Consider the following 110901-nt stretch of genomic DNA (forward strand, 5'->3'; position numbering starts at 1 on the left):
TTATGGACATAAAGCTAGGGTTATGGTTAGCGTTATGGCTAGGGTTATGGACATAAAGCTAGGGTTAGGGTTAGCGTTATGGCTAGGGTTATGGACATGAAGCTAGGGTTATGGTTAGCGTTATGGCTAGGGTTATGGACATAAAGCTAGGGTTATGGTTAGTGTTATGGCTAGGGTTATGGACATGAAGCTAGGGTTATGGTTAGCGTTATGGCTAGGGTTATGGACATAAAGCTAGGGTTATGGCTAGTGTTATGGCTAGGGTTATGGACATGAAGCTAGGGTTATGGTTAGCGTTATGGCTAGGGTTATGGACATGAAGCTAGGGTTATGGTTAGTGTTATGGCTAGGGTTATGGACATGAAGCTAGGGTTATGGTTAGTGTTATGGCTAGGGTTATGGACATAAAGCTAGGGTTATGGTTAGTGTTATGGCTAGGGTTATGGACATGAAGCTAGGGTTATGGTTAGTGTTATGGCTAGGGTTATGGACATAAAGCTAGGGTTATGGTTAGTGTTATGGCTAGGGTTATGGACATGAAGCTAGGGTTATGGTTAGTGTTATGGCTAGGGTTATGGACATGAAGCTAGGGTTATGGTTAGTGTTATGGCTAGGGTTATGGACATGAAGCTAGGGTTATGGTTAGTGTTATGGCTAGGGTTATGGACATGAAGCTAGGGTTATGGTTAGTGTTATGGCTAGGGTTATGGACATGAAGCTAGGGTTATGGTTAGTGTTATGGCTAGGGTTATGGACATGAAGCTAGGGTTATGGTTAGTGTTATGGCTAGGGTTATGGACATGAAGCTAGGGTTATGGTTAGTGTTATGGCTAGGGTTATGGACATAAAGCTAGGGTTATGGTTAGTGTTATGGCTAGGGTTATGGACATAAAGCTAGGGTTATGGTTAGTGTTATGGCTAGGGTTATGGACATAAAGCTAGGGTTATGGTTAGGGTTATGGCTAGGGTTATGGACATGAAGCTAGGGTTATGGTTAGTGTTATGGCTAGGGTTATGGACATGAAGCTAGGGTTATGGTTAGTGTTATGGCTAGGGTTATGGACATAAAGCTAGGGTTATGGTTAGCGTTATGGCTAGGGGTGTGGACATAAAGCTAGGGTTATGGTTAGGGTTATGGCTAGGGTTATGGACATGAAGCTAGGGTTATGGTTAGCGTTATGGCTAGGGTTATGGACATAAAGCTAGGGTTATGGTTAGTGTTATGGCTAGGGTTATGGACATAAAGCTAGCGTTATGGTTAGCGTTATGGCTAGGGGTGTGGACATGAAGCTAGCGTTATGGCTAGGGTTATGGCTAGGGTTATGGACATAAAGCTAGGGTTATGGTTAGCCTTATGGCTAGGGTTATGGACATGAAGCTAGCGTTATGGCTAGGGTTATGGCTAGGGTTATGGACATGAAGCTAGGGTTATGGTTAGCGTTATGGCTAGGGTTATGGACATAAAGCTAGGGTTATGGTTAGTGTTATGGCTAGGGTTATGGACATGAAGCTAGGGTTATGGTTAGCGTTATGGCTAGGGTTATGGACATAAAGCTAGGGTTATGGTTAGCGTTATGGCTAGGGTTATGGACATGAAGCTAGGGTTATGGTTAGCGTTATGGCTAGGGTTATGGACATAAAGCTAGGGTTATGGTTAGCGTTATGGCTAGGGTTATGGACATGAAGCTAGGGTTATGGTTAGCGTTATGGCTAGGGTTATGGACATGAAGCTAGGGTTATGGTTAGTGTTATGGCTAGGGTTATGGACATAAAGCTAGGGTTATGGTTAGCGTTATGGCTAGGGTTATGGACATAAAGCTAGGGTTATGGTTAGCGTTATGGCTAGGGTTATGGACATGAAGCTAGGGTTATGGTTAGCGTTATGGCTAGGGTTATGGACATAAAGCTAGGGTTATGGTTAGCGTTATGGCTAGGGTTATGGACATAAAGCTAGGGTTATGGTTAGCGTTATGGCTAGGGTTATGGACATGAAGCTAGGGTTATGGTTAGCGTTATGGCTAGGGTTATGGACATGAAGCTAGGGTTATGGTTAGCGTTATGGCTAGGGTTATGGACATAAAGCTAGGGTTATGGTTAGCGTTATGGCTAGGGTTATGGACATGAAGCTAGGGTTATGGTTAGCGTTATGGCTAGGGTTATGGACATAAAGCTAGGGTTATGGTTAGCGTTATGGCTAGGGTTATGGACATGAAGCTAGGGTTATGGTTAGCGTTATGGCTAGGGTTATGGACATGAAGCTAGGGTTAGGGTTAGCGTTATGGCTAGGGTTAGGGTTAGTGTTATGGCTAGGGTTATGGACATGAAGCTAGGGTTATGGTTAGCGTTATGGCTAGGGTTATGGACATGAAGCTAGGGTTATGGTTAGTGTTATGGCTAGGGTTATGGACATAAAGCTAGGGTTATGGTTAGTGTTATGGCTAGGGTTATGGACATAAAGCTAGGGTTAGGGTTAGTGTTATGGCTAGGGTTATGGACATGAAGCTAGGGTTATGGTTAGTGTTATGGCTAGGGTTATGGACATAAAGCTAGGGTTATGGTTAGTGTTATGGCTAGGGTTATGGACATAAAGCTAGGGTTATGGTTAGCGTTATGGCTAGGGTTATGGACATAAAGCTAGGGTTATGGTTAGCGTTATGGCTAGGGTTATGGACATGAAGCTAGGGTTATGGTTAGCGTTATGGCTAGGGTTATGGACATGAAGCTAGGGTTATGGTTAGTGTTATGGCTAGGGTTATGGACATAAAGCTAGGGTTATGGTTAGCGTTATGGCTAGGGTTATGGACATAAAGCTAGGGTTATGGTTAGCGTTATGGCTAGGGTTATGGACATGAAGCTAGGGTTATGGTTAGCGTTATGGCTAGGGTTATGGACATAAAGCTAGGGTTATGGTTAGCGTTATGGCTAGGGTTATGGACATAAAGCTAGGGTTATGGTTAGCGTTATGGCTAGGGTTATGGACATGAAGCTAGGGTTATGGTTAGCGTTATGGCTAGGGTTATGGACATGAAGCTAGGGTTATGGTTAGCGTTATGGCTAGGGTTATGGACATAAAGCTAGGGTTATGGTTAGCGTTATGGCTAGGGTTATGGACATGAAGCTAGGGTTATGGTTAGCGTTATGGCTAGGGTTATGGACATAAAGCTAGGGTTATGGTTAGCGTTATGGCTAGGGTTATGGACATGAAGCTAGGGTTATGGTTAGCGTTATGGCTAGGGTTATGGACATGAAGCTAGGGTTATGGTTAGCGTTATGGCTAGGGTTATGGACATAAAGCTAGGGTTATGGTTAGCGTTATGGCTAGGGTTATGGACATGAAGCTAGGGTTATGGTTAGCGTTATGGCTAGGGTTATGGACATAAAGCTAGGGTTATGGTTAGCGTTATGGCTAGGGTTATGGACATGAAGCTAGGGTTATGGTTAGTGTTATGGCTAGGGTTATGGACATGAAGCTAGGGTTATGGTTAGCGTTATGGCTAGGGTTATGGACATGAAGCTAGGGTTATGGTTAGTGTTATGGCTAGGGTTATGGACATGAAGCTAGGGTTATGGTTAGCGTTATGGCTAGGGTTATGGACATGAAGCTAGGGTTATGGTTAGTGTTATGGCTAGGGTTATGGACATGAAGCTAGGGTTATGGTTAGCGTTATGGCTAGGGTTATGGACATGAAGCTAGGGTTATGGTTAGCGTTATGGCTAGGGTTATGGACATGAAGCTAGGGTTATGGTTAGCGTTATGGCTAGGGTTATGGACATGAAGCTAGGGTTATGGTTAGTGTTATGGCTAGGGTTATGGACATGAAGCTAGGGTTATGGTTAGCGTTATGGCTAGGGTTATGGACATGAAGCTAGGGTTATGGACATAAAGCTAGGGTTATGGTTAGCGTTATGGCTAGGGTTATGGACATGAAGCTAGGGTTATGGTTAGTGTTATGGCTAGGGTTATGGACATGAAGCTAGGGTTATGGTTAGCGTTATGGCTAGGGTTATGGACATGAAGCTAGGGTTATGGTTAGCGTTATGGCTAGGGTTATGGACATGAAGCTAGGGTTATGGTTAGCGTTATGGCTAGGGTTATGGACATGAAGCTAGGGTTATGGTTAGCGTTATGGCTAGGGTTATGGACATAAAGCTAGGGTTATGGTTAGTGTTATGGCTAGGGTTATGGACATGAAGCTAGGGTTATGGACATGAAGCTAGGGTTATGGTTAGCGTTATGGCTAGGGTTATGGACATGAAGCTAGGGTTATGGACATGAAGCTAGGGTTATGGACATGAAGCTAGGGTTATGGACATGAAGCTAGGGTTATGGACATAAAGCTAGGGTTATGGTTAGCGTTATGGCTAGGGTTATGGACATAAAGCTAGGGTTATGGTTAGCGTTATGGCTAGGGTTATGGACATAAAGCTAGGGTTATGGACATGAAGCTAGGGTTATGGACATAAAGCTAGGGTTATGGACATAAAGCTAGGGTTATGGACATGAAGCTAGGGTTATGGACATAAAGCTAGGGTTATGGTTAGCGTTATGGCTAGGGTTATGGACATAAAGCTAGGGTTATGGTTAGCGTTATGGCTAGGGTTATGGACATAAAGCTAGGGTTATGGTTAGCGTTATGGCTAGGGTTATGGACATAAAGCTAGGGTTATGGTTAGCGTTATGGCTAGGGTTATGGACATAAAGCTAGGGTTATGGTTAGCGTTATGGCTAGGGTTATGGACATAAAGCTAGGGTTATGGTTAGCGTTATGGCTAGGGTTATGGACATGAAGCTAGGGTTATGGACATGAAGCTAGGGTTATGGTTAGTGTTATGGCTAGGGTTATGGACATGAAGCTAGGGTTATGGTTAGCGTTATGGCTAGGGTTATGGACATGAAGCTAGGGTTATGGTTAGCGTTATGGCTAGGGTTATGGACATGAAGCTAGGGTTATGGTTAGTGTTATGGCTAGGGTTATGGACATAAAGCTAGGGTTATGGTTAGCGTTATGGCTAGGGTTATGGACATAAAGCTAGGGTTATGGTTAGCGTTATGGCTAGGGTTATGGACATAAAGCTAGGGTTATGGTTAGCGTTATGGTTAGGGTTATGGACATAAAACTAGGGTTAGGGTTAGTGTTATGGCTAGGGTTAGGGTTGAGCCGGGGTGTGGACATGAAGCTAGGGTTAGGGTTAGCGTTATGGCTAGGGTTATGGACATGAAGCTAGGGTTATGGACATAAAGCTAGGGTTATGGTTAGCGTTATGGCTAGGGTTATGGACATAAAGCTAGGGTTATGGTTAGCGTTATGGCTAGGGTTATGGACATAAAGCTAGGGTTATGGTTAGCGTTATGGCTAGGGTTATGGACATAAAGCTAGGGTTATGGTTAGCGTTATGGCTAGGGTTATGGACATGAAGCTAGGGTTATGGTTAGTGTTATGGCTAGGGTTATGGACATGAAGCTAGGGTTATGGTTAGCGTTATGGCTAGGGTTATGGACATGAAGCTAGGGTTATGGTTAGCGTTATGGCTAGGGTTATGGACATAAAGCTAGGGTTATGGTTAGCGTTATGGCTAGGGTTATGGACATAAAGCTAGGGTTATGGTTAGTGTTATGGCTAGGGTTATGGACATAAAGCTAGGGTTATGGTTAGTGTTATGGCTAGGGTTATGGACATAAAGCTAGGGTTATGGTTAGTGTTATGGCTAGGGTTATGGACATGAAGCTAGGGTTATGGTTAGCGTTATGGCTAGGGTTATGGACATAAAGCTAGGGTTATGGTTAGCGTTATGGCTAGGGTTATGGACATAAAGCTAGGGTTATGGTTAGTGTTATGGCTAGGGTTATGGACATAAAGCTAGGGTTATGGTTAGCGTTATGGCTAGGGTTATGGACATAAAGCTAGGGTTATGGTTAGGGTTATGGACATAAAGCTAGGGTTATGGTTAGTGTTATGGCTAGGGTTATGGACATAAAGCTAGGGTTATGGACATAAAGCTAGGGTTATGGTTAGCGTTATGGCTAGGGTTATGGACATGAAGCTAGGGTTATGGTTAGCGTTATGGCTAGGGTTATGGACATAAAGCTAGGGTTATGGACATAAAGCTAGGGTTATGGTTAGCGTTATGGCTAGGGTTATGGACATGAAGCTAGGGTTATGGTTAGCGTTATGGCTAGGGTTATGGACATGAAGCTAGGGTTATGGTTAGTGTTATGGCTAGGGTTATGGACATAAAGCTAGGGTTATGGTTAGCGTTATGGCTAGGGTTATGGACATAAAGCTAGGGTTATGGTTAGCGTTATGGCTAGGGTTATGGACATAAAGCTAGGGTTATGGTTAGGGTTATGGACATAAAGCTAGGGTTATGGTTAGTGTTATGGCTAGGGTTATGGACATAAAGCTAGGGTTATGGACATAAAGCTAGGGTTATGGTTAGCGTTATGGCTAGGGTTATGGACATGAAGCTAGGGTTATGGTTAGCGTTATGGCTAGGGTTATGGACATAAAGCTAGGGTTATGGACATAAAGCTAGGGTTATGGTTAGCGTTATGGCTAGGGTTATGGACATGAAGCTAGGGTTATGGTTAGCGTTATGGCTAGGGTTATGGACATGAAGCTAGGGTTATGGTTAGTGTTATGGCTAGGGTTATGGACATAAAGCTAGGGTTATGGTTAGCGTTATGGCTAGGGTTATGGACATAAAGCTAGGGTTATGGTTAGCGTTATGGCTAGGGTTATGGACATAAAGCTAGGGTTATGGTTAGCGTTATGGCTAGGGTTATGGACATAAAGCTAGGGTTATGGTTAGTGTTATGGCTAGGGTTATGGACATAAAGCTAGGGTTATGGTTAGCGTTATGGCTAGGGTTATGGACATAAAGCTAGGGTTAGGGTCAGGGTTGAGCCGGGTTATGGACATAAAGCTAGGGTTATGGTTAGTGTTATGGCTAGGGTTATGGACATAAAGCTAGGGTTATGGTTAGCGTTATGGCTAGGGTTATGGACATGAAGCTAGGGTTATGGTTAGCGTTATGGCTAGGGTTATGGACATGAAGCTAGGGTTATGGTTAGCGTTATGGCTAGGGTTATGGACATGAAGCTAGGGTTATGGTTAGCGTTATGGCTAGGGTTATGGACATAAAGCTAGGGTTATGGTTAGCGTTATGGCTAGGGTTATGGACATAAAGCTAGGGTTATGGTTAGTGTTATGGCTAGGGTTATGGACATGAAGCTAGGGTTATGGTTAGTGTTATGGCTAGGGTTATGGACATAAAGCTAGGGTTATGGTTAGCGTTATGGCTAGGGTTATGGACATAAAGCTAGGGTTAGCGTTATGGCTAGGGTTATGGACATAAAGCTAGGGTTAGGGTCAGGGTTGAGCCGGGTTATGGACATAAAGCTAGGGTTATGGTTAGTGTTATGGCTAGGGTTATGGACATGAAGCTAGGGTTATGGTTAGCGTTATGGCTAGGGTTATGGACATAAAGCTAGGGTTATGGTTAGTGTTATGGCTAGGGTTATGGTTGAGCCGGGGTGTGGACATGAAGCTAGGGTTATGGTTAGCGTTATGGCTAGGGTTATGGACATAAAGCTAGGGTTAGGGTTAGCGTTATGGCTAGGGTTATGGACATAAAGCTAGGGTTAGGGTCAGGGTTGAGCCAGGTTATGGACATAAAGCTAGGGTTAGGGTTAGCGTTATGGCTAGGGTTATGGACATAAAGCTAGGGTTAGGGTCAGGGTTGAGCCAGGTTATGGACATAAAGCTAGGGTTATGGTTAGTGTTATGGCTAGGGTTATGGACATGAAGCTAGGGTTATGGTTAGCGTTATGGCTAGGGGTTATGGACATAAAGCTAGGGTTATGGTTAGTGTTATGGCTAGGGTTATGGTTGAGCCGGGGTGTGGACATGAAGCTAGGGTTATGGTTAGTGTTATGGCTAGGGTTATGGACATGAAGCTAGGGTTATGGTTAGCGTTATGGCTAGGGTTATGGACATAAAGCTAGGGTTATGGTTAGCGTTATGGCTAGGGTTATGGACATAAAACTAGGGTTAGGGTTAGTGTTATGGCTAGGGTTATGGTTGAGCCGGGGTGTGGACATGAAGCTAGGGTTATGGTTAGTGTTATGGCTAGGGTTATGGACATGAAGCTAGGGTTATGGTTAGTGTTATGGCTAGGGTTATGGACATAAAGCTAGGGTTATGGTTAGCGTTATGGCTAGGGTTATGGACATGAAGCTAGGGTTATGGTTAGCGTTATGGCTAGGGTTATGGACATGAAGCTAGGGTTATGGTTAGTGTTATGGCTAGGGTTATGGACATGAAGCTAGGGTTATGGTTAGCGTTATGGCTAGGGTTATGGACATAAAGCTAGGGTTATGGTTAGCGTTATGGCTAGGGTTATGGACATGAAGCTAGGGTTATGGTTAGCGTTATGGCTAGGGTTATGGACATAAAGCTAGGGTTATGGTTAGTGTTATGGCTAGGGTTATGGACATAAAGCTAGGGTTATGGTTAGTGTTATGGCTAGGGTTATGGACATAAAGCTAGGGTTATGGTTAGCGTTATGGCTAGGGTTATGGACATAAAGCTAGGGTTATGGTTAGTGTTATGGCTAGGGTTATGGACATAAAGCTAGGGTTATGGTTAGCCTTATGGCTAGGGTTATGGACATAAAGCTAGGGTTATGGTTAGTGTTATGGCTAGGGTTATGGTTAGTGTTATGGCTAGGGTTATGGTTGAGCCGGGGTGTGGACATGAAGCTAGAGTTAGGGTTAGGGTTGAGCCGGGTTGTGGACATGAAGCTAGGGTTAGGGTTGTGGACATGAAGCTAGGGTTAGGGTTAGGGTTGAGCCGGGTTGTGGACATGAAGCTAGGGTTAGGGTTGTGGACATGAAGCTAGGGTTAGGGTTGTGAACATGAAGCTAGGGTTAGGGTTAGGGTTGAGCCGGGTTGTGATTGAAGCTAGGGTTAGGGTTGTGGACATGAAGCTAGGGTTAGGGTCAAGCCGGGTTGTGATTGAAGCTATGGTTAGGGTTGTAGACATGAAGCTAGGGTTAGGGTTGTGGACATGAAGCTAGGGTTAGGGTCAGGGTTGAGCCGGGTTGTGATTGAAGCTAGGGTTAGGGTTGTGAACATGAAGCTAGGGTTAGGGTTAGGGTTGAGCCGGGTTGTGATTGAAGCTAGGGTTAGGGTTGTGGACCTTATACATGTGCCGCCATTCTAGAGTAGTTTAGTAAGCCAACCATCCCTGTGCCTTATTCTGGTGAGTGTGAGGAGCTCACGTTTCACTAAACCCCATTATCTGGCTGTTCCTAAGACATGCTACTGACGTGTATCAGACACGCTGTTCCCACATGATACCACTAAAGGAAAGCTGATTAATTACTCCCTGTACCTTTTGAGGTTGGTCCTGATAAGTATCTATTTCACCCTGCCTAGGGAGAGATAACACTGTTTTGTCTCTCTCCCTCCCCCTCTTCTTTATTTTACCAGGCAAGTCAGTTAAGAAACAAATTCTTATTTACAGTGACGGCCTACTCTGGCTAAACCCAGACGACACTGGGCCAATTGGGACTCCCAATCACGACCAGTTGTGATACAGCCTGGAATCAAACCAGGGTCTGTAGTTACGCCTCTAGCACTGAGATAAAGTGCCTTAGACCGCTGCGCCACTCGGGAGCTCTTCTGCCTCTTGGCTGCAAACAGTTTGTTTAGGAGATAGATGGCATCTTGAGGAGTCCTTTAGTGAGATGCCAGAGTTCATTAAAGGACTATCCCCTGATACACACGCACACACACACGCACACACACGCACACGCACACGCACACACACGCAAACACCCAACGAACTGGGCCCAGAGCTTTGGGTTTTTCTCTGCTGTTGGGAGCAGGAAGCTGTTTCAGGACTAAAAGCTATTAGTTCTGCATCATTGGCCCCTACAAGCAGCCTCAACACATAGATCAACAGAAGCTGTTAGGAAATAACACACACAAACTCTCACCTCCAGATACACATTCAAATATATTTACTGAAATAATAAAATATTATTAATGAGTATGAAGTTATTATGGGGCTGATGATTCATTTCAGCCATAATTACTTTACCTTTCGTTAAGTCAGATGTGTTTTATATAGGCCTATATTGATTAATTAAATGCAATAAATAGTCATTATTTTTCACTGAACATGTTTTCCTGTTTGTTATTAGCAAATATGATAAGCACCATATCCAATAGCAAATATTTCCGATCCACTCGATAAAAATGTGATAACAATGATTTTTTACAACAATGTATTTCTTCTTAGAATGGTCTTGGTCTGAGAAACAAAGTATGGTGTAAAGGGAGACGAAAAGAGATGTAGAAATAAATCAATTACAATTCATCTCGGTTGAGAAAGTAATTAAACCCGTATTGGGCAGTTAAATGTGGAAGAGCGTATCACTGCCAAGCACAGATGTTCAGCTTGGCTCGCGATGCGAGGCGTTCATTCCTGCTGAATGGCTCAAATGTGCTGTATCGCTACCTGGCATAGGTGATGACGAAAACAGAAAAATGTCAGATCTGGATGCACTCTGACATTGTAGGTTTACTAATCATAATATGGAAACTATAAAAGAATTATAATTGTATTTCAATATAATTCAATTATTGAGGTCATTGCCCTGAAACGAACCTGTGACGTCCATGGTTAGGTCGCATTTCTCTTTATGTAACGAGATTCATGTCGGTTTTTATTGTTTTGTGTATTCCCTCGTGTATTCTTTGTCCATTAATTTGTCCAGCCAAACACCAGAGCTGGCAGCGAACGACGAGTGACAAAGCGTTCACACTGCAGTAGGCATGCATAGTTGTTCCTGGAAGAATTGTGAATCTCCAACTGAAGATGCATTGAATATATATTAGCAGTAAAACGTTCCTCGAAGGGCACCTTTCAATACTCTGACGTAGGCTAAAGAAACTCCCACCGACAGAGCTTTGCGTTTGCAGTTTCTTTCAATCTCGCTGCAGTCCTGACTTCTCTTCTCAGCTTCCGGCTGTCCTGGAATTTACTACAAACATGGTGAGATGCGTTCATTGATCCTCAATTCCTAGCCTAAACAATGATTGTGGCTACTTACAGTTATTTTAGACTAAAATGAATGAAAAATCACAAGTGGCACTTATTCAGTCAACACAGTGGACTACTGTAGAGTGTACAGTAGTCGACCCACTGTCGCCGTCCATGGTGCTGAAATGCATTGTGCTGAAACTATAATGCGTCTGTTTATTGCTCATTCCCTCTCTACTCCAGGCAGCGAAACATTCCTTACTCCACTTGTTCTGTTCAGTTTAATCTGTCATTTTATTTGGCTAATCTTATTCTAGCATATTTTTTCATCTTTTGCAAGATTCTCTTCTATTGTCATTAGCTTAGTCATTTTTATAGCATACGTGCCTGTGTTTGTGTGTTTTTACTTTGGCAAAGTAGCTTTATGTATCTCAATTTTAAAACAATAACGATTATTGGTTCTACGCGGGTAATCATTTTATCTGTTTGGTGTGTTTACGTTTTACTTCCGTGGAGAATGCCTGCTGGGCAGGGACTGGGGAGAGGGGGCTCAACAGCTTGTCTACTGCCTGTTCAATCAGAGAGAGGGGCCGCTGCTGCTGCACGGAATGACCGAGAGCAAATGAGCCGTAAAATTAAAGAATCTCTGCAATAATGAATACACAACCAATCCAGAGTCGACCAATGCCCCACCAAGGAATTGCCACAAATATACAATAATAGTATTTAAATAATAAACACATGCACTAGGCCTAACTGTATATGTGTTATCCAATATGTGAATAGCCACCAATTAAGCCACTTGATTTTCCAGTCTATTTTACCATTTATTTTGTACAGTTGTATGTATATGCCTATATTCTAACGAATGTTAATTTCACCTTTTGTAGGATTGGTCTGAAGAGATGAACAACCGGCAGGTATCTGATCCTTCCACTCAGGAGTCGTTACCACAATCAGATAATGGAGCGGTAGGAGTAGCAATAAACAAACAAGAGAATGTCCCAGATCTACCCTCTTCAAACTGGCAGCATCCCTCAAAAACCGAGGAACAAACTTTTTCTCAACCGGTGGATAGGCCTAACACAAGAAATGGAACGTTTAAAACCGATGCACCTGCAACGCATAATACCGACATTGATGGAGCCGAATGTGCCTCTGTGGATCATTTGACGATACACTGTCATGGCACAGCTTCCTGTCCCAATCAACGTGTTACAACGAGCCCAGTAGAGCAAAATGGCACGGGGACGGCGATTAGTCCCACCACTGTGATACTGGGGACAGATGGAAACATTTCGGTTCTACCTGGCACAGTGACCGGGGACGGGGTAAGAGTCCGTTATTCTATTACTCAGGCATTACGCGACTAAAAAGCATGCCCAGAACATAGCCAGTGGCTGATTTCATCTGACAAGTGTAAACTGGTGTGCTGCCTAAACGAATTTCACTTTCCTGAGAGCATTTTGCTGGTGTTCTTTCCCAATGCATTACTTACCGCAGAGCAGGGTGTTGCGGAGTAATTTGTAGCGCTGCAGGCCCTCTCCATTGTTCTATTCCCTGGGGACATATCAAACCAAATAGCGCCCTTCGTGTGGAAGTGATGGAAAGCATCATGATTGTAGCCTAATCGAAACAGAATCATTAGAATGAATAGTCCTACATTTATAAATACAAAAACGGTGAAATGTGCAGGAATAGATTAAATTGATCGGTGATAATTAAACACTTTTCGACATCAATCATTTATATTTGTGTTTTTAAATAACCGTTAAACGTTAATTGTTTCCTTCAGGATGATGATGATGAAGGAGGAGATGAGAATAAAGCGAGGGGAAACTGGTCCAATAAAATGGACTTCATTCTCTCTATGGTCGGATATGCTGTTGGTTTGGGGAATGTCTGGAGATTCCCATACCTAGCCTTCAAAAATGGAGGAGGTAAAGGACACATTTATGTTGCAAAACTATCTTATTCGTTTGCACACTTCATCATCAACTGCACCTGCTTATCGCAGCAAAGAAAACAGAATATATAAAAATAATTCAATCCCTATCTGTTTATTTATTTTGGAGACTTTATTCGTTTTAGCGTTTGACTATTATTTCAATAGACTATTTTAATAAATTAAATAATAATAAATTAACAATTTACATACAAGAATAATAATTACAATAATAATTATGTGATTCGTTTAATATTGATACTAATGCAGTTTATATTATTAAATAAAACGAATAATAATTGTGATTCATCTACAATTTACATTTATATGTTGTGAAATTACATATTTCTTGTCCAATAATTTCAACATTCAGCCTGTTTCATGCAAAACTGTAATCGGATTGAGCTGCCTGACATTCAACTCCGTTTCCACTTTCTTCCTGTAGGTGCTTTCTTGATTCCTTATCTAATCATGTTGGGCCTTGCTGGAATCCCCATGTTCTTATTGGAGGTGTCCTTGGGGCAGTTTGCAAGCCAAGGACCCGTGTCCGTATGGAAAGCAATCCCTGCTCTTCAAGGTAAGCCAAACAACAGCGATCATACTTGAACAGTACGTAAGTATAGTCTATTTTTTATTTTTTATTATAACCTATACATTTCAGGTGCAAAAGAGTAATTTCTATATTTCGTCTCATTCGTTATTTTAGGTTGCGGGATTGCCATGTTGATAATATCAGTCTTGATAGCCATATACTATAACATAGTAATGTGCTGGACATTGTACTACCTGTTCGCTTCGTTGAAGGGCTCACTCCCCTGGGCGAACTGTAAGAATAAATGGAACACTCAAGATTGCAAGGACAAAGACATGCTTCTTCTTGGTAAGTATTCAGAAGGCAGAACACCTTCCAATTTGGAATGCAAGGATTAATTGTTGTTAGAAATGTTTATTGTGGGAAAGTACTGTGTATTTCATTTATTCAGGGATATAAAATCAAAATACATTGTATTTGGATTGTAAGTCATATAAATAGGCCACAATCGAATACTATGGCAAAGCATTAATGTCAGGTACTGTACAAACGCTTACTAGACACAATTCTTGCTGGAGGGCAGGCTACTGTGACGCCCTCTAGCGTCCATCTGTTCTTCTTGCGCTGCATAGTGGATTTATTCATACCCCCTCAATTTTAGCCACCACAGAACTTAACTACTCACACATGCTACCAGGGGCGAAAATCTGATATCATCTTTGGAGGGGACAATTACATGAAATTTTCTCAAGAGCAATTCCTGAGGGGGACACCAAAAGTAGTGCTGTAACACATAGCCTACATTGTAATATGGTAAATGTATATTGAGGAACCAAAGAAATAAGGTGTTTGCCGTACTCCTAACTACCGGTACCCAAAACTACACAACTAATCACAACAGCAATACCATTGCCTTTAACAAATCTTAGTTCAGTCACCAGTTTAAGTTGAGAGTGGGGGTATCCATGGCATTTTCCAATTATGTTCCTATTTTACAAGTAAAAAAAATTGAGAACCTTTCATAATGTTGCCAAACAAAGACTCAACAAACTTACCTGAGACTCCCTGTCTCTGCCAGTCTGTCCCTGCATATCTGTCCCCAACTCTGCTGTCTGTGTGCCATCTGTTGCCTGCTCTGCCTAATGACATCATTGTGAAACATTTCCATTAGAATTTCATTTCTTTCTTATGAACATTTTATCAACTAGTCTTTGAGATATTAGGCTACTAGGGTTCTTACTTTGCATTTTGGTGTACTGAAAAATACTCTGATGTCCGTCTTTTATTTTTCTGCCATTTTTGTACCTGGCTGGCTGGCTACACACACACACAGTGTGTAGGTTATTTACAGTAGGAGATGGGCTTCTATCATCTTATCTTTTATCATTCTATTTGGGCTTCGATCTAAAAGGTAGCTAGCAAATGTGAAACGGATTAAAATGACAAGAATTGACAGCTGTATGAGTTCATCATTTACACAACATATGCTGCAACCTTTTGTAATTTTAATAGTTTGTTTCATATTGGCTGGCTTCCAACAATAGCTGAATTTGCAAAGCTAGCGAGCACCAATTCCGTTTCAGTGGTGTTTGCTATAATCTTTGCTACCCGAGTTAAATAAAGGTGAAATAAAATAAATAAATAAAAGTTCCCTTGCGACAATTTAGCTTTTGCAACGAGACCATTAAATATATTTAAGACAATGGTAGAAGAGAGTGTAGTTCTGTTCAGTTTGGACTTCAGTTTATCGCTAACCTTATCACAGGGACTTTGAAGCCCTAACTTACATCATCTGCATGCTGATCTTGGAATAAATTGACGATAGCAAAGATTCCATCTTTGACGAGGCCACATAAATGGAATAGGTACTAGCTAGCTTAATAGTTAATATTTGCGCGCTAGCTCTGCATGTTCAGCTAGTGTGTGTGCGCGATTGACTGGATTAACCTCACGTCAGTTACGTTCATTGAGTGCCTTTCAGACAGTAGACACGACCCCTCTGTTACCTTGCCAACTAAGGAACTGGCAGTGGATCAAACCATTGTGAGGCGAAGGGTGGGGGGGTCGCAATCTTTTGAAACGTAAAAACGCGCTATTAAGTGTCTATAATCAGCACAATTGCTTTCATTGCGTATTATTAATATTATTTAAATTACATAGTTATGTTTCAGTGATATATTGGAGGGGACAAATCATATTTTTCCCAGGATGGGGGGGGGTTATGTGTCCCCCGTCCCCCCCGGGATTTCCGCCCCTGCATTGCACCACCCACTTTCTTTTGTTCTCCTGTCAGATTCATGCATTTTGCGGGATGGGAACGCCACCTCTATAAGGAATACTACACTATGTTTGTCTGCTGAAGTCATTGGGAATCTGAGCAAACTCACTAACATCACATCTGAGATCAGCAAAACCTATGTCAGCCCAAGTGAAGAGTATTTTAAGTAAGTATTGTTTATTATGTTAGGCTATGTAATAAAATACAATTATATATTTACATTTACATTACATTTAAGTCATTTAGCAGACGCTCTTATCCAGAGCGACTTACAAATTGGTGCATTCACCTTATGATATCCAGATATATGTCTGCTGTGTGTGTGTGTGTGTGTGTGTGTGTGTGTGTGTGTGTGTGTGTGTGTGTGTGTGTGTGTGTGTGTGTGTGTGTGTGTGTGTGTGTGTGTGTGTGTGTGTGTGTGTGTGTGTGTGTGTGTGTGTGTGTGACTGAAGTTAGATCTTTCAGTGAAAATAATATCTTATTGATTTGAAGACATTGCGTTGTAGCCTGATGTCTCCCACTCCCTCTCTCCATGCAGATATAATGTATTGAACATCTCCAAAGGAATAGAATACCCAGGGGAAATCCGCTGGCCTCTGGCCCTCTGTCTCCTCTTGGCCTGGGTTATTGTCTACGCCTCACTGGCTAAAGGAATCAAATCATCTGGGAAGGTGATCACTGTCACTTTCCAGCCAACATACTTAAATGATCCTTTTGAGGCTTTTCTTAAGAGAGATATGTTGTGGTTATTGGTGTCTGTTTTTGGATTGCTGTCTTTGTGTCTACGTTGCTGCACTGATTGACAATAGGATTAAAGGATTATTAAAGTTTTTCTATTCTATTTTATTGGATTGGATTCTGTGGATTCTGTTCTATTCTATAGGTGGTGTATTTCACAGCTACGTTTCCCTACGTGGTGCTGGTGATTCTGCTGGTCAGAGGAGTTACTCTACCTGGAGCTGGGGATGGCATCCTCTACTTCATCACTCCCAGGTGGGAGAAACTCTACGATGCCAAGGTGTGGAAGGATGCTGCAACCCAGATCTTCTTCTCCTTGTCAGCAGCCTGGGGTGGACTTATCACGCTGTCCTCCTACAACAAGTTCCATAACAACTGCTACAGGTGAGCAGGGTTAAACCTTATGGGACGGTTTCCCGGACACAGATTGTCTATTGAGTATGCTTCTTACTCCAGGACTAGTCTAAGGGTCCAGGAAACATGCCCTACAGGCAAACTATACTGTAGATGCAACAACTTCTTTCAGACAGTTTCAGACTGTCTTTGATCTTTTAGGGACACCATCATTGTGACCTGCACCAACAGTGCCACCAGCATCTTTGCAGGGTTTGTCATCTTCTCTGTCATCGGGTTTATGGCTCATGAGCTGAAAGTGCCCATCGAACAGGTGGCTGATGGGGGTAAAGAAAAACGTTATTCTATTCTATTGAAATAACTTTTTGAAGTAACATTAGTGTAACCAGACAGTTCTATTGTCTTGTTGTGATTCTGCAGGTCCTGGCATAGCCTTCGTAGTGTATCCAGAGGCCATCACCAGACTTCCTCTCTCTCCTTTCTGGGCCATCATCTTCTTCCTCATGCTACTCACCCTGGGATTGGATACCATGGTAACTATTGTTCTGCTTTCTGTTCTGTGTGGATGTAAGTGTTTGTATTTAATTATTTGGTGGTCTTTTATTTTTATTTTATCTTTATTTAACTAGGCAAGTCAGTTAAGAACTAATTTTTATTTTAAAATGATGGCCTATCCCGACCAAACCCTCCCCTAACCCAGACGATGCTGGGCCAATTGTGCACCGCCCTAATGATTCATAAGACCTCCACAAGGTCTTAGTGGTTGATAAGACCTCCGCAAGGTCTTAGTGGTTGATAAGACCTCCGCAAGGTCTTAGTGGTTGATAAGACCTCCGCAAGGTCTTAGTGGTTGATAAGACCTCCGCAAGGTCTTAGTGGTTGATAAGACCTCCGCAAGGTCTTAGTGGTTGATAAGACCTCCGCAAGGTCTTAGTGGTTGATAAGACCTCCGCAAGATCTTAGTGGTTGATAAGACCTCCGCAAGGTCTTAGTGGTTGATAAGACCTCCATAAGGTCTTAGTGGTTGATTAGACCTCCACAAGGTCTTAGTGGTTGATAAGACCTCCGCAGGGTCTTAGTGGTTGATTAGACCTCCGCAAGGTCTTAGTGGTTGATTAGACCTCCGCAAGGTCTTAGTGGTTGATAAGACCTCCGCAAGGTCTTAGTGGTTGATAAGACCTCCGCAAGATCTTAGTGGTTGATAAGACCTCCGCAAGATCTTAGTGGTTGATAAGACCTCCGCAAGATCTTAGTGGTTGATAAGACCTCCGCAAGGTCTTAGTGGTTGATAAGACCTCCACAAGGTCTTAGTGGTTGATAAGACCTCCGCAAAGTCTTAGTGGTTCATTGTAAGTATGTGTAGTACCAAGATTGTCATTTTGCTTTCTGTTGCTTGACGGAATCTATTGTATTAACTAAGTATCTACTGTCCCTGTCTCAGTTTGCCACCATTGAGACCATAGTGACGTCTGTGTCAGATGAGTTCCCCAGATATCTGAGGAAGTACAAGGCCCTCTTCACCCTGGGGTGCTGCACCTCTTTCTACATCCTGGGGTACCCCATGATCACAGAGGTAAGGCCTAATCTGATCCTCAACATGCATCTGTAGCGTTTACCATAAATGGTGAATGCCTTGAGAAGGCGCTGTGTAGTGCGCTGCTCTGCAACAACTAGATCCCGGCCCTAGTCATTTTGTCAATACCGCAAATGTATTATACAGTTTAGGTGTCTGAGTGGCACGTCTCAAACACTAAGGATACACAGTCAAACTAATAGAATGACATTGAGAGTCAGTGAGGCTGTATAGAGGACTGCTACGTTTTCAGTGCTCTGATGGGTCTTGTATCCCATCCTGGCAGAATGGAATGTATGTGCTTCAGCTGGTGGACATATATGCAGCCTCATACTCTCTGATCATCATCGCCATCTTTGAACTTGTGGGAGTTTCATACATTTATGGTGAGTCATGTATAGCCTTGACAGGCATTGGTCCAGTGTTTGTACAGTTTTTTCAGACCGTATTCGAAAGATACCTTATTCGACAAAGACCTCATTTGGCATAGGCCTTCCTGTAAATGTTTTCAAGATATGCTTTACTAATTGTGGTTGAGTAACATTATCAACCTTGGTACTGTGTGTGAAAGGACTCAAACTAACTGGTTGTTGTGTTCTAGGTCTGAAGAGGTTCTGTGAAGACATTGAAATGATGATCGGGTTCCAGCCAAACATGTTCTGGAGGGTCTGCTGGGCCTTTGTGACCCCCTCCATTCTCACAGTAGGTGCTACCATCCCCAGGCCAAGATTAAATATATTCTGTATTCCCATGTTGCTCTGTGTGATTTTATATAGAACATGTTGCTTTCAGCATAAGAAACGGTGTTAACTGCATAAAAATCTAATTACATGGGCATTGTGCATCACTATACCATGTCAGTCATATTGAGTGTTTGCATGAGTGTTCTAGTCCAGGGTTTCCCAAACTCGGTCCTGGGGCCCTCCCTGGGTGAACATTTTGTTTTTTTCCCTAGCACTACACAGCTGATTCAAATAACCAACTCATCATCAAGCTTTGATTATTGAATCATCTGTGTAGTGCTAGGGTAAAAACCAAAACGTGCTCCCAGGGTGGGCCCCAAGACCAAAAACGTGCACCCTGTTCTAGCCAAACGCAGGGGCTTTATCCCTTCTAATAATTATATTTCTATAGTTCACCTAATGCTCAGTAGCCTTTAATGTCTTGGTTGTCCCTGTCTTCTGCCTGCACTACAGTTTATCCTGGGTCTGAGTCTGTACCACTGGAAGGTGATGACCTATGAGACCTACACCTACCCCACCTGGTCCATGGTGATGGGCTGGATCATGGTGATGTCTTCTGTTATCTGGATCCCCATCATGTTTGGCATCAAGATGCACCTGGCCCCCGGCAGCTTCATCCAGGTATGAGATGATTTACTGTAGCTATCCCCCCGCTAAAGACATTTACTGTAGCTCCCCTCCCCCTGCTAAAGACATTTACTGTAGCTCCCCTCCCCCTGCTAAAGACATTTACTGTAGCTATCCCCCTGCTAAAGACATTTACTGTAGCTATCCCCCTGCTAAAGACATTTACTGTAGCTATCCCCCCGCTAAAGACATTTACTGTAGCTCACCTCTCCCCCCGCTAAAGACATTTACTGTAGCTATCCCCCCGCTAAAGACATTTACTGTAGCTCCCCTCCCCCCGCTAAAGACATTTACTGTAGCTCACCTCTCCCCGCTAAAGACATTTACTGTAGCTCACCTCTCCCCGCTAAAGACATTTACTGTAGCTCCCCTCTCCCCCCGCTAAAGACATTTACTGTAGCTCCCCCCTCCCCCCGCTAAAGACATTTACTGTAGCTCCCCTCCCCCCGCTAAAGACATTTACTGTAGCTCCCCTCTCCCCCCACTAAAGACATTTACTGTAGCTCCCCTCTCCCCCCGCTAAAGACATTTACTGTAGCTCCCCCCTCCCCCCGCTAAAGACATTTACTGTAGCTCCCCCTCCCCCACTAAAGACATTTACTGTAGCTCCCCTCCCCCCACTAAAGACATTTACTGTAGCTCCCCTCCCCCACTAAAGACATTTACTGTAGCTCCCCCCTCCCCCACTAAAGACATTTACTGTAGCTCCCCTCCCCCCGCTAAAGACATTTACTGTAGCTCCCCTCTCCCCCCACTAAAGACATTTACTGTAGCTCCCCTCTCCCCCCGCTAAAGACATTTACTGTAGCTCCCCCCCCCCCCCGCTAAAGACATTTACTGTAGCTCCCCTCCCCCCACTAAAGACATTTACTGTAGCTCCTCTCCCCCCACTAAAGACATTTACTGTAGCTCCCCTCCCCCTGCTAAAGACATTTACTGTAGCTCCCCTCCCCCCGCTAAAGACATTTACTGTAGCTCCCCTCTCCCCCCACTAAAGACATTTACTGTAGCTCCCCTCCCCCTGCTAAAGACATTTACTGTAGCTCCCCTCCCCCCACTAAAGACATTTACTGTAGCTCCCCTCTCCCCCCGCTAAAGACATTTACTGTAGCTCCCCCTCCCCCACTAAAGACATTTACTGTAGCTCCCCTCCCCCCACTAAAGACATTTACTGTAGCTCCCCTCCCCCCACTAAAGACATTTACTGTAGCTCCCCTCCCCCACTAAATACATTTACTGTAGCTCCCCTCCCCCACTAAATACATTTACTGTAGCTCCCCTCCCCCACTAAATACATTTACTGTAGCTCCCCTCCCCCTGCTAAAGACATTTACTGTAGCTATCCCCCCGCTAAAGACATTTACTGTAGCTCACCTCTCCCCCCGCTAAAGACATTTACTGTAGCTATCCCCCCGCTAAAGACATTTACTGTAGCTCCCCTCCCCCCGCTAAAGACATTTACTGTAGCTCACCTCTCCCCGCTAAAGACATTTACTGTAGCTCACCTCTCCCCGCTAAAGACATTTACTGTAGCTCCCCTCTCCCCCCGCTAAAGACATTTACTGTAGCTCCCCCCTCCCCCCGCTAAAGACATTTACTGTAGCTCCCCTCCCCCCGCTAAAGACATTTACTGTAGCTCCCCTCTCCCCCCACTAAAGACATTTACTGTAGCTCCCCTCTCCCCCCGCTAAAGACATTTACTGTAGCTCCCCCCTCCCCCCGCTAAAGACATTTACTGTAGCTCCCCCTCCCCCACTAAAGACATTTACTGTAGCTCCCCTCCCCCCACTAAAGACATTTACTGTAGCTCCCCTCCCCCACTAAAGACATTTACTGTAGCTCCCCCCCCCCCCACTAAAGACATTTACTGTAGCTCCCCTCCCCCCGCTAAAGACATTTACTGTAGCTCCCCTCTCCCCCCACTAAAGACATTTACTGTAGCTCCCCTCTCCCCCCGCTAAAGACATTTACTGTAGCTCCCCCCTCCCCCCGCTAAAGACATTTACTGTAGCTCCCCTCCCCCCACTAAAGACATTTACTGTAGCTCCTCTCCCCCCACTAAAGACATTTACTGTAGCTCCCCTCCCCCTGCTAAAGACATTTACTGTAGCTCCCCTCCCCCCGCTAAAGACATTTACTGTAGCTCCCCTCTCCCCCCACTAAAGACATTTACTGTAGCTCCCCTCCCCCTGCTAAAGACATTTACTGTAGCTCCCCTCCCCCCACTAAAGACATTTACTGTAGCTCCCCTCTCCCCCCGCTAAAGACATTTACTGTAGCTCCCCCTCCCCCACTAAAGACATTTACTGTAGCTCCCCTCCCCCCACTAAAGACATTTACTGTAGCTCCCCTCCCCCCACTAAAGACATTTACTGTAGCTCCCCTCCCCCACTAAATACATTTACTGTAGCTCCCCTCCCCCACTAAATACATTTACTGTAGCTCCCCTCCCCCACTAAATACATTTACTGTAGCTCCCCTCCCCCACTAAATACATTTACTGTAGCTCCCCTCTCCCCCCACTAAAGACATTTACTGTAGCTCCCCTCTCCCCCCGCTAAAGACATTTACTGTAGCTCCCCCTCCCCCCGCTAAAGACATTTACTGTAGCTCCCCCTCCCCCACTAAAGACATTTACTGTAGCTCCCCTCCCCCCACTAAAGACATTTACTGTAGCTCCCCTCCCCCACTAAAGACATTTACTGTAGCTCCCCCCTCCCCCACTAAAGACATTTACTGTAGCTCCCCTCCCCCCGCTAAAGACATTTACTGTAGCTCCCCTCTCCCCCCACTAAAGACATTTACTGTAGCTCCCCTCTCCCCCCGCTAAAGACATTTACTGTAGCTCCCCCCCCCCCCCGCTAAAGACATTTACTGTAGCTCCCCTCCCCCCACTAAAGACATTTACTGTAGCTCCTCTCCCCCCACTAAAGACATTTACTGTAGCTCCCCTCCCCCTGCTAAAGACATTTACTGTAGCTCCCCTCCCCCCGCTAAAGACATTTACTGTAGCTCCCCTCTCCCCCCACTAAAGACATTTACTGTAGCTCCCCTCCCCCTGCTAAAGACATTTACTGTAGCTCCCCTCCCCCCACTAAAGACATTTACTGTAGCTCCCCTCTCCCCCCGCTAAAGACATTTACTGTAGCTCCCCCTCCCCCACTAAAGACATTTACTGTAGCTCCCCTCCCCCCACTAAAGACATTTACTGTAGCTCCCCTCCCCCCACTAAAGACATTTACTGTAGCTCCCCTCCCCCACTAAATACATTTACTGTAGCTCCCCTCCCCCACTAAATACATTTACTGTAGCTCCCCTCTCCCCCCACTAAAGACATTTACTGTAGCTCCCCTCCCCCTGCTAAAGACATTTACTGTAGCTCCCCTCCCCCCACTAAAGACATTTACTGTAGCTCCCCCCTCCCCCTGCTAAAGACATTTACTGTAGCTCCCCTCCCCCCACTAAAGACATTTACTGTAGCTCCCCTCCCCCCACTAAAGACATTTACTGTAGCTCCCCCCTCCCCCTGCTAAAGACATTTACTGTAGCTCCCCTCCCCCCACTAAAGACATTTACTGTAGCTCCCCTCCCCCCACTAAAGACATTTACTGTAGCTCCCCCCTCCCCCACTAAAGACATTTACTGTAGCTCCCCCCTCCCCCTGCTAAAGACATTTACTGTAGCCCCCTCCCCCACTAAACACATTTACTTTAGCTCCCCCCTCCCCCCACTAAAGAAATTTACTGTAGCTCCCCCTCCCCCACTAAACACATTTACTTTAGCTCCCCCCTCCCCCCACTAAAGACATTTACTGTAGCTCCCCTCCCCCCACTAAATACATTTACTGTAGTACACTCCCCCCACTAAAGACATTTACTGTAGCCCCCTCCCTGCTAAATACATTTAATGTAGCTCCCCCCTCCCTGCTAAAGACATTTACTGTAGCTCCCCCTCCCCCTACTAAAGACATTTACTGTAGCTCCCCCCTCCCCCACTAAAGACATTTACTGTAGCTCCCCCCTCCCCCTGCTAAAGACATTTACTGTAGCTCCCCTCCCCCCACTAAAGACATTTACTGTAGCTCCCCCTCCCCCACTAAAGACATTTACTGTAGCTCCCCCCTCCCCCCACTAAAGACATTTACTGTAGCTCCCCCCTCCCCCTGCTAAAGACATTTACTGTAGCTCCCCTCCCCCCACTAAAGACATTTACTGTAGCTCCCCCTCCCCCACTAAATACATTGACTATAGCTCCCCCCTCCCCCCACTAAAGACATTTACTGTAGCTCCCCTCCCCCCACTAAATACATTTACTGTAGCTCCACTCCCCCCACTAAAGACATTTACTGTAGCCCCCTCCCTGCTAAATACATTTAATGTAGCTCCCCCCTCCCTGCTAAAGACATTTACTGTAGCTCCCCCTCCCCCTACTAAAGACATTTACTGTCTCTCTCATCTTCCATGTTATGTAGTGGTCCAATAATGTAGCCTAATAATGCTTAATGTGTCCTAATAATGCCTGATGTAGCTTGATAATGAAATTGAGATGCTTGGTAAGATCATCCTACAAAAGAGTGAAAATAATTGGAATATTCTTCTGATGCTATGTTGCTACACATGTTCCAGAACATCTGGCTCAAGGGACAATGTTTTTTATACAACAGTGTTCTAATGTTGTCCTGCTGTGTACCCTGGTATTATGACATGTTATGGTAATGAATTGAACTATGTTTCAGCGTCTGAAGCTAGTGTGCTCCCCTCAGCCGGACTGGGGTCCCTTCCTGATAAAGCACAGAGGAGAACGCTACAAGAACATGATCGACCCGCTAGGAACCAACTCCCTGGGGCTCAAACTCCCTCCTAAAGGCCTTGTACTGGGCCAGACCCAGTGCTAATGTCTATTCCTGGACAGTAACAAAGTTCACCAACTCTGCAGTAGTCATCTGTTGTTCGCTCTATTCACCGTTTGCACACTTTTCTATAGATTACACCAAGGGAAATTGAAAGTCAAAGTCCAAGATTGTGCATGTTGTCTTCTGAAAAAGACCCTCCCTTTAATACAGCAGTAGAGCTATGATCGATTTTACAGTAAACAGGGCTGTTTTGGTGCCTACTGTGCTTAATCTCCAGTCTTTATGTGTTAAAATAACTATTCTGAGCCCACTGAATAGGAGAATGGTTATAGACATGTACCTCCCAGCACAGAAAACAGGTCACTTCTCAACACTGTTACGAAATAGATTTGAATAATGAGGTTTGTTGTGATGCATGTCATTGTCAAGAAATCTGCAACAGGAAACATGTGGATGAAAGATATATTGCCACCCCTATCTGTTTGCGTGTACTGTTGCATAGTCATATGTAAACATTCCATGTCAGCTACTCAATGAACTAATTAAGCACATCCCAACAGAGAAAAACTGCTGCTACAACGAATGAATCAACCTCAAACGTCTCTTGTTCTAAAATGACACTGCCTTTTGTATAAGCAACATGTAACTTGTATGTCAAATAGTTTGTGTTGCATGTGCCTACAACTGAATCAGAAAACATTGTCCTTTGTCAAGAATTTGGCACGTTACACATAATGTTGCCGTTCATGTGTGTCATGCTTCTATTTGTCTTTGGCTGCTGAGAGTGTTTCTAAATGTATTGTATGCTTGCACTTGTTTGAATACAGCCCTCATCTTCCCTTGCATGTAGTCACAAAGCATGCTTGGAGGCTGTACTGTTGAATCTACTGTGTTTTCCATTCTTTTACATCAACTTAGGATGTACAAAACCAAAGATGGAGTGCTTAGTGAAATATTTGTAGACAGAAACATCTATGGGAAGTTGAATATACTGCCAGTCAATTTCAATTTGATCACAAATGTTTTCCAGCATGTTTATGCCACATCTTCAGGTAACCTTTGGCCTTTGAGATGTACTCGAATTTTAGAAGATTGTATGGATTGAAAAATAATTAAGTTATTAGATTGTTTAAAATAGTGTGCTTTTGCAGTACTTTATGGATATTTGAGGCAATACCTCAGATTTTGTATTGATCTACACAATTGCGATATGTATATTTGCCTTTATTGTAAATGTTGAAAATACAATTTTAAGACTTGGATTCAATCCGACCCATGCTATAGCGCAGCTGCGGTATAGGGGACATTTTGCCTTTGAAAAGGTCATTTACACTTGAGCCGACATTTAAAGCGTTTACCATGAATGTGAACTCTGCAAAGGGCAGGGAAGTAGCCTTTAACAGGCAAATTGTCAGCTGTCTAGCGCAGCAGCATTAAAAACTATGTTCGGATTAAATCTTGGCCTGAACCTGATGACATCCTGAAATACCTTTATTAATATACATTGTGTATACTGAACAAAAATATAAACGCAACGTGCAACAATGTCAATGATTTTACTGAGTTACAGATCATATAAGGAAATCAGTCAGTTGAAATAAATTCATTAGACCCTAATCTATGGATTTCACATGACTGCAGGGAGGAGAGAGAAACGCACGCCTGTTTAGGCGAGGTGCTGGCTAGCGGAGTAAAACACTTGAAAAAGAAAAGGGGAGCCGCACACTAGGAGCTCAGATGCAATAACCTCATAACCAACATTTCGACAGACAAACTGTCGTCATATAATGACGAACACTGCGGGTCACTAGTTAATATAATGTCAAAGAACACAAACAGGTGTCGGTAATCATGGCCGGGCGTGGTTTGATATCATTGGTTAATTTACAGTTGATATCATTGGTTAATTTACAGATATAAATAGAACATATAAAAAACATTAATTAATAGCATACGATCATAGATACAATTTGGCTGCATAGACCTACAAACATTTTCAATGAATTGCAAAATTACAATAATCACAAGAATGGCTTCAGGTCAAAGTCTACGTTGAGACCGAAGGGAGCAAGGTTCTTTAAATTAAAGATCCAGGCAGCCTTTCGTTTAACAATAAATTGTCGATGTCAACCCCTCTCCTAGGGATGGTGACGTGTTCAATGCCGATATAACGTAGGGACAGATCGAGTGGTTCACTTCCAAAAAGCGGTCCATAACTGGGTACGTAGTTTTTTTTACCACAAGGACGAGTGATAAGATACATAACTGCACTTGTAGTTTCCATCCGGTAGAGGCGCAAATGGACGTTGTGGCGGGGTATTTTGGGGTGGTAAATCAGAGTTTACCAATTGATCTCTGAGATTTCTTCCCGGTGAGAATACCACCAGGGGAGGGTCCAAAAACACATTACCGATACAGTCATCGGATCTTAGAATGTGCCAATGTTTGTAAACGATTCCCTTAGTTTGTTCAGAGGGTTTCGAATAGCGGGTAGTAAAAACGCAAGAATGCTTCTTTTTGCGAGACTGTCCTTGAAATATATAATCTTTAGAGTTGTTTTAGATTTTCTCAATGGCAGTATTAATCTGACAATGTTTGTACCCCCTCGAATTTTTTTTGTTGTCTCAGCCATATTTCGTTTGAAATCTGATTGGGTTTGGCATTCTTTCAAAATGGGCCTGTTTTTTTAAATTTTACCTTTAACTAGGCAAGTCAGTTAAGAACAAATTATTATTTTCAATGACGGCCTAGGAACAGTGGGTTAACTGCCTTGTTCAGGGGCAGAACTACATATTTACCTTTGGTTACTAGAATCTTTAACCACTAGGCTACCTGCCGCCCACTGGGGAGCCAGGCCCAGCCAACCAGAATGAGTTTTTCCCCACAAAAGGGATTTATTACAGACAGAAATACTCCTCAGTTTCATCAGCTGTCCGGGTGGCTTAGATGATCCCACAGGTGAAGAAGCCGGATGTGGAGGTCCTGGGCTGGCATGGTTATGCGTGGTCGCCGGTTGTACGGTTCTCCAAAATGACATTGAAGGCAGCTTATGGTAGAGAAATTAACATTCAATTATCTGGCGGACATGCCTGCAGCCAGCATGCCAATTGCACACTCCCTCAAAACTTGAGGTATCTGTGGCATTGTGTTGTGACAAAACTGCACATTTTAGAGTGCCCTTTTGTCTCCAGCACAAGGTGCACCTGTGTCATGATCAATAATAAAATGCAAAACATAGTTTGTTCAAAAACAAACTTGCTTTATTGCCATTTTCACAACAGATTAAACACTCATAAGAGCAACAATTTAAGACTACTTCCATTTGAATAAAATACAAAAACAATGAGTCAGAATTAGCAACATTCTGCTATAGTATGCAAGATGGGCGCATCATTAAATCAATGATTTAATAAGCAGATTTTAGTAATGCAAACTTTATTTACAAAACATTAATTCCTTCATGCCATGCTCCTTCCTTCACTTTGAGAACAGAATCCTTCAGGTTTTATGAGTCTTAACTTCATAGATGAAAAAGCTCATTAGCAAGTTCAGCAAACAGTGGTATAAACTAACAAGGCCTGGAAACAGGTTTGGGGTCAATTCCATTTCAATTTCAGAAGTAAACTGACATTCCAATTCTGATTTTCCGCAATACTTCTCTATGACAATCTTTTAAAAATGGGAATGTCAGTTTACTTCATGAATTGAAATACACTCCAACCCTGCTGGAGGCTCAGAGAAGAGACATGTTATGGTTTAACCAAGGAATTCTAAAACCTAAAAAAGGATAGGTTAAGTTACACATATTACAGCATTTTGCACATGGAAACTGTACACTATAACCCTAACTTGACACTTAAAAGCATTGAGTGGTTAGCACACATGAGTATATACAAACAATTGTGCCACGATACTAAACAAAAACTAGTCCACTTATAGAATATTATACAATGACAGGTTCTTTTTTTCAAATTTATACACAGAAGAGGGGATTGCCCTGAAAAATAAGGCCAGGATAAGAGCAGGTAAAGCCAATGCTTGGTGGGTTTCAGGGTGGAGGCTGGCTAACACATTGGATAGACTTGTTATAGAGGTGGGGTCAGGGGTCACTCATTGGCGGTTGCTCTTTATCCGCTCCAGCCTCTTCTTGAGGTCGTCGAGGTTGGCGGCGGGGGACGAGGAGCGTGTTGGGCTGTGGGAGTGGGACTGCTCCTGCTGGAAGTGGGACTCACGGGACTCCTTGAGCTGAGACAGTTTGCTTTGGAGCATGTCTGTGGAGGAGGCCACTGAGGGCTTGGACAGCAGGGACGTGGTGGGACGCGTCTGTCCACCGTCCCCCTCCACCTGCTGCAATAACTGAGCCTGCTGTTATGACAGAGAGGAGGGAAGAGGAGAGAATATATAGAGAAAAAGGTAAAGAGAGAACAGGTGATAAAGTTTAAAATTGTGTGACACTAGCTATAATATAATGGGGACACATTAATACAGCAAGTATTACAAATCTACATCATAATATCAATATATACATCTAAATGTGAAATTGGTAAGGCAAGTGGCATCAATGTGATCAATATTAAACTAACCCTGGAGTTGTTCTCCAGTCCCTGTCTCTGTCTCAGGATCTTCAGTCTCTCGTAGTACACAGCAGGTTTCATCTCCTCTCCGTTCAGAGGCACTGAGCCAGAGTCAAGGCCATGTTGGGGAATCACTGGAACAGAGAGAGAAACATCACACTTCAACTCTTCACAGCTACTGAGCTGCTTTTTAACCAGTCCAGCAGATGCATATAATATCAATGAATTGACATACAGTAGCTAGCTACTAGTAAACCACAACAGTAATAACACTCCTTATACCAGAGCACTGGAGACAATGTTACAGGATTAAATTCCCTACTGCTCAGGTAAAGGGTAGGGACTAAAGTCTGTGGGTTGGACATGGTAGACACTAGTCATATCAGATAAAGTATCAAAAAAGGTAAAGACCAATAATTCCCTTTTAATCCTGCAGGGTTATTACCTGTGCTAGTGGGCTGGATCCTGCCTTTGCCCTCTCTCTCAGACTCGATCATGCGCAGGCCTCTCTCCACATAACTCTGGAAGAACTGAGACGTGTTCCTCAGGAAGGGCTCCAGGTCAGCGTCTGAGTACTTCTGTTTATACTCATACAGCTCTGTCAGACCCTGGAGAGAACACAACACACAGTCACACACAGCCACAACACACACAGTCACAACACAGCCACAACACACACAGTCACAACACACACAGTCACAACACACACAGTCACAACACACACAGTCACACACAGCCACAACACACACAGCCAACTTAAAACAGTTCTGGAGTGGTACTGGAAATTGGAGTGGTACTGGAAATTTAACCAGTTATTGAGAACACATTCTCTTTTACAATTAGGAACTGAGCAGGGGGGGGTGCAAACAGTAAAACTAAGATACAGGAACAGGAAAAATAAAGAAAATACATCACCTCTTTTGTGTTTTCCTTGGAACCAATCTTCTTGAAGATCTCAGAGAGGATGTCGCTCACTTTAGCTTTCGACATCCTGTCATCCTGGAAGCAGTAAGAAGAGATGAGGCTTTATGGAAGCTGACTGAATTATTTTTCATTCAGTATATTGACTTGGTGTTCAATAAATGTAATAATTAGAGGTTGGGTTAAGTGAACTTACCTGTCCTTTCTCTGAGCCCCTGTCAGACTTCATGCCAGAGAAGTTTCCAGAGTGTTTAACCACACGTCTCAGGTGGGCCTCCAGCTCAGACTCATTCCTGTTCTCGATCATGGACATGTGGTCTAGGATCTAGCCACCGCAAAACAACATGGTCAAAACAACCACAACAGCCCACCTATGGTCTACTTAACGAAAACCAGAAAATAGACAGCAGTACCTCTGAATAATGAAAACCAGTGAAAATAGACAGCAGTACCTCTGAATAATGAAAACCAGTGAAAATAGACAGCAGTACCTCTGAATAATGAAAACCAGTGAAAATAGACAGCAGCACCTCTGAATAATGAAAACCAGTGAAAATAGACAGCAGTACCTCTGAATAATGAAAACCAGTGAAAATAGACAGCAGTACCTCTGAATAATGAAAACCAGTGAAAATAGACAGCAGTACCTCTGAATAATGAAAACCAGTGAAAATAGACAGCAGTACCTCTGAATAATGAAAACCAGTGAAAATAGACAGCAGTACCTCTGAATAATGAAAACCAGTGAAAATAAACAGCAGTACCTCTGAATAATGCACTAATAAATAGTAAGGTGGTTCAATTCAACACAACTTAATTGTTCCTCAAGGGGGAAATGAATCTGTGTACATAAAACATAACTGAACCATGGCTGTGAATGACGTGTGTATAGTACCTTGCCTCCAGTGAGTTTACACAGTGTGTGCAGCAGGGTCTTGAGGGTCCTGTGGGGTACGTCACTCTTCAGCTGCTTGAGCTTCTCTTTGGGGAACACCTTCATGAAGTTGTGAACATCCAGCAGGATGCGGTCCAGATTGATGCTGTTGATGGTCTCTGGCAGTAACCGGATCATTCGCCACAGGCACTGAAGACACAAAACAAAATGAATTCCATGTAACTCCAATCATCAGTTTGAGATTGTACAGGCAGTGTAAAGGGAGAAATTCACCACTTTTTAATGTCAAATTCATTATCCTCCATTTGTGTTAGTTGGGAATACAAATAACAGGAAATTTATGTCTGACAAAATCACGTGACAATGTACATATTATGTAGTGATGGGGGGGAATAGATAGTTACAAATTGCAATATTATATTGATACTTTGACAGCAAGTATTAATTTGTAAAAATATAAATAATAATTGCTAGGTAGTGTTAGCTAGCGCTAGTTGGCTGTACCGGTGCCAAAACTCAGGGATTTTTCATTCTATAGCTTGTTCTCCATTTTGTTTTTAAATAATGAGCCAACATGTTTTCAGCACTCATTTTCTCATGCTCTCGTCTCTCTGCAGCAGACATATCGTGAGCAATGTTTGTAACATCAAATTGTAATAAATCCTCAGTAACGAATCGCAATACATAGAATCATGAGAACCACGATACATATCAGCACCTGAGTGTGGTGATAATATATTGTGAGGTCCTTAACAATTCTCAGCCCTAATAGCATGTGAAACGACAAAAGTAAACTCTCCCACAACAAAATATAGTGAAACAGTGATATTACCTTCATGACCAGTTCAGAGAACATAGGTGACCCTGAAGAAGTGGTAAGACTGTCCTGTAGCAGCACTAGAAGAGCGCTGCAGAGACATAGAACAGAGACTCTGTATAAACCCTAGATACTGGAACTCCAACAGAAGAAGATGTGAGAAAAGTAGAAATAGAAGATGTGAGAAAAGTAGAAATTCCTTATTAAATCAGGAAGAAGGAAAATTACATCCCTGTCAGTCTCAGAGAGTGAGTGGAATCTGACCTGAGGATGTTGGTCTGGTCAGACTTCTCCAGTACTCTGACCACCAGCAGGTTGACAGAGCGGATGAGCTGCTGCCCGTCCTCGATGTCCTCCACCCGGGCATCCAGCATCAGGGTGATCAGACCGTGCATCAGGTCCTTCAGCACGCCCATCGACGCCTCCCGTGCAAGGCTCTCCATGGAGAACAGCTACAGGAGACAGACCCAGGCAGGAACACAGGAACACAGATGTCAACACCAGTCTACTAAGCCTACTCTGGTGTGCTTGGCAAAAAACGTTTGGTAAAATGGTTTAATAAATACAATGACAAAGAACAATTCCTTTATAATTTCTCTCTAGAAAGATCTGCCAGGATACACTGACAATCTTCAGGCCTTAAATGGTCAAACAGAACCCCCTAGTGGTGTTCGTGTGTAGTCACACTCACTGAGAGCATATTGCCGATGATGCAGCTGTAGAGCTTGAAGATGTCCTTCTTGTCGAGGCGGTCGTCAGCCATGTGTGTGTTGTAGATGAGGCGCAGCTGCATGAAGGTAGCAATGAGGAACTGGTCAATGTGACCCGACATGGCATCTGCCTTGTCCTCCTGCCTCAACACCTCGTCAATCTGGGGGAATGGGAGGCACAAGGGTAACAGACAGAGAATCACACATCACACACACTTTGGTACTGTCGTTATCAACCGTTTACTCTCTCCTAACCAGAGCAGAGTACCTCAGGTAAATAGATGGGTGTTGAGGTTACCTTACTTCCATTTCTTGTGGTTGTTATTGTGAGAGCTTGGGTAAATAGAATTTCTAATGTATTCATTACACATTGCAACAACAAAAAAGAAAGAAAGAGCTGAGGTATAAAGTTAAACAGCAAAGCCTGGTATTGCCCCAGTGAGTGATGTTGCTATGCCTCAGTGGAGGCGGCTGAGGGGAGAACGGCTCATAATGTCTAGAACGGCGCAAATTAAATGGCATCAAACCACCTGGACACCATGAGTTTGATACCATTCCACTGATTCTCCCCAACTAAGGTGCCACCAACCTCCTGTGCTATGCCTACACTAGAGTCAATGCTGTACCTGGGCCAGAGCCTGGATGCTGGTGTTGATGTCGCCACTGGCCACCTGGGAGATGACAAAGTTGATGGTGGACGCAGTGCTGTTGTGGAGGTCGTCAAAGTGGGGCGACACAGAGCGGATCCTGAGGGAACACAAGCAACTCACACCTTAAATAACCATGTGTATTATGTGATCTCTCTTGATGATTAGTCTTATGATGACAGAGTTGTTAAGTCTCTTGCACTTAAGATCCATCAACACACATCTCTCCCAGCCAGCTAACAACATAGCTATTTCAGAACAAAGTAATAAAGTTGGCAGGCAGAGCTCCCAACTTGTGTTGGTAGAGTATCAGGGCTCGGGGCAGCCGGGGTAGAGTATCGGGGCTCGGGGCAGCCGGGGTAGAGTATCGGGGCAGCCGGGGTAGAGTATCGGGGCAGCCGGGGTAGAGTATCGGGGCTCGGGGCAGCCGGGGTAGAGTATCGGGGCTCGGGGCAGCCGGGGTAGAGTATTAGGGCTCGGGGCAGCCGGGGTAGAGTATCGGGGCAGCCGGGGTAGAGTATCAGGGCTCGGGGCAGCCGGGGTAGAGTATTAGGGCTCGGGGCAGCCGGGGTAGAGTATTAGGGCTCGGGGCAGCCGGGGTAGAGTATTAGGGCTCGGGGCAGAGTATTAGGGCTCGGGGCAGAGTATTAGGGCTCGGGGCAGCCGGGGCAGAGTATTAGGGCTCGGGGCAGCCGGTAGAGTATTAGGGCTCAGGGCAGCCGGGTAGAGTATTAGGGCTCAGGGCAGCCAGGTAGAGTATTAGGGCTCAGGGCAGCCAGGTAGAGTATTAGGGCTCAGGGCAGCCAGGTAGAGTATTAGGGCTCAGGGCAGCCAGGTAGAGTATTAGGGCTCAGGGCAGCCGGGTAGAGTATTAGGGCTCAGGGCAGCCAGGTAGAGTATTAGGGCTCAGGGCAGCCAGGTAGAGTGCTAGGGCTCAGGGCAGCCAGGTAGAGTGCTAGGGCTCAGGGCAGCTGGACACTTACTTGGGCTCTGGCATCATGATGGGCTCCAGCAGTTCCTCCAGTTTGTGTTGGACCAGGTCAGGCAGCTCACTGACCCGCGTGTGGTCATTCTCAATCATGTCTAGATCCAGCTGAAACTCCTTGGGGATAGAGGGGTGTGAGTGTTCCCGTTCTGCGTTCTGAGCCCGAGCTTGGCTGGTGGAGGGAGGACAGAAGAGGATCATACAGAATCAGAACCATGTCATGGAAACCAACATGGACAGAGAGGCAGGCAGGCAGCACACATTAGCTCTGTTCCAATATCCTCCACTAGCTTACTACTTAGAATGCATGCTCAATACAATGTGGTTTGTTAGTATGGACACTGGAAGGGTACCATGGACACATTAAGACAGTTACTACGAACGAGGAGGGGAGGACACCATAAATTAACTACTTAGTTTAGACTGGTGAGTGTTACATTACAGCCCCATTCTGAGTGCTTCTGGAGGAGAGCAGAGGGCACACTGTCTGGGAGAAGCTCGGCGGTACTCACATCCTATAAGTGCGATACATTATTCTGTCCATGGAGAGCAGCGATAAGAGAAGAGCAATTATAAAGGAGAAGAGAGGCTCTGGATTAAGAGACCACACCATGCAACGAAACTGGGAAAACTAAAGGGTGACTGACCAGCGAACACGTGGAATTTTCTAATTGGTTCAAGTTAGGTTGGAGGTTTGCGTTAGGGGTTTGTTCAAGGTTAGGGTCAGTTTAGGGTTGCCCATATTGGACTGTCAATGAGTTGCAGGCCAGTCACATGCCTTTAGTTGTACCCAATGAAACACAGGTTAGAGCAGGAGGAAAGACATTCAAGAGACATTGAGGAGGAGCATTAAGATATTCTTACGAGGGTTTGTAGGTCTTAAGACACGGACAGAATTTCTTTACCATGAATGTTAGTAATAGTACCACTTTTTTACCATCTACTAGATCACCAGACTTAAGTATAGTAAAACCCCCATAAGCAGGTTTGTTAGGAGAGAGAGAGCCATGCTGTGGCAGGTAGTAGAGGAGGCACTAGGCCAGGGACTTGATCCTTCCCATACTTGAGCTTGTTGGGCACTTCTTCCTGAGGTTGCTGAGCAGGCTTCCTCATGAAGGTAGCATTGGGGTTGGAGGGGTGGTCTCTCTGGGGCCTCTCCCTCTCTGCAGCCTGTCTGTTGGGTGGTGGGGCAGCTGTCGTGGTCTTCTTAGCCGAGCGCTTGACCCTCTCCTCTAACATACTCATCTCCTTCTCAGACAACTGCAGGAGAAAGACAGGATGTTTGAGATTAACACCGGAGATGATATATCCAGAGGGGTCTAGTCCAAAGCAGGATAGTAAATTGGCCAACTTTGATAAACATTCAGATTTGAATGGTTCATTAATAAATTAAATGGGTTGTTGGTTGAAACAGTCCATTCCCATTTCAAGCATATCTTTTAAAATGTATTCATTCCAGAAGATTTAAGCAAGTTAGCTGGTTAACTCATTGATCCTGCGTCGTGACATACCCTCTATTGTATTGAAGTTTACACTGTGTACAAAACATTATGAACACCTTCCTAATATTGAGGTGCGTGTTGCAGTTCTTGACACTCAAACTGGTGTGCGCTTGGCACCTACTACAATACCCCATTCAAAGTGATTTAAATCTTTTGTCTTGCCCATTCACCCTCTGAATGGCACACATGGCCCTCGCTACCTATTCGTCGCCAGACTCACTGGCTCCAGGTCATCTATAAGTCTATGCTAGGTAAAGCTCCGCCTTATCTCAGCTCACTGGTCACGATAACAACACCCACTCGTAGCATGCGCTCCAGCAGGTATATCTCACTGGTCATCCCCAAAGCCAACACCTACTTTGGCCGCCTTTCCTTCCAGTTCACTGCTGCCAATAACTGGAACGAATTGCAAAAATCATTAAAGCTGGAGACTTATATTTCCCTCACTAACTTTAAACATCAGCTATCTGAGCAGCTAACCGATCGCTGCAGCTGTACATAGCTCATCTGTAAAAAAGCCCATCCAATCTACCTACCTCATCCCCATATTGTTTATATTTACTTTTCTGCTCGTTTGCACACCAGTATTTCTACTTGCACATCATCATCTGCACATCTATCACTCAAGTGTTAATTTGCTAAATTGTAATTACTTCGCTACTATGGCCTATTTATTGCCTTACCTCCTCACGCCATTTGCAGACACTGTATATATACTTTTTTTTCTATTGTGTTATTGACTGTACGCTTGTTTATTCCAGGTGTAAGTGTGTTGTTGTTTGTGTCGCACTGCTTTGCTTTATCTTGGCCAGGTCGCAGTTGTAAATGAGAACTTGTTCTCAACTAGCCTACCTGGTTAAATAAAAGTTAAATAAAAATAAAATGCACAATCCATATCTCAAGGCTTAAAACTCCTTCTTTAACCCGTCTCCTCCTCTTCAAATACACTGATTGACGTGGATTTAACAAGTGACATCAATAAGGGATCATAGCTTTCACCTGGTCAGTCTTTCATGGAAAGAGCAGGTGTTCCTAATGTTTTGTACACTGCGTTTCAGTACATTGAGGGCTCGGGGCAATATAAGTATCTTACATTGCCAATGGAATAAATGTATCTTACATTGCCAATGAGTTTGTAGACTTGGTCGCCACAGACATTGTACACAGCCACCACTGTGTTGAGGGCAGCATTGCGTACTGAGTTGTCCCTGTCTCCGATGTGAACAGCGATCTCTTTTAGGGACTTGGCCGGTGTTGGCTGACACACGTTCATCCCATAGTTTTCTATCAGACAGCCCAGCTCCTCAAGACATTCTGGGGAAATACAGGGAGAGATGGATGGTAAGATCTGGAGCTTTTCAGACAGGAACGTCACACTTCAGGTATTCAGACAGTTTCCCCAAACACAGATTAAGCTTAGTCTTGGACTAAAACATATTTTAATATCCCCCCCATAAAATGGAATAGCTTTTATCCAGGACTAAGCATAATCTGTGTCTGGGAAACTAGCCCATAGAGTATTTATTAAAGAACCTGAACGTTCTTACAATGAATTACAACATTTCTGACACAATCACTTACTGTAATGAATTCTAGAACCTGTTTAAGTCTTTATAGCCTTGGTCAACCTGTCACAACAAAGAGATTTTTACTTACCAGCTCTCTGTTTGGAGTTCTTGGACTTGGTCCCGTCCATGAGGAATGGGAAGACTTTGCTGGCGGGGTAGACCTTACACAGCATGGTGAGGATGGCACGCACATCTTTACGCACCACATCCTTCGACTCTCCAACCTGGCAGGTGAAAAAGGGTTACAGATGGTTAGTCAATAGTTATATTGGCATTTGCAGCTTCACCGTGTATCGAATTTTCTACTAAACCTTTCCTTTTTTGTTAAGACTTGTTTTTTATTTAACTAGGCAAGTCTGTTAAGAACAAATTCTTATTTTCAATGACCGCCTAGGAACAGTGGGTTAACTGCCTTGTTCAGGGGCAGAACTACAGATTCTTACCTTGTGAGCTCGGGGATTCGATCCAGCAACCTTTTGGTTACTGGCTCAACGCTCTATCCACTAGGCTACCTGCCGCCCCAAATCATACATGAAAACAACCTTTACGGCACAATTCACAGGGGACGCCCTGCTTGGAGGACGAGGTGGCGGGGCGCCCTACTTGGAGGACGAGGTGGCGGGACGCCCTACTTGGAGGACGAGGTGGCGGGACGCCCTACTTGGAGGACGAGGTGGCGGGACGCCCTACTTGGAGGACGAGGTGGCGGGACGCCCTACTTGGAGGACGAGGTAGCGGGGGACGCCCTATTTGGAGGACGAGGTAGCGGGGGACGCCCTATTTGGAGGACGAGGTAGGACAATGGTCACCAACCTTTTGAGTCAAGATCACTTTGAGTCCAAAAGCAAGCAGAGATCTACGCTCAGATTTTTTTATATAAATTTTTTTTTTTTAAAACATGGCTTAAAAACGTAAGCCTACACATTAACCCATTAAAAACATAAGCCTATGCTACATTAACCTACTAAAAACAGTTTGTTTTATAGCAATGAGGTTCGCTACAGTAAGCTATAGACCCAATACATTATCACTGCATATTGGCAATGCTTGAATTACCCTAACATTGTTCTTCACAGACCATTATGAAATTATTTCAATTTTAGGTATATGATCACACTGGTAATACACTGCTCAAAAAAATAAAGGGAACACTAAAATAACACATCCTAGATCTGAATGAATGAAATAATCTTATTAAATACTTTTTCCTTTACATAGTTGAATGTGCTGACAACAAAATCACACAAAAATAATCAATGGAAATCCAATTTATCAACCCATGGAGGTCTGGATTTGGAGTCACACTCAAATTTAAAGTGGAAAACCACACTACAGGCTGATCCAACTTTGATGTAATGTCCTTAAAACAAGTCAAAATGAGGCTCAGTAGTGTGTGGCCTCCACGTGCCTGTATGACCTGCCTACAATGCCTGGGCACGCTCCTGATGAGGTGGCGGATGGACTCCTGAGGGATCTCCTCCCAGACCTGGACTAAAGCATCCGCCAAATCCTGGACAGTCTGTGGTGCAACGTGGCGTTGGTGGATGGAGCGAGACATGATGTCCCAGATGTGCTCAATTGGATTCTGGTCTGGGGAACGGGCGGGCCAGTCCATAGCATCAATGTCTTCCTCTTGCAGGAACTGCTGACACACTCCAGCCACATGAGGTCTAGCATTGTCTTGCATTAGGAGGAACCCAGGGCCAACCGCACCAGCATATGGTCTCACAAGGGGTCTGAGGATCTCATCTCGGTACCTAATGGCAGTCAGGCTACCTCTGGCGAGCACATGGAGGGCTGTGCGGCCCCCCCAAAGAAATGCCACCCCACACCATGACTGACCCACCGCCAAACCGGTCATGCTGGATGTTGCAGGCAGCAGAACGTTCTCCACGGCGTCTCCAGACTCTGTCACGCCAATCTTGGTGTTCTCTAGCAAATGCCAAACGTCCTGCACGGTGTTGGGCTGTAAGCACAACCCCCACCTGTGGACGTCGGGCCCTCATACCACCCTCATGGAGTCTGTTTCTGACCGTTTGAGCAGACACATGCACATTTGTGGCCTGTTGAAGGTCATTTTGCAGGGCTCTGGCAGTGCTCCTCCTGCTCCTCCTTGCACAAAGGCGGAGGTAGCGGTCCTACTGCTGGGTTGTTGCCCTCCTATGGCCTCCTCCACGTCTCCTGATGTACTGGCCTGTCTCCTGGTAGCACCTCCATGCTCTGGACACTACGCTGACAGACACAGCAAACCTTCTTGCCACAGCTCGCATTGATGTGCCATCCTGGATGAGCTGTACTACCTGAGCCACTTGTGTGGGTTGTAGACTCCGTCTCATGCTACCACTAGAGTGAAAGCACCGCCAGCATTCAAAAGTGACCAAAACATCAGCCAGGAAGCATAGGAACTGAGAAGTAGTCTGTGGTCACCACCTGCAGAACCACTCCTTTATTGGGGGTGTCTTGCTAATTGCCTATAATTTCCACCTGTTGTCTATTCCATTTGCACAACCGCATGTGAAATTTATTGTCAATCAGTGTTGCTTCCTAAGTGGACAGTTTGATTTCACAGAAGTGTGATTGACTTGGAGTTACATTGTGTTGTTTAAGTGTTCCCTTTATTTTTTTGAGCAGTGTATATAATTGGTTTTATTACTTGTGAGGCACAGTGGAGTGAGCATAATAATTAGCTTTTTTCATTTTACTGGACTGATGGCCTGCATCTGATGGTCAGTCTGAGGGGAGGGAGCAGAGGTGAGGCTGCCTCTCACCCAACTCACCATCTCTCCCTCCCTCCCTCCGCTGAGAAAAGGGGACAGTCTTCCAGCTGATGACGAAACTGAATTCGTCATCATTATTTCTGCCTCATGCACCAACTGACACCAAGTTATTCAGAGGAAGGAATGACCAGAGGAAGTGAAATATTCCTTGATATTAAAAAGGAAACAAGCCACTAATAATAATAATAAGAATGCAAGCTTATGGGAACACTTTGCTATACTCATTCATTACAGCTGCACCGCTGGTTGTAGCGTGAGTGGAAATAGAGAAAACACACATTTTATGTATTGACAGTGATGAATAACAACTTAAACATGAACTTACTCATAAAAACAGCAGCTAGTCATGATTTTAAAAGTTTAGAAAACTCAAAGTATCAACTTTGCTGTGTGTTCGAGGTTTCTTTTCACAACCTATGGCTTGAGGAAACTGTGCAGACACGGTGATCTGAGCTATCTGATTGGCCAGCGGTAGGTGCCCCTGATTTGCTCCCTAGGCCTGCCGTGTATGCAGAGTTCTACTTTCAGGCACGTGAAATGGTTCATAGTGGGAATACCTTTCTTTACAGGCACTAGGGCTGCTGAATCAAGTGCACCAACCCCCAACAGCACAAACCCCCCCAAAGAAGGAACGCAAGGCTTTATCGTTGTTTTTTTACACAGAAATGTTTGGTGATCGACTACGAATGCCTTGGAGATCGACCAGTTGGTGACCACTGAGGTAGGGGAATTACTTACTTTGAGGATGAGGTAGGGATGACTTACTTTGAGGATGAGGTAGGGAATGAAGGAGGAGGCCTCGTATTCATTGAGGTGGTAGTTCTCTCTGCTCAGTGTGGGGAAGAGCTGCTTGAGGTACTCCAGCACCTTCATCAGCACAGTGCTGTTGGTCTCAAAGAAACGCAGCGTGAACCACTTCAGGATCAGATCCAAGCAGCTGACTGTGCCCTCAAGCTCATCCTCCATTCGCTACAGAGTGGAAACATAAGATTGTAGTCAGTCAAGTGAACAAGCAACTCCCTTAGGTTTCTAAGAAACACTAATGGTTTTGGTCTAAGAGAAACTAAAAATCAAGATTCGATTTTTGAAGCCTTTTCAGTCTTCAGACTCAAACAACAAAAGCGGTTATGTAGAGAGTGCAGGTCCCTATTGCAAAAGAGATTTCATCTCAGTAACACACACCTGTATAAATAAAGGTTAAAGAAAAAAAGAAAACACTCAACCAAGGGCTCCATCTAATCATTAGTGCGTTTCAGTGTCTCCTGCAGGTTCTCACCTCTCCCATGACCCCGATAGCCTTGACCTGGCGTTGGAAGTCAGAAGCATGGAAGAGCTCCTCCTGGAGCCATCTGGCGAAGCAGGTGGACATCTGAGTCTTTAGCTGATCCACGTACTCATCTCGTGGGGTCTGGAAGTTCCACTTCAACACCTGCATCACAAGTTAGACGATTATCATTAGTCAAGAATTATAAATCAGCATTCTTATTCACATTACAAGTTATTTCTTGTTCAGCAAGAAAGGTTTTCAAAGTAAATAAGAATTTGTTCTTAAATTATTTGGCAGGTTAAATAAAAGGATAAAATAAAACAATATTTTCCTTTACACTTTTGCAGGGCTCCTTGCAAAAGAGACTTTGCTCTCAATGGGACTCCAAGATTAAATAAAGAGTTAAAACGTCTTGCTCAGCAAACAGTCTTAACCTGGGCATCCAGAACACACTGTCAAGGAGCAGATGAAACATGACTGTCCTTTACAGCAACCTCTAGCTTCCATCTCCACCGCACAATTTACTTTGATTTATTCTTTATTTAACCAGAGAAGTCACATTGAGATGTACATCTCCTTTTCAAGTGATTACAAAGAGAAATCTCACACTACTTTTATCAAAAGTGAAAAGGTCAAAGGTGACGTGCCTTCAGCCCTTTCTCTTCCTTTATCCTCTGCTCCTTGCCATTGGGGACCAGGATGAAGATGACACCAGACCGGTCCTCCTCATCCTTGGCCTTCGTGACCGGGGCCTTCTTCCCAAGCACACCCTGAAGACGGGACGGGGGAGAGAGATGGGGAGGTTTACAAGACAAAGCACAGAAATATCATCATTAAAGATCCAAAGGTAGATAAAAGCTAAAGGGTTGTGCTCAGAATATGTAGTAAAGGTTTAACAGACAGAAACATTACTACAACATGTACAGCTATATATAAAAGCTGTAAAACTCATGTATAGCGTGGTCAGACAAAGACAAAGGTTAAGACAACACCAAAACACCATCCTCTTCATAATGTAAAGAGCTTTGTGATTTCAGCCTGTAAATGAAAAGCGCTATACACTAACCATATTTTTCACCAAGAATACAAAGATGAATATAAAGCTAGATTTAAGTCTTAGATACTGTGCAACGCCTTGGACAGAGCGCAGTGTCTGAACTCCCGACAAGGCTCCACCCAGTTAGTCAATCCTGAGTCACACATTAGTAACACAGTGGTGCTTGACTCAGACCATGTACCTGCTGGCTGCAAGGCTTCCCCTTTGTAAGTCTTTTAGGACTACTGACTATCTTTATACGAGCTCGCAACAGATTCCTGGGTGGCATTCTATTAAATGCAAAATGAAATATCAATTTCACCGAGAGAAAAGCTGGCACATTGTAGGAGTTTGGTGTGCCGAGAGCTGAATGAGATGGTACTGAAATGATATTTTCATGACATTGGCAAGTAAGATTCCCAGGGACTGGAGATGAACATTATCAGTCCAACTATGTGGAACAATGCATCAAATGTAACTACATGGTCCCTGACAAATAAACTTAATACAAAAGAAAAGCTGAACAATTGCACACCTTTTTGGCTGCTCCAGGCTTGACCCCTTTCTTAGACTTAGTCTCAGGCTCAGGATCGTCATCATCATAGTCATCAATGACAGGTTTAGGTTTAGACGGACCTGCACAAAAAACAACAGTGGTCAGGAAGTTTCTCGCCACACTCCAAAATAAATAAATAAATGAAAATAAATGACGTTGTGTTAGCATCTAAGTTTATCATTTTAAAAGGCTAATTGATCATTAGAAAACACTTTTGCAATTATGTTAGCACAGCCTCACAAGTCCTCAACTGGCAGCTTCATTAAATAGTACCCACAAAACACCAGTCTCAACGTCAATAGTGAAGAGGTGACTCTGGGATGCTGGCCTTCTAGGCAGAGTTGCAAAGAAAAAGCCATCTCTCAGACTGGCCAATAAAAAGAAAAGATTAAGATGGGCAAAATAAAACAGACACTGGACAGAGGAACTCTGCCTAGAAGGCCAGCATCCCGGAGTCGCCTCTTCACTGTTGACGTTGAGACTGGTGTTTTGTGGGTACTATTTAATGAAGCTGCCAGTTGAGGACTTGTGAGGCTGTGCTAACATAATTGCAAAAGTGTTTTCTAATGATCAATTAGCCTTTTAAAATGATAAACTTAGATGCTAACACAACGTGCCATTGGAACACAGAAGTGATGGCTGCTGAAAATGGGCCTCTGTACGACTATGTAGATATTCCATAAAATATTTGTTTTAAATCTGCTGTTTCCAGCTACAACAGTCATTTACAACATTAACAATGTCTACACTGTATTTCTGATAAATGTAATGTTATTTTAAAAATGAAAAAAATAAGTGCTTTTCTTTCAAAAACAAGGAAATCTCTAAGTGACCCCAAACTTTTGAACGGTAACACACACACACACACACACACACACACACACACACACACACACACACCTACTCTGGTTATTATCTACCCTGATTGCCTAGTCACTTTTACCCCTACCTACATGTTACCTCAAATAACTCGTAAACCTGCACGTTGACTCAGTACTCCTTGTATATAACATTGTTTTATTGACTCAGTACTCCTTGTATATAACATTATTTTATTGACTCAGTACTCCTTGTATATAGCCTTATTTTATTGCGTGACTATTTCCTTTTTTCCTTCTTATTTGCCAATTTCTTTTATTTTCTTACTTTTCAGGGCTCGTAAGTAAGCATTTCACAGTAAAGTCCACACGCACATTACAAATACCATTTGATTGGATTATTGCTCAAGATTAGAACACTGGAAAGATGGATCCCCTCCTGGCTGACGTTACTTAGTTGGTGTAGCACATAAGGAATGTACTGGTGGTAGACAGTCCCAAATGGCACCCTATTCCCTACATAGTGCACTACTTGTGACCAGAGCTCTATGGACCCTGATCAAAAGTAGTGCACTTAATAGGGTGCAATTGGGGATGAACTCTCATCCATCATTCAGACTCATCCATCATTCAGACAGTAATGGAGAGGCAAGCCAACCTGACTTTGCAGTGGGGGCGCCATTGCTGCTAGACTTGGCTGCGCCAGCTTTGCCAGGTGGTGGAGCAGGCTTGGCTGGCATCACTGCCCGGGCCTTCTCAAGCAGGGCAGACACTGGCTCCTTGGAGGCCGGCTATAGGGAGGAGGAGGACATGGACACACAGTCAGATGACAGAACAACAATACCCCAGCCCATTGTCTTCTGAGTCCCTACCCAACAACAATACCCCAGCCCATTGTCTTGTGAGTCCCTACCCAACAACAATACCCCAGCCCATTGTCTTCAGAGTCCCTACCCAACAACAATACCCCAGCCCATTGTCTTGAGTCCCTACCCAATAACAATACCCCAGCCCATTGTCTTCAGAGTCCCTACCCAAAAACTATACCCCAGCCCATTGTCTTCAGAGTCCCTACCCAACAACAATACCCCAGCCCATTGTCTTGAGTCCCTACCCAATAACAATACCCCAGCCCATTGTCTTCAGAGTCCCTACCCAACAACAATACCCCAGCCCATTGTCTTGTGAGTCCCTACCCAACAACAATACCCCAGCCCATTGTCTCGTGAGTCCCTACCCAATAACAATACCCCAGCCCATTGTCTTCAGAGTCCCTACCCAACAACAATACCCCAGCCCATTGTCTTGTGAGTCCCTACCCAACAACAATACCCCAGCCCATTGTCTTGTGAGTCCCTACCCAACAACAATACCCCAGCCCATTGTCTTCAGAGTCCCTACCCAACAACAATACCCCAGCCCATTGTCTTGAGTCCCTACCCAATAACAATACCCCAGCCCATTGTCTTCAGAGTCCCTACCCAACAACAATACCCCAGCCCATTGTCTTCAGAGTCCCTACCCAACAACAATACCCCAGCCCATTGTCTTGAGTCCCTACCCAATAACAATACCCCAGCCCATTGTCTCGTGAGTCCCTACCCAATAACAATACCCCAGCCCATTGTCTTCAGAGTCCCTACCCAACAACAATACCCCAGCCCATTGTCTTGTGAGTCCCTACCCAACAACAATACCCCAGCCCATTGTCTTGTGAGTCCCTACCCAACAACAATACCCCAGCCCATTGTCTTGAGTCCCTACCCAATAACAATACCCCAGCCCATTGTCTTCAGAGTCCCTACCCAACAACAATACCCCAGCCCATTGTCTTGTGAGTCCCTACCCAACAACAATACCCCAGCCCATTGTCTTCAGAGTCCCTACCCAACAACAATACCCCAGCCCATTGTCTTCAGAGTCCCTACCCAACAACAATACCCCAGCCCATTGTCTTGAGTCCCTACCCAATAACAATACCCCAGCCCATTGTCTCGTGAGTCCCTACCCAATAACAATACCCCAGCCCATTGTCTTCTGAGTCACTACCCAATAACAATACCCCAGCCCATTGTGTTCACACAGATGGCGTCATTCTAACGCAAGTGTTGCCATGAACCACTGCACTATCTGACCTAAGACAATGTACTCTAGCCTCGAAATCCAGACTGAATTCAGCTCTGTTTTCCACTATGAATCCAGACTGAATTCAGCTCTGATTTCCACTATGAATCCAGCTCTGTTTTCCACTATGAATTAGTAATTCAAATTATACTCTACCATCTACTGTAATTCAATTGTTTTCAAAAACTATTCAATGAACTTGCACCTCAACCATTTCTGGTAGATATATTTTAGCCAAGTTATCTTTAATTGAACCGGTCCTAGTCGTCTCTTTCATCCATAACGCACCTTGAGTTAGCGTGTCTAAGTCATCTCCTCCATGGCATAATGTACCTTCAGTTTTCCAGTGGCCTTCAACATCTTCTCATAGCCCAGGTGCATCATGAAGGTGGGCAGGGCGTCCTGGGCCTTCTTCCTCACGTCTCCGTTGCGGTCCTCCAGGCAAATGAACAGGTAGGGCACACACAGCATCAGGTCAGAGGGCACCGTACGCATGGTGGGGAGCTTCTCTGCCAGCCAGCCCAGCACCTGGGGAGAGGAGGGGTTACATGGGTCTTTCTCAAACATGGTTGGAGGTATTATGCTTCCCCTTTTTTTAACAGTCCAAATGCTGCCAGTGAATCCACACAATACCCATGACAGACATCTAACCACATTGTCAGGACACATTACTGCCAGCTACAAGAGGTAGGCTTTAACAGAGATTCTAAGAATTGGCCTGAAGGGCTGTGTTTGTACCTCCTGCCTGAGGAAAGGGTTCTCCCTCTTGAGCTCTTCAGAAAGGTCCTCTCCCTCCAGCCAGTCCTTCATGCCGGTCTGTTCTACCCAGGCCTGCAGGGTTGTCATGGCAGCAGCACGTACATTGGTCTACAGGGGAGGAGGGGACACAGAGCGCCAACACCATTATTCACTCAATCCAATACAGAGAGTGACAAGTGATTCTGACAACTCTACACTAGTCTATCAATGGTATGAGATTGTTATGCATGTTCTATGCATACAGTATAATATTCTCTATCACATTAATCCTAATGCCTACCTATTCCTTTGTGTAGGTATTTTAGAGTATGATAGTCTTTACCTTACTGTCTCCCAGTACAGTGATGATGGGCATGCCCAGGCTCTTAACATGTTGTTTCAGAGCTGGGCCCATCGCTACGGCTATTTGTTGAAGAATAGTCAGGGTTTGCTGGCACTGGGGAGAGACATAATTCAGTGTCAGAAATACCTACAATATGGCAGGACATCTACAAATGATGTTAGCACTGATACTCCAATATCCTGGAGAAAAACAGATGGCTAAGGATCTCTAAAATGTTAATTTTTTTATGTCATGGTATCTGTCAGAGCAGAGTCCATTTCTTACCAGGATCTTGTTGGAGTCGTTGAGTCGGCCCTTCAGTGCCATGGGCAGCTCTCCTATACTGGGCTGGATGAACTTGGCCTCAGAGATGACTGCTGCCACCTCATCCAGACCTTCCTTACGGATCTTCCAGTTCTTATCAGCCATCTTATCCACCATGTCTTGTGTGATCTTATCACTGACAGGAGATGAAGAAAATAGATTCATAAGGTGAAATGGCTAAACCATTAAAACATCAAAACCAAAATAGTCCAAGTAGTATAGGGCTTTTCACACCAAACCAATCGAAGCAGGACTGAGCTGGCCTGTTTACACAGCCAGCATACTTGTTGAAAATATGGAACAGTGCTGAAAAGGAGCGGTGAGGTAATGTGTGAATTCAAACCTGACGTCAGTTCTAGGTAGCAGATCCATGATGTCAGGTGCTCCTCCTCCATCCTCCTCTTGCTCGTCTGCCTCCTCACCGTCCTCCTCTGCACCTCCTTTCTTGGTTCCTCTGAACGCAGCCGGAGGAGACTGGCCTTGCATCTGAAGAGGCAAAAGCAGCAATCTCAGTCACATTGGAAAATATATACCTGTGCATATAAACATTTCTTATATGCCTTCCTGACATCAATCTTATGTTAATCTCAGTTAAACCATAAAGAGGGGGGGGGGGGGGGGGAGTTACAAATTGAGATTTCTGGTCTGGGGAAGTCTCCACTAGGGATGCAAAATGTCAGTCAATTTTGCTGCAGACTAACTGACCCTCAAACGGTTACATTTAAAAAAATAAAAAAAGTAAAATGACGTGACTATCAGAGATCTGCATATAATAACAAGATGTTTATGTTTCCACCCTAACAATGGCAAGGCGGGAAGGCAGGTGACAAGCTTATGCCCAAAATAAGCCTATAGAAATCGCATTGAACTTGTTTTGGCAAGAGTGAAACCGCTCGCGTGGCTTCTCCCTCCCTGATAATGACATGCATGCATACAAGGACTGGATATTTTTCATGAATAGCAAGTCTATCGTCTTACAGTCAAAAAGATGTAGCTTATTATTGAACAAGCAACTGCTGTAATGAAGCAGCTAATAAATACAATTCATGGAAAACAGTTATTTCACGGAAAACACAGTTCTAAACTACACACCTAAATGGCGAGCATTTTCATGTGACAGACGGAAATCTCAGTTAGAAACGTGCAAAAGGGGGGAATCTAATGGCAACTACTATGATGGGTTGCTAATATGACTTGGATTGTGCCTTTGGCTTCTGGACAACAAAAATAAGTTGATATGAAATCCAATAGAACAGGAGATAAATGCTGGTTAATGGCATGAGGAAGTCTTTAGAAAATAATTGCCTGTACGCTTCTATGGATGGATTTTCGCATGGCTACTTTGAAGTAAAGTAAAACGTCCAGCTCGCATTACACTACCCTAAATCCAGCTCGCATTACACTACCCTGCCTCCAGCTCGCATTACACTACCCTGCCTCCAGCTCGCATGACACTGCCCTGCCTCCAGCTCGCATTACACTACCCTGCCTCCAGCTCGCATTACACTACCCTGCCTCCAGCTCGCATTACACTACCCTGCCTCCAGCTCACATTACACTACCCTGCCTCCAGCTCGCATTACACTACCCTGCCTCCAGCTCGCATTACACTACCCTGCCTCCAGCTCACATTACACTACCCTGCCTCCAGCTCACATTACACTACCCTGCCTCCAGCTCACATTACACTACCCTACCTCCAGCTCACATTACACTACCCTGCCTCCAGCTCACATTGAAAAGTGTGAAAAGTGTGTGATGCGCTGATAGTCAACAGTAAGCAGTCTATAGCCTATGCATCCTAAAGACAAATGGGAGGTGCGCTTCACCAAAAAAAGAAATGCTACTTTTTTGATATCGCGGCCACCAAAGTTAACACGCGATTTATTGCATTTAGAATTGTTATTTGCTGCCAATGACTGGGCTTATAAAAGCTGGTTTCACTCCAGTAACCTACAGGCTTTTTAAGGAGCTACTCTCGTGCTGACTGACAGGTGGTAGGCTATTCAGCTCCTCAAACTAGGGTCTGTATGCTGTGATAAATTAAATGCATGACGACTACGAAAATAGACGCGCCAATTTAATTGAAAACAACCTAGACCATTAAGCATGTATTTTCGGCAGCTAACCGATTAACATGACTAGTCTCCACCCTTGCAAAATAAAACCCTCAGCCCCACCCCCCCGATAATTCTGGATGTTTTTATTCAGGCTGGATATCCCCACCCCCCCGATAATTCTGGATGTTTTTATTCAGGCTGGATATCCCCACCCCCAGTTGGGCCACTGCCTTCACCCAAACCCAATTCGTCTAAATAACCAGAGACGAAAACCCAAACACTGAACTAATTCTGCTCGTTATCTCATGCAGCCTAAATCCTGATGACAGAGATCGACGGTACCAGAATGTTAAAATAGTCGGTTCACAAGAGATTCATCTTATGTTGACCAAACAGATCAAAGTTTAAATAAACCTCTAGCTACAAATTTCAAACAGAGGCCAGTCATTAGGAAGAAGGGGAAAAAAACACATCAAATACTATATTGTTTACTTCACTCAACATGTTGCTCACACGTTTTTTCCTACCTTTTCAAACTCATCGTCTATCTGTTTCAGCAGGGCAGGTTTCTCATCCTCGAAGAACATGCGTAGAGGAGCTCCCATGTACAGGTACATGACTCCTAGGAGGGTGATGGCTGCTGTCCGCACCGCAGGGTTGGTCGCTCCCAACGCCGTCTTTACGTTGTTGATGAAACCCTTCACATTGATGCTGCAGGGCATAAACATGATCATAAATGTTTATAACGCAAAGCATTCTACCTGCAGACTTGTGTTACCACAATGATTTGGTGAATTAAAATATCTAACTCATAGGACGTTAAAGGCTTTGATACTGTTATTGGTAGATGAATACACCTCCAATAATGGAAATGAAGACTAACCCAGTAAATCCAAATTCCTTCATGGCGTTAGACAACCAGTTGAGGGTTTCAGCTTGATTTTTTGGATTCTTCTGTGCAAAAACCATGGAGACCACCTGAGGGATGAAGCACACTAGTGAACAACTACACGATGTCCATGAACGTCCTGGGAACGTCCTAAAATGGTCCTCTGATGTCCTGGGAACGTACAGGGAACTAGACAAAGGTCCCACAGAGAATGTTCCCTTAGGACCATCAGGCGACGTTCTTAGAGAAAGTGGAATCATATCTAGAAACCAGTCAAAACATAGTTTACAGACCAGGGACCGGTTGAAAAAATAAAAAAGGCCCATGACTGAAACTGAAGAGGATCTCAGTTTGATTGGTTGGGGCCAAGTTAAACTCCCTTTCATGTATTGAAAGTCATGTATTGAAAGTACATGTACTAAACAGAGTCCACCTCCAGAAATGGCCCAATAACAAACATGTTGATAAATGGTAACAATGTTAACATGTATGGCCTATGCATGGTCTATATTATCAGATGTGCTATTAGCAATAAGCATTATCACTTGTAGCCCAACTGATGAAGCATAGTGGCTATAAAATGTACATAGGCTGAAGCATGTTCATCTGCATTTATCCCATTGGACACATCCTGATTGTTATTAATATTATGAATATATGACTATACTTAACTCTGAAAATGGAGAAAAAAATGTATACAGTTGAAGTCAGAAGTACACATACAGCTTAGCCAAATACATTTAAAACTCAGTTTAACAATTTTTAATCCTAGTAAATATTCCCTGTCTTAGGTCAGTTAGGATCACCACTTTATTTTAAGAATGTGAAATGTCAGAATAATAGTAGAAAGAATTATTTATTTCAGCTTTTGTTTGTTTCACATTCCCAGTGGGTCAGAAGTTTACATACACTCAATTAGTATTTGGTAGCATTGCCTTTAAATTGTTTAATTTGGGTCAAACATGACAAAACAGGTCCTCATGATGCCATCTGTTTTGTGAAGTGCACCAGTCCCTCCTGCAGCAAAGCACGCCCAAAACATGATGCTGCCAGCCGGGCGCTTCACGGTTGGGATGGTGTTCTTCGGTTTGCAAGCCTCCCCCTTTTTCCTCTAAACATAACGATGGTCATTATGGCCAAACAGTTCCATTTTTGTTTCATCAGACCAGAGGACATTTCTCCAAAAAGTACGATCTTTGTCCCCCTGTGCAGTTGCAAACCGTAGTCTGGCTTTTTTAATGGTGGTTTTTGAGCAATGGCTTCTTCCTTGCTGAGAGGTCTTTCAGGTTATGTCAATATAGGACTCATTTTACTGTGGATATAGATACTTTTGTACCCCCAGCTTCTTCACAAGGTCCTTTGCTGTTGTTCTGAGATTGATTTGCACTTTTCGCTCCAAAATACGTTCATCTCTAGGAGACAGAACGAGTCTCCTTCCTGAGAGGTATGACGGCTGCATGGTCCCATGGTGTTTATAATTGCGTACTATTGTTTGTACAGATGAACGTGGTACCTTCGGGCATTTGGAAATTGCTCCCAAGGATGAACCAGACTTGTGGAGGTCTACCATTTTTGTCTGAGGTCTTAGCTGATTTCTTTTGATTTTCCCATGATGTCAAGCAAAGAGGCACTGAGTTTGAAGGTAGGCCTTGAAATACATCCACAGGTACACCTCCAATTGACTCAAATGATATCAATTAGCCTATCAGAAGCTTCTAAAGCCATGACATTATTTTCTGGAATTTTCCAAGCTGTTTATAGGTGCAGTCAACTTAGTGTATGTAAACTTCTGACCCACTGGAATTGTGATACAGTGAATTATAAGTGAAATAATATGTTTGTAAACAATTGTTGGAAAAATTACTTGTGTCATACACATAGATGTCCTAACCGACTTGCCAAAACTATTGTTTGTTAACAAGAAATTTGTGGAGTGGTTGAAAAACGAGTTTTAATGACTCCAACCTAAGTATGTAAACTTCCGACTTCAACGGTATATTACGAAGTATGTCACTGTCCTTTTAAGATGACAATGCCCCTTTAAGAGCTCTGTTGCACAGCTGCGCCTAAACCATGCTTGAAACTCTGGTTGTAAAACTGCATTTGTAAAACAATGCCACATGCCCAATTTAACAAATAGAGAGATAAACATGGTAGCAATGTAAAACTGTGATTCCTCTCTTAAAAAAATAATAATCAAAAGCCAAAACTGCTTTCAAAATATTTGCCAAAACCACTTTCAAAAGTGTTCACGCAATTGCATTAAGAATTGTTGCGCACTGACTGCTTGTCAGAATACACGTTTATGGCTCTCCCGACTTGAATGCACCTTGAGAGGAATATTTACCTTGCATAGAACACACAGCAACTAGCAGACTAGGTCATAGGCCAACTACACATTACAATCTGATTTAGTATCATTAACACCATTACATGGCAAAGATAGTAGCACTGGAAAGTTATAAAGTATTGACTTTGAATGCCTTTGCCAGCAACTACAGTAGGCGACACACTGCTGTCTGAGTTGAGCGCCGCTGTGATGTCCATTATAGACTATTTAATGACATTGATCAGAACATCGGAGCGTCATCAACAATCATGCATGTCAGTTCAGTGCACACATTGTAACAGAAAATGAAATATTTGGTAATATATTTTGTACAACAACAGACATACCATCTCCAAACCAGCCCTGGAACCCCTGTGATATTTATCTTACTCACGCTGTCATATTTCTTAGTTTTGTTCTTTTCATTCAAAAACAACAGACTAACAGAACAGCAGTGTCACAAATACTGACAACAACAGACCTGTTCAGCAGTCCAGGGGAGGGAGCAGGCCTCGGCAGTAGCAGTCAGGCCCTCCTTGGCTTTACCCCCACACTTCACATCTCCTATTTTATCAACCAAGCCGTCCAGCACCACGAAGGCAGACGTCTTGGAGAAGGAGCCCTTCTGGGCTATCAGACCCACAATGTGGAGCTTCATCTGCATCACCTGAACAAACCCAAGAGCCAAAAGTCAGTTATGCAGACAGAGGCATGTGGGTGGATTCATCTAGTGAATACATTTTCTTTCTACACGCATCCAAAATAATGACAGGAGCGGGACAAAAACCAGGTCCAATACCAAAAAAGGGACTGTACACTAAAATATATATTTTATTGTGATACTTCCATTTTAGCGGTAAGTGTTTAAAGTTGGTATACTGTACCTGGAAGTTAGTCTCTTTCCAGCCTGGTTTCTTGGCCAGCATCCTGACCAGAGCCTGGCACGGCATCTCATTCTTGTCCATCTGCTCCACAGCCTGATGACAATCACATGAAAGAACATAGCATAAGATAAGAGTACATGACGCCGCCACTTAAACCATGTCTATAACCTATTTACACATGTAATCCCCAGGTAGGTTAAAACCTGTTAGGGATAGGGGGCAGTATTTTCACAGCCGGATAAAAAAAACGTACCCGATTTAATCTGGTTACTACTCCTGCCCAGAAACTAGAATATGCATATAATTAGTAGATTTGGATAGAAAACACTAAAGTTTCTAAAACTGTTTGAATGGTGTCTGTGAGTATAACAGAACTCATATGGCAGGCCAAAACCTGAGAGGATTCTATACAGGAAGTGCCCTGTCTGACAATTTGTTCTCCTACTAGGGCATCTCTATCAAAAATACAGCATCTCTGCTGTAACGTGACATTTTCTAAGGCTTCCATTGGCTCTAGGAAGGCGCCAGAAAGTGGAATGAGAGCTCTCCAGTCTCTGGGCGAAAAACAGCAGGGCTTTTTGTGAGTGGTCCTTCTGAGAACAATGACACTGGAGCGCGGGTGCACGAGACGACTCCATGTTTTACTTTCGGTGTTTGAACGAATACAACGTCGCCCGGTTGGAATATTATCACTATTTTACGAGAAAAATAGCATAAAAATGTATTTTAAACAGCGTTTGACATGCTTCGAAGTACGGTAATGGAATTTTTTGTCACGAAATGCGCCGGCGCGTCACCCTTCGGATAGTGACTTGAACGCACGAACAAAACGGAGCCATTTGGATATAACTATGGATTATTTCGAACCAAAACAACATTTGTTCTTGAAGCAGAAGTCCTGGGAGTGCATTCTGACGAAGAACAGCAAAGGTAATCCAATTTTTTTTAATAGTAAATCTGAGTTTGGTGAGTGCCAAACTTGGTGGGTGTCAAAATAGCTAGCCGTGATATCTACTCAGAATATTGCAAAATGTGCTTTCACCGAAAAGCTATTTTAATATCTGACACAGCGATTGCATAAAGGAGTTTGTGGTGGGTATGCTAGTTCTGAGCATCACATGCTAATGTAAAAAGCTGGTTTTTGATATAAATATGCACTTGATTGAACAAAACATGCAAGTATTGTATAACATAATGTCCTAGGAGTGTCATCTGATGAAGATCAAAGGTTAGTGCTGCATTTAGCTGTGGTTTTGGTTTTTGTGACATATATGCTTGCTTGAAAAATGGCTGTGTGATTATTTTTGGGAGTGTACTCTCCTGACATAATCTAATGTTTTGCTTTCGCTGTAAAGCCTTTTTGAAATCGGACAGTGTGGTTAGATTAACGAGAGTCTTATCTTTAAAATGGCGTAAAATAGTCATATGTTTGAGAAATTGAAGTTATAGCATTTGAGGTGTTTTGTATTTCGCGCCACGCTATACTTTTGGATATTGGTGAGGCGTTCCGTCTGTCCCTAACAGGTTTTAAAGCAACAACAAAAAAAAAAAGAAGAGATTTATATGCCAGTTGTAGATGCAAAAAATACACTGGAATTCAGTAGACAATACCATTATGTTGTATGGAGCATGTTCATGATATGAGCAAAAGCACCAAATTAAATAGAACACAAATGTATTTTATTATGAGGTACAGTGCATTTGGTAAGTATGACTTTTTCCACATTTTGTTACACTACAGCCTTATTCTAAAATGGATCAAATCGTTCCCCCCCTCAATATACACACAATAACCCATAATAACAAAGCAAAAACAGTTCAGACATTTTTGGTGCCTTTCTTCCTCCAGATATGACGCATTGCATTCAGACCAGAGAATCTGGTTTCTCATGGTCAGAGTCATTTGGGTGCCTTTTGGCAAACTCCAAGCGAACTGTCATGTGCCTTTTACTGAGTGGCTTCCATCTGGCCACTCTACCATAAAAGGCCTGATTGGTGGAGCGCTGCAGAGATGGTTGTCCTTCTGGAAGGTTCTCCCATCTCCAGAGGCACTCTGGAGCTCTGTCAGAGTGACCATTGGGTTCTTGGTCACCTCCCTGACCAAGGCCCTTCTCCCCCGATTGCTCAGTTTGGCCGGGCGGCCAGCTCTAGGAAGAGTCTTGGTGGTTCCAAACATCTGCCATTTAAGAATGATGGAGGCCACTGTGTTCTTGGGGGATACTGAATGCTGCAGAAATGTTTTGGTAACCTTCCCCAGATCTGTGCCACGACACAATCCTGTCTCGGAGCTCGACGGACAATTCCTTGGGACCTCATGGCTTGTTTTTTTCTCTGACATGCACTGTCAACTGTGGGACCTTTATATAGGCAGGTGTGTGCCTTTCCAAATCATGTCCAATCAATTGAATTCATCACAGGTTGACTCCAATAAAGTTGTAGAAACATCTCAAGGATGATCAATGGAAACAGGAAGCACCTGAGCTCAATTTCAAGTCTCATAGCAAAAGGTCTGAATACTTATGTAAATAAGATTCGTTTTTTTATTTGTTTACATTTGCAAAAAAAATTCTAAAAACATGTTTCGTCTGTCATTATTGGGTATTGTGTGTAGATTGATAAGGGGAAAAAACAATTTAATCAATATCAGAATAAACACTGTAACGTAACAACATGTGGAAAAGGGGAAGAGGTCTGAATACTTTCCAATTGCACTGTATGAGCAAAAAAGAAGTCAAACTATACAAGGTCAAAACTAGTCACCTTCTGAAACTCCTCCATGCTGGCCAGTCTCTCCTTCCAGTTAGCAGAGTCCAGCAGCTGCATGCAGGAGGCAGGGAGCACCGCGGCCGACTTCTCCTCACATACCTCAATCTAGTGGACACAGACATAAGAACGCACTCAAATTAACGAAGAGCAAAAACTCCCTAGAAAGAAGAAACCTAGAGAGGAACCGGGGTCAGAGGGTCAGAGCCAACCATAGAGACGACTGCCTCACTCATGTTGAAACAGATTACTAAAGCATCAAAACACAACTGAGTATTCCTACGGTGAAATGGCTGCACATTACAATCTGCGAAACAGCCGTGAAACGTTATGAGCCAACTTACCGATAGCTCTGTCTCTATGAATTCCTTTGTTTCAGGAACTTTCTTTCCTTTAGCACTCAGAGCAGAGGCAGATTTCCCTTTCTTAGGAGGTCCACCAGACTGCAAAATAATGAAAAAACACAAAAGATAACTTTTTAGTAGTAGTTGGCCACCTAATCATTGTCCGATTCCCCAATTGGTATTCATCACTCCTCACCTCTCCACCATGATAGCTGATGTATCGTGAGCGTTCTGGCAAAAAATGGTTGCTGTGCATCAACCAACTGGTTGCTACACATTGGTGGTGGAAGTAGTGAGTTTCCCCCCTTTACTATGTAAAGCGCTTTGAGCACCTACTGTAGGTGGAAAGGCGCTATATAAATGCAATCTATTATTATTCCTATGGTTCCCGTGTGTCATTAGGAGCAGTGTAGTGAGCCTGGTAAACAAAACTGGTAGCCTGGGATTCACTTTGTAATGTTGTCTCAGGCCAGAGTGGATTTATATGCATTTTAATTGTATAATTAAAAATCACCCAATCACACCTTAGCTGCCGAGGCCTTCTTGGGTGGTCCAGAGGATCTAGCTGGATTCTCAGCAGGCGGTGCAACCTTTGCAGGTGGTGCTACCTTTGCAGCAGCTGCCTTCTTCTCCGCCCCTCCTTTCTTTCCCAGCAGTTCCACTTTATCAGCACTTTCTTTAATCTGTTCATTTAGAGATGGAAGTCAGGTCCTTTCATTTGTCGTCAACTCTTTAACAGCTAAACTTGAAAAGGGTACAACCTCACTCACTCATAATAGAAGCCTTATCCAATAAACAACTCATCACATTGGCCTCAACTAGTTTTTCACAGGATAAGCAACAAGAAAACAACAGTAATATATATATATATAAAACGATATAAAATATGTATCAGTCTATAGACTTGCCTTGGGCTGTGGTGGTCACAAAATTGTCAAGCAAATAACTGTCGGTCTCATGGTAATTGACAAACACATTTAGCATCTCCTGGCTTCCATACAAGCCACTGATGCAGACCTTCGGAACATCTACATTTTAAATCCATTTAATATAGCCTACACCATCACAAATCCATTATTTATTTTAGGTCTAAAGAAATATGATATGAAGAAAATGTAGTCTATTTCAAAAGAACAGAATAGCATACTTTGAGTTGTCCTCATGTTAGGTCCCGATATGGCTATGACAAATGGCTGTGGGCTACACTAGTTTATTTAGCAGACAAGATTTGCTTAGAATTCCGTGGCATTACTTTATAGTATGAAGAATTACAATTGAACATAGCTGAATTAAAATAGAAAGGATATTTTCTCCAACTGATTTGAGTGCGCACTTTCGGCTATTCTGTGTTGAGCGGTTAAGAAAAAAAGATGTAGTCCTATATGCTTAATTTAGAGTTATTAATTTAACTTTAGTTGTTCTACAAACGTTGGGCTGTATGTTTAGATTTAATACATTGTAAGGCTGCATGACGCGACTAATGATCACTTGAAAAGTCGCACTTCATCAGTCTCTTATTCACAATTTGACAAGCACTTGATAATGCCTCGAATTTCCCGACGGCATCCCTTTGTGTGGCCATAATGCACCCTAAAAAAACGATGCCTTTTGCGGCCAGTGGCTGTTGTGCCCTTGGCCCAGAGTGCTGCGTTGTGCCCTTCTCCCTGAGTGCTGCGCGCTCTGAAGCACCTCTCACTCACATGGTTCTCCATCACGTGATCAGGTGTTACTCATTGGCTACAAGCGTAGACAGACATTAGGGATGCAACTGCGTGCGTCCTTATACAATTCCGAGATGCATATTGGAAGAACGGTCCATATTTACTTTTCGTCAGCCAACAAGATGAGTAGGCTTAACGTACAGCAAAAGCACTATCCCCCATAGTACTAAAGTTGACCTATTCTGTGCAAGAAATAAATATTCCAAACACAGTCTGGGACAGTTGTGGGATGAGATAGATCCCAAAAGAATACAACCACTAGCATCAATGTGGCTGACGCAACAGATCAGAACATTTGGCTTAAAATATGTCGATAAACTATTAGGATATTTCTTCTCATTACAAGCGCAGCAATGCACACATGATAGTAGGCTATAAGCGTGAATGTTCCATTAGTGGAAAACACCATTATCAAAAGTGACCGCAAGTGTGATTATACATGTAATGCTTTTATTATAAAGGTGCATTTGTAATGGTGAATATTATCTTCCCCAAACTTGAAACTCACGTGCTGCTTATGTACGCCAGTTAGGCTCTACACCCATTGTAAAGCGGATTAATGTGCTTAATTTTAAGACGTTATTTGGCCACTTTGTGTTTTGATAAGGTTTGTATCACAACTAAAGGCCCATGGGCTAAGCTACATGAGGTGTGCGACTGATTTGAAAAGGTCACACAAAAAAAGGCATTGTTTCTTATACTGGGCATCATACACAAGTGATAATATATAATTCACAAGTGATAGGCTAATATTGTCACCCATCAGACTATTCTTGATTTAAATCTGGTCAGGTTCTAATTTTCAGAGTAAAAACTCGACGGACACTACGAAAGCTTAAACCAAGTTTATTCTTCCCAGAGGATCAATACAGCTGCATTAGACAAAAACCTTTTCACACAAGCACAGGCTTTTAACCCTTCCTCCTAGGCCGAGTCTCCTCCTACACATCTGTACAAACATTGTATCTTAACTGCAAGGCACGACACTTAAGTGATACGGGCCATAAACTTTTATTTCTCCCTTAACGTGACCTGACCTAGACCCCCTTCATCACTAATCCATGGCTCTCTCCCCTTATCAAGGCCTGCCACATGCCACATGTGAACGCTTTCCCTGCAATCAGTACATTCCAAGCTTAGTTGCACACACTATATACATCTTCCTCCTACAGATACCCATTAACTTCTGGTGTAGACCCTCTAAACCTAAGCACTCAATATTTCAATAGGATACCTGACAATTAACCTTATCCCAAGTTTAGGAGTTTAGTACCCAGAATCCATCAACATATACGTGTGAAGTTTGGATTTAGACAGGTGCATGACAATGGTCCTGTTTCCAAACGGGGGTAGCGGGGGAAAAAACGTCATCTATGCACTTAAATAGTAAATGAAGGACACTTTTCCCATGGTTCATTTTCATGCCAGACAGGTAGGCTATACTCCTGTTGTAAAGATAAGCAATGTGCTTAATATTAGGAAAGTTGAGAAATAAATATAGTAGGCCTAGCCTATAGAAAGCTGATGGGATCCTCTTTTTAGCAGAGGCCATCACTCTGTTTTCTCACACAATTGCATAGCCTATAGAAATGTTGCACAACATGAGCTCTCATGAACTGTTTGATTAGATTTGAGTACATTTGCATTGACGTCAGACTGATTAGAGGGACAATAGAGTGCTGAGTACCAGGCAGTTAGCAAGTTCGGTAGGCTACTAATGATCAGCAGCAGCATTAGAACTTGGAGAATCATCATTACCGTGACTAAACGGTCACGTGGAATTTGACTGCCTTCATGACTCGCGACCGCCGGTGTGGCGGTAATACGGTCATCGCAACAGCCCTAGCCTCACCTTGTCAAGCTTGAGTTTATCCAGATCAGCCAGGAATGGGTTGACAGCCTTCTCACCCACCACCTTCATGGCTGTACCCAAAGCTTCATACGCAGCATCTCTCACCTCTGGGGCCGAATCATTCACTTGCTGAGAGGGTTAATCAAGAGATCAGGAGTAGGAGCATTACTCCACACACTCAATCACAAATTGGAGGACAGAGCATAATCTGAACAGAGGGCCATTTTCCCAGACACAGATAAAGCCTAGCCCTACACTAAAAAGCATTTACAATGTTAGAGTCTTGACTAAGCATGCTTTTTAGTCCAGGACAACACTTAACCTGTGTCTGGGAAATCAGCCCTGAATTTGCCTGCTTAGAAATAGGAAATGTTCAGATACCTTGAGAAATGCAGGGCAGAAAGCTTTGAGCATGCTCTTTGGCAATGTGGCTTGGGTACAGTGGCGGAAGCTTCTGGCCAGGAACAGAGAGGCCTGTTGTTTGATGGAAGGGTTCTTATTGTCCATCACCCCCAATACATCCTCACTGATATTCTGGAGAGTTGTCTGAAAAACATTGATAGCATTGTGTCAAAAACAAGACATTGAGGCTCCCGAGTGGCGCAGCAGTCTAAGGCACTGCATAGCAGTGCTAGCGGCATCACTACAGATCTGGGTTCGATCCTTGGCTGTGTCGCAGCCAGCAGCAACCGGGAGACCCATGAGGCTGCGTACAATTGGCCCAGCATCGTTAGGGAAGGGTTTGGCTCTAGAGACTCATGTGGCGGGCCGGGAGCATGCACTGACACGTCGCCAATTGTAGGGTGTTTCCTCCGACACTTTGGAGCGGCTGGCTTCCGGGTTAATCAAGAAATTGCAGAACTATTAACAATCCAAATATCACTGTGACAGTAATCCAAATGCAATCTATATGCATCTACACTGGATGAAACAGTATACTCACAGTAAGGAAGACTGCATCAATAGCCTCTTGCAAGGCCTGGACCACTTGAGGTTTCTTCTCTTTAAACTTTTCTAAAATCGTTGGCACCACCTTGAAAACATTGCGCATAATATATAAGTACTTCTCTTTTTTCGTCAGAAATCAAGATGTACAAAGAGATGTTCCCTCTGCCGTGAGGATAGCTACCTAGTTAACTTACATGTCCTGCATATGTTCCAAACTTCTTCCGGAGCCCAGCAGCTAGTCCTGCCAAACATTTGGCTGCCAAGGTCACCAACATAACATTTGCATCTTTCCCAATAACCTGGAAAACAAGACAGAGTTGTTCAGTAGATTTTTCATTGTCGACCGACCTACTTCCTTGAGACGCATTCCATTTCCCAGGATCCCTGGGATCTCCATTAAGCAGATATGCATGTTACTCTACCTTTTTTAGTGCTCTGACTAAGTCCCCATAGTCACCGTTCTCCAATTTAGGATTTTTAGCCAAGGTCTCCAATGCTTCCAAGGCCTCTTTCCTCTCCTGCCATTTTTTGGCCTCCTATGGTCAAATAAAAATCAGATAGTTGTTACAAGAAACAAATTTGCAGTGAAACTCATCATATAAAATAATTTAGACACATTCAGCATTACATCACACCCAAAGATCCAATAGGGCCTTTCCTAAAACACAGGGGCCCAAACTTACAATTTTATCATAGAAGTCTTTAGGTAGTTTGGAGAGGATCTCCACTGGTTCCAGCAGCTCATAAGGATCAACCTGAGGTGCAGGTTCTTCATCATTATCTCCTGAAAGAGTTTACAGACTGAGACCATCTGATATTGTAGTCCTAGACCCATCTCATCAGTAAGAGTATAGAAGAAGAAAAAAGACAGGGGATATATTGGAGACGGTTTGATGTCGACGCTTCAGCACAAAGGCCTTTCTCAAGACCAGTTTCCATCATACGTCAATCTTCTTGTCTGTCAACAACACCTGGGCATTTAAAGTTCACTTTCACAAAGATATAAAGCATTGCAAAAATTCACTCTCAAACGCCATTGATGAAGATCAATTGTTCCACAAATGGAATTAAGCTGCAGGGGGTAAAAAGCAGCCTAGTCACAGATCTCTTTGTGCCATCTAGCCAACATTTCCATAAGGAGTGGGCAAGATGGCACAAACACACCGGCACCCAGGCTAGGAAAAAGGCTTAAATGTGAACATCAAAACTATTTATGATAAAGCCTACCGTCTGCCTCGTCTCCTCCAGCCGCCTGCTGCTGTTCAAACTTGGCCTTGAGGGCCTGCTGGGAGCGGAGGAAGCGACTCTGTTTAGGGGCCGTTGTTGGCAGCTTCACCCACTCCTCTTCCAGCTCTTTCAACTGTGGAAGAAAGAGGAAGAAACCCAACTGTTAGACATCCCATTCATCGGTTGTTCCGGCATTTAGGGAGACCCATATTGCACATGAGCATAGAGAAACTCTGGCTGCATCTCAATTTGTCTTGCCACAATTCCATGCTATAATCCTATTATTGGAGACGGTCCAAAGTACCTCCCCTCAGAAGAAAGGATGTGTATGAAAGTGTTCAGAAGTGTCATCTCACCTGAACAGAGTTGATGCCCTGGAGAGGAGGTCGCAGAGCATCCCGGATCCATTTATAGATCTCTACTGAGAGTAGTTTGGCCTCATCTCGAACTGCCTTTTCTCTCGACTCAAACTGTTTGGGCAAAACTTTCACCACTGGCTTCAGGGTAATAATCTTGGAGCCAAATTCACTGGAAATGAAAGAATAAAAATTGTGTTACATTTCAGAATTTAGGCCTATGTATGTAATGAAAATAGCAATGGTAAAAAAAAAAAAAAAAAAAAAAAAGTGTGAATTAATTGGTTGGAGAAATCTCTAGGAAATCTAAGAAATTGAACAGCTCACCTAAGTGCCTTCCTTAAAGTTTCAATACAGGTGACAACAATCTTAGGGTTTTTGTTATCGAGGCCTTTGATGAGCTCGTCCTGAACCACCTCAGCCCTCTCGATCTCTATGTACATGAGGCAGATGTCAGAGCCCAGCTCTTTGGCCCTGGCTTTAGGCTGGTTAAACACTTTACTGACCACTCCAGACACCACCTCTCCTGATGTTCTGGAACACAAGTACAATACAGAGAAGAATACTTAGCCAACCATTCAAATACAAGCTGTTGAAATTCTGTAAAATGTGGGATACATACTGTAGAGTGTACATCATATAACAAGGGTTTGTGGAAACAATATTTGACATCCGATACCATTGTAGAATGCAATATAATAGCATGTTGTTTATAACCAGAAGCTGTCCAGGAGGTGTATGAGGTCATCTGAAAATACCACCTTTTAGCTAAACTCAGTATCTACCAGTCATTCAATAGTGTAATCCTTGCCCAATAGGCTGCACACAATAGATGGATATGATGTCAGACTGACTCACGCCATAAATAAATATCAGACAGGCATCACATTTCTCCTGACTGTGTTGCAGCATACTGGAGCTTTCCACAACAAGCCCATATTCACACAGAGAGCAGTACTTATAACACAAACATAAAGCTTTCACTGGGAGACTGTTGTTATATTCACCCATAGAATTACGATGAGTCATGTATTATAATTCTATGAAATCACCTAACCTGTAGACCCAGGCTATAAGCTAGGCCTCTTCATTAGTCTTTATACAGTGTTTACATCAGGAAATATTCAAGTAGCCTGAAGACTGAGAACAAGTCAGATGACAGATGTAGGTTTAATACTTACTTGCCAGCCAAATGAGCTTTCTCAACGTAAGCAAGTGCTGCCTCGAGGCCCTTGAGCTGGGCCACAGCATTTGAGTCTGTCACAAACTTCTTAAGCAGGCCCAGGTATTTGCCCCATTCTGGGCTCTTCTCATCCTCTATACGCTGGAAGAGCTTCAGGGCTTCTTCATAGCCATTTAGTCTGGCTTTCCATACCTTGGTTGGGATGAAGCAGGAGAATAGTGAGCATTGTGAGGAGAGGGAGTCAAGGTCATTTTGAGTTTATAATTAAGTGATAGGGTGATGTGATCCAGATTCTAGTTGGAATGCCAGAGTAGAGAAACTAATTTAAAATGGGCCTTCTTTGGATGTTATATTGGGCTGTTGCTTGGCCTAGCATATAATCCATTGTGATTGAAGCAGTCAGTAAGGGGTTTCGATCATTTGAGAGAAACTGAAGAGCGGGATTAGTTATACTTTTGTATTAGTTATACTTTTGGAAGAAGCCAATAAGCCTTCTCCAGTCTAGCTCTATGCTGCTGGAAATCCAGTTTAAATTAGATGTTTTTGTGGGAAAAAAACATGTTCAATAAAAGCTGCTCTATAAATGATCTTACAATGAGAATACTAGGTGTGCTATTGGATAACATTTTATGAAACAAAACCACCGCTGCTGAAACGCATCCAGCAAGGATTCAACACAGAGGAAAGTCAGGTTTGTTTTATAGTGTGTTTAAGGGGTAATCACCTTGTGTTCACACTTCTGGTCGATGGGCAACTTCATCCACTCACTGTCGTCACCCATGATGACCTCTGTGTGTTTGCCTTAGGCCTTACAAACTCAACTGTAATGGAAATATGAAAACAAAGTGAGTCACCATTTTTTATGTGACATCCATTTTAAGTTGGAATGAGTGCTGGTATGTCAACAGTGCAGTCATTTCCATAGTTATCATACCAATGTGAAATTAGAAAACATCATGCAATTTATTCATGAAAGCATCAGTATGATACTCTGGCCTACACCAATAGCACTTGTGTGCAAAGTACAGACATAATTCAGTAGAACCATTAGCTTTTCTAATGCAATGTCTGAGTAGAGATCTAAAAGACAAAACGTGTCCATTACAATACCCCGCTAGTTGTGGTTAAAATGGCTGTGCTACAGCTCTATTTGAAAGGACAAACCATGCGATTCTCCCCTAATGCATTCTCAGGAGAGAGGCTGCCTTTTCAGATTTCATATTGATCCATGCAGTTTGGGGTAAACAGCTTTGACACATGAAGTGCATATTTTGTCAACAATATGTTAGTCATCTATCCATCTGTCTAGTTATCTAGCTAACGTTAGCTAGCCAAATTAGTTACTTGAAAACATAACCTATATGGTTTTATTAGCTGAGCGATTGTAAAGATTTGCCAAATAACATGGCAACAGAGTCTGGCAAAAAGCTATGATATCGCAGACTGGCTGGGGCGAGTTCAATATTTTGGCTGGGTAAGGTTAGATGGCTTAGCTACACTAACTAACTAGCTAAGTTAACTACATGAGTTAACTGCGAGTCTGCGACACTAGCAAACATCGATTTAACTAGTTAGCTAAGTAATGCCAAACATAGTGTGTTCAATGATAATACAATAAAACATGTATGGCATGATGGAAAAATGCTTGGAAAAGGCTCCATCTTCAACACAATCTCAATAGGGTAACTAGCTAACGTTAGGCTAATGATAAACATTGACAGAACCTCGCCCGCAAATCAAATAACGATATATATACACACGCATACTTTAGAATTAAGGGGCACAGTTAAGCATCAATGCACAGCTAGTTATCTAACTAACGATGCTAAGCTAAGACTGTTCTTGCAAACGTCAGCTGACAACATCAACTGAAGCTAGCTAATAATGGTTAGCAACAGTAGCTAGCAACTTAGCTAGATGCGCCTGTCAACACGCCCAAAACCCAACCATCCATTTTGACTTTTTACAAGGATACTTTATCACCAACCAGTATAACGTGGAGTAAAATATAAAGCATGGTGATATTGTATTAAGCTGACATATGCACACAATAAGACTCACTATTGTCTGCCACAAAGCTAATCCATCCGCGAACCACAGGGCCCAGAAATCGCAGAACAATAATGTCGAAATCCGCGTGAAAGCGCGGGCTCGCCTTTCAGTAGGAAGCTAACACGCAAACCAATGAATAAAGGCCTTTTGGTTACCTGGGGGTCTTTCTGGTAGGCAAATGGACGTTAGCTAGCTAACGTTATATAGATAGAGACGATATTTGATCATTACTCTCTGCGAGCTTTGAAACGCCTCCAAGGGCGGAGAGTCTGAGGGAGCACCACCAGAGAGGGGCACCGCCTCAAGCAGTCATCCCACGTCATTGCCAGTAAAAAAAAAAAATGGACCTCAACCTGTGCTTACATGGCAACATTCAATCACAAGTATCCTGATGCCAATTCCTGCTCATAGAGCAAATTGTATATCTGCATATAGCACAAGGCATATGCATTGAACATAATGTGAGCCCTGAAACTGTAAAGGTACAGACAGACAGCATTCTATTCATCCCCAGTGCCTGAGGGTTAATGAATCAGTCCTCAAACTAATACCACTGTCTTCCCTGAGGTGAGTTTGGTGCTCTCTCTATTGTCTTCAGTCCACCCCTGTCCCTTCCTTTCTCTGCTCTAAAACACTCGTTTTAAGATTAAGGGTAGACTGTGCAACTTTCATAAGGTCTGGATGCCTTATATGGAACACTGTACGACAAAAGGAGTCTGTATTGAAAACATGCCCACTTCAGGGAAGATACCTATTTAGGCAATCCCTAGCTGCTGGGTTGCTCAGTCCTGTCCCTGGGGCTGTACTGTTGTCACTCTGGCCTCGACCTAACACATCTGAAACCAATAATAAATGTTTCACTAAGATCCTAAAGATGAGTGGGGTGTGTTGGGTTGAAGCGCTGCAGGGCAGTGGACCCCTAGGGGCAGGACAGGGTGACCCAGCTATATTGTGTGCAAGTAAAACGAGCTCTACAGTACTATTAGGCCTATGGTATGAATTATATGGAACGTGTACTGTTTCTGTGTGTTAATGTGTAGGTGTATGTGTGTTTTCATTCAACTTTTGTTTTCCAAACCTTTCCCTTGAGACATAAAAAAAAAGATGGGAAGGCAGTTGTGCTGCGGAGAGAGTTGAGTTATTGACTAGACTGGTGGGGGTCGGGTGTGTAGGCGGCTTTGGTTGGCTGGGTTGTCTTTCTGAAATTTGTACTTTATTTGTAAGAGTTGTTTATTTGTCAGGCAATTGGTTAAAGGTGCAACACAATATTGATTATTGAATGATCATGGATCAAGTTCAATCTTATCAATCACTTAAACATATTTAATAATATCTTACCTAGCTTGATGACTGTGGGCATTTTTGCTTACTTTTTGTTGTTCTAAATAGAGAAGGCTAGAAGGGCCATGGGTCATATTAGATTGTGTAGAAATGTAGGAAATGTGCTTTAGATGCCCCCAAAAATGGGAGGACCCCCAGACACCGTGCCAAGTTATGTTCCTTTCTGCAAATAGCACTGCTGGGTGATTTAAAAAGTTGTAGTCAATCGATCAATAATATAATGATACTCTTAGCAAAACATTTTTTTAAACGTACAATATGTAGAATCTATGAAAATAGAAAGGTTCAGAACATTAGTGAAACAACACAGCACAGTTGAAAATATATGGATGGTGTTCAGAGATAGATTGGAGGGGTTGAGTGGAGCTGGATGGGACTAAAAATAAACAAAATATAACTATTGTAAAATATACTGGCCGGTTTCCACGTCCTCAGATAATCCATATAAAGTACAGTAATGTGTTAAATTAGAGGCATGTGTGAAAGAGAAACCATTGTTGAAATACTATAAAATACTAATATAATGGCAAATCGAATGAGAGATGGCTGATCTTGCCCTGTTTGAAGATTTAGCACAGGCTGCATTCCACAGAGAGCGTGTTTTTAGAGACAGGTGGGACTTTTTTTGCAGAAAGTACTGATTGGCTCATCAGATATACTGTAGTGTCCCAAAACCAATCACATAGGATCTTTGCGAGGATTTAAGACATACTTTAGAAAAACAAACACATTCCACTGCACATCAAAGTGCTCTCCACCCTCAGGTTTTTGGCAACGGGTACTTTTCAGTGGGAGCTTGGCGATCACCATCTCACATCCCTCAATGAGTCAATGTTTTGGGTGCAATCATCAGTAAAATGAACTGTAACATTCAATTTCCATATACCATCGCACAACAGGTTAAATTCAAGAATGGTTTCTTTCCCATCAATGGGTTCCCAAATACGAACGCAGTAATAGACGGAATCCATCCCAAACGACTTCAACTAACAGAAAAGGCTTCCACTCTTAAAGTGCAGGTGATGGGTTGTGTGATACCCAAAAAACGCTGCTGAATGTGGTGGCAAGGTGGCTAGGTGGAACATACTACTCATTCATTCTGGAGAACAGCAATGTTGGCCTGTCCTTAAGTCCAAAAATCCTATAGCATTTGTGATTTTTAAAATAGAATCCCATAGGATTCTCACGATCCTATAGGATTTTGCAACATCTCAATCAGAATCCTTTTGGAATCCTATTGGACAACTTTTTTCCTATTGGTTAAGTGCTTGTAAGTAAGCATTTAACATTGTATTTGGCGCATGTGACAAATAACATTTGATTTGATTGAAATTAAAAAGTTATCATATTGGATCCTGTAGGATTCTCGCAGTCCTATAGGATTTTGTGTCACCTGTATCAGAATCCTATTGGAATCCTATTAGACCCATTTTTTCCTTTTGGAAATAAAAAGTAATACTTTTGGACCCCATATGATTCTAGCAATTCTATAGTATTTTGTAATCACCTCTATCAGAATCCTATTGGAACGGTTTTGTTAATTGCACCCATGAATTTATATACTGAACAAGCATGCAACAATTTCAAAGATGTTACTGAGTTACAGTTCCTATAAGGAAATCAGTCAATTTATATAAATTCATTAGGACCTAATCTGTGGATTTCACATGACTGGGAATACGATATATCTGTATTCCAAAATCATGGGCATTATTTGCTGCTTTAGTGGAGGCTTTCCACTAGATATTGGAACATTGCTGCAGGGACTAGCTTCCATTCAGCCACAAGAGCATTAGTGAGGTCGGGCACTGATGTTGGGCAATTATGCCTGGCTTGGAGTCGGTGTTTCAGTTCATCCCAAAGGTGTTCGATGGAGTTTAGGTCAGGGTTCTGTGCAGGCCAGGCAAGTTCTTCCACACCAATCTCGACAATCCATTTCTGTATTGACCTTACTTTGTGCACAGGGGCATTGTCATGCTGAAACATGAAAGGGCTTTCTCCAAACTGTTGCCACAAAGTTGGAAGCACAGAATTGTCTACAATGTCATTGTGCTGTTATATTAAGATTTCCCTTCACTGGAATGGCGTGATTCATCACTCCAGAGAACGCATTTCCACTGCTCCAGAGTCCAATGGCGGCAAGCTTTACACCACTCCAACCAACGCTTGACATTGCGCTGAAACACAACCCATCCATGCTGCACTGCTTCTTGACACAATGTGCGGCTGCTTGGCCATGGAAACCCATTTCATGATGCTCCTTATACAGTTCTTGTGCTGACGTTGCTTCCCGAGGCAGTTTGGAACTCAGTAGTGAGTGTTGCAACCAAGGACAGATTATTATTTTTTATTTATTTATTTTTATATACATATTTTTTTTTTTTTGTTCTTTATTTTATTCGTTGTTCTTTATTTTTAGATCTTATTTTTTACATTTCTTTAGTTATTATTATATAAAAAATGTTTACCCCTTTTTCGTGGTTAAAGTCTTGTCCCATCACTGCAACTTCCGTATGGACTTGGGAGAGGCGAAGGTCGAGAGGCGTGCGTCCGCTGAAACACAACCCATCCATGCTGCACTGCTTCTTGACACAATGCCCACTTAACCCGGATGCACCAATGTGTCGGGGGAAACATGTACAGCATACATTGCGCACGGCCCGCCACAGAAGTCGCTTGTGCACGATGGGACAAGAACATCCCTGTCGGTCAAACCCTCCCCTAACGATGCTGGGCCAACTGTGCACCACCCCATGGGTCTCCCAGTCACGGCCAGCTGCGATAGAGCCTGGACTTGAACCAGGATCTCTAGTGGCACAGCTAGCACTGCAATGCAGTGCCTTAGACCACTGCGCCACTAGGGAGGCTAGGACAGATGATTTTTTAGGCACTACGTGCTTCAGCACTCAGTGGTCCCATTCTGTCAGCTTGTGTGTCCTACCACTTAGCGGCTGAGCCGTTGTTGCTCCTAGACGTTTCCACTTCACAATAACAGTACTTACAGTTGACCGTGGCAGCTCTAGTAGGGCAGAAATTTTTACGATCTGACTTGTTGGAAAGGTGGCATCCTATGACGTTGCCACATTGAAAGTCACTGAGCTCCTTACTAAGGCCATTCTACTGCCAATGTTTGTCTATGGAGACTGCATGGCTGTGTGCTCGATTTTATACACCTGTCAGCAACGGGTGTGGCTGAAATAGCCGAATCCTCTCATTTTAAGGAGTGTCCACATACTTTTGTATATCTAGTGTACCTTAAAAAAAGGTAGGGGCGTGGATCAGAAAACCAGTCAGTACCTGTACTGCCCACCATTTGCCTCATGCAGCGCAACACATCTCCTTTGCATAGAGTTGATCAGTCTGTTGATTGTGGCCTGTGGAATGTTGTCTCAGTCCAATGGCTGTATGAAGTTGCTTGATACTGGAACACACTGTCATACACGTCGATCCAGAGCATTCCAAACATGCTCAATGGGTGAAATGTCTGGTGAGTATGCAGGCCATTGAAGAACTGGGACATTTTCAACTTCCAGAAATTGTGTACATATCCTTGCAACATGGGGCCATCCATTATCATACTAAAACATGAGGTGAAGGTTGCAGATGAATTACACGACAAATGGGCTCCAGGATCTTTTCACGGTATCTCTGTGCATTCAAATTGCCATTGATAAAATGCAATTGTGGTCGTTGTCCGTAGCTTATGTCTGTCCATACCATAACCCCACCGCCACCATGGGGCACTTGCAAACCAGTCGCCCACACCATGCCATACGCGTGGTCTGCGGTTGTGAGGCCGGTTGAACGTACTGCCAAACTCTCTAAAAGGATCTTGGAGGTGAACATTCAATTCTCTGGCAACCGCTCTGGTGGATATTCTTGCAGTCAGCATGCCAATTGCACTCTCCCTCAAAACTTGAGACATCTGTGGGCATTGTGTTGTGTGACAAAACTACACATTTTAGAATGGCCTGTTAATTTCCTCAGCACAAGGTGCACCTGAGTAAGAATCATGCTGTTTAATCAGCTTCTTGATATGCCACACCTATCAGGTGGATGGATTATCTTGGTAAAGCATAAATGCTCACTAACAGGGATGTAAACAAATTTGTACACAAAATTTGAGAGAAATAAGCTTTTCGAAATAAGCATTTCTGCTATCTCTTATTTCAGCTCATTAAACATGGGACCAACACTTTTCATTGCATTTATATTTAACACCATTACATTTGTCTGTTTCGATTAGGGACCGGGGAGAAAATGCAATAACACCAAAACAGTGGAAAGATTGGTCCTGTGCAAAATCAGTTTGACAGGTTTTAAAATGTAATCATTTTTTTATTGGTTACGTGTTTAACAGATGTTATTGAGGGTGTAGTGAAATGCTTGTGCTTCTAGCTCCGACAGTGCAGTAATATCTAACAAGTGATATCTAACAGCTTCACAACATATACCCAAAATATACGTAAATATAAGTAAGGAATGGATTAAGAATATATATATATGTGTCAGAGCGGCATTGGACTAAGATACAGTGGCATAGTATAGAATACAATATATACTGTACATATGAGATGAGTGATGCAACATTTACACACAATTAAAGTGACTAAGATACCGTAGAATAGTATAGAGTACAGTTTATACATATGAGATGAGTAATGCAAGACACGGAGACATTATTAAAGTGGATAGTGTTTAATTTCCTTAAAGTGGCCAGTGATTCCTAATCTATGTCTATAGGCACCAGCCTCTGATGTACTAGTGATGGCTGTTTAACAGTCAGTGGTGTAGTATAGAATACAATACAGTATATACATATGAAATGGGTGATTCAATATGTAAACAACATTTAAAAGTGACTAAGATACCGAAGAATAGTGTGGAGTGCAGTTTATACAAATGAGATGAGTAATGCTAGATACGGAAACATTATTGAAGTGGCTAGTGATCCATTTCTAGAAGTGGCTAGTGATCCATTTTTAAAAGTGGTCAGTGATTACTAATCAATATCCATAGGCAGTCGCTTCTGATGTGCTAGTGATGACTGTTTAACAGTCTGATGGCCTTGAGATAGCAGCTGTTTTTCAGTCTCTCGGTCCCAGCTTTGATGCACCTGTACTGACCTCGCCTTCTGGATGATAGCGGGGTGAACAGGCAGTGGCTCGGGTGGTTGATGTCCTTGATGATCTTTTTGGTCAAGTAAAAGTGAAAGTCACCCAGTAAAATACAACTTGAGTAGAAGTCTAAAAGTATTTAGTTTTAAATATACTTAAGTTTCAAAAGTAAATGTAATTGCTAAAATGTACTAAAGTAATAATTTCAAATTCCTTATATTAAGGAAAGCAGACAAACCACATTTTCAATTTATTTTTACATTTACGGATAGCCAAAGGCACGCTCCAACTCTCAGACATAATTTACAAACTAAGCATGTGTTTAGTAAGTCCGCCAGATCAGAGGCAGTAGGGATGTAGAGACCAAGGATGTTCTCTTGATAAGTGTGTGAATTTGACAATTTTCCTGTGCTGCTAAGCATTCAAAAGGTAACGAGTACTTTTGGGTGTCAAGGAAAATGTATGGAGTAAAAAGTATATACTTTTCTTTAGGAATGTAGTGAAGTAAAAGTTGTCAAAAAATATTAATAGAAAAGTAAAGTACAGATACCCCCCAAAAATATTTTTTACTTTAAGTACTTTACACTACTAGGCAGAATAAATTCAACCACACATGTTTGTGTTTCATCACAGCTAAAATCAGAGAGCAACATCTATCCCGTTTAAGTCCAAACAGAAAATATTGCATGCAACAAACAGTTACATGACCTACACAGCATGGTCAAATGCAAGTTAAAGTTAGTTAGCAAATTTCATTTCACCAATGGTTTGCACAAGTTATAATAGCATCCTTGCTAAAATGATTTCAGAAGCAGGAAGATTAAAATAGCCTAATGGGAAATACAACCACAATGCACTTCAAGTTTGACATGTTGTAGGCTAACTATAGAGAGAAGCCCCCAGAATACTGATGTTAGCCTGTGGTAACCCCAAGATGTGCATTAAAACAGACTCCGAGCATTCTAACTATTCAGGACCACAGAGAGTTACCGGAGAGCACAGCCTCTGCTATAAGCACCACCAGTTGGACAGTGAGCACATTCACACTGACTCATCACAATAATATACAGTGTATTCAGTAGCCTTAACTTTTTCCTCATAGTTACGTTACAGCCTTATTCTAAAATGTATTACACTGCTTTTTTCCCCTCATCAATCTACACACAATACCCCATAATGACAAAACAAAAAGAGGTTTTTAGAATTTTTTGCTAATTTATTACAAATAAAAACCTGAAATATTACATTTACATAAGTATTCAGAGCCTTTACTCAGTACTTTGTTGCAGCACCTTAGGCAGCGATTACAGCCTTGAGTCTTCTTGGGTATGACGCTACAAGCTTGGCACACCTGCATTTGGGGAGTTTCTGTCACGTACTGACCAGTGAGAAGGGTCATTTTGCCATAGTAGAATGGTCAGGGCGTGGCGGGGGGGTTGTTTTGGGGTTGGTTTGTTTCTAGGGGAATTGGTTCTAGTTTTCTGTTTCTATGTTTCATTTTCCATGTGTGGCCGAGTATGGTTTCCAATCAGAGGCAGGTGTCTTTCGTTGTCTCTGATTGGAAGCCATACTTAGGCAGCCTGTTTTCCTTTGGGTTTTGTGGGTGTTTGTTTTCCGTTTAGTTGCTGTACCTGACGGAACTGTTGGTCGTTTGGTTATTTTGTTTAAGTGTTCTCATATAATAAATTAAGTATGAGCACTATCCACGCTGCGCCTTGGTCTAATCCTGTGACAGAAACACCCACCATAAGTAGACCAAGCAGCGTGGGAGGAGGTACATGGAGTCGTGGACCTGGGAGGAAATCCTGGATGGGGCAGGACCGTGGACAAGGCCGGGAGAGTATCGCCGCCCGCCGTAGGAGATAGAGGCAGCGAAGGCACAACGGCGTTACTGGGAGGAACGGCTGGAACGGCAAGAGGAGGCTGAGAGGCAGCCCCCCCCCCCCCAAAACATTTTTTGGGGGGGCATACGGGTAGTTTGACTAGGTCAGGGGGAGCCCTAACTTCCCGGGCGTACAGGAGAGAGCCGGTGCGTCGAGGAGGCCGAGGAGCCAGTGCGTCTCCTCGGCCCAGTTTGTTTATCCTGCGCCTGCTCTACGCACGGCAGCCCTCATTCCCCAGCACAGCCCAGTTCGCCCTGTGCCAGCGCTCCGCCCGTGCTGGGCTACAGTGTAGATTGCTGAGTATTTTTATTTAGTTAATCCATTTTAGAATAAGGCTGTAACGTAACAAAATGTGGAAAAAGTCAAGGTGTCTGAATACTTTCCGAAGGCACTGTATGCAGTTTAGAATAAACCTGTGCAGAATATATGCCCACATTCCAGACTAGATAAATAGTTAAGTATTACCATTTTGCGGCGAAGATGGAAGCAAACATGAAATAAACCAAGCTAAAGCAATGAAGCATGGTACACATTGTAAGCATATAGGCATTGATCACCTTACGGCAAAGACGAAAACACCAAATATTTAAACAACAACATTTCAACAACATCAAGTATATGCCTAGTCTAATACAATGGCAATTTGAAAACACCAAAAACAATTAAGTCTAATCAATCTGTGTGTGTTTGTGTGTGCAAAGAGAAAACGTTGACTCACCCTACCCCAAAAGGGTCAATGACTTTGTCATACAGTACTCCGCTGAACTTAAGTTCATGCCACCCACACGTTTCCATTTACATTTTTGACAAATGCGTGAATCTCTCTTGTCTACAGTTATAGCGTAAGTACAGTAAGTTTTAATAATTTCCAAACAGGAAAATGACCTTTCAGCTGATGTACTTGTGATGGTGAGCATCAGTTTCAGGAGCTTGCATACCTAGGGTAAAGTGGTGGTCAGGTCATTTTTCACAAGTGATTGCAGCAGCTCATCTGGTGGTTTGTTGAACAAGGTATCAGCATAGACTACCTGCAGCTCATTTTTCAATCTCTGGTTGTCAAAGAAAGGGTACGTCTGGAACAGCTGTGTGAGTACTCTATCAGGAAACCCCTCTTGCTTTGAGTACTCAGGAAATTACCTATGATCAAGAACATGGACGAAGTCGAGGCTCTTCATGTCAGCAAACCTCTGGGTCATGTGTAGTATGATTCCATTGAGTATTTTGAAGTACAGTCGTCGGTATCTGTCCAGGAAGCCTAGGTCATAGTCAGCGTTGTCCCGGTGGTTGAGGTCATAGTCATCCCAGCCACCGTGGTGTCTTATGAGTTTTTCATCTTCCATTCCAACAGTCTGGATAGTGTTGTCATCTATCCCTTGAAACTTTGCATCACTTCTGATGGCTTTCAATGCATTCAGTGTACCATCTACCTGTACACAAGAATGTCTTACGTCAAAAGATTTGCTCTGTAGGGCCTGAAACAGTTGTTCGGTGAATCAAAAAATGGCCTCAAACATCAACTAAAACAATTAACATGTAGTCCTTCAGTTTCTGTTTCAGAGCACTGCTCTGGGCGATTGAATCGTCATCACAGCTGGGCTCAGTAATGATCCGATCAAAAACAATGTCCAATGATCTCTGGCCTTCGTGCACAGCATGCAATGCTCTGCTTTTGAAGTTCCAATGAGTTGCACAGCCTCCTGGTAACCGAATGGTATTGTCAACCTCAGTAAGCGTGTCTGTAAAATGCATGACAGGTAAAATTGTCAATGGATGCAAAAAAAAATAAGCCTTTTGAATATTGCTTGTCCCCTGTGCTAAAACTAAGTTTAGTTTGTGGGCATAACAATTAATGAACAGGGCATATTGACAATGTGTTTTCACGAGCGCCTGAACCCCACCTTGCTGCCCATGCAAATCAAATCAAGCTTTATTTATAGAGCGCATTTCAGACATGGAATGCAACGTAATGTACTTTACAGGAAAAAAAACTAAGAAAGAACAATGAAAATAAAAGCTGAAATATTTACTATACAACAAATATAAGATAAAAACAAAATAATTACACAAACTAAACAACTAAAAAGCAGCCTAAGGAAAAGCAGAGGTAAAAAAGTGTGTTTTAAGATCTCTTTTAAATATGTCCACAGTTTCAGCCCCCCTCGGGTTCTCTGGCAGGCTATTCCAGAGACTGGGGGCTTAGTAACTAAAGGCTGCCTCTCCATGCCTCTTGGTCCTACACTTTGGGATAGATAAAAGGCCAGTGCCAGAGGGAACTACTGGGTACAAAACATGCAGCTTTCCCCCATTGTAAGTTTGGCAGATGAGTTTGGGTTGAGTTGTATTTGCCAGTAGTTTCCATTATAATAGCGATGATCGCCTCTGCATTTAACTCTGTGCTCACATGGAAAAAAATCAGGAATCTCTCGCATTCAACACCCTTATCATTGACATAGCGTGCTCTGATTGTCAATTGACATTTGCAGGATATGTCTGTGGTGTCATCCACCTGGACTGCTATGAAGGGTGCTGAACTGATCTCACTGTCAATTTCACTTTGTATCACATCTGCGATGCTCTGAGTGATGTCATTCTCTATGATGTTTGACAAACCTGTACAATTTCAGAGTCTGCCTCCCATTCTCTTTGATTTTACAAAATCGTTTTGAACTAGAAACTCTCGATCCCCATCTCCATCCATAGCAAACTACTGCAGGACCAGTGGCGATTTTTGCATATAAATCTTGGTGGGGCAAAACAAAATTAAAGTGGGATACATCCCAGCACAGCTGCTACACAACACAACACTAAACAAAACATTAATTGCGCTATAACAGTGACAAAAGGTGATCACAAACTGTTAGAGCCTACTTAAAGCTGACCCAACAGCAGTCACAACAGTAGTCCCAACACCTTACCACTGCTACACCTGGCTATCAGCTGAGCCTTGTGTGCCAGCGAAACAGTTAATTCAGCCTCATTTACCTCCTTTTAAAAAAACATAGCTGATATGGCTGACTTGCTTAAACAAATGTAGTTGGTTTCTACTGACAATTGAGATGTACAAACTATGGCAAAAGGGGAGGACAAGCGGACAAGAGGCAATCCGTAATTTCGATTAAGACAATTATGAGCTAGCTAGGACGGACGTAGTCAATATAACTATTTGTTCAGCACTTTTGAAATGTACAGAAACAAAATTCAAAAAATGAGCCGTTCTTAGTGTTCTCCCTGTACACCAAGTCAGAACCGTAGGATAAATAAAGGGGGCATATAAGCAGACAACGAAAGCTCTTACAATATTCAGTGGTTACATTGACCAAAAACAGGTTATAGGTTACATGTGCCCCACCAGGTCAGAAAAGTAGGCGAAATTAAGAAGTGTAAAAAGACCAAATTATTACGGTGAGGCACATGTGCTACTAACAGCTTACTACACAACATACACTTAGTATTACTTTCTTAGCTACAGCATACATCTCCCTGGCATATTACATCATTTATGCAGCAGCATACAAAACATTTTTGGACTCACCTTGTTGTGCCGTGCTCACTTGAACAGGAAGGTGGCACGGCGGTCCTTTGTGGGCAAATTTTGTCATCAAAGTCTAGCATTTTCTGGATTTATGATGCTTTCAAGAAAACTGAGAACTCAGGAAAAAAAAGGTAGAATCATGATGACGTCAGTGATCTTCAGGTCGTAGCTCTAGAAAGAGGCCTGAGTTCAAAATGTACAATTCCGAGTTGGATGAAAGTTCAAAACGTATTTTCCCAGTCGTAGCTCGTTTTTCCCGAGTTCCCAGTTGTCTTGAACTCACTAAAGTAATATTTTGCACTTCCTAGTTAAGTTGTTTTGAGCGTGGCACAAGTCATGCTTCATTGACAGCATAGCCAATGTTGAATGTTTATCATTTTAAACTAGGAAAAGAGACCCTTAATATTAGACTTGGGACCACACTGCCACTCCACTGAATAGCAGGCTATTTATTGCATTGCAGTGCTTGCAATTAGCCACTGTCACTGATTCCTTCCAAACCACTCATTGTTGAATTTGCGATTTACAACTTGCTGTGTAATGTTTATGTCCAATGGCCGATGAGCACTGATATGTTTTATCTATAATTTCTCTTCATTAATTATTTTCATATGACAAGGATTAAAAAGTATTTGCCAGTAGATTGTTGAAATGATTCATGATGATGACTGCTAGTTAAGATTTTGAAAGCATGATGTTGACATGATCAGTCCAATCAAATCTATTGTAGATATAATGTGATTTTATCTGTGGCCAATGGCATTGAACCTTTTTGGATGGGCACTTCTAATGTAACTCTATGGCAGCACCCAAGGGGCTTGAATTTTGTAAATCTACCCTTAGACTTGGCGGTGACGTAGTGTCCCCATGAGTGACAGAACACTGAGCCAATCACGACACAACACTCCGTATTTTCTGCTGGCTTGCTCAACCACCACAGAAAGCACTGAGCTAGGTTGAAACACCTGCATTTTGAAGCTGCCTTACAATAGAAAACAAAAAAGAGACCATGTTTGCATGCGGCTTTATTAACTCAATGATATATATAAACATATATTTGAAATGGTTTGCAAACTGATATGTGACACATATTAATGCCAAAATAACATGCAAAATAGGATAACCCCCCCCCCAAAAAAAATGTAAATATATATTTTTACCTGACCGAAATGATGGGTCACCACTGTGCAGGACACAGACCAGAAGCTAACAGTGACGTTTTGCTTTGGTGTGATTTGATTGGAGTGAAGCCAAATCCAAAAGGGCCTCCTTTTACATTTTTGGGGGGCTGCACCAAGACCATTCAGAGTTGAGCTCTCTCATTTCAGTTCAATACTGATTGGCTATTATTTTAAACTATTTTTATTAAGGGAAGCAGTTGCTTCTGAATTCAATGCTACTGGCAGCAACATCATGTTATACTCTCTTTTTGACCAGACAACATCAGATACATTGACTACACATAGACTACTGAGACAGCGGGGCGCTGTTTCCCTCGCTCTGATGATTTCTCTGTTGAGATATACATTTAGCCTGGCCACTTGCGAATTTAATGAAAATGATGAAACACAGAGAGACTAAAATAAATTATACATACAGTATCAGTCAAAAGTTTGGACACACCTACTCATTCAAGGGTTTTTCTTTATTCTTACTATTTTCTACATTGTAGAATAATAGTAAAGACATCAAAACAATGAAATAACACATATGGAATCATGTAGTAACCAAAATATTTTATATTTGTTAATCTTCAAAGTAGCAACCCTTTGCCTTGATGACAGCTTTGCACACTCTTGGTATTCTCTCAACCAGCTTCATGAGGTAGTCACCTGGAATGCATTTCAATTAACAGGTGTGACTTGTTCAAAGTTAATTTGTGGAATTTCTTTCCTTCTTAATGCGTTTGAGCCAATCAGTTGTGTTGTGACAATGTAGGGGTGGTATACAGAAGATAACCTTCTTTGGAAAAAGACCAAGTCCATATTATGGTAAGAACAGCTCAAATAAGCAACAGTCCATCATTACTGTAAGACATGAATGTCAGTCAATATCGTTGAACATTGTAGAATAATAGTGAAGACATCTAAACTATGAAATAACACATGGAATCATGTAGTAAGCAAAATATATTTTGGATTTTAGATTCTTTAAAGTAGCCACCCTTTGCCTTGATGACAGCTTTGCACACTCTTGGTATTCTCTCAACCAGCTTCATGAGCAATGCTTTTCTAACAGTCTCATCCCAAACCATCTCAATTGGTTTGAGGTCGGGTGATTGTGGAGGCCAGGTAATCTGATGCAGCACCATCACTATCCTTCTTGGTCAAGTAGCCCTTGCACAGCCTGGAGGTAAGTTTTGGGTCATTGTCCTGTTGAAAAACTTTATAGTACCACTAAGTGCAAACAAGATAGGATGGTATCGCTGCAGAATTCTGTGAATTCTGTATTGACTGACCTTCATGTCTTATGTTACGTTCCCCAGTTTCTGTGTTGTAGTTTGTGTATTTGTGAGTGTGTTTCAGGTAATGGATTCCTGAAATTCCCCAAGCAGCTGATTGGTCGGCCCCATTGCTGATTGGAGAGCTGACCCCGCACCCTCGTCAGGACGCAGCTGTCTCCAATTACCAACCCCACCTAAAGCTATATAAGCCAGTGTTCTGTTGCTCAGAAAGGGAGATGACCACTGAGAGATGATTTCAGAGAGATAATTGCTGAGAGATAATTGCTGAGAGAGAAGGTTGATGGCAGAGAAGGTTGATGGCAGAGAAGGTTGATGGCAGAGAAGGTTGATGGCAGAGAAGGTTGATGGCAGAGAAGGTTGATGGCAGAGAAGGTTGATGGCAGAGAAGGTTGATGGCAGAGAAGGTTGATGGCAGAGAAGGTTGATGGCAGAGGGATATATATATATATATATGTTGGTTGTTTCTCAGAAAGAGATTTGGTATGTACTTAGTTGTTGCTGAGAAAGCTTATTGTTATGTTCTGTGTTTGGTGCTCAGAGAGTTTTCTTTAATGTCCTGGGTTAGTGTTTTCTCAGTTTTGTTGTGTAATTGTTTGTTATTCTGTTTCCTTTGTTCCCAGGGGGAAGGGGAAGGCACCTAGGGAGTGCTTAGGCAAGAGGCCCGCGGGCATATATTACCCGTAGTAGTTTGCTGTCTATGCACACTAGGTAAGACCTGGGTGGACCATCCCTGTATTTTGGTTAGTGCACCAGGTGGTGCTAGTTAGGTAAGTAGTGGGTAGGCAGGTAAGGTAGGAAAGGGGGCTTTGATATTTACTTTCTTTGCTTTGGTTCCGTCCAGCCCCTTTTCCCCAAACTTACTGTGTGATGGAATAAATTCCCTGTAAACGGTATTCTCTGCCTTTTGTCATCCTTGCTCACACCTACACTCCCATACCTCTTTCACACCATGGAGAGTTAAGTTGTAGCAGGGTGTTGCGTTCCCTCTTTCTAGAGGCGTGCGTAACATCTTACAGTAATGATTGACTGTAATTTCTCTTTGCTTATTTGAACTGTTCTTGCCAACAACAAAAAAAGTGTGCTCATGGTGAGTGTCCCTATGACCAAGGTGTACTTGGACAGACCCAACCAATCAGTGAAAGTAATGCTGAATGTCGTGAAGGTCTTACTTCACAATGCTCGACGAAGCGCAGCATCGTCCTGCCACAGGCTGTTCAACTACTACCTAGTAGCAGCTCTCCAAAGGCGATATGACCACCTCTGTAAGCGGCCTTTGCCACTGGTGGACCAAGCTCAACCTCTGCTGTTGATTGGTTCAGACATGCCTCCCCTCCTGATACCCATACAGCCAGTGGGTACAGGCCTGCCTAATGGACACTCGCTCAATAACCTTCCCCCTGGACCACCCTTGGGACCATCCCTGCTCGGTGTCCTCCTCAGATTCCGTCAACATGCCGTACTTGTAAGTGGTGACATCAAAGGCATGTTTAATCACATCCGCCTCTAACCAGCTGACAAACCGATGCTACCCGTCATCTAGCAGAACATGCATTGAACTGAAGGACCAAGGATCTATGAGTGGCATGTCTTGCCATTCGGAACGACTTGTAGTCCCTGTCGCGCCATCTACGCTCTGCAGCGACACGTTCAGGACAATGTAGGAGTCAGCCTTGCGCTTGAGAAGTCAGTTGAGGAGTCATTCTATGAAGCATCCCCTCTGCCGATGAAGCGAGAAACCTCATTTATGGACTGCGGCATTTGCTCCATACTGGAGGTTTTGAGATACGGCAGTGGGCTAGCAATGTATCAGCTGTCATCGAGCACCTAACATCCGAGGCCAGATCGGAAAGCAGCGAACTGTGGCTTTCCCAAAGTAGCACAGATCTCCAGGAACCAACCCTGGGGCTACATTGGAACTGCCTCAGAGACTCTTTGGTATACAAACACCACACTGTGGAGTGCTCCAAACCTACAATGAGGAATATCTACAGCATACTCACCCGTCAATATGACCCACTAGGCTACATTGAGCCTTTCACAACCCGGGCCAAGGTACTCATCCAGGACCTATGAAAAGAACGGATAGGTTGGGTCAACCCCATTCAGCCTCAGAGCCTGCTGGGCAGATGGCTTGTCTGGGAACTAGAGATTCCTGACTTTGTCCAGATAGATTTCCATAGAACTTACGCACAACCATATGCTGACAATCCAAAGTTGACCATAGACCTCCACATTCTGTGATGCATCAGCGAGAGAATATGGCTCTGTTGCCTACATGCAGACTGTGTATGACCAGAAGCAGGTACACATTTCCTTCGTTCTGGCCAGGTCTCATGTTGCGCCAAAGAAGCAGCTGTCGATGCCACGCTTGGAGCTGAGTGCTGCACTCACTGGGGCTCAGCTGGCCAGTGTCCTCCAAGCAGAACTCACCCTGCCCATCAGACAAGTTATCCTCTGGTCCGATTCCACCACATTCCTTCATTGGCTCAAGACAGAATCATGTAGGTACAAAGTCTTCTTAGGAACTTGTGTTGCAGAGATTCAGAACCTTACGGATGTAGTCAACTGGAGGCATATGGATATTGCGAACAACCCGGCTGATGACATCACTTGGGGCAAGACCTTGAAAGAGCTGGCCAACCACATGGATGGCACCAATGCCCTGAGTTCCTCCAACACTCAGAAGATCAGTGGCCTTCAATGCCTGTTGCTGACCCGGAGCCTGATGACAGCGAACTGAAGGAATCAGCTTTCTGCGGACCTGTTTGTCAGTTCCAGTCCTCAGCTCCCAGGTATCAGCAAGTTTGATACATGGAAAAACTTTATGAAGGTAACAGCTAGATCCCTATACGGGGCGGCCGATCCACTCTCCAGTTCACCCAGTGAAGCAGCAGACTACATAGCTGCAGAGAACCTTCTCTTGAAGCAAGCTCAGATGGAATCGTTTCCTGAAGAGGTCAAGGCCGTCATGTCAAACCGGTCTATACCTTCTAACAGTCATCTGGGTCCCTCGTCTCCTGAGTATGATAAGGATGCAGGACTCCTTAGAGTTGGCGGTAGACTGCGAAGAGCAGAGCACCTGGAGATGGATGATATGCACCTCATCGTCTTGGATCCACTGACCAAGCTAGTTATTCAAGATTTCAACGAGACTCTCCTCCATCTCAGCCCAGAGAGGGTTCTGACGGAACTGCGCTGTAGATACTGGATTCTGTGGGGAAGAGAAGCCATCCGAAAGTTTCAGCACACCTATTTCAAATGCCAAAGATGGCTCGCCAACCTGAAGTTCAAAAGATGGCAGACCTACCTCCTGCTCATCTGCGACTGTACAAGCTACCCTTCTACTCTACCGAAGTGGATTGTTTTGGACCATTCAACATAAAAAACATTGCAATGACAACTGATGGGGCATCGTCTACAAAAGCATGACCAGCCGCTGCACCTACCTGGACCTCCTGGAGAGCCTGGATGCCGATGCCTTCCTGATGTCTCTTAGATGCTTCCTTGCACGTTGAGGCAAGCCTTTCGAGCTTCTTTTGGACAATGTTATGAACTTCGTTGGAGTAGACCGAGAACTGCGAGAGGCCTTCACAAAGCGATGGGCCCCCAGCTGAAGGAACAGTTGGCCGCACAGAGGATAACATTCTAATTCAACTCGCCAAACGCTCCTCACTTTGGAATGTGGAAAAGAGGTGAAATCAGTGAAGCCTGCTCTCAAGGTCATACTCAAGGAACAGACCGTCACTGAAACCGTGCCCCACACTGTGCTTACCGAAGTGGAGGGAATGTTGCACTCAAAACCCCTCTGGTCCATCTCCTTTGATTTCGCCGACCCAGATCCCATCACACCAAGCCTCCTACTCATGGGACGCTACGACACATCTCTTCCTCAGGTTCTGTATGACTCCTGTAACATCCTAGGGAAACGCCGCCGGAAGCACAGCCAAGTCCTTGCTGATCACTTTTGGTCCCAGTTCGTTTGCTATTACTTGCCAAGTCGACAGAAAAGACAGAAGTGGAGGAAGGAAGGGAACTTACTGTGGATCAAGTGGTTCTCATCGTGGTGGACGTATTAGGACTGCTGCTATCCAGGTCAAGGGTCGGACTTACCTACGCAGCTGGTTCAGCTCCCAGCCATCCTTGATGACAATGCAGAAGAACCTGTCATCTAGACTTTAAATCTGGTTAGAATGTTGTAGCAGACATTTGGGGTTGGCTGTGTAAGAAAGCCTGTCCCTTTTAAGAACTCAGCGATGACATCACAGCTATCGCAAGCTGGCAGAGTGTTTAGTTCATTACCAAGTGCAGCTTTGAATGCAAAGTCTCAGATTTGGACATTATTTCCTTTATGACCAATTTATTAATCACTGTACGTGAATACCAGAACTGTAAGTACGGTATATGATTTCCCCTGTTTTTCTGACAAAGTTTTCAATAGTTAAAGAATATTTTCTTCATTATTACAGAATGATGTATTTTGTTTTTATGCTAGCTATCTCACATCGTTAGGTACATTTTCGCACGTCATTGATAGCTGGTTAGTCTGATGTTGGTAGCGACTTGTATTTTCAAGTTAGCCTTGGTATTTCAAGTTATGCCTTATCTTAGTATTGATGCCATTGTATTAATGTTGATTATTTTCAGACCACATGTTGTATGGATAAATGGACAGTTTATTGGATAATCACAGTTGAATGACATGGCACAGAATTTCAAACACTGCTAATCTCCTATCAACATAAAAAAATAACTGAGGAACTGTCTCTCTCACCGTCTATCTAATAGGAGTACAATCTCCATAACTTCACTTACTAAATCAGTGAATACATTTCATAAGCATCACCCTCTAATTCAACCTTACAATACCAATGTTCCATGGGGGTTTAATTAATGAAACCCCAAACATCCGGTGCTGTTTCCTATGGAAACCTACCAAGGCTAACTCACAACAGTAACATGAAAATGCAATGTCAACTGTAAAATGTAAGTAGTGAATATATTTAAATATCTAGAGTTAACCTTAGAATTACAGACCCTGCAATATGCATGAAAATGAATCCTGATGTTTCAACTCTAACCTCTCCGTTGATAAGTGCCCAACCGGCCAAAAGATGGCGCTATTATTCCTTTTACATCCTTTGTCATAACGGTGGTGTGAAGAAGTTCTAAACGAATGCTTCAGATTTACAGCCACTGTGACATGTCTGGGTTTACCCTTTTGTTTGTGGCTTAGCCTAGTTTACTAGCTTATTGATCTAGCCTACATTCACCATGATCAGCTGACATAGCCCACCTCAGTAGTGGTTCTAGCAAATTATACTTTTAACAAACTCCCTTTCATCTGTGAAACTAGCTTGCTTAGCCTGCAATGTGTGATGATTAAGTGTGTTTTTGCAGAAAATGTTGGCCAATGTTAAAAAATATATAATTTTTCTACAGGAGCAGTTAATTAAGGTTGATTTATTTATTTTTGGTTGTGATTTGCCCTTTTTTCACTTTGACAGCATGGCCCTGTCACGCTGGGAGTACCATACCATACAAGACTAATACATTTGGCTATAACAAGCACATATTGTACTCAGTCATGCATATACCCAGTAAGCGTTTGGAAGTGTAAAGCTACATTCTGGGATTCGACAAAAAACAAAATGGCCGAACCACTACTTTTTATACAGGGAGGGGGATGTGGTAGGGAAATATAACACCTCTCAAATGCATAGACAGTGCTCTGACAGTCTGTGACATCCACCTGATAGTTTTGAACTTATTTTAAAGGTACATACATTGTTTGTTTACGTTCGTGGAGTAATACAAATTTGTGGTCTTAAAAGAGAAGAATTTATGAACTATATTCTTCAAGAATCAAAAGTTGAAATGACCATTGAACAGACTCCCAGATCCTAGACTGTACCTCTTGGAAACCTTTCAAAGGATTTGACAATTATGGCAGTATCATTCATGTTTAATAATTAAAATAATGTGTACAGCAGTTTTATTGACAACAGAATCATTACTCAACATTTATGCACAACAAGTAGCTAAAATGTTACTTTTAAAATGATTTGTTTCTGTAAAATTATTTGACTTGTGTGTTCAGTTAGGATGCTGACACTGGAAAAACATGTATTTTTCAGTTGAGTTGATGTTTTGCTGGATTTAACAGGGTCTCAGTGCGCACACCATGGGCAATTTCACTTCACAGTTTAAATCGTTCCACATTTTGTCACCTTCAGAGGAAACACGGAACAGAAATCAACTCTTAAATCAACTCAGATATAGACACAACAATATCATTTTCTGTGTGTGTGCCAGATTTCTTTGTTAAATGTACAATTTAAAAGTTACATTTGATGAATGGATCAGTGAATGATAGTGGGCTAACTGTACCTTCCGCGTTCATCTGAAGACAGTGCTCTTTGCCACCATAATTATTGGGCTCTCCTTTCCCCCAGCTCTGGTAATCAAATTTGGAGCCGTCACTCCAGAACCATAGTTTGTTCTGTGGGGAAGAATTAAGGTCTCAGTTTCAAAGAAATACCATATTATCATTATTAATATTTTTATGATTATTATTGGTATTATTGTTAGTAGGTGTGCTTGCTGAAACATACTTATTTTCTTTCCTGCACTACCTGTATTGTCAAACCGCAAAAGCTACCAACACAAAAACAACTTTAAAACGTGTAGACTGGCACTGGTACTGGGCGTTTTTGGGGGGAGTACATCTATCAGATCTTTCAAACCTAGATCTGACTTCACAATTGACCCTTGAGATATTGATGATCCTATTCATCTGTGAGTATACTCTACCTCAACAGAATTAAATCCTCCAATCCAGGTAGGTTGATGTTGGCCGGTGTTTCTCAACACCAATTGCTGTAAATTATAGTTCTCCCCACAGTTTTTTATAGACGCCAGGTTTGCTTGAAGGGACAGACAGTGGTTCTAGAGAATGCGGCGGACAGGGACAAAGACATTTCATAATGTAAGTATTAGTCAGTAGGCCAGTCTGTGAGAATTTGTCTTCTGGACTCACAATAACCTCAAAACAAATAGGCGAGTTGATTTCAATTGAACTTCTACTTTAAGTAGAAGTGGGTAAGCATGATATACCTCAGCTTCGGGCCATGACATTGCATTGTTGACAAACATAAAGCAACGTGATTTGTATTTGGTCCAACCTCCGGGACATGGACAATCACTCTCTGCTGCTTCTGCTTCCTGCTGTTCCTCCACCACCCCAGCCTCTGTAAGGAGGAGACACAGTGCACGTTCCAAATTGCAGTTGACTTTAAAGGTGAGAGGATACTGACTGATCTACAAATCACCTTGCATAATAAATAACTATTCAATATTACTTGTAGATTAGTCGCACACACACACACACACACACACGCACACGCACACGCACACATTAATGAATTCATAATGTAAAGTGTAAAATGGATTCCCTCTTACTTGCGGCACGTAGATCAAAGGCCTCGCCCAGAACAATGGCAGCGCTGAGAAGCAGAAGAATGGTCAACATCGCCATTGATATAGTCTTCTGAGAGAGAGAGAGAGAGCGAGAGAGCGCCACACAGACAGACAGAGAGACAGACAAATACAGTGAGAGAGTGAAGCCGTTAAGACAAATTCAGTGAGTACTTCAGTGTAGGTGAATGCAGTTTCCCTAGCCTCTCCTCGATTACTCCCAGCCATTCCACTTAGCTGATGTATTCCACTGCTATCACATCATTTTCAATGAATTAAGGGCTAGTGATTAGTTGACCACTTGTCAGCTGTGGAATATATCCAGTTTCACTTATTGAATAAATCCAATAAGTGAAACTGGGGGAACTGGAGGAGAGGTTATGGAAAAACAGTATGGAACTCCTAAGGCAACGTTTCCCCAACTCGGTCATGCGGTGCACATTTTGAACCGAGTTTGGGAAACGCTATGCTAAGGAATACCAGGTATCATTCCTTCAACCACATACAATAGAATAGCCTAGCACACAGGAATATGTATGCTTCCTAAATGGCACCATATTCCCTATGTAGTGCACTACTTTTGACCAGGACCCACAGTGCACTACAGGGAATAGGATGCCATTTGGATGCTTCCCATACCTTGTCTGAGATTGACTATTCAATTCAATGGTAAGGAGAAGTCTATGCTCTTGAATTCAGGAGGCTGCTTTCCAAATGGCACCCTACTCCCTATATAGTGCACTACTTTGACCAGGAACACATACTGTAGGCCCTATGGGCCCTGTTCAAAAGTATCACACTACATAGGGAGTAGGGTACAAATTGGAATGCAAGCAGGTACAGTTTTAAATTAATATCTGTTGAAATCTCACCTTCTGAAATCTTCAGTTGTAGCTTCACTTCTTCAGAGATCTTCAAAGAACTTCACTGGGTCTCTCTCTGTGTCCTAAATTCTACCTATCCCTCCTCTCCTTTAAATAGGTTTTTAAGAGACACCTTCTTCAAGAGTAGAGGAGGGTTGGTTTGTATTAACTCTGTTTGCTTCCCTGAAACAGCTGTGAAGGAAAACATGTCACATGCCTACTTAAGGCCTTAAGGCCACTGCATGGTGATCAGCCCTTCAGGCCTTTTAACAAGAACCACCACAGACGAAGGCCAAATTCACCAGATGATCCTTGACCTGTTTGTTTGAATGCAGAATAAGAACCCTCCCTGTACCACAATTTTCCAACACTCTCAGAAAATGGGTACGGTTAGGGTACAGTATTGTTCCCTGGGGTATAAAATATCAAATTACACATAATGTACCTTTAGAGGTTCGGTATTTTAGGGTACATGTGCAGATAATCTAGTATTATGGTACATGTTTGTACCTATTATGTTTTATGTGAAGGTACAATCATTGGCGGTGTGGCCTAGTTGGGCCATGGCTTTCAGTTAGTTATTTTTGGCCACCCGCAAAAATAAGTCTTGTAGCAGTTTAAGTCATTTATGGATATGTTAATTAAAGTTTGAGCATGTCTGCTAACTGTTCTGAAGTCTTTAAAAAGGCTTACATAATAGCATTTGACATTAAAGTGCTGAGCAAAAAGTATTTTCGGTGAGCCAGATTGTTTAGCTCCGTTCACGTAAAATATATGTTGATTTGGCTCCAACATAGCTCTTTGTTCAAAATGCTTAAAAACTGACAGAGAATCATGGAAAAATTGCAAATCTCTTTTGCAAAGTCTAAAAAAGTAGCCTACCATTGTGTTGAATGTTTGAATGTCGTGTAATGTTTTTTACGCACTGCAAAAATGAGAGTGGCTCAGAAGGAAGCACTCTCCCCAATATAGATTTTTTTCTGTGGGGAGAATTCAACATCTTCAGAGAATGATTCTGAAGTGAACTGCAGAGAATCATTGTTTGCGCCTCAAAAAGCAGTAGTAGAAGCCTGCAAATCAGGGAGCCAAATGAACGGCTCTTTCATCCTTTCGATTCAGTTCCTGACGTTCACCAAAAAGGTATATTCAAAAAGAGCTGTTCATTCGCAAACAACCCATCACTAGTACAGGCCTCTTGGGTAAATGATTAAGGTGCTGGTTTGACAAACCTGCAAGGGTACAAGTATTCACCTATAACTAATGGTACAATAGACCTTATAGGGTACAGCTACAGCAGGGGTTCCGAAACTTTTTTGGGCCACGACCCCATTTGATAAAAAAAAAATCATTCTGAAGGAAGTTTGCTTTGAAGTGACTGAAATGCATTAGAAAGGTATTGGGCAGTTCAGAAGATCATCAGGCAATGATTTTGTATGATTTTCAGTGTAGAAAATAACATTCTCCCTCCAGCTGGATTTAGTGCCTTGTCTTGTCTATTCAGTTCTAAGGAGGCTTTTGGGCATTCTAGAGGCGCACAGAAAACTGTCACTTCCTGACCATAGTAAGTTGTTATTTTCTATGGTAGAGTAGGTCAGGGCGTGATAGGGGGTGTTTGTCTGTTTTTTATATTTCCAATTTCAGTTTCTAGTTTTGTATTTCTAGGTTGGTTTTTGTTTGGCATGACCTCCAATTAGAGGCAGCCGGTTGTTGTTGTCTCTAATTGGAGGTCATATTTAAGTTGATGTTTGTCCCACTCGTTTTTGTGGGTGATTATATTTTGTGAGTAGTGTTTGTTCCTCCTGCATCACGGTTTGTTGTTTTTGTCCTTCAGTTTATTTTTTGTATTGCATTAGGTTCACAGTTTTATAAATATATGGAACGAAACAGACGCTGTATTTTGGTCTGATCATTCAAACAGCCATGACAGAAAACACATATGTGTTCCTGAGAGTCTCATCTTTCAGCGATGGGGTGATAATATTTTACACTTAAACCGTTCAAGGGATAAGACCACATTTGTAGGAAGAAAACAGAAACAGCTCTATTTATTAAACACATCTAGGGCCTACCGTTTACTGACGTAACCCAGGTTCTATAAACCAAGCGTGAGTTTATCTCACGACCCCATGTTCAATTCGGCAACCCCACATGGGGTCAAGACCCCTGGTTTGGTAAACGCTGCACAACAGTGACAAGGGTTTGTACCCCTTTAAGTACAATTCAGTACCTTTTTTTCTTCAAGTACATGTTAAACCCTGGCGTAGTGACTGTGTGCATTGAGAGTTGTTTGTATTCTGTCAATGCCTCAGGATGCCACTGTGTAAGCATTCCTTGGAATTATAATTAAGTGAATTATCTTATTGAATAAATAACTTTTCTGTGATGATATCTGGGAGAAGGCATGTCTGAAGTAAACAGAGTACTTGACCTAAAGCAAGTCCTGCCTGGTTTACCTGTTTGTGTCACGGCTGTCGAACGGAGCAGACCAAAGTGCAGCGTGGTTGTAGTTCCACATTTTATTTAATCCGTGAAACTTAGCAATACATAAACAACTCAATTTGACAAAACAACAAACTGTGACGCAGAGAGAAACAAACACTACTCAAAAATATAATAACCCACAAAACCCAGGAAGAAAAACCCCTACTTAAATATGATCTCCAATTAGAGACAACGAGGACCAATTGGAGATCAACCCAAAAAACAACAGAAATAGAAAAACTAGAACTTAAACATAGAAATACAAAACATAGAAAAACACAAAACACCCCCTGTCACTCCCTGACCTACTCTACCATAGAAAATAACCTCTTACTATGGTCAGGACGTGACCGTACCCCCCCCCCAAAGGTGCAGACTCCGAATGCTACTAAACAAAAACAAAAGGGAGGGTAGGGTGGGCAACTCCTGTTTATGGCGGCTCAAATGCAGTCCACATAACCTTAACCTCCAGCAGAGGAGGCGGTTCCGGTTCGGGGCATAATCCCCGCTCCACCCGCTGATCCTTCTGCTTTATTACCAAAGGACCATGGATTGTCGTCGAAATAACCGGACTGTAGATCATTGCTGGAGACTCTGGGCTGCAGGCCACCACTGGAGACTCCAGGCTGGGGAGCGTCGCTGGAGGCTCCGGGTTGGGGAGCGTCGCTGGAGGCTCCGGGTTGGGGAGCGTCGCTGGAGGCTCCGGGTTGGGGAGCGTCGTTGGAGGCTCCGGGCTGCAGGCCGCCGCTGGAGACTCCGGGCCGGGGAGCGTCGCTGGAGGCTCCGGACCGGGGACCGTCGCTGGAGGTTCCGGACCGGGGACCGTCGCTGCATGCTCAGTGCCATGGATCGTCGCTACAGGTTCCGCACCATGGATCATCCCTGGAGGCTTCGTGCAATGGATCATCACTGGAGGCTCCAGGCCATGGATTATCTCTGGAGGCTTCGTGCCATGGATCATCCCTACAGGCTCCGGGCCATGGATCATCACTGGAGGCTTCGTGCCATGGATCATCCCTACAGGCTTCAGACCATAGATCATCAGTGGAGGCTTCTTTCGTGGAGCTGGAATAGGTCTCACCGGACTAGAGAACGTCGCTGAGAGTTCTGGACTAGGGAACGTCGCTGGAGGCCGAGTGCGCGGAGCAGGCACAGGGTATAGTGGGCCGTGGAGGCGCACTGGAGGTCTGGAGCTTATGGCTGGCACAACCTGTCCTGGCTGGATAACCTCCGTAGCCCGACAAGCGCGAGGCGTTGTGACAGGTCGCACAGGTTTGTGTTGGCGAACTGGGGGTACCGTGCGTAGAGCTGGCACAGGATAACCTGGGCCTAGAAGACGCACCGGAGACCAGGAATGCTGAGCAGGCATACTCCTTCCTGGCACCGCACCTGTGAGGAGCTTGCACCGAGCGCACCGGGCTGTAGCTGCGCACAGGCGACACAGTGCGTATCTCTGCATAACATGGTGCTTGCTCGATCACTCGCCCCCCACAGTAAGCACAGGGAGTTGGCTCAGGTCTCCAACTTGACTCTGCCAATCTCCCCATGTGCCCCCCCCCTGCCTCTTGTGCTTGCCTTGTTGCCAGGCTAGTTCCTCCTCTCGTCGCCACTCTGCTCTCGCTGCCTCCACCTGTTCCCATGGGAAGCGATCTCATCCAGCCTGGATCTCCTCCCATGTCCAGGATCCCTTGCCGTCTAGAACTTCTTCCCAGGTCCATTCCTTTCCACGCTGCTTGGTCCTTTTGTGGTGGGTTATTCTGTCACGGCTGTCGAAAGGAGCAGACCAAATTGCAGCATGGTTGTAGTTCCACATTTTATTTAATCCGTGAAATTTAGCAATACATAAATATCTGAATTTGACAACACAACAAACCGTGACGCAGAGAGAAACAAACACTACTCAAAATATAATAACCCACAAAACCCAGGGAGAAAAACCCCTACTTAAATATGATCTCCAATTAGAGACAATGAGGACCAGCTGCCTCCAATTGGAGATCAACCCCAAAAAACAACATAGAATAGAAAAACTAGAACTTAAACATAGAAATACAAATCATAGAATCGATATCATAAGGTGAATGCACCAATTTGTAAGTCGCTCTGGATAAGAGCGTCTGCTAAATGACGTAAATGTAAATGTAAATGTAAATAGAAAAACACAAAACACCCCCTGTCACGCCCTAACCTACTTTACCATAGAAAATAACCTCTTACTATGGTCAGGACGTGACAGTTTGAATGCAGAATGAGTGAATCATCTCTGTTCCTGAGTTCTCCGACATGCTGAACCCTGACATAACCTATTGAGGAAATTACTTTGAGGACACATTTTCGGAAATGTAAATAGAATCAATAACGTAAAAACAAAACAAAAAACATTTTCTAAACAGTGGGTAACACTTCTTTTGAAGGTGGGATACATCAGGCATCAATAACACCTGATGAAACCAGAGGGGTTGGGTTAAATGTAGAAGAGACATTTCGGTAGAATTCATTCAGTTGTGCAATTGACTATGTACCCCCTTTCCCCCTTCCCCTTCATAACACTTTCATAACACATTTACAGGTAACTACCAAAATCAATGAAACAACAACATAAAGCGTCTTAATAGGGCGTTGGGCCACCATGAGCTGCCAAAACTGCTTCAATACGCCTTGGTGTAGATTCTACAAGTTTCTAAAACTCTATTGGAGCGATGCAACACAATTCTTCCACCAAAAATTCCATAATTTGGTGTTTTGTAGATGGTGGTGGAAAACACTTTCTCATGACCCGCTCCAGAATCTCCCATAAGTGCTCAATTTGGTTGAGATCTGGTGACTGAGACTCACACAAACACCCTTTAAACCCACTATTGTCACGACTTCCACCGAAGGTGGCTCCTCTCCCTGTTTGGGCAGCGCTCGGCGGTCGTCGTCGGCAGTCTACTAGCTGCCACCGATCCCTTTTCCTTTTCGTTTGGTTTTGTCTGTCTTGTGTTTCACCTGTGTCGAGTTTAGGTTCATTAGTGGGGTATTTAATCTCGGCCTACCAGTGTGGTTTCGTGCGGGATTGTTTGTGTACCTGTCGTTGGTTTGCGGTTTATTTTGTTCGTTTAGACAGGTGTATTTTTCTGGACTGTGTTCCGGCTCATTTAGTGGGCTGTTGTATTTGGTCCTGTGCCTGTTCTTATAATGGACTCTTGAATAAACGCCTTCTCTACATTATTTACTCTCCTGCGCCTGACTTCACACCCACCTCTCCTAGGGAGCTTTGACAACTATACTCCTTTGAGACCCTTCTTTCAAAGTCACTGAGATATCTTCTTCTAGCTATGGAAGCCAAAATAATGGGCAACTGGGCATTTTTATACGTGACTCTAAGCATGATGGGATGTTAATTACTGAATGAACTTAGGTACCACACCTGTGTGGAAGCACCTGGTTTCAACATACTTTGTATCCCTCATTTACTGAAGTGTTTCCTTCATTTTGGCAGTTAACTGTGGGTATTCATAAGGAGTTTTCAAAATAAAAGACCCCTCAAATAGATATGTATTTATGTCCATTATGCAACAGAAATGTGTATTTTTACTGCCACAGTACCCAACCCTCTGATATACTCACAGGTGGGAGAATCAGGGTTAGAGATTAGTGACTGTGTGTATTGAGAGTTGTTTTTCTTCGCTTGTGATCTGTCAATGCCTCAGGACATCTTTTCTATTGAACATACTTATTTGAACTATTCTTGCCAATATTTACACCAATTCCTTTCAGCCAATTTGTATCTTTAATATATGGCAAGCAAATAAGTTCCTTACCTTCTCCCTTTTGCCTCCTACATTTTTGTGGTAATGTTTCAATCAGTTGGTTGTAAATTTGGAATGAGCAGATATTCCCATATATTTTCCATAGCTGCATATGTGACATAATTCCTCCATTTCTATTCATAATGTCATTAATAAATATAATACAAATGTTAAAAAAAAATTCCATAAAGAATGTTTTTTTATTATTCACTATATTTGAATTTAACCGTAACATTTGTTGTAAAATTTGTTATATGTTTCTGGAGGATAAAACTGAAATTGTAACCAGCTATGTATGGCTTGTTAAAGAAAGGACGATACTTTTAAAATATAATTTTCAATTAGTTGGAAATGGGAAGTTGTAGTCTGTATAAAGGCAAAAAGTTAATTTTGTAACAAAGGATGAGCCTTTCTTAATAATCTACTGGAGAACCATTTTGGGTTTAAGTATAACTTATGCATGAGTGACGCTTTTAGTAAGAGGATTGAAGATTTAATATTTAATCATTTTAGCCCCCCAAATGCCTATTCATTATATAAATTGGCACGTTTAATTTTGTCTGACTTAGCATTCCAAATAAAATGAAATACTCTTTGCTGATATGATTTAAAAAACGAGTCGTCTGGAGTATACAGTGCCATTAGTAATTAAGTAAACTGTGATAGGATCAATGCGATTTTTCCATAAATAAACAAGTATTTACCTCTCCACGGTTGCAGAATGTTATCTATTTTTGCTAACTTTGTATAGAAATTGATTATGGTAAGTTCATTTATATTTTTTGAGATGTGAATACCAAGTATGTTTACTTCACCATCCACCCATTGTATTGGTAAACTACAAGGTAGTGTAAACACTGTGTTTTTTAACGATTCAATATAGAATATGGTACACTTGTCATAGTCATCCCTGTGACTCAGTTGGTAGAGCATGGTGTTTGCAACGCCAGCATGGTGTGTGCAACGCCAGGGTTGTGAGTTCGATTCCCATGGGGGGCCAGTGTAAAAAAAAAATGCATGAAATGTATGCATTCACTACTGTAAGTTGCTCTGGATAAGAGCGTAAATGTAATAATTAGGTTTTAGTGCAGAGAGGCTAGAAAAGGGATCAAGATCTTTAATGAGACTGTGCAGGGATCCTTGAGTCATCGGCATACATTGACACTTTTGTTTTTATCCCCTGGATTTCTAATCCCTTGATGTTCTTGTTGGATCTCATTTTAATAGCTAGCATTTCGATGGCCATAATACATAGATTTTGAGACAATGGACAGCCCTGTCTTAAGTCCTCCTGAAAGCGCAATACTTTCTGAGAAGTAACCATTATTTACTATCTTATATCTGGGGTTGCTGTACATAAATTTAACCAATTGTATAAGCGATTCACCGAAATTAAAATAATCCAGTCATTTTTATATAAATTCTAGTCGTACTTTATCAAACTCCTTTTTAAAATCTGCTATGAAGACCTGGCATGGTATCTTTGATGTTTCATATAGTTTCATTGTTTCAAGTAATTGTCGTATATTATCTCCAGTATATCTTCCATGTAAAAAACCTGTCTGATCAGGATGAACAATATCTGGTAAAACCTTTTTTATTCTGTGTGCCCTGCATTTCGCTAGGATTTTCGCATCACAACATTGAAGTGTAAGAGGCCTCCAGTTTTTTAAACGGGCTGGATCTTTAATCAAAACTGTGAATCTTTTGGGGCGGTAAGCAAATTGAAGTGTGTCTAGGGTGACAGGTAAGGTAGAGGTGATATGATACTTGTCTAGTCTCTCAAAGAATTTCATGATGATAGAAGTGAATGCTACGCAGCGATAGTCATTTAATTCAGTTACCTTTGCTTTCTTGGGTACAGGAACTTACCACATGGGTCCTGTTTAAGTAGTATTGAAATCAGACCTTCTTGTTGAGTCCCTAAAGTCTACAATTTTTATAGGAGTAATTAAAATATGCTAATAATGGATATTTGAGTACATCAAAAAATAATTAATAAATACCTCTACTGGTATCAAGCCCTGGTGTTTTTCCAGACAGAAAAGATTTTATTGCCTCAAAAAGTTCCTCTTCTGTAAGTTGGCATTCACACAGGTCTTTCTGCAAATGTAGCCATTTTACATTATTATTAATATTACTAGGAAAGAAATCCTTACAGTTAACATCATTCAGTGGAGATGGCGGAGACTGAAAAGAAAACATACGCTTAAAATATTTTGTTTCCTCTTTCAAATATAGTTTGGTGAATCTTGGATGACTCCATCCGTTGTAACGAGTTTCTGTAAATAATTTTTGGTGGCATTTCTATGTTGAAGATTCAAGGAAATGTTTGTTGCATTTTTCACAATTTTCCATCCAATTCGCTTTATTTTTATAATACATGACACTTGATCGTTTTTGAATAACTACCCCAATTTTTTTTTCCTCTAACATATTTTGTGCCTCAATAATACAGTTTCCATTACCATCTACCTGCTCTGTTACTTCCTCTATTTCCTTGATTAGTCTCTTTTGACCTAAACTGCTTGTTTTAATGATGAGTATTGTATTGAATGGCCTCTAAAATTACATTTAAAAGTGTCCCATACAATAAAGGGATCTGCTGTACCTATGTTGTGTAGAAAAAAGTCAATTTTGAATTATTTTGTCTTAGTTAAGAACGAATTGTCATCCAATAGGCTTTGATTAAATGTCTAATATCCCCGTCCACGTGGAAATTCTGTAAGAGTTACATGGAGGCCAATTAGACGGTTGTCCGATCGCATTCGGTCTCCTATTAATACTTGTTTTACTTTTGATGCCAGCAAGAATGAGACTAGGAAGTAATCAAGACGGCTAGCTTTATTAAGCCTCCTCCATGTATATCTCACTAGGGCAGGGTTTTTCAACCTCCATATATCCACTAGTTCTAATGTATCCATGATCTTCGTGATCTCCTCAGGTGCTTGAGGGTGATAGTTTGTAGTGTGATTTCTTTAAGATCCATTGAGGTAGTTAAAACCTTATTTTAATCTCCCACCATAACAAGAGATTCATTCGTTGCTTGTGAGCTCAATATATTATTACACATACACTGCTCCAAAAAATAAAGGGAACACTTAAACAACACATGTAACTCCAAGTCAATCACACTTCTGTGAAATCAAACTGTCCACTTAGGAAGCAATACTGATTGACAATAAATTTCACATGCTGTTGTGCAAATGGAATAGACAACAGGTGGACATTATAGGCAATTAGCAAGACACCCCCAATAAAGGAGTGGTTCTGCAGGTGGTGACCACAGACCACTTCTCAGTTCCTATGCTTCCTGGCTGATGTTTTGGTCACTTTTGAATGCTGGCGGTGCTTTCACTCTAGTGGTAGCATGAGACGGAGTCTACAACCCACACAAGTGGCTCAGGTAGTGCAGCTCATCCAGGATGGCACATCAATGCGAGCTGTGGCAAGAAGGTTTGCTGTGTCTGTCAGCGTAGTGTCCAGAGCATGGAGGCTCTACCAGGAGACAGGCCAGTACATCAGGAGACGTGGAGGAGGCCGTAGGAGGGCAACAACCCAGCAGCAGGACCGCTACCTCCGCCTTTGTGCAAGGAGGAGCAGGAGGAGCACTGCCAGAGCCCTGCAAAATGACCTCCAGCAGGCCACAAATGTGCATGTGTCTGCTCAAACGGTCAGAAACAGACTCCATGAGGGTGGTATGAGGGCCCGACGTCCACAGGTGGGGGTTGTGCTTACAGCCCAACACCGTGCAGGACGTTTGGCATTTGCCAGAGAACACCAAGATTGGCAAATTCGCCACTGGCGCCCTGTGCTCTTCACAGATGAAAGCAGGTTCACACTGAGCACATGTGACAGACGTGACAGAGTCTGGAGACGCCGTGGAGAACGATCTGCTGCCTGCAACATCCTCCAGCATGACCGGTTTGGCGGTGGGTCAGTCATGGTGTGGGGTGGCATTTCTTTGGGGGGCCACACAGCCCTCCATGTGCTCGCCAGAGATAGCCTGACTGCCATTAGGTACCGAGATGAGATCCTCGGACCCCTTGTGAGACCATATGCTGGTGCGGTTGGCCCTGGGTTCCTCCTAATGCAAGACAATGCTAGACCTCATGTGGCTGGAGTGTGTCAGCAGTTCCTGCAAGAGGAAGGCATTGATTCTATGGACTGGCCCACCCGTTCCCCAGACCTGAATCCAATTGAGCACATCTGGGACATCATGTCTCGCTCCATCCACCAACGCCACGTTGCACCACAGACTGTCCAGGAGTTGGCGGATGCTTTAGTCCAGGTCTGGGAGGAGATCCCTCAGGAGACCATCCGCCACCTCATCAGGAGCATGCCCAGGCGTTGTAGGGAGGTCATACAGGCACGTGGAGGCCACACACACTACTGAGCCTCATTTTGACTTGTTTTAAGGACATTACATCAAAGTTGGATCAGCCTGTAGTGTGGTTTTCCACTTTAATTTTGAGTGTGACTCCAAATCCAGACCTCCATGGGTTGATAAATTGGATTTCCATTGATTATTTTTGTGTGATTTTGTTGTCAGCATATTCTACTATGTAAAGAAAAAAGTATTTAATAAGATTATTTCATTCATTCAGATATAGGATATGTTAATTTAGTGTTCCCTTTATTTTTTTCAGCAGTGTATATTTTCGAAGAAGTGTGGATCATCATTATTTGGCCAATATAGATGAATTAGCCAGATCTGTTTTTGGTCCAATAATTTAAAAGAATTCACCTTCCCTGAGGATCTGTTTGCACAATCAGATAAAAATGTATATTAATTAGTAGAGTCACCGCTTTAGAGTTACTTTGCCCATTATAGAAGTATATTTCTCCTTCCAAGTCCTTTTTCACCCAACCTCATCTATATTTGTAGAATGAGTTTCGTGTACACAATAGACATTATATTCTTTCTCTGTTAGCCAGGTAAAAATGTATCTTCTTTTGTTATGATCTGCTGAGTCATTACAGTTGTAACTGGCTATACTTATTTCCCCACTTACCATAATGATACCCAAGTTTCAATTATACTTACCACAACCGATGTTTGTAAACGTACCATTAATAAGCACCACCATTTCTTAAACAAGCCATACATAGCTGGTTACAAATATCTATGAGGGTGATTTTTAAGAGAACTAACCAAATAACATGGAAAACAGTCCCCAAAAAATGAATAGTAACAATAATAGATAGTATTAATAGAAATAATAACAGCACAATCTTATAAACTCATGCTCATATTTAGAAAGTCCTAGCAACTTCATTGGATTCAATTGTTAGAAAATAAAAATGAAGAGAAAACTACCTATATATATATCGCAAGACCAGTTCTTTATGTCCATTACAGGCAAGACATATTTCATCCTCATTATATCCCGTTTTATTCCCACAAAAAGGGAAGAAGGAAAAAGAAACAGAGATTCTAATGTCCGCTAGTGACTGCCAGTAAAAATGTGGCTTGGGCATCACACTACCCATACAGGAATACCCAAGTTGAACTTACAATCAACTCTGACAGCCATGGCACGACAGCCAAGAATACATGTAGTACTGACAATCCTGAGCAAGTAAACCTGTAAATCCAATCGTCTCTACACCCACACACTTTTTTATTCCATGGTTGTTGCTCTATCACCTCGGCGGTTTTACTCCTGGGCCTATATCATTAGGATCAAGAATATAATAAGTAGTGTAAATAGCTTATATAGAAATGTATAATATACCTCTCACTTAGAGAAGTGCTTCCATAAGCTAGTTATGGTGTTGGTTCTACCGTTAACTTTAATCAGGAGAGAATTGCTTGTCAAGCTAGTTATATCATAACTTATCTTTAATCACAGAGCAGAATCCTAGTCAGTTTAAGTGATCTATGGATATGTTAATTAAAGTTTGAGCATGTCTGCTAACTGTTCTGAAGTCTTTATAACGACTTACATAAGAGCATGTGACATTAAAGTGCGGAGCAAAAAGTATTTTTGGTGAGCCGAATAATTTAGCTCCATTCTCGTAAAAGAGCTGCTAATTTGGCTCCCACATGGCTCTTTGTTCAAAATGCTTAAAAACTGACAGAGAATCACGAAAAAAATCAAAATTTCTGATGTAAAGTCTAAAAAAGTAGCCAACTGTTATTTCATGAATGTTTGAATGTCGTGAAATGTTTTTTACGCACCGCAAAAATGAGTGTGGCCCAGAATGAAGCACTCTCCCCAATATTTATTGTTTCTGTGGTGAGAATTCAACATCTTCAGAGAATGATTCTGAAGTGAACTGCAGAGAATCGTTGTTTGCGCCTCAAAAAGCAGTAGTAGAAGCCTGCAAATCAGGGAGCCAAATGAACGGCTCTTTCATCCTTTCGATTCAGTTCCTGACGTTCACCAAAAAGGTATATTCAAAAAGAGCTGTTCATTCGCAAACAAACCATCACTAGTACAGGCCTCTTGGGTAAATGATTAAGGTGCTGGTTTGACAAACCTGCAAGGGTACAAGTATTCACCTATAACTAATTGTACAATAGACCTTATAGGGTACAGCTACAGCAGGGTTCCCAAACTTTTTTGGCCCACGACCCCATTTTGATAAACAAAAATGTGCGACCCCACCATGTAAAAAAAGCGATGTAATCAACGGCCAATATTAATTGGGGCTATGATATGACAGTCTATCACAAATCAGTCTGACAGTACTTTTGACTGTAATTCAGTCTGAAGGAAGTTTGGTTTGAAGTGACTGAAATGCATCAGAAAGGTATTGGGCAGTTCAGAAGATCATCAGGCAATGATTTTGTATGATTTTCAGTGTAGAAAATAACATTCTCCCTCTAGCTGGATTTAGTGTCTTGTCTTGTCCATTCTGTTGTAATGAGGCTTGTGGGCATTCTAGAGGCGAACAGAAAACACATATGTGTTCCTGAGAGTCTCATCTTTCAGCGATGGGGTGATAATATTTTGCAGCTTAAACCGTTCAAAAGATAAGACCACATTTGTAGGAAGAAAACAGAAACAGCTCGATTTATTACAAACACATCTAGCGGCTAACCGGAGGTTACTGACGTAACCCAGGTTCTATGAACCAAGACCCCTGGTTTGGGAAATGCTGCACAACAGTGACAAGGGTTTGTACCCCTTTAAGTACAATTCAGAACCTTTTTTTCTGCAAGTACATGTTAAACCCTGGCGTAGTGACTGTGTGCATTGAGAGTTGTTTGTATTCTGTCAATGCCTCAGGATGCCACTGTGTAAACATTCCTTGGAATTATAATTAAGTGAATTATCTTATTGAATAAATAACTTTTCTGTGATGATATCTGGGAGAAGGCATGTCTGAAGTAAACAGAGTACTTGACCTAAAGCAAGTCCTGCCTGGCATAATTATCATGCTTGCAAGCAGTCAGTTTTACTTGTGCAACTGTTTTGCCTTCATAACAGATTTACAGGTAACTACCAAAATCAATGAAACAACAGCATTAAGCATCTTAATAGGGCATTGGGCCACCATGAGCCACCAAAACTGCTTCAATACGCCTTGGTTTAGATTCTACAAGTTTCTAAAACTCTATTGGAGGGATGCAACACAATTCTTCCACAAAAAAATCTTTCCCCTCTTTCAAAGTCACTGAGATCTCTTCTTCTATCTATGGTAGTCAAAATAATGACCAACTGGGCATTTTTATACATGACCCTAAGCATGATGGGATGTTAATTACTGAATGAACTTAGGAACCACACCTGTGTGGAAGCACCTGGTTTCAACATACTTTGTATCCCTCATTTACTGAAGTGTTTCCTTCATTTTGGCAGTTAACTGCAGGTATTCATAAAGATTTAAATAATAAATAAAATACCCCTCAAATAGATATGTATTTATGTCCATTATGCAACAGAAATGTGTATTTTTACTGCCACAGTACCCAAACCTCTGATATACTCACAGGTGGGAGAATCAGGGTTAGGGATTAGTGACTGTGTGTATTGAGAATTGTTTTTCTTCTCTTGTGATCTGTCAATGCCTCAGGATGCCACTGCGTAAACGTTCCTTGTGTTAGCAGTTGATGTTACTCTTCAATAACACAGACCCCAAAGCTTGATGTTACTCTTCCATAACACAGACCCCAAAGCTTGATGTTACTCTTCCATAACACAGACCCAAAAGCTTGATGTTACTCTTCCATAACACAGACCCAAAAGCAAATCAGGGGGAGGAAAATAGGTTTATTCAAAGAGGATAAATCATAGATGTTATGCTGAGAGGTAGATGTTCATTCTCCCCTGTCCTCAGTGATTCTCTCCTCAGAACAAAGGGACAGGATGTAGTTTTATAACCCAACCCCAGCCTGTGGTTGACCAATTAGAATTCCTTGCAATAAAACTGTGACAATGGCCAAATAACAAATATCCTATTTCAGGCTCAATGCCTAGACAAATTCCTCCCATGTCTGTGAACCATTGATCAATAATTCCCTCTTGACCTTAGTACTCTATTGACTTTTAGTCCTCTTGACCTCTCGCCCTCTGTGTTGTGTATTTATCTTAAAATATTCTTACACTTATATTACTGAATTATAATGATCTAAATGATCTAATTGAAATATGAACTTTTCTGTGGAGAAGGCGTGTATAAAATAGACAGAGTACCTTATCTAGAGAGAGTCATGTCTGGCATAATTATCAGGCTTGCAAGCAGTCAGTTTTACTCATTGTGTATTTGATACATTTCACAATTTGAAAAATAAACCGTAACTAAGTTGCAAAAATTGACTATTAAGGGCCCTCTTTCACACAAACAGACACAATTCAGAATAAAGATACTCCTTTACAGTGTTAAAATGTTGAATTTCAAACTCATATGGCAAAATACTTTCTTACAGCAAGGGGAAGAATGTTGTTTAAAAGCAGACACATGCACATATAGGGGTCTAAGGGTGGCTGAGCACCTACCATTTTGCCATCGACCAGAAATCAGCCCCGGCACTTCTAACACACTGTCCCATTTTTTCATTGAGGCCCCCGTCCCATTATTGCCTGGCCAACTGATTGTCACTTTTCCTGTTAGTTTGAATGTAGAACGAGTGAATCATGTCGAACAGGCTTCTTGAATTTGACTATTTTATTGCCATGTCTAACTAATCCAAGGCGTGATTTAGGTCACCTGCTAAAATAATACTTCCTGTCTGGATTTGATCTAATACAGCTTAAATTCTATGTAAAATCACCAGATTTTACAAAACATTACGAACACATTGCGAATTTTGAGTTGCACACCCTGGATGTCCTTTGGGTGGTGGACCATTCTTGTTACACACGGGAAACTGTTGAGCATAAAAAATCCAGCAGCATTGCAGTTCTTGACACAAACAGGTGCACCTGGCACCTACTACTAACAAGTGACATCAATAAGGGATCATAGCTTTCACCTGATTTCACCTGGTTGCTCTATGTCATGGAAAGAGCAGTATAATGTTTTGTATACTCATGGACAACATTCCACAGGCCACAATCAACATCCTGATCAACTCTACGCAAAGCAGATATGTCGCGCTGCATGAGACAAATGGTGGTCACACCAGATACTGACTGGTTTTCTGATCCACGCCCCTACCTTTTTTTTAAGGTATCTGTGACAAACAGATGCATATATGTATTCCCAGTCATGTGAAATCCATAGATAAGTGCCTAATACATTTATTTAAATTGACTGATTTCCTTATATGATCTGTAACTCAGTCAAATCTTTGAAATTGTTGCATGTTGTGTTCATATTTTTGTTTAGTGTACATTGGAGAAAGACTACCACCTAAGTACTGTTGTCAGTTTGTAATACTTTGTGATATAAAGTATAGTCGCTGGAGAGCTCTACTTGGGGCGAGTAGGTCCACCAAGATACCAAAGGGAGATGAGTGGAGGCATCACACATACTTCAAAGAAGTGTCTGATGCCCTCCCAACCACCCCGTCCCAATCTCTCAGATAGAACCCATTTCCACTCTCACCAATAACCACCATTGAATCTTAGCTATAATTGCAAACAAGGAATAATAATGACTCAACATCCTCTCCTAATCTGTCCAGAACTCTTATTCATTTTACAGCAGGTTACAAAGATACATAAAAGTACATTGAAGTATAGATAAAGCCTTCCTTCCCTCTCTCCCAAGCCAAACAGGGCCGGTTCTGGGGAGGGGGGGGGGGGGAGTACCCCTGTGACAACAATTTTGGGCCCCAACTTAATGTGGAGTATGAAATAATTTTTACATAACAAATTTTTGCTATCGTTCTATTTTTACATCTGTTATTAGACAGGGGCAACGCGGAACACTAATGATTATGAACATGGTCTTTTGCCTGCTAATGCCTGCAATGCAGTGAAGAAAACGATATGACAACAATAACGTCTAATGTAACTGGCCCCTCTAACAGTACAACTGGCCCCAGCTTGGCCCCCCCAGTTGAAATGGCCTAGAACCGCCACTGGTCTCTCTTCACCTCCCCTTCCCAGTTTTCCTCCTCTCTTTACCCCACCCAAGCCAAGCTTGTCCAAACCTCCCATCCTTACCCAGCCAAGCCAAGCTTGTCCAAACCTCCCATCCTTACTCACCCAAGCCAAGCTTGTCCAAACCTCCCATCCTTACTCACCCAAGCCAAGCTTGTCCAAACCTCCCATCCTTACCCAGCCAAGCCAAGCTTGTCCAAACCTCCCATCCTTACTCACCCAAGCCAAGCTTGTCCCAACCTCCCATCTTTTCTCATCCTCCCTTCCTCTCAGACACACTTACAACTTACACCCATCCATCAACTTACTCATCCATTCATACACAAGTGACCCTATGCATCCACACATCCATTCTCTCCCACCCTCCTACACATATTCATATTCACCATCGCTCAAATACCTATTCATATGCACAGACACACATCTACACACAGTTATTGAGATATATGCTATATTTTCCCATTTGTATTGTACTTTCTGTATCTATGTAGCCTGTTGTTATTGGCTACTTCTGTCGTTACTTCATATAGAAGAACAGTTACTTGAGGAATGTATAGATTTTTTTGGGGGGGGGAAGGGGTAAAGAATATTGTTTCAACTGATGATAGCTGGTCTTAGTCATCACTGTATGTAGCCTAGTGTGCTCATTGCTTTTTTCCTCTTCGTCATCTCCTCAGCGCAGGGGGCTTTCCTTCTTTAACTGGAAAGGTTTCTTGCAGCTTGATTAGGGCTTCATCGGCGCTTGTGAATTCCATCCTTTGCGTTCCCTTCCTTGCCCACAGCACAGCAGGGAAGCACAGCTGAGATTTGATCCCTTTCTCCCCCAGTGACTGTCTGATTGGAATCTTTTCCTTGCGTTTTTTCTAATGCATAGCAGACATGTCCTGGACGAATCGAATGGACTGGCAATGGATTTTGATTTCCTTTGCCCCTTGTGCCTTCAGAACGTTCATTTTGGTCTGATAGTTTCACAGTTTGAAGATTACAATTACAAAGGTATTTAGCGTTCTTCAGTTTCACGCCGATCCTATGGCATCATCATAGATCTGGTGATATACCGACGGTCAGTTTGACCACATAGCTGGAAAGGTCTCCTTTTTCCTCGTCTTCGAGTGAAGACAATATTTTCATGTTGTTTCATATCATTCTGTTTTCATGCTGGTCCAATTCATCTTCTTAAGTTTGCAACTTTGTTCCATAAGTCACATTTTGCTGTCTTGTTTGTTTATTGGCATGCCTTATTTGTGCGTGTCTGACACGATAGCCTCTACTTTCTTTTGAGAAAATCAACTTTTAACGACAGATTGTAACAGTTTTTTATTTGCATTGAGGGCATTTTAGCTTGGCATGTTGGATTTGTGTCGCCGCGTCGCTTTGCCAACTGATTGGCTCACTGTTGTACATAACTGACTATTCACTCTCTCCCAGTTGCTTGGGGATATGTTGATTTATTGATTTTAGAGGCTTAATATAAACTTTGTTGTCTGGTTTCTACATGTAAACCACAGTTTTGTCTGTACTAACCGGTGCTACTCACACCACATGCGTCCTATCGGTATGTGCATGCGCCTTTATGTTCTTGATCTCCCACGGAAATGCCCCTGATGTCATTGCTACACCTTATTGGTTTTATGACCAATGAGAACAGTCCAGGCAACAAAGGACAGCCTTGGCAAAAACCCCTACCAATAGAAAATATTAATGATAGGCGACCATTTGTGTTAACTGCTGCTAATGGAGCGGACTACAGTAACTTTACAAAATTAATAAAATGATCACCCAGATTCACCTTTTCTAGTACAGAATACAATAATTCCCAATCAACTCTGTCAAAAGCCTTTTCGGCATCTACAGAGACAATGAGTGAGAGGTCTTTCTTCCTGCCATTCTGCAAGCAAGTATGATATTCAAAATGTGTCTCACATTGTCCATTCCAAATCTGGATTTGACAAAACCAGTCTGATCAGCTTAATGAGGTCCGATAGCAGGACTTCCATTCTGCAAGCAAGTGTCTTGGCAACTATCTTAACATCAACTCTGACAAACTAATTGGTCTAAACAAAGAGCACTCTAATGGATGTTTTTCTTTTTTCAGTAACAGCCTAATGTAGACAGTTGTACAGGACTCTGGTATGAGGTCTCTTTCAAACATATCATTAAGAGCAGGCATAAGGATAGGCCAAAACCTCTTATAAAACTCTACTGAGTAGCCATCTAGACCAGGTGCTTTTCCGGAGGGCATTGACTTAATAGCTTCCCAAACCTCTTCAGAAGTAAGGGGGACATTTAACGTAGTTCTATACTCATCTGATATAGTGGGTAAAGTGATCTTATACAGATATTTTGTGATTTCGTCAGTTGCTCTATTATACAGTGGTGGAAAAAGTACCCAATTGTCATACTTGAGTAAAAGTAAAGATGCCTTAATAGAAAATGACTCAAGTAAAAGTCACCCAGTAAAATACTACTTGAGTAAAATTCTAAAAGTATTTGGTTTTAAAAATATGAAGTATCAAAAGTAAAAAGTATAATTCATTTCAAATTCCTTATATTAAGCAAAGTAGACAACTACTTTTTCTAGTTTTTTAAAATGTATTTACGGATAGCCAGGGGCACGCTCCAACTCTCACTCAGACATAATTTACAAACAAAATGTGTTTAATGAGTCCGCTAGATCAGAGGCAGTAAGGAATAACCAAGGATGTTCTCTTGAGAAGTGTGTGAATTAGACAATTTTCCTGTCCTGCATTCATAATGTTAGGAGTACTTTTGGGTGTCAGGGAAAATGTGTGGAGTAAAAAGTACATTATTTTCTTTAACAACGTAGTGAAGTAAAAGTAGTCAAAAAATATTAATAATAAATTAAGGTAATTACCCCAAAAAACTACTTAAGTAGTACTTTAAAGTATTTTTACTTAAGTACTTTACACCACTGCTAGTAAACTGTATTGAGAAGTATAAAGAAATGTATAGAAGTCACGAAATGTATTATTGATAAGCAAGGTAGTGGAGCCATCTGCCATCTTTATAGACTCAATAGATCTTTCACTCCGTTCATTTCTAAGTTGGTGTGCAAGTAGATGGCTCGGTTGGTTGCCAGACTCATAATATTTTTGTTTGGTAAAAAAAGAAGTGCTTTGTGTGGTCTAAATTGAGTTTGGCCTTAGTACAAGTTAAGGAGTTCCAGTTTACCTGAGTTGGCTGTTGTTTGTGTAAAAGTTCTTTACCTTAGCTTCAAATTTTTCCCTCTTTTCCAATCTAAGTTCCTTGATCAGAGATGATCGGGAGATAATACATACCCTTATGGTTGCTTTAGCAGGATCCCAGATGGTTGCAGCTGAGACAGGAGAGAATTGTTTGTCAAGCTAGTAATGTCATAACGTATCTTTAATCACAGAGCAGAATCATTCATTGTTAAGGAGAGATGCGTTCATTGTTGACCGGCGTTCTGACGACAGTTGTAAATTATGGTATGAAATAACCCAAAACTTGTTTCTCACTATTGGACAGTGGTGTAAAAAGTACTTGATTGTCATACATCAAATTCCTTATTTTAAGCAACCAAGACAGCATGGTTTTCTTATTTTTTCCATTTATGGACAATCAGGGCAACACTCCAACACTCAAGACATAATTTACAAATGCCGTTTTTGTGTTTACTGAGTCTGCCAGATCAGAGGCAGTAGGGATGACAATGCGTTATATTGATAGGTGCATGGATGGACAAAAGGTGTGACGAGAAAGGCAGGTTGAGGTTGCCAGGATCAGAGTAGTACAGAAGGTGTTATATGCTGAGCCAGTGAAGAGAGTAGTGGAGGAAGATGGGTACAGGTCGAGGGATCCTGAGAGGATCTCTGTGAGTAGGCCGAGGCCAATAGAGAGTGATATGAATAATATGTGCTTCAGTAAGGTGGGTTTATTAGCGGTTATACCCATGGTTGTCAAATGTACTGCAGAAATGGAACGTACAGTGCCTTCAGAAATGGAACGTCCGGTTTGGTGCCCCCCTCGGGTTCGTGCCATGGGGGAGATCTTCGTGGGCTATCGTCGGCCTTGTCTCAGGGTAGTATGTTGGTGGTTGAAGATATCACTCTAGTGGCGTGGGGCTGCGCTTTGGCAAAGTGGGTGGGGTTATATCCTGCCTGTTTGGCTCTGTCCGGGGGTATCGTCAGACAGGGCCACAGTGTCTCCTCACCACTCCTGTCTCAGCCTCCAGTATTTATGCTGCAATAGTTTCTGTGTTGGGGGGCTAGGGTCAGTCTGTTATATCTGTGGAATTTCTCCTGTCTTATCCGGTGTCCTGTGTGAATTTATGTATGCTCCCTCTAATTCTCTCTCTCTCTCTCCTTTCTCTTGGAGGACCTGGGACCATGCCTCAGGACTATCTGGCCTGATGACTCCTTGCTGTCCCCTGTTCACCTGGTCATGCTGCTGCTCCAGTTTCAACTGTTCTGCCTGCGGCTATGGAACCCTGACCTGTTCACTGGATGTGCTACCTTGTCCCGGACCTGCTGTTTTGGAATCTCTCTCTACCACACCTGCGGTCTCTAACTCTGAATGATCGGCTATGAAAAGCCAACTGACATTTACTCCTGAGGTGCTGATCTGTTGCATCCTCTAAAGACACTGTGATTATTATTATCTGACCCTGCTGGTCATCTATGAACGTTTGAACATCTTGGCCATGTTCTGTTATAATCTCCACCCGGCACAGTCAGAAGAGGACTGGCCACCCCTCAGAGCCTGGTTCCTCTCTAGCTTTCTTCCTAGGGAGTTTTTCCCTAGCCACCGTGCTTCTACATCTGCATTGCTTGCTGTTTGGGGTTTTAGGCTGGGTTTCTGTACAGCACTTTGTGACATCGGCTGATGTAAAAAGTGCTTTATAAATACATTTTATTGATTGATTGATTGATGCAGAATGTATTCACACCCCTTGACTTTTTCCACGTTATTGTGTTACAGCCTGAATTTTAAATGGATTAAAATGAGATTTGTGTCACTGGTCTACACACAATACCCAATAATGTCTTTGGATTTAAAAAAAACAAATTAATCAAAACTGAAAAGCTAAAATGTCTTGAGTCAATAAATATTAAACCCCTTTGGTTATGGCAAGCCTAAATAAGTTGAAAAATGTCTTAACAAGTCAGACAACACGTTGCATGGACTGTGTGTAATAATAGTGTTTAAGATTATTATTATTTTTGGATGACTACGTCACCTCTGTACCCCACATATACAATTATTTGTAAGGTCCCTCAGTCGAGCAGTGAATTTCAAACACAGCTTTAACCACGAAGACTAGGGAGGTTTTCCAATGCCTTACAAAGAAGGGCACCTATTTGTAAATGGGGAAAAACCCCCCAAAAAACCCGACATTGAATAACCCTTTGAGCATGGTGAAGTTATCAATTACACTTTGAATGGTGTATCAATACACCCAGTCAGTACAAAAGATACAGCTGTCCTTCCTAACTCAGTTGCCAGACACAAATAAAACCGCTCAGAGATTTCACCATGAGGCCAATGGTGACTACTACAGTTACAGAGTTA

The 110901-nt window shown here is 42.7% G+C and overlaps 3 protein-coding genes across 6 annotated transcripts; 1 reads left to right on the forward strand and 2 right to left on the reverse strand.

Annotated features, from left to right (window-relative positions):
* The first annotated feature begins 10811 nt into the window (after positions 1-10811).
* Positions 10812-26062, forward strand: LOC115197587 (sodium- and chloride-dependent glycine transporter 2-like). The gene is made up of 15 exons (XM_029759246.1): positions 10812-11064; positions 11943-12383; positions 12848-12992; positions 13443-13574; positions 13704-13877; positions 15823-15973; positions 16346-16478; positions 16691-16929; positions 17101-17225; positions 17320-17432; positions 18341-18472; positions 18759-18858; positions 19074-19174; positions 19669-19836; positions 24578-26062. Exons 1-15 carry the CDS (start codon positions 11062-11064, stop codon positions 24734-24736), a joined length of 2316 nt encoding a protein of 771 aa, XP_029615106.1. The 5' UTR covers positions 10812-11061; the 3' UTR covers positions 24737-26062.
* A 1870-nt stretch (positions 26063-27932) lies between these two features.
* On the reverse strand, positions 27933-66201 carry LOC115197588 (cytoskeleton-associated protein 5-A-like). Of its 3 annotated transcripts, none has more exons than XM_029759247.1 (44): positions 66060-66201; positions 64577-64673; positions 63851-64044; positions 62997-63203; positions 62670-62841; positions 62314-62446; positions 61770-61870; positions 61509-61622; positions 61281-61385; positions 61082-61171; positions 60520-60684; positions 60139-60267; positions 57090-57248; positions 56566-56664; positions 56219-56329; positions 53459-53551; positions 53056-53241; positions 50240-50334; positions 49884-50067; positions 47640-47782; positions 47258-47432; positions 46973-47086; positions 46630-46758; positions 46225-46419; positions 44426-44558; positions 42929-43029; positions 42005-42127; positions 41367-41519; positions 40856-41059; positions 37402-37537; positions 36866-37059; positions 35307-35503; positions 34756-34779; positions 34242-34415; positions 33238-33358; positions 32593-32772; positions 32166-32353; positions 31917-31992; positions 31085-31273; positions 30386-30514; positions 30184-30267; positions 29714-29876; positions 29278-29402; positions 27933-29059 (listed from the first exon to the last, which is right to left on the reverse strand). In XM_029759247.1, exons 2-44 carry the CDS (start codon positions 64631-64633, stop codon positions 28805-28807), a joined length of 6099 nt encoding a protein of 2032 aa, XP_029615107.1. In that variant the 5' UTR covers positions 64634-64673; positions 66060-66201; the 3' UTR covers positions 27933-28804. The 3 variants fall into 3 exon arrangements, with proteins under 3 accessions (XP_029615107.1, XP_029615109.1, XP_029615110.1); XM_029759249.1 differs by lacking the exon at positions 66060-66201 and adding an exon at positions 65914-66030; XM_029759250.1 differs by lacking the exon at positions 34756-34779 and having other exon boundaries at positions 66060-66200.
* Positions 66202-86185: 19984 nt separating this feature from the next.
* Positions 86186-88671, reverse strand: LOC115197589 (ladderlectin). 2 transcript variants are annotated; one of them, XM_029759251.1, is made up of 6 exons: positions 88587-88671; positions 87700-87787; positions 87355-87488; positions 87052-87186; positions 86629-86740; positions 86186-86468 (listed from the first exon to the last, which is right to left on the reverse strand). In XM_029759251.1, the coding sequence occupies exons 2-6, from the start codon at positions 87773-87775 to the stop codon at positions 86398-86400; spliced, it is 528 nt and encodes a 175-aa protein (XP_029615111.1). In that variant the 5' UTR covers positions 87776-87787; positions 88587-88671; the 3' UTR covers positions 86186-86397. The 2 variants fall into 2 exon arrangements, with proteins under 2 accessions (XP_029615111.1, XP_029615112.1); XM_029759252.1 differs by having other exon boundaries at positions 87700-87784; positions 88587-88635.
* Positions 88672-110901: the final 22230 nt, after the last annotated feature.

The sequence above is a fragment of the Salmo trutta genome, chromosome 7, assembly GCF_901001165.1.
Source record: "Salmo trutta chromosome 7, fSalTru1.1, whole genome shotgun sequence".
Taxonomy (NCBI): Eukaryota; Metazoa; Chordata; class Actinopteri; order Salmoniformes; family Salmonidae; genus Salmo; species Salmo trutta.

Bases quoted from the DNA above. Each gene is read 5' to 3' on its own strand.
- LOC115197588 (XM_029759247.1), bottom strand. From the start codon at position 64,633: ATGGGTGACGACAGTGAGTGGATGAAGTTGCCCATCGACCAGAAGTGT. The intron at 43,030-44,425 runs GTTGGCTTGCCT...TTTTTTGTGCAG, and splicing joins CGCCCCCACTGCAAAGTCAG to GTCCGTCTAAACCTAAACCT. The intron at 30,515-31,084 runs GTACTATACACA...TGCGGTGGCTAG, and splicing joins GTAAACTCACTGGAGGCAAG to ATCCTAGACCACATGTCCAT.
- LOC115197587 (XM_029759246.1), top strand. The intron at 12,384-12,847 runs GTAAGAGTCCGT...TGTTTCCTTCAG, and splicing joins GCACAGTGACCGGGGACGGG to GATGATGATGATGAAGGAGG. The intron at 15,974-16,345 runs GTAAGTATTGTT...CTCTCCATGCAG, and splicing joins CCAAGTGAAGAGTATTTTAA to ATATAATGTATTGAACATCT.
- LOC115197589 (XM_029759251.1), bottom strand. From the start codon at position 87,775: ATGGCGATGTTGACCATTCTTCTGCTTCTCAGCGCTGCCATTGTTCTG. The intron at 87,489-87,699 runs GTAAGAGGGAAT...TCCTCCTTACAG, and splicing joins CTTTGATCTACGTGCCGCAA to AGGCTGGGGTGGTGGAGGAA. The intron at 87,187-87,354 runs GTATATCATGCT...CGCATTCTCTAG, and splicing joins TGTCATGGCCCGAAGCTGAG to AACCACTGTCTGTCCCTTCA.